Source organism: Mustelus asterias, chromosome 28 (assembly GCF_964213995.1).
Source record: "Mustelus asterias chromosome 28, sMusAst1.hap1.1, whole genome shotgun sequence".
In the NCBI taxonomy this organism is placed as follows: domain Eukaryota; kingdom Metazoa; phylum Chordata; class Chondrichthyes; order Carcharhiniformes; family Triakidae; genus Mustelus; species Mustelus asterias.
The window spans coordinates 27,856,299-28,000,477 of record NC_135828.1 but is presented as its reverse complement, the minus strand read 5'-3'; the positions used below and the strand labels follow the sequence as shown (position 1 = coordinate 28,000,477).

General features: G+C 47.4%; 2 protein-coding genes across 2 annotated transcripts in view; one reads left to right on the top strand and one right to left on the bottom strand.

Moving 5' to 3' along the window:
* Positions 1–45,266, top strand: part of LOC144480354 (tetraspanin-14-like) — a 59,336-nt gene extending 14,070 nt beyond the window's left edge. The window contains exons 3-9 of the mRNA XM_078199771.1: positions 20,167–20,217; positions 20,852–20,995; positions 28,971–29,141; positions 31,800–31,925; positions 37,580–37,630; positions 41,215–41,334; positions 43,367–45,266. Of these exons, the coding sequence (XP_078055897.1) occupies positions 20,167–20,217; positions 20,852–20,995; positions 28,971–29,141; positions 31,800–31,925; positions 37,580–37,630; positions 41,215–41,334; positions 43,367–43,438 (735 nt within the window). The 3' untranslated portion in view covers positions 43,439–45,266. The remainder of the gene's footprint in view (positions 1–20,166; positions 20,218–20,851; positions 20,996–28,970; positions 29,142–31,799; positions 31,926–37,579; positions 37,631–41,214; positions 41,335–43,366) is intronic.
* A 31,097-nt stretch (positions 45,267–76,363) lies between these two features.
* On the bottom strand, positions 76,364–142,838 carry psap (prosaposin). The gene is made up of 14 exons (XM_078199770.1): positions 142,691–142,838; positions 133,474–133,607; positions 124,214–124,288; positions 116,394–116,519; positions 114,693–114,869; positions 107,318–107,458; positions 104,098–104,154; positions 102,856–102,951; positions 94,935–95,030; positions 94,359–94,530; positions 92,609–92,769; positions 91,139–91,219; positions 79,804–79,911; positions 76,364–77,014 (listed from the first exon to the last, which is right to left on the bottom strand). Exons 1-14 carry the CDS (start codon positions 142,731–142,733, stop codon positions 76,979–76,981), a joined length of 1,503 nt encoding a protein of 500 aa, XP_078055896.1. The 5' UTR covers positions 142,734–142,838; the 3' UTR covers positions 76,364–76,978.
* Between the last annotated feature and the right edge of the window lie 1,341 nt (positions 142,839–144,179).

Genomic DNA, 144,179 nt, shown 5'->3' with positions numbered 1-144,179 from the left:
GATAAACAGTATGTACCCAATCAAGGTTGTGTGCGAAGCAGGAAGTGTGACAGGGTTGCTTATTTCCTGTGGAACATTGTGCGTGAAAGAGAGCAGGAAACTGTCTGTTTTAACTTTGTGTTTGTGACCAGTGACACTGGCTCCAGGCTGATTTCCCCACCCTCTAGTTGCCTGAATATTTATCATTAAATTTATGATTGCAAAGTGAGAGAGATAACTCTCTTTCAGACACTGAGCTCTCGAGGGTGAAATTGGATAGGGAACACACTCTGTCCCAGAAACACTTGCTGGATGTGTGGAGATAGGGTGTGTGGCACGGTGGCGCAGTGGTTAGCACTGCTGCCTCACAGCGCCAGGGACCCTGGTTCGATTCCCGGCTTGGGTCACTGTCTGTGTGGCGTCTACACATTCTCCCTGTGTCTGCGTGGGTTTCCTCTGGTTTCCTCCCACAGTCCAAAAGATGTGCTGGTTAGGGTGCATTGACCCAAACAGGTGCTGGAGTGTGGCGACTCTATAAGTATGGGCTTATAGAGATAGGGCCTGGGTGGGATTGTGGTTGGTGCAGACTTGATGGGCCAAATGGCCTCCTTCTGCAGTGTAGGATTCTATGATGCCAGAGTTTACAGTGTTAACATTATCAGCATCAGTTGCATGAACTTGCCCTGTTTTTCAAAATTCATTCAGGGAATTTGGGCATCCCGGCTGGCCAGCGTATACTGCCCATCCTTAACTGCGCCTTGAGAAGGTGGTGGTGAGCCGCCTTCTGGAACCGCAGCAGTCCCCGAGGTATAGGTACACCCACAGTGCTGTTAGGGAGGGAGTTCCAGGATTTTGACTCAGTGACAGTGAAGGAATAACTAAGTCAGGATGGTGAGCGACTTGGAGGGGAACCTCCAAGTGGTGGCGTTCCCAGGTGTCTGCTGCCGTTGTCTTTCTAGATGGGAGAAGTTTGGAAGGTGCTGCCCAAGGAGCCTTGGTGAGTTCCTGCAGTGCACCTTGTGGATGGTACACACTGCTGTCACTGTGCATCAGTGGTGGAGGGAGTCAATGTTTGTGGTTAGCGTGTCGATCGAGCGGGGCTGCTTTGTCCAGGATGGTGTTGAGCTTCTTGAGTGTTGTCGGAGCTGCACCCATCCAGGCAAGTGGGGAGTATTCCATCACACTCCTGACTTGTGCCTTGTAGATGGTGGACAGGCTTTGGGGAGTCAGGAGGTGAGTTACTCGCTCTGATTCCTGGAGTCCTAGCCTCTGACCTGCTCTGGTAGCCACTGTGTTTATATGTCTGGTCCAGTTCAGTTTCTAGTCCATGGTAACCCCAGGATGATGTACAATTATTAATTTAGAAGATGACCACATTTAGGAATTTAAAATGATGAAGCGATCCGACCAATACTGAGAATCTGTTCCTGTGGTGGAGGAGTCCAGAACCAGCTTGGTGTTAAAGTTAGTCCCAGTCAGAGACAAACACAAGCCCCTTGGCAAAGAATCAACATGATGTTGTGAGCAGGCCAACCCCAGGCCTACTCCAGTGAGGTAGTAACTGTGCGATCTGTACACAGAGTGAAGGGTGCTGGGTCTGCCAGCACCTCTCTTGCTAACTCCTCAACACCTGTAACTCTACTCTCCTGAAAACAAAGGACTGTAATGAGGAGCAGCAGCTCCAGCCCTGGACTGTAACGGGTAGTGGAGGCTCTGGCCCTGGACTGTAATGAGGAGCAGTGACTTTGGCCCTGGACTGTAATGGGGAGTGGAGGCTCTGGCCCTGGACTGTAACAGGGAGCAGAGACCCTGGCCCTAGACTGTAATAGAGTGGAGGCTCTGGCCCTGGACTGCAATGGGGAGCAGAGGCTTTGGCCTGGACTGTAACGGGGAATGGAGGCTCTGGCCCTGGCCTGTAACACGGAGCAGAGGCTCTGGTCCTGGCCTGTAACACGGAGCAGAGGCTCTGGCCCTGGATGGTAACGATGAGCAAATTGAAGCAAGTCGTAACAGTTCATTCAGGCAGATTTGGGTTGTTATGTCTGATCCTCGCAGTGTTCTCTCTTGCTAACAGTGTGTGTGCAGTGACTGGTGACTGTGAGCAAACAGCCAGAGCTATTTGTACAGAACGTGGATGAAGACATCACAGCACTAAATCCAAATTCAAACTGATAATTTCCTTTCTCCCATTGTCTAATCTCGGCACTTCCCTGCACAACACCATTTCTCTGTGTTTTGAATAAACATTCTCTCAGTACTGAGAAAATATTCTTATCTCTCTGGGCTAGTAAGGTTAACACTGAAACTTCCTCTTTGTCAGTCACCACCCCTTTTCCTCAATTTAAAACTGTTCCTGAATTCAACATTACTCTCAGTAGCTGCAGGCTTCAGAGCAATACTGTTCCACACACACTCATTCTCACTGGGGTACGGGTTCCACACGCACTGACTCTCACTGGGGTACGGGTTCCACACGCACTGACTCTCACTGGGGTACGGGTTCCACACACACTGACTCTCACTGGGGTACAGGTTCCACACACACTGACTCTCACTGGGGTACGCGTTCCACACACACTGGGCAGAATTTTATCGTTGTTTGTGAAAAAGTGGTAAAGTCAGGCGTGCGGCTATTAGTGTGATCTGTGCCCACTTTACCAAGGCCAAAAAATCAGCGCGATCGAGAACCCATCCAAAACGGTGTGACGTCAAATTCAATATTTTTGCATGCATCTCAATCCAATTAGTGTGTGTGTTACTGGGGGGAGGATGGGGGGCTGTGGGTGGAGGGCCTGTGGATGGGGGGCTGTGTTGCTGGGGGGCCTGTGGGGGTAATGGGGGCTGTGTTGCTGGGGGTAGGGCTGTGGGGGGTGGGGGGGGAGATGGCGGGGTCTCTGTTGCTGGGGGCCTGTGGGTGGGGGGGTGGGGCATGTGGGGGGATGGGCAGTATAAGCTGTGTGTTGCTGGACTCGGGGCAAGTAGCATTCCTTAACCTCTTCATCTGAATCTCCCCTTCTCCAAATCCCCCCCCTTCAGATTTCCTGCACTGCTCGCAATTCCTGCCATGGTGTTTGCCACTGTGTGTGTGTGTGTACATTCATCCCAGTGTACACAGTGGCAGGATTATTGTGCGCACGCCAGTATCCGGTTTTGATAATAGATTCGGCTTCATCTGTGACCATATCATGTGGATGATGCCAAAGGCTTCAGTTAGTGCCACGGTGCCAATCCATTTGTTGATGTTGACTGTGCCGTATACTCGCGCAGTGCGTGTTGATGTTCTGGTAATCCTGATCATCTGTAGCTTGGCTGGACATTGTGCGAATCATGTCTTTACACTGTTTGGTGCGCGGTGTTTGGAATGCGGTTGAACTCCTGGCTGCGGCCGCACGTGATGGCGAAAGACTTGCTTTGACGTTTTGCTCCCTGCACTGGCTCTGCCGGTGACCTCTGGTGTGGCAAGCCTCGCGCACAACATTGAAGGCTGGGCAGTTTCTGGACGCATACATGATGCCACATTGATGTTAACGTTGCTTACCGGGCTTGTCTGTATTGGTTATTGTGCCAATGGTGAACAGGTCTCACACAGTCTGTAGACTCTGTTTACCCACCAGTTGTCTGTGTCCCACAAATGATCTTAGTCATGATCACTGCCATTTACATTGCATTGTCTTTTTGTCTCTGACATCTTTGTCTATCTCTCCCATCTCCACCAACTCTGGCTCTTGATCCAGCTCCCCACAGTCCCCAACCCCCCCCCCCCTCCCCCACTCCTCACCACAACAGTATAAATCTCATCCTGTTCGATATTCTCTTCAGCTCTGACGAAGGGTCTTCCCGACTCGATACATTAGCTCTGTTCTCTCTCCACAGGCGCTGTCAGATCTGCTGAGATTTTCCAACATTTTCTGTTTTTGTTTCAGATTCCAGTGTCCGCAGTAATTTATTTTTATCGACAGTATTTCAGTACAGGAGGGCGGCACGGTGGTTAGCACTGCTGCCTCACAGCTCTAGGGACCCGGGTTCGATTCCCGGCTTGAGTCACTGTGTGTAGTTTGCACGTTCTCCCCGTGTCTGCGTGGGTTTCCTCCGGGTGCTCCGGTTTCCTCCCACAATCTGAAAGACGTGCTGGTTAGGGTGCATTGACCCGAACAGGCGCCGCAGTGTGGCGACTGGGGGATTTTCACAGTAACTTCATTACAGTGTTAATGTAAGCTTACTTGTGACACTAATAAATAAACTTTAAAATTAGGGGAATGGGGGCCTCGATGATTGGGGACAGGGGAGAGACAGAATGAGCAATACTGGCCTCCTGTCTGTAAATTCTACTTATAATGAGACCCTCCACACGCTTTTATTTCATGTCTGCTCCTGTAGACTTGTGGAACAATCTTTGATTTGATTTATTATTTATTATTTATTATTGTCACATGCATTAGTATACAGTGAAAAGTATTGTTTCTTGCGTGCCATACAGACAAAGCATACCATTCATAGAGAAGGAAAGGAGAGAGTGCAGAATGTAGTCATAGCTAGGGTGTAGAGAAAGATCAACTTAATGCAAGGTAGGTCCATTCAAAAGTCTGACAGCAGCAGGGAAGAAGCTGTTCTTGAGTCGGTCGGTACGTGACCTCAGACTTTTGTATCTTTTTCCCAATGGAAGAAGGTGGAAGAGAGAATGCCCGGGGTGAGTGGGGTCCTTGATTATGCTGGCTGCTTTTCCGAGGCAGCGGGAAGTATAGACAGAGTCAATGGATGGGAGGCTGGTTTGCGTTATGGATTGGGCTACATTCACGACCTTTTGTAGTTCCTTGCGGTCTTGGGCAGAGCAGGAGCCCATACCAAGCTGTGATACAACCAGAAAGAATGCTTCCTATGGTGCATCTGTAAGAACAAGAGTAAAAGATAGAATTGGAGGGTATGCTGGGCACAGCTTGCCAGGAGTCACCTCGCTGCGGCGCCATCTTGGATTTTTACCGGGTTCTGCTCACCAGGTTGCTGCTGGCTGGAGCGAGGTACAACTCCCAGAATGGAGGAATGGTGTGTGCAATCAGTACAAAGCTGCAGAATCCTTACACAATGAGGTTTCATTCTTCTTTCACTTTCACACCAACTCCTTTTTTCCATCTAAGATAAAAGCAAATGGCTGCGGATTCTGGAATCTGAAACAAAATCAGAAAATGCTGGAAAATCTCCGAGCTGACGAAGAGTTATCCAGACTTGGCTCTGTTCTCTCTCCACAGACGCTGTCAGATCTGTTGGGATTTTCCAGCATTTTCTCTCTTTTGGTTATGAAGACATTGAGGTTTATATTCTGCTCAGTTAAATCTTATAAACCACGCTGCTACTACATTACATTCTTCTCTTCAACGTGTCAAACACACGCAAGGATTAGTGAAACAATAATGTAGGATTTTTAATGGAATCTGTGAGGCATCCTCTGACCTTGGTCCCTGCTGCTTCTACACTGATAACATTCCTGGCACTTATGCATTACATCTGCTGTTAATGATAACAGTGATTGGCAGTAGTTTAAGAAATGTTTTTAAAGTTTATTTATTAGTGTCACAAGTAAGGCTTACATTAACACTGCAGTGAAGTTACTGTGAAAATCCCCTAGTCGCCACACTCCGGTGCCTGTTCGGGTACACTGAGGGAGAACTTAGCACGGCCAATGCACCCTAACCAGCACGTCTTTCGGACTGTGGGAGGAAACCGGAGCGCCCGGAGGAAACCTATGCAGGCACGGGGAGAACGTGCAAACTCCGCACAGACTGTGACCCAAGCCGGGAATCGAACCTGGGTCCCTGGGCACTGTGAGGCAGCAGTGCTGATCACTGTGCCACCCCCATCCCGTATCATCCCGTATCCAGCCTCCCCTTGCCGGTAGCGATATACTGATTGCTACATCTCAGCAAAACCAAATTCATCACCTTCAGTGTCTGATTTCAGCAGAGGCACAGTCCCAGACCGTTTGTATAATCAGTTCCCGTTGATTCAGTTCCTGTTTTCAATCAACTCATCTTCAAATTCTCCAGGCACATTTTGTTCAGGGACGGACACAGTGTTGTCATTTTTTTGGTGTGGTTATCACTTAGAGTCAGGGCACTGTGACAGAAATAGAATTTGATAAATGGCACATTGTGTAAGATCAGTGTGGGAAAAACACAGTGTGGATGAAGAGGGGATGTGAGTGGTGGGGAGGCTCGACTATTAATCCAGAAACTCAACTAATGTTCTGGGGGACCCGGGTTCGCATCCCATCACGGCAGCTGATGGAATTTGAATACAGTAAAAAAAAATATCTGGAATTAAGAATCTACTGATGACCGTGAAACCATTGTCGATTATCGGAAAAACCCGTCTGGTTCACTAATGCCCTTTAGGGAAGGAAGGAAATCTGCCATCCTTACCCGGTCTGGCCTACATGTGACTCCAGAGCCACAGCAATGTGGTTGACTCTCAACTGCCCTCCAAGGGCAACTAGGGATGGGCAATAAATGCTGGCCCAGCCGGCGACGCCCATGCCCCAGAAACAAATTTTTTTTTAAAAAAAGTCAGCGAGGGGCCCAGCTTGTGTTTAGGATCTTTTTTCAGGAATGCTCAGGCAATCAGTTTAAGTTCTTTAAACTCTTCCTACGACCACATTAGTGTTGCCAACCCTCCAGAACTGGCCTGGAGTCTTCAGGAATTGAAGGTCAAACTCCAGGAGGCTGCGACTCTGGAGAACCATCGCCGGGAGAAGAAGTTTGTCATTTTCATTTAATATTTCTCTTTACCAAGTGTGAACATTTAAACATGGGACAAAAAAAGGCAGTCAAGCATCATCCATTTGGACAATGAGTCTTTTTGCTTTCTAATTGGTTAGGCATCTTTTTGGCCAACCAGATAAACTAAATCAAATAAACTGAGGGAGAAGGTAACGGGGCAGCCCCTTCAAAATAAACCAAAGTGGGAAGGAAACTTAAAACATCAAATCAAAATGTGATTCAAAAGGTCAATAATACCCCAGTGCCTGCAGCTCCAATTGGTTAGAAAGGCACTACGTCACAAGGATAGATGTATCTTCAATTTGGTATTTGCTGCTCCCAATTTATTTAGTGTCACAAGTCGGCTTACATTAACACTGCAATGAAGTTACTGTGAAAATCCCCTAGTCGCCACTCTCCGGCGCCTGTTCGGGTACACTGAGGGAGAATTTTAGCATGGCCAATGCACCTAACCAACACGTCTTTCAGACTGTGGGAGGAAACCAGAACACCCGGAGGAAACCCACACAGACACGGGGAGAATGTGCAGACTCCACACAGACAGTGACCCAAGCTAGGAATCGAACCCGGGTCCCTGGCGCTGTGAGGCAGCAGTGCTCACCACTGTGCCACCGTGCCACCCCCATGCAGGGGACCCCAATTGGAAGTAAATACCAAATTGAATTGGAGTTCAAACACAAACTATACTGCTTTGAAACCATTTTTACTTTCAGCTATATTACAATTGCCAACATTTCAATATGTGCAATGTAATCCCTCAATGGCCGGTTTAAGTTCAGGACACAAGGTCATCCCGTACCCAGCCTCCCTTAGAAGGGACAAATTTCAACAGATGATCTGGTCAGACCACATTGGGAGTATTGTGAGCAGTTTTGGGCCCCGTATCTGAGGAAGGATGCGCTGGCCTTGGAAAAGGTCCAGAGGAGGTTCACAAGAATGATCCCTGGAATGAAGAGCTTGTCGTATGAGGAACGGTTGAGAACTCTGGGCCTGTACTCATTGGAGTTTAGAAGGATGAGGGGGGATCTTATTGAAACTTACAGGATACTGAGAGACCTGGATAGAGGAGACGTGGAGAGGATGTTTCCACTAGTAGGAAAAACTAGAACCAGAGGGCACAACCTCAGGCTAAAGGGACAATCCTTTAAAACAGAGATGCGGAGGAATTTCTTCAGTCAGAGAGTGGTGAATCTGTGGAACTCTTTGCCGCAGAAGGCTGTGGAGGCCAGGTCATTGAATGTCTTTAAGACAGAGATAGATAGGTTCTTGATTAATAAGGGGATCAGAGGTAATAGGGATGAGAAAAATATCAGCCATGATTGAATGGCGGAGCAGACTCGATGGGTTGAGTGGCCTAATTCTGCTCCCATATCTTATGGTCTTATGTTCTTAAGGTCACATAATTATCCCTTTCAATCTGCTTTCCTAAAGGTGCTGACCCACTCATTCTAGGCACAGTTCCACAAAGGTATTTGGCAGTTTGCCCAAGTTATGAAAGGGAAGATGGTACCAGACTGGGCATCAAAACGTCTCATTGTCTTGGCTCTCAGGTGAAGAATGATGACTTGGATTAAAGACTGACATCATTCCGAGGTGAACGATTGCCATTGTCCACTTCCGGAATGTCATGGAGAGTGAATATTTTCCTTAACTTGTCACTGGTGCCCGTGGTTATTGGCGACTGTACATCTTTAACCCCTTGGGGTGTGCATCTACTAATAGAAGAAACATATGGCCCATTAATGGCCCAACAAAATCCAAGTGTAGCCTCGCTCGTCGTCAGTCTGGCCACTCCCATGGATGCAGATTGGCCGGTTGATGTGAAGCTTGTTGAGCTTCACAACTAGGCCACTGGCTAACCATCATTTCCATTTCCCTGTCCGGCCCCCACACATAACTCCTGGCCGGGGCCTTCATTCTACTCTGACTCGGGTGACAGTCGTGCAATCCTTGTAACATCTCCCCTGAGGTGGGGCTATAACTCTGCCATCTCTGTACCCTTACTGATTGGTGGCACGGCTTATCATCTCTGAGTAGACCTAACAATGGCTTGTGGTCTGAGAGTATTGTAAAATGTTGGCCATAAATATACGGATGGAACTTTTTGACCGTGTGGACTTTCCTTGTCTATTTGGGAGTATTTCCCCTCTGCATTGGACAGCATTCCAGAAGTGAAGGCAATGGATCTTTCTGCTCCATCAGGCATCCAGTGGGACGAAACAGCTCCCTCTGAGCCTGCTCTGCCATTCATTATGATCATGGCTGATCATCCAACTCAATCGCCTGATCACGCCTCCTAACTGACAATCCTATACAATACAATCCTAACTGATTCATTCTCTCCTCATACATCAGTCCTGCCATCTCAGGAATCAGCCTGGTAAACCTTCTCTGCACTCCCTCTAGAGCAAGAACGTCCTTCCTCAGATAAGGAGACCAAAACTGCACATAATATTCCAGGTGTGGCTTTACCAAGGCCCTGTTATAATTGCAACAACACATCCCTGCTCCTGTACTCGAAACCTCTTGCTTTCAAGGCCAACATGCCATTTGCCTTTTATACTGCAGGTTTACCTTCAGTGACTGGTGTACGGGGCCACCCAGGTCTCTTTGCACACTCCCCTCTCCTAATTTATGGCCATTCAGATTATAATCGGCCTTCCTGTTTCTGCTACCAAAGTGGATAACCTCACATTTATCCATATTATACTGCATCTGCCATGCATTTGCCCACTCAATTTGTCCAAATCACACTGAAGCATCTCTGCATCCTCCTCACAGCTCACCCTCCCGCCCAGCTTTGTGCCATCTGCAAATTGAGAAATATTATATTTGGTTCGCGCATCTAAATCATTAATATATATTGTGAATAGCTGGGTCCTAGCACCGATCCCCGTGGCACCCCACTAGTTACTGCCCGCCAATTTGGAGTTTATTCCTACTCTGTTTCCTGTCTGCTGATCAGTTTTCTATCCATCTCAATACACTGCCCCCAATTTTAATTTTACACACTAATCTCTTATGTGGGACTTTGTTGAAAGCCTTTTGAAAGTCCAAATACATCATATCCACTGGTTCCCCCTCATCAACTCTACTAGTTACATCCTCAAAGAATTCCAGTAGATTTCATGGAATCATAGAATCCCTACAGTGCAGAAGGAGGCCATTTAGCCCATTGAGTCTGCAACGATTCTCCGACAGAGTATCTTACCCAGCCCTATCCCCGTAACCCCACGCACATACCTCACTAGTTCCCTTAACCTGCACATCTTGGAACACTGGGGTCCCAACACTGATCCCTGTGGTACCTCACTAGTCACTGCCTGCATTTGGAAAAGACCCGTTTATTCCTACTCTTTGCTTTCTGTCTGCAAACCAGTTTTCTACCCATCTCGGTACACTATCCCTAATCTAATGAGCTTTAATTTTACATGCTAATCTCTGAGACACAATTTAGCATGGCCAATCCACCTAACCCGCACATCTTTGGACTGTGTGAGGAAACCGGAGCACCCGGAGGAAACCCATGCAGACATGGGGAGAACGTGCAAACTCCACACACACACTGACCCGAGGCCGGAATTGAACCCTGGGTCCCTGGCGCGAGGCAGCAGTACTAACCACTATGTCAAGCATGATTTCCCTTTCTTAAATCCAAGCTGATTCTGCCCAATCCTGCTACTGTTTTCCAAGTGCTATAAAATCTTTGATGATGGATTCTGGAATTTTCCTCACTACCGATATCAGGCTGGCTGGTCTATAATTGCGTTTTCTCTCAACCTCCCTTTTTAAATAGTGGAGTGACATTAGCTACCTTCCAACCTGTAGGAACTGTTCCAGAATGTATAGAATCCTGAAAGATGACCATCAATACATCCACTATTTCTCAGGCCACTTCCTTGAGTATTCTGGAGTGTAGATTATCAGGCCCTGAGGATTTATCAGCCTTCAATCTCATCTGTTTCCCCAACACCGTTTCTCTACTGATCCTGATTTCCTTCAGTTCCTCCCTCTCACTAAACCCTGCCTTCCCCAACATTTCTGGTACGTTATTTGTGTTCTCCTTTGTGAAGATGGAACCAAAGTATGTATTCAGCTGGTCAGCCATTTCCTTGTTCCCCGTTATAAATTCCCCTGTTTCTGACTGTAAGGGAACTACCTTGGTCTCCATCAATCTGTTTCACCTCACATACCTACAGGAACTTTTACAATCAGTGTGTATGTTCCCCACCAGCACTTCTCCCATTTCAGCCTGACCCCTGCTTCCCCAAAGCGTCTCGATACTTCTTCTAGGTTGGATCCATGTTCTTCGGGTGTGGAAGCAGTGGTCAGTGCGTTGTCCAGATAAACCATTACATTGGGGGTGTCTTGTAATAGGCCCTCCATGCTGGAAAATGATGGGACTCCAAAAGGCAACCTTGTTTACTGATACAATCCCCTGTGCACGTTGATTGTCACCAGTCTTTGCCCGTCAGCATCCAGCTGCCTGGGTGCGTTGATCTTTCAGAGAGTCAGTATAATCTCAGTGGGCCGAATGGCCTCCTCTGCACTGTGTTGGCATGGACTGTGGCTGCCACTCCTGGATTGACTTTGAGTGCTTTTCCGTTTACCAGTAAGATTATGTCCATTGGGGGCACCTTTCTTTACTGGACCTGCTTTAGGGTGAGCGACTCAGATTCCTAATTGTTTAAGGGGTTATGTATTTTTTTGCACTGACTAATGGTTGCTGTGCTCTGCACCGTGACTCTGTGACCTTTCTTGTTACACTTGAAAGACACACAGTCCTTGCATCGACAAACCTCTTGGGAGTGTTCTCCCCCCCACATCAAAAACACACTTCAGCCCTCACTGCTGCACTTCTCCTATCGGGCACTGTTGTACCCGCTCCAGGGCTGCTTGGCACCACAGCCATTTCCCGCCACAAATAATTTACCTTATTTGGCACACCTTGCAACTCTGATACTCCCTCCTCCACGCGTTCAGTCGCCTGAGCCAGCGCCACAGCTTTTCCCAAGGTGATTTTGGTCTCTGCCAGTACTTCTTCGTATTGTTAAACTGTTTATACCACAGACCATTCTGTCCCTTAACATTCCTGCTAATGCTGGCCTGAATTTGCAGTGTTCTGCCAGTCTTCCCATTCAGCTCGAGACTGTTCCCCTCCCGCCCACTCACAGACTGCCGTATGAAATATCTCAGCATTACAATCGAGGGACGGGGGTTAAAATGATTTTTTTGGCCAGCCCCACAATCTGGTCAAAAGACTTTGGGAGGAATTTAACGAACAAGAATCCAAGGGCCAAACGAACGAGAAAACGGGAGAGTTTCAGACTCGTTTTTTTTGGGCGGGTTTGAAAATGGATTCTTATGGCGCTTAGTGCAATAAAAGTAGCAGGATGCGATTCTCGCCAGCAGGGGGTAGGGTGGAGCCTCAGCTCGCCGGGGGAGCCGGCTGCTGAACTTTTGGAGCACCACTGCACACGCGCCCTGATCTCCCAATATACTGGGAGATCACCTGTCGCCCACCCCCCACCCTCCCCCGTGGACATTGGGACCCTACCTGCTGATCACGCCCCCTGCAGAGTTTGTTTCCTTTCTTGCCCCCACCACCACCCTCCCCCCTCCCCCTTCCCCCCTCCCCCCTCCCCACCCCTCCCCTCCCCCCTCCCTCCCCACCCCTCCCCACCCCACTCCAGGGTGCAAACCTGATTTTTCACCTCACGCCCGACCTTGCCACCTGAATGTTGGGTGACACAAGGTTGAAAAATCACGACTTTTGTGTCTGGAGATGTGACCACAGAGTGCAAGCAAAATAACTTTTTACTTATCTCCCGCAGTTATTCCTTTTGGGTGGCACGGTGGTTAGACTCACAGCACCGGCGACCTGGGTTCGATTCTGGCCTTAGGTCACTGTTTGTGCGGAGTCTGCACATTCTCCCCGTGTCTGCATGGGTTTCCTCCGGTGCTCCGGTTTCCTCCCACAGTCCAAAGATGTGCTGGTGTGGTGGATTGGCCCTGCTAAATTGCCCTTTAGTGTCAGGGGGACTAGCTAGGGTAAATGCGTGGAGTTACGGGGATAGGGCCTGGGTGGGATTGTTATTGGTGCAGACCCGATGGGCCGAATGGCCTCCTTCTGCACTGGAGGGAGTCTATGATTTGCAGCAAAGTAACATTACAGCCTTTCTATGTGTCGTCCCCAGTCATCGACCTTGGGGTAAAAAGATTCAGGGGGCGATGGTACCAGCTGTTCACCCCACATTTCTACTGCAGCGAGGTCGGAGAATTTGATTTTGGTTTGACTTATTTTTGTCACATGTATTAGTACACAGTGAAAAGTTCATACCGTTCATAGAGAAGGAAAGGAGAGGGTGCAGAATGTAGTGTTACAGCCATAGCTAGGGTGTAGAGAAAGATCAACTTAGTGCAAGGCAAGTCCATTCAAAAGTCTAACAGCAGCGGGGAAGAAGCTGTTCTTGAGTCGGTTGGTACGTGACCTCAGAGTTTTGTATCTTTTACCAGACGGAAGAAAGTGGAAGAGAGAATGTCCGGGGAGTGTGGGATCCTTAATTATGCTGGCTGCTTTGCCGTGGCAGCGGGAAGTGTAGACAGAGTCAATGGATGGGAGGCTGGTTTGCGTGATGGATTGGGCTACATTCACGACCTTTTGTAGTTTCTTGCGGTCTTGAGCAGAGCAGGAGCCCATACCAAGCTGTGATACAACCAGAAAGAATGCATTCTATGGGGCATCTGTAAAAGTTGGTGAGAGTCGTAGCTGACATGCCGAATTTCCTTAGTCTTCTGAGAAAGTAGCTTTCTTAACTATAGTGTCGGCATGGGGGACCAGGACAGGTTGTTGGTGATCTGGACACCTAAAAACCTGAAGCTCTCAACCCTTTTTACTTCATCCCCATTGATGTAGACAGGGGCATGTTCTCCTTTACGCTTCCTGAAGTCGATGACAATCTCCTTTTGTTGACATTGAGGGAGAGATTGTTGTCGCTGCACCAGTTCACCAGATTCTCTCTCTCATTCCTGTACTCTGTCTCGTCATTGTTTGAGATCCGACCCACTACGGTGGTGTCGCCAGCAAACTTGAAAATCGAGTTGGTGGGGAATTTGGCCGCACAGTCATAGGTGTATAAGGAGTATAGTAGGGGGCTGAGAACACAGCCTTGTGGGGCACCGGTGTTGAGGATGATCATGGAGGAGGTGTTGTTGCCTGTCCTTACTGATTGTGATCTGTGGGTTAGGAAGTTCAGGATCCAGTCGCAGAGGGAAGAGCCGAGCCCCAGGCCATGGAGTTTGGAGATGAGTTTCGTGGGAATAATGGTGTTGAAGGCTGAGCTGTAGTCAGTAAATAGGAGTCTGACATTTGGTATCTAGGTGTTGCAGGGTTGAGTGCAGGGCCAGGGCCTCTGCTGTGGCCCTGTTGCGGCGGTAGGCGAACTGTAGTGGATCCAGGCAGTCTGTTTACAACGCCCAGCCAAATCTGTTCGCTGCAGCGGAATAGAAATATCCCACAGGTGTGAACGGCCGTAACATTCCAGCCTCGATCTTTCCAATCATATACATTGCGATATGAGTGTACCCTTCTTACACTCGATGCTCATCTCCTCCCCCGCTAGCTGGACACTGTGATCCCCAACGACTTTGGTGTTTTGCCTCAATGCCAATGTAATAGATCGACGGCGACTTGATGTGGCTTTAACAATAAAATACTCTATCAACAGAGAAATATATATAAACAAGGTCAGACTAGATTACAATGCGACTGCTCGAGTGAACTCCCTGGCTCCAACTGCGAGTCCCTCCTCAACCCGTGGCACACTCCCTCCTGCCGATTGGCTTAGCTTCCCACCGGGACGATCCATAGGGTCCTCGCTGATCACGTGACCCTTGGGAAATGCCCTCTTAATCATAGAAGAATCATAGAAACCCTACAGTGCAGAAAGAGGCCACTCAGCCCATCGGGTCCGCACCGACCATAATCCCACCCAGGCCCTACCCCCATATCCCTACATATTTACCCACCAATCCCTCTAACCTACGCATCTCAGGACACTAAGGGGCAATTTTAGCATGGCCAATCAACCTAACCCGCACATCTTTGGAGTGTGGGAGGAAACCGGAGCACCCGGAGGAAACCCACGCAGACACGAGGAGAATGTGCAAAACTCCACTCAGACGGTGACCCAAGCCGGGAATCGAACCCAGGTCCCTGGAGCTGTGAAGCAGCAGTGCTAACCACTGTGCTACCGTGCCGCCCTTAAAGGGCCACACTACTACACTATCAATTCCTCTTTCACTAGATTCTAAAATCCTCCCAACCCTCGGGCTATCTATTCTTTTTAGCCAACTTGGCCCCTTCCTTTTATTGAATGTGACCATTAATTCCTCTTGCTGGTCTCGTGGGGCCTCTTTCTCAGGGATGGGAGTAGCACCTTAAAGGAATGTCTATTTATTACAAATGATATATGAATTATTTAGATGTTAGTCATTGATTGCGTGCCACCCTGGAGGGCCGAATGGCCTCTCCCTGCAGTGCGCAACATGTGCCGATATAGGGTTGATGTTTTGGGAGGTTAATCAGATTTCCGTCATAGTTTGTTTAGTGAGTGTATGAGTAAAAGAGGGAGCCTCGGGTTCTGCTTCAACCTGAATTCTTGTCTGGAACAGGAAGCAGTAGGTTTCTGAAGATGAGTTTCGGCCTGATTCCAGCCCCACAGCTGCTGGCAGGCAGGATATCATTGCACAATCTGTGATTGCTGTGAGTCACTGCACAAACAGAGAGCTTTGCTTTTCTGCCACTGGGACAGTCTAGAATTATTCACAGCGAAAAACCACAATGCTCTCAGGGTCAGGGTGAAAGATCAAAGGGCAAGGTTCGAAGTAAAGTTTGAGGCAGTGGTAAGGCTTCCGGCATTGGCTCCAGACATTGCCTGTAACAGAAACGAGGTGTTGTAGTTTGCTGGATCTGGGTCAATGCAAATAAAAATTGAAGGCAGTGTACAATGTACCCAAACAGGCGGGGGAGTGTGGCGACTAGGGGACTTACACAGAAACGTCATTGCTTTGATTTATTATTGTCACGTGTATTAACATACAGTGAAAAGTATTGTTTCTTGCGTGCCATACAGACAAAGCATACCGTTCATAGAGAAGGAGAGGGTGCAGAATGTAGTGTTACAGTCATAGCTAGGGTGCAGAGAAAGATCAACTTAATGCGAGGTAGGTCCATTCAAAGTCTGACAGCAGCAGGGAAGAAGCTGTTCTTGAGTCGGTTGGTGCGTGACCTCAGACTTTTGTATCTTTTTCCTGACAGAAGAAGGTGGAAGAGAGAATGTCCGGGGGGGTGTGGGGTCCTTAATTATGCTGGCTGCTTTGCCGAGGCAGCAGGAAGCGTAGACAGAGTCATTGGATGGGAGGCTGGTTTGCGTGATGGATTGGGCTACATTCAAGATCTTTTGTAGTTTCCTGCGGTCTTGGGCAGAGCAGGAGCCCATACCAAGCTGCTATGCCAAATTTCCTTAGTCCTCTGAGAAAGTAGAGGCATTGGTGGAGTGTTAATGTAAGCCTACTCGTGACACTAATAAATAAAACTTACAATCTGGATTCAGATTTTAAATTTTAACGGTGCAGACAGTGAATAGAAGCAGGGAAGGATAGCAAATAGAAGCACAGCTTGGGATTGATAGTCTGTGTATCATAGATTCTGTGAGGAAATGACTTGTGTGAGAACAACAACCAGGGAAGGTTTAACAATGCAAGCTTGGAGTTTTGATAATCATAGAAACCCGACAGTGCAGAAAGAGGCCATTCGGCCCATCGAGTCTGCACCAACCACAATCCCACCCAGGCCCTCCCCCCATATCCCTACATATTTACCCACTAATCCCTCTAACCTACGCATCCCAGGACACTAAGGGGCAATTTTTAGCATGGCCAATCAACCTAACCCGCACATCTTTGGACTGTGGGAGGAAACCGGAGCACCCGGAGGAAACCCACGCAGACACGAGGAGAATGTGCAAACTCCACACAGACAGTGACCCAAGCTGGGAATCGAACCCAGGTCCCTGGAGCTGTGAAGCAGCAGTGCTAACCACTGTGCTACCGTGCCGCCCGTTTTTTAAAATCCAAAGACCTACGCAGAATAACTCCGCGATTCGAAACACGCAGCCCTCTATTCTGAAGTCATAGAAATCATAGAAACCCTACAGTGCAGAAGGAGGCCATTCGGCCCATAAGGACTCTCATTCACTGGTCCACACGGTTGTCACACCTCGTCCATCCCACTCTGCATCCACCTGGGAGCACACAAAATCTCCTTGGACAGATTAGCAATGTAGTGCCCGTTTAGAGGAGTGCAGAATCGTCCTTGACTAAAACAAGTCCACTTCATTCATGTTCTGTTGCTTGGTATCTTGCTCCTGTGTGAAATGGCTGCTGTCTCAGTCCGGTCCACAATGAATTCACTCCAAGGGTTCCAGTTCCAGGAGTCCACAACACTGGGCTGCCTAATCCCGTTCACCTCTTCCACCTTTGTCCTCCCAGCCTGATCTGTTAGTGTGCACACTAATCTTGTACCTCCACTATCTTATCAGACTCAGTTAGACACTCTCTCTCTCTAGGCTTGTGTAAAGTGCAAACACTCCGCTCTTTAGTCTCTCTGAATAGTGAAAGTCTTAAACCAGGAATCAATCTTCAGATCCTCCCCTGAACCTTTCCAAAGCCTCGCTCTCCCAGGCCATGTCAGGGGACAGGAAATGGACACAGTAAATTAACCAAGGGTTTTATTTGATTTTGTTGGTGTTGTTTGATGAGGTTGCTCATTACAAACAGCAGAAAGTTACTATAACACTATCTCCTCTCGCTAAACCCCGACCATTGCTTCCTTCTCCGTTCAGGGTATCTTTTGCCCACAGAATCTACAATTCTGCCGCAGCAAATTACAAACTTGCCGACAGCATGTGGTGGCCCAGCGGTCAGCACTGCTGCCTTACAGTGCTAGGGACCCGGGTAAAGGCCTCATAGGGTGCTCAATCGACCAACCACTGGCTTCCAAAATGTTCCATCAAATTAGTAAGATCGAATTACAGGATTGTTACAGAGCAGAAAGAGGCCATTTGGCCCATCATGTCTGCACTCGCTCTCCAAATGAGAATTGTGACTTAGTGCCTTTCCCCTGTGCCATTCCCCAGCCTTTTCCCTGTGCCATTCTCTGGCTTTCCCCCACACATTGTTTCTTTTCTAATAATCATTCTAATGTCCTCTTGAATGCCTCCATTGAAGCTGCCTCCAACACACTTCCAGGCAGAACATTCCAGACCCCAACCACTCGCTGGGCGAAGAAGATTTTTTTCTCACATCACATTTGCTTCTTTTGTAAATCACTTTAAATCTGTGCCCTCTCGTTCTCGATCCTTTCCGAGCGGGAATAGTTTCTCCCCCTCTACTCTGTCCAGCCCCCTCATGATTTTGAACGTCCCTATCAAATCTCCTCTCCGAAGAGAACAGTCCCAACCTTTCCAATCTATCCTTGTAACTGAAGTTTCTCATCCCTGGAACCATTCTTGTTATCCTCTTCTGCACTCTCTCCAATGCGTGGAGGGTGCTTTATTCTGTGCCTAACCCCGTGCTGTACAAATCCTGGGAGTGTTTGATGGGGACAGTGTAGAGGAAGCATTACTCTGTATCTAACCCCCTGCTGTACAAATCCTGGGAGTGTTTGACGGGGACAGTGTAGAGGGAGCTTTACTCTGTATCTAACCCCGTGCTGTACCTGTCCTGGGAGTGTTTGATGGGGACAGTGTAGAGGGAGCTTTACTCTGTGTCTAACCCCGTGCTGTACCTGTCCTGGGCGTGTTTGATGGGGACAGTGTAGAGGGAGCATTACTCTGTATCTAACCCCCTGCTGTACAAATCCTGGGTGTGTTTGATGGGGACAGTGTAGAGGAAGCTTTACTCTGTGTCTAACCCCGTGCTGTACCTGTCCTGGGCGTGTTTGATGGGGACAGTGTAGAGGGAGCATTACTCTGTATCTAACCCCGTGCTGTACCTGTCCTGGGAGTGTTTGATGGGGACAGTGTAGAGGGAGCATTACTCTGTATCTAACCCCGTGCTGTACCTGTCCTGGGAGTGTTTGATGGGTACTTATCGGGTACTTACCTAACGAAGGGGCAGCGCTCCGAAAGCTAGTGGCTTTTACTACCAAATAAACCTGTTGGACTTTAACCTGGTGTTGTGAGACTTCTTACTGTGTTTACCCCAGTCCAATGCCGGCAGCTCCACATCGTGTTTGATGGGGACAGTGTAGAGGGAGCTTTACTCTGTATCTAACTCCATGCTGTACCTGTCCTGGGAGTGTTTGATGGGGACAGTGTAGAGGGAGCTTTACTCTGTATCTAACTCCATGCTGTACCTGTCCTGGGAGTGTTTGATGGGGACAGTATAGAGGGAGCTTTACTCTGTATCTAACTCCATGCTGTACCTGTCCTGGGAGTGTTTGATGGGGACAGTGTAGAGGGAGCTTTACTCTGTATCTAACCCCGTGCTGTACCCGTCCTGGGAGTGTTTGATGGGGACAGTGTAGAGGGAGCTTTACTCTGTATCTAACCCCGTGCTGTACCTGTCCTGGGAGTGTTTGATGGGGACAGTGTAGAGGGAGCTTTACTCTGTATCTAACCCCGTGCTGTACCTGTCCTGGGCGTGTTTGATGGGGACAGTGTAGACGGAGCTTTACTCTGTATCTAACCCCGTGCTGTACCTATCCTGGGAGTGTTTGATGGGGACAGTGTAGAGGGAACTTCACTCTGTATCTAACCCCGTGCTGTACCTGTCCTGGGAGTGTTTGATGGGGACAGTGTAGAGGGAGCTTTACTCTGTATCTAACCCCGTGCTGTACCTGTCCTGGGAGTGTTTGATGGGAACAGTGTAGACGGAGCTTTACTCTGTACCTAACCCCGTGCTGTACCTATCCTGGGAGTGTTTGATGGGGACAGTGTAGAGGGAACTTCACTCTGTATCTAACCCGTGCTGTACCTGTCCTGGGAGTGTTTGATGGGGACAGTGTAGACGGAGCTTTACTCTGTACCTAACCCCGTGCTGTACCTATCCTGGGAGTGTTTGATGGGGACAGTGTAGAGGAAACTTCACTCTGTATCTAACCTCGTGCTGTACCTGTCCTGGGAGTGTTTGATGGGGACAGTGTAGAGGGGGCTTTACTCTGTATCTAACCCCGTGCTGTACCTGTCCTGGGAGTGTTTGCTGTTAGTCTATTCCAGTTTCCAGGACTGAAATTCCTCGCCTCTGGTGATTTTTAAGGTCATTAACTGGTTCTGAGTTTAGTAGGACGTATTTGTCGAGATTGTTGTTGAATTGAGTTCCATTCTGATTGAATCTTGTCTCCTCTCGTTTCCAGATCGCTGGAGCTGGACTCCTGGCCATCACTTTCTGGGCCTGGAATGAAAAGGTAACGATTCCGGATACCAGCACCTTGGGAGTGAACACAAAATGCTCGAAATACTCAGCGAGTCAGCCAGCGGTTATGGAGAGAGAAGCAGAGTTCACGTTTCAGTAGAACCTTGGGAGTTAACACCTGAGATGAGGACTGTGGTGTAGCGGGGATTTTGTTTAAATTCTACTTGCTGTTTTCACACTGGGCTGTGAATGGTGCCCAGTGCTCCAATCCTGCCTGCTTTATGAAGACACCTGACCCCATGTGAACAATAAAGTAAATCTAATCTCCACACTGGACTTCACTCAGTCCAGTCCCACAGCGCCAGTGAGAATCTGCCGGAAGAACGGTCAAACCCAGTCTTTCACCTGATGCCTGGCCTGAACTGAGGGAGTTTGGACCACAGGGTTCTAAGGTGTTCTAGGCTACGTTACAACTATTTGTTGTTTAAGTTTATTTATTAGTGTCATAAGTAGGCTTACATTAACACTGGGGGGTGTTGCCAGCATTATTAACCCTGTTCTAAAATGAATTGAAGCATCAGCAAGAACTAGATATAAAAACCAACCTGTGAAGCAGGCAGCTTTGCGGGTTGTATGAGTTGCGTTTTCTACCTCCAGTGACTGAGTATTTTGTTCCTCTTGCACAGGGAGTGTTGAAGATTCAGTCCATTTCTGAGCTCAATGGTTTTGACCCGGTCTGGGTCATTCTCGTGGTTGGTGTGCTGACCTTCATTTTGGGATTCACTGGCTGTATCGGAGCTCTGCGAGAGAACATTTGCCTGCTGAAGTTTGTGAGTCTCTGTGCCAACTCCCTTTAAAGATATAACCCGGCCTCCGGGATGTCTAACACAAACTAGAATCCAGTTCCGCTCCTGTGCATGGCTCTGCTCCTCACCAAACTCCGGTGCTCTCTCTTTCTCTCGCTCTGTTCAACTAGAACTATCTCTGCCGCAGTCTCACAGATTTATCACTTACACTGTGTTCCCATTTTTGTGTATGCTGGGGGCGTGTGCCTGTGTGTGGGAGGGTGTGCCTGTGTGTGGGAGGGTGTGCCTGTGTGTGGGAGGGTGTGCCTGTGTGTGGGAGGGTGTGCCTGTGTGTGGGAGGGTGTGCCTGTGTGTGGGAGGGTGTGCCTGTGTGTGGGAGGGTGTGCCTGTGTGTGGGAGGGTGTGCCTGTGTGTGGGAGGGTGTGCCTGTGTGTGGGAGGGTGTGCCTGTGTGTGGGAGGGTGTGCCTGTGTGTGGGAGGGTGTGCCTGTGTGTGGGAGGGTGTGCCTGTGTGTGGGAGGGTGTGCCTGTGTGTGGGAGGGTGTGCCTGTGTGTGGGAGGGTGTGCCTGTGTGTGGGAGGGTGTGCCTGTGTGTGGGAGGGTGTGCCTGTGTGTGGGAGGGTGTGCCTGTGTGTGGGAGGGTGTGCCTGTGTGTGGGAGGGTGTGCCTGTGTGTGGGAGGGTGTGCCTGTGTGTGGGAGGGTGTGCCTGTGTGTGGGAGGGTGTGCCTGTGTGTGGGAGGGTGTGCCTGTGTGTGGGAGGGTGTGCCTGTGTGTGGGAGGGTGTGCCTGTGTGTGGGAGGGTGTGCCTGTGTGTGGGAGGGTGTGCCTGTGTGTGGGAGGGTGTGCGTGGGAGGGTGTGCGTGGGAGGGTGTGCGTGGGAGGGTGTGCGTGGGAGGGTGTGCGTGGGAGGGTGTGTGTGTGGGAGGGTGTGCGTGTGTGTGTGGGAGGGTGTGCGTGTGTGTGTGGGAGGGTGTGCGTGTGTGTGTGGGAGTTTGTGTGTGGGAGGGTGTGTGTGGGAGGGTGTGTGTGGGAGGGTGTGTGTGGGAGGGTGTGTGTGGGAGGGTGTGTGTGGGAGGGTGTGTGTGGGAGGGTGTGTGTGGAGGGTGTGTGTGTGTGTGTGGGAGGGTGTGCGTGTGTGTGTGTGTGGGAGGGTGTGTGGGAGGGTGTGTGTGTGGGAGGGTGGGAGTGTGTGAGGGGGGTGGGGGTGTGTGTGTGTGCGGGGGGGTGGGTGTGGGTGAGTGTGCGTGTTGGGGTGTGTATATATGCAGGGGGGGTGTATGCGGGGGGGGTGTGTGCACGTGGGGGTGTGTGCACGTGGGGGTGTGTGCACGTGGGGGTGTGTGCACGTGGGGGTGTGTGCACGTGGGGGTGTGTGCACGTGGGGGGTGTGTGCACGTGGGGGGTGTGTGCACGTGGGGGGTGTGTGCACGTGGAGTGGGGTGTGCACGTGGAGGTGTGTGTGCACGTGGGGGTGTGTGTGCACGTGGGGGTGTGTGCACGTGGGGGGGTGTGCACGTGGGGGTGTGTGCACGTGGGGGTGTGTGCACGTGGGGGTGTGTGCACGTGGGGGTGTGTGTGCACGTGGGGGGTGTGTGTGTGCACGTGGGGGGTGTGTGTGCACGTGGGGGGTGTGTGTGCACGTGGGGGGTGTGTGTGCACGTGGGGGGTGTGTGTGCACGTGGGGGGTGTGTGTGCACGTGGGGGGTGTGTGTGCACGTGGGGGGTGTGTGTGCACGTGGGGGGTGTGTGTGCACGTGGGGGGGGTGTGCACGTGGGGGGGTGGGGTGTTTGTGTGGGGGGGTATGTGTGTATGTGTGGGTGTGTGGGTGCGGGGGTGGTGTGCGTGTGGGGGGGTGGTGTGTGTGTGGGGGGGGTGGTGTGCGTGTCGGGGGGTGGTGTGCGTGTGGGGGGGGTGGTGTGCGTGTGGGGGGGGTGGTGTGCGTGTGGGGGGGGTGGTGTGCGTGTGGGGGGGGTGGTGTGCGTGTGGGGGGGTGGTGTGCGTGTGGGGGGGTGGTGTGCGTGTGGGGGGGGTGGTGTGCGTGTGGGGGGGTTGTGTGCGTGTGGGGGCGGTGCGTGTGTGGTGTGCGTGTGGGGGGGGTGGTGTGCGTGTGGGGGGGGTGGTGTGCGTGTGGGGGGGGTGGTGTGCATGTGGGGGGGGTGGTGTGCGTGTGGGGGGGGTGGTGTGCGTGTGGGGGGGGTGGTGTGCGTGTGGGGGTGTGGTGTGCGTGTGGGGGGGGTGGTGTGCGTGTGGGGGGGTGGTGTGCGTGTGGGGGGGGTGGTGTGCGTGTGGGGGGGGTGGTGTGCGTGTGGGGGGGGTGGTGTGCGTGTGGCGGGGGTGGTGTGCGTGTGGGGGCGGTGGTGTGCGTGTGGGGGGGGTGGTGTGCGTGTGGGGGGGGGTGGTGTGCGTGTGGGGGGGGGTGCGTGTGTGGTGTGCGTGTGGGGGGGTGGTGTGCGTGTGGGGGGGGTGGTGTGCGTGTGGGGGGGGTGGTGTGCGTGTGGGGGGGGTGGTGTGCGTGTGGGGGGGGTGGTGTGCGTGTGGGGGGGGTGGTGTGCGTGTGGGGGGAGTGGTGTGCGTGTGGGGGGGGTGGTGTGCGTGTGGGGGGGTTGTGTGCGTGTGGGGGGGTGCGTGTGTGGTGTGCGTGTGGGGGGGGTTGTGTGCGTGTGGGGGGGGTTGTGCGCGTGGGGGGGGTTGTGCGCGTGGGGGGGCGGTGTGCGTGTGGGGGCGGGTGTGTGTGTGTCGGGGGGGGGGGGTTGTGTGCGTGTGGGGGGGCGGTGTGCGTGTGGGGGGGGCGGTGTGCGTGTGGGGGGGGTTGTGTGCGTGTGGGGGGGGTTGTGTGCGTGTGGGGGGGGCGGTGTGCGTGTGGGGGGGGTGGTGTGCGTGTGGGGGGGGTTGTGCGCGTGGGGAGGGTTGTGCGCGTGGGGGGGGTTGTGCGCGTGGGGGGGCGGTGTGGGGGCGGGTGTGTGTGTGTCGGGGGGGGGGTTGTGTGCGTGTGGGGGGGGCGGTGTGCGTGTGGGGGGGGTTGTGTGCGTGTGGGGGGGGCGGTGTGCGTGTGGGGGGGGCGGTGTGCGTGTGGGGGGGGCGGTGTGCGTGTGGGGGGGGTGGTGTGCGTGTGGGGGGGGTGGTGTGCGTGTGGGGGGGGTGGTGTGCGTGTGGGGGGGGTGGTGTGCGTGTGGGGGGGTGGTGTGCGTGTGGGGGGGGTGGTGTGCGTGTGGGGGGGGTTGTGTGCGTGTGGGGGGGGTGCGTGTGTGGTGTGCGTGTGGGGGGGGTTGTGCGCGTGGGGGGGCGGTGTGTGTGTGTCGGGGGAATGTGAGCTTTTGGAGCTGGAGGCAGTTGGTTGAAATGAGGAAATGAAAGTGGGTTTGAGAAAGAAATGCCCAGTACAGAGCGAGTGAAGCGATTCCACAATGAACAGATTAAATCCAGCTCTGCCGTCCCACCATACATCAAACAACAAATAACAAAGACAATTACAGCACAGGAACAGGCCCTTTGGCCCTCCAAGCCTGCACCGACCATGCTGCCCGACTCAACTAAAACCCCCCCTACCCTTCCGGGGACCATATCCCTCTATTCCCATCCTATTTATGTATTTGTCCAGACACCCCTTAAAAGTCACTATCGTATCCGCTTCCACTCCTCCCCCGGCAACAAGTTCCAGGCACCCACCACCCTCTGTGTAAAAAAACTTGCCTCCTACATCTCCTTTAAACCTTGCCCCTCGCACCTGAAACCTGTGCCCCCGAGTAATTGACTCTTCCACCCTGGGAAAAAGCTTCTGACTATCCACTCTGTCCATGCCTCTCATGGGGTGGCACAGTGGTTAGCACTGCTGCCTCACAGTGCCATGGATCTGTGTTTGATTCCCGGCTTGGATCACTGTCTGTGTGGAGTTTTCACATTCTCCCTGTGTCTGCGTGGGTTTCCTCCGGGGGCTCCGGTTTCCCCCCACAGTTCAAAGATGTGCAGGTTAGGTGGATTGGCCATGCTTAATTGCCACTTAGTGTCAGGGAGATTAACTAGGGTAAATGCATGGGGTTATGGAGTAATGGGGATGGGGCCAGGATGGGATTGTGGTCGGTGCAGACTTGATGGGCTGAATGGCCTCCTTCTACACTGTAGGATTCTATGATTCTATGAATCATGTAGAGTTCTATCAGGTCGCCCCTCAACTTCTGTTGTTCCAGTGAGAACAAACCAAGTTTCTCCAACCTCTCCTCGTAGCTAATGCCCTCCATGCCAGGCAACATCCTGGTAAATCTTTTCTGTACCCTCTCCAAGCTTCCACATCCTTCTGGCAGTGTGGCGACCAGAATTGAACACTATATTCCAAGTGCGGCCTAACTAAGGTTCTATAAAGCTGCAACATGACTTGCCAATTTTTAAACTCAATACCCCGACCGATGAAGGCAAGCATGCCGTATGCCTTCTTGACTACCTTCTCCACCTGCACTACCACTATCATTGACCTGTGTACCTGTACACCCAGATCCCTCTGCCTATCAATACTCTTAAGGGTTCTGCCATTTACTGTATATTTCCTATCTGTAATAGACCTTCCAAAATGCATCACCTCACATTTGTCCGGATTAAACTCCATCTGCCATCTCTCTTGCCCAAGTCTCCAACTGATCTATATCCTGCTGTATCCTCCGATAGTCCTCATCGCTGTCCGCAAATCCACCAACCTTTGTGTCATCCGCAAACTTACTAACCAAACCAGTTAGATTTTCCTCCAAATCATTTATATATATTACAAACAGCAAAGGTCCCAGCACTGATCCCTGAGGAACACCACTTGTCACAGCCCTCCATTCAGAAATGCACCCTTCCACTGCTACCTTCTGTCTTACATGACCGAACCAGTTCTGTATCCATCTTGCCAGCTCACCTCTGATCCCATGTGACTTCACCTCTACCAGTCTGCCATGAGGACTTGTCAAAGGCCTTACTGAAGTCCATGTAGACAACATCCACTGCCGCACCCTCATCAATCATCTTCGTCACTTTCTCGAAAAACCCAATCACATTAGTGAGACACGACCTCCCCTCCCCAAAACCATGTTGCCTCTCGCTAATACGTCCACTTATTTCCAAGTGGGAGTAAATCCTGTCTCGAAGAATCCTCTCCAATAATTTCCCTACCACTGATGTAAGGCTCACCAGCCTGTAATTATCTAGATTATCCTTGCTACCCTTCTTAAACAAAGGAACACTATTCTCCAATCCTCTGGGACCTCCCCTGTAGCCAGTGAGGATACAAAAATTTCTCTCCAGGCCCCAGCAATTTCCTCCCTTGCCTCTCTCAGTATTTTGGGGTGTATCCCATCAGGCCCAGGGGACTTGTCTACCTTAATGTTTCTCAAGAACCCCAATACCTCCTCCTTTTTGATCTCAACATGACTCAAACTATCTACACATCCTTTCCCAGACTCATCAAGTGGGTGTGAGATTCGTGGTCACATGCTGCTGGAGTGGGTGACTAATGGAGAGTCTGAAATAAAGGAACTCGGTGTGATTTGGTTTTTTTGTGAATCATCTTCACAAATATTGGAATGATGACATGATCCCAACTTGTCATTCCCTGACGGAGATCGATGGATTCCAGTGATTTACATTCTGTGAAACCAGAGCTGGAGAATTTTAAATAAGACCATAAGATATAGGAGCAGAATTAGGCCACTCGGCCCATCGAGTCTGCTCCACCATTCAATCATGGCTGATATGTTCCTCATCCCCATTCTCCTGCCTTTTCCCCATAACCCCTGATCCCCTTATTAATCAAAAACCTATCTATCTGTCTTAAAGACACTCAATGACCTGGCCTCCACAGCCTTCTGCGGCAAAGAGTTCCACAGATCTACCACCTTCTGGCTGAAGAAATTCCTCCTCATCTCGGTTCTAAAGGGTCGTCCCTTTAGTCTGAGGCTGTGCCCTCAGATCCGAGTCTCTGCTAACACCTTCTCTGCTAACACTAATGCAAACACCTTCCCCACGTCCACTCTTTCCGGGCCTTTCAGTATTCTGTAAGTTTCAATGAGATTCCCCCTCAGCCTTCTAAACCCCTTCGAGTACAGACCCAGAGTCCTCAACCGTTCCTCATACGTCAAGCTTTTCATTCCTGGGATCATTCTTGTGAACCTCCTCTGGACCCTTTCCAAGGCCAGCACATCCTTCCTTAGATATCATAGAAATCATAGAAACCCTACAGTACAGAAACATGGGACCCAAACTTGCTCACAATACTCCAAATGGGGTCTGACCAGAGCCTTGTACAGTGTACCCGAAGTACATTCCCCTGCTTTTGTATTCTAGACCTCTCGACATGAATGTTAACATTGCATTTGCCTTCCTAACTACCAGCACTGAGGTTTAGATACACAATGCTCTGAAACTAGGATAGCGAGCAAGAGTCTACTTGACAATCTCCTCCTGGTCAGAGGTCAGGGAAATATTCACCTTCAGTAACAGCAAGGTTAAATTCTCTGTTTGGAGATTATTGGGAGATGAGAGATTAAAGATTTTGATCTTTGAGGTGCTGAGTGAGTCTTTGCCACGAGGCTTGATTTCTGGAGGGAGAGAGGGAATTTGTGAAGTTTATTTATTAGTCACAAGTAGGCTTACATTAACACTGCTATGAAGTTACTGTGAAAATCCCGTAGTGCCCACACTCCGGTGCCTGTTCGGGTACACTGAGGGAGAATTTAGCACGGCCGATGCACCTAACCAGCGTGTCTTTCAGACTGTGGGAGGAAACCAGAGCACCCGAAGGAAACCCACGCAGACACGGGGAGAACATGCAGACTCCTCACAGACAGTGACCCAAACCGGGAATCGAACCCGGGTCCTTGGCGCTGTGAGGCAGCAGTGCTAACCACTGTGCCACCGTGCCGTCCTGTCTGCCTTTAGCCTCTTTATCCCTTATAATTGGGATTATTGTAAATTCTGAAACCAGTCCATCTGATAACTTGGGATATTTACAACGTCTTACACAGTCAAGACTTTTACTTAGCATATCTGCCAATGTTTGCTGTTATCAGTTGAGCACGGTGGCATGGTGGTGAGCACTGCTGCCTCAGAGCGCCAAGGACCCGGGTTCGATTCCCGGCTCGGGTCACTGTCTGTGCGGAGTCTGCACGTTCTCCCCGTGCCTGCGTGGGTTTCCTCCGGGTGCTCCGGTTTCCTCCCACAAGGGTTAGGTGGATTGGCAATGCTAAATTGCCCCTTAGTGTCAGGGGGACTAGCTAGGGTAAATGCATGGGGTTATGGGGATAGGGCCTGGGTGGGATTGTGGTTGGTGCAGACGCGATGGGCCGAATGGCCTCCTTCTTCACTGTATGATTCTATGATGTCCCGCCTCATTCAGTAAAGGTCCCACATTAACTTTAGCCACCCGCTCCTTATCTATATTTCCACACTGTTTCTTACTGTTTGTTTTTATGCTGCATGCAAGTTCTCTCTCAAATTTCATTTTCTCCCTTATGAGAATTTTAGTCTTTTGCAGCTGGATCTTAAACCCCCCCCAGTTCTCTGGTCTACCCCTATCCCTATCCCTACCCCTACCCCTTACCACTTCGTATATCCTGCTTTTCAATTTAACATTATCCTTGGCCTGTGTTAACCATGGATTTTGCCTCTTTCTCCTGGAATCCCTCTTTTTGATTGGGATAAACTCTTGCTGAGCATTTAGGACCAGCTGTTTGAATATCTGCCACTGCTCATCGACTGACCTGGATCTTAGCTTGTTTACCCTTGGACAACTCCTCCCTCACACCATTAGAATTGTCCTTATTTAAGTTGAAGACGCTGGTTTTGGACCGATGGTGTTCACCCTCAAACTGTCACTCCCCCCCCCTATGGGTAGATTCCTTATTAAACCTTTCTCATGACACTGAGAATCTCTGGTCGTGTTCCCTCAGAGGGAGAGACAGCGAGCAGGAACTTCTCCCAGTCTTGCTGTTGCTTCTAACTGGGTCCAATCAAGGCTATTTTATTTTCCAGTTTTCAATAATCATTGGAACAATCTTCACGTTGGAACTTGCGGCGGGGATCCTTGCCTTCGTCTTCCAGGACTGGGTGAAGGAGCATGTTCAGAATTTTATCCGAGACAACATCAGTGTCTATCGAAACGACATCGATCTCCAAAACCTCGTTGACGCTGTCCAGAAATATGTACGTGTTCCTCACTCTCTCCGCGTACACACCGCCACTGTACCGGGGTGACACTGCGTCCCCGCGGCCACACCCTCCCTTCCCCTCTCCCTCTGTCTCCCTCCCCCTCTCCCTCTGTCTCCCTCCCCCTCTCCCTCTGTCTCCCTCCCCCTCTCCCTCTGTCTCCCTCCCCCTCTCCCTCTGTCTCCCTCCCCCTCTCCCTCTGTCTCCTTTCCCCTCTCCCTCTGTCTCCTTTCCCCTCTCCCTCTGTCTCCTTTCCCCTCTCCCTCCGTCTCCCTCCCCCTCTCCCTCTGTCTCCCTTCCCCTCTCCCTCTGTCCCCCTCCCCCTCCCCCTCCCCCACCCCCACCCTCACCCTCCCCCTCACCCTCACCCTCACCCTCACCCTCTCCCTCACCCCTCTTTCCTTCCCCCTCTTTCCTTCCCCCTCTTTCCTTCCCCCTCTTTCCTTCCCCCTCTTTCCTTCCCCCTCTTTCCTTCCCCCTCTTTCCTTCCCCCTCTTTCCTTCCCCCTCTTTCCTTCCCCCTCTTTCCTTCCCCCTCTTTCCTTCCCCCTCTTTCCTTCCCCCTCTTTCCTTCCCCGGGAATTATAGACCGGTGAGTCTCACTTCTGTTGTCGGCAAGATGTTGGAAAAAATTATAAGGGATAGGATTTATAGTTATTTGGAGAGTAATGAATTGATAGGTGATAGTCAGCATGGTTTTGTGGCAGGTAGGTCGTGCCTTACTAACCTTATTGAGTTTTTTGAGAAAGTGACCAAGGAGGTGGATGGGGGCAAGGCAGTGGACGTGGTATATATGGATTTTAGTAAGGCGTTTGATAAGGTTCACCATGGTAGGCTTCTGCAGAAAATGCAGATGTATGGGATTGGGGGTGATCTAGGAAATTGGATCAGGAATTGGCTAGCGGATAGGAAACAGAGGGTGGTGGTTGATAGTAAATATTCATCATGGAGTGCGGTTACAAGTGGTGTACCTCAGGGATCTGTTTTGGGGCCACTGCTGTTTGTAATATTTATTAATGATCTGGATGAGGGTATAGTTGGGTGGATTAGCAAATTTGCTGATGACACCAAAGTCGGTGGTGTGGTAGACAGTGAGGAAGGGTGTCGTAGTCTGCAGGAAGACTTAGACAGGTTGCAAAGTTGGGCCGAGAGGTGGCGGATGGAGTTTAATGCGGAGAAGTGTGAGGTAATTCACTTTGGTAGGAATAACAGTTGTGTTGAGTATAGGGCTAACGGGAGGACTTTGAATAGTGTGGAGGAGCAGAGGGATCTAGGTGTATGTGTGCATAGATCCCTGAAAGTTGGGAATCAAGTAGATAAGGTTGTTAAGAAGGCATATGGTGTCTTGGCGTTTATTGGTAGGGGGATTGAATTTAGGAGTCGTAGCGTTATGTTGCAACTGTACACAACTCTGGTGCGGCCGCACTTGGAGTACTGTGTGCAGTTCTGGTCCCCACATTACAGGAAGGATGTGGAGGCTTTGGAGAGGGTGCAGAGGAGGTTTACCAGGATGTTGCCTGGTATGGAGGGGAGATCCTATGAGGAGAGGCTGAGGGATTTGGGATTGTTTTCGCTGGAAAGGCGGCGGCTAAGAGGGGATCTTATTGAAACATATAAGATGATTAGAGGTTTAGATAGGGTGGATAGTGATAGCCTTTTTCCTCTGATGGAGAAATCCAGCACGAGGGGGCATGGCTTTAAATTGAGGGGGGGTAGTTATAGAACCGATGTCAGGGGTAGGTTCTTTACCCAGAGGGTGGTGAGGGATTGGAATGCCCTGCCAGCATCAGTAGTAAATGCGCCTAGTTTGGGGGCGTTTAAGAGATCCGTAGATAGGTTCATGGACGAAAAGAAATTGGTTTAGGTTGGAGGGTCACAGTTTTTTTTTTAACTGGTCGGTGCAACATCGTGGGCCGAAGGGCCTGTTCTGCGCTGTAATGTTCTATGTTCTATGTTCTATGTTCCCCCTCTTTCCTTCCCCCTCTTTCCTTCCCCCTCTTTCCTTCCCCCTCTTTCCTTCCCCCTCTTTCCTTCCCCCTCTTTCCTTCCCCCTCTTTCCTTCCCCCTCTTTCCTTCCCCCTCTTTCCTTCCCCCTCTTTCCTTCCCCCTCTTTCCTTCCCCCTCTTTCCTTCCCCCTCTTTCCTTCCCCCTCTTTCCTTCCCCCTCTTTCCTTCCCCCTCTTTCCTTCCCCCTCTTTCCTTCCCCCTCTTTCCTTCCCCCTCTTTCCTTCCCCCTCTTTCCTTCCCCCTCTTTCCTTCCCCCTCTTTCCTTCCCCCTCTTTCCTTCCCCCTCTTTCCTTCCCCCTCTTTCCTTCCCCCTCTTTCCTTCCCCCTCTTTCCTTCCCCCTCTTTCCTTCCCCCTCTTTCCTTCCCCCTCTTGCCCCTCCCTCTCCCACTCTCTCTCTCTCTCTCTCCCCCCCTCTTTCTCTCTCCGCCCCTCTCTCTCGCTCCCTCCCTCTCTGTCTCTGCCTCTCTCTCCCTCTGCCTCTCTCTCTCTCCCTCTGCCTCTCCCTCTCCCTCTCTCTCTCCCTCTGCCTCTCTCTCTCCCTCTGCCTCTCTCTCTCCCTCTGCCTCTCTCTCTCCCTCTGCCTCTCTCTCTCTCTCTGCCTCTCTCTCCCTCGCTCCGCTGACCTGGTGCTCTATGTGCTCTCTCTCAGATGCAGTGTTGTGGAGCTGCCGGGCCGAACGATTGGGACAACAATATTTACTTTAACTGTTCCGCGGAAAATGTTAGCCGGGAGCGCTGCGGCGTTCCCTTCTCCTGCTGCTTGCCTGATCCCGCTGTAAGTATTAATAACCCGCTCTGCACCGGGTCACACGCCGCAAGATCAAGTGATCGGATTGGGGAGGATTAACGGGATTGAGGGGGGGTTAATGGGATTGGGGGGAGGTTAACAGGATTGGGAAGAAGCAATGGAGGCACGAGGAGAAACTTTTTCACACAGCGAGTGGTTAGGGTCTGGAATGTGCGCTCTGACAGTGCGGAGACAGTGTGTGGTTAGGGTCTGGAATGTGCGCTCTGGCAGTGCGGGGACAGCGAGTGGTTAGGGTCTGGAATGTGCGCTCTGACAGTGCGGAGACAGTGAGTGGTTAGGGTCTGGAATGTGCGCTCTGACAGTGCGGAGACAGTGAGTTAGGGTCTGGAATGTGCGCTCTGACAGTGCGGAGACAGTGAGTTAGGGTCTGGAATGTGCGCTCTGGCAGTGCGGTGACAGTGAGTGGTTAGGGTCTGGAATGTGCGCTCTGGCAGTGCGGTGACAGTGAGTGGTTAGGGTCTGGAATGTGCGCTCTGGCAGTGCGGTGACAGTGAGTGGTTAGGGTCTGGAATGTGCGCTCTGACAGTGCGCAGACAGCGAGTGGTTCGGGTCTGGAATGTGCGCTCTGACAGTGCGGAGACAGTGAGTGGTTAGGGTCTGGAATGTGCGCTCTGACAGTGCGGAGACAGTGAGTGGTTAGGGTCTGGAATGTGCGCTCTGACAGTGCGGAGACAGTGAGTGGTTAGGGTCTGGAATGTGCGCTCTGACAGTGCGGAGACAGTGAGTTAGGGTCTGGAATGTGCGCTCTGACAGTGCGGAGACAGCGAGTGGTTAGGGTCTGGAATGTGCGCTCTGACAGTGTGGAGACAGTGAGTGGTTAGGGTCTGGAATGTGCGCTCTGACAGTGCGGAGACAGTGAGTGGTTAGGGTCTGGAATGTGCGCTCTGACAGTGCGGAGACAGTGAGTGGTTAGGGTCTGGAATGTGCGCTCTGACAGTGCGGAGACAGTGAGTGGTTAGGGTCTGGAATGTGCGCTGTGACAGTGCGGAGACAGTGAGTGGTTAGGGTCTGGAATGTGCGCTGTGACAGTGCGGAGACAGCGAGTGGTTAGGGTCTGGAATGTGCGCTCTGACAGTGTGGAGACAGTGAGTGGTTAGGGTCTGGAATGTGCGCTCTGACAGTGTGGAGACAGTGAGTGGTTAGGGTCTGGAATGTGCGCTGTGACAGTGCGGAGACAGCGAGTGGTTAGGGTCTGGAATGTGCGCTGTGACAGTGCGGAGACAGCGAGTGGTTAGGGTCTGGAATGTGCGCTCTGACAGTGCGGAGACAGTGAGTGGTTAGGGTCTGGAATGTGCGCTCTGACAGTGTGGAGACAGCGAGTGGTTAGGGTCTGGAATGTGCGCTCTGACAGTGTGGAGACAGTGTGTGGTTAGGGTCTGGAATGTGCGCTCTGACAGTGTGGAGACAGTGAGTGGTTAGGGTCTGGAATGTGCGCTGTGACAGTGCGGAGACAGCGAGTGGTTAGGGTCTGGAATGTGCGCTCTGACAGTGTGGAGACAGTGAGTGGTTAGGGTCTGGAATGTGCGCTCTGACAGTGTGGAGACAGTGAGTGGTTAGGGTCTGGAATGTGCGCTGTGACAGTGCGGAGACAGCGAGTGGTTAGGGTCTGGAATGTGCGCTCTGACAGTGCGGAGACAGCGAGTGGTTAGGGTCTGGAATGTGCGCTGTGACAGTGCGGAGACAGTGCGTTAGGGTCTGGAATGTGCGCTCTGACAGTGCGGAGACAGTGAGTGGTTAGGGTCTGGAATGTGCGCTCTGACAGTGCGGGGACAGCGAGTGGTTAGGGTCTGGAATGTGCGCTCTGACAGTGCGGAGACAGTGAGTGGTTAGGGTCTGGAATGTGCGCTCTGACAGTGCGGAGACAGTGAGTGGTTAGGGTCTGGAATGTGCGCTCTGACAGTGCGGAGACAGTGCGTTAGGGTCTGGAATGTGCGCTCTGGCAGTGCGGAGACAGTGCGTTAGGGTCTGGAATGTGCGCTCTGACAGTGCGGAGACAGTGCGTTAGGGTCTGGAATGTGCACTCTGACAGTGCGGGGACAGTGCGTGGTTAGGGTCTGGAATGTGCGCTCTGACAGTGCGGAGACAGTGAGTGGTTAGGGTCTGGAATGTGCGCTGTGACAGTGCGGAGACAGTGAGTGGTTAGGGTCTGGAATGTGCGCTCTGACAGTGCGGAGACAGCGAGTGGTTAGGGTCTGGAATGTGCGCTCTGACAGTGCGGAGACAGTGAGTGGTTAGGGTCTGGAATGTGCGCTCTGGCAGTGCGGAGACAGTGAGTGGTTAGGGTCTGGAATGTGCGCTCTGACAGTGCGGAGACAGCGAGTGGTTAGGGTCTGGAATGTGCGCTCTGACAGTGCGGAGACAGTGAGTGGTTAGGGTCTGGAATGTGCGCTGGGACAGTGCGGAGACAGCGAGTGGTTAGGGTCTGGAATGTGCGCTCTGACAGTGCGGAGACAGCGAGTGGTTAGGGTCTGGAATGTGCGCTGTGACAGTGCGGAGACAGTGAGTGGTTAGGGTCTGGAATGTGCGCTCTGACAGTGCGGAGACAGTGAGTGGTTAGGGTCTGGAATGTGCGCTCTGACAGTGCGGAGACAGTGAGTGGTTAGGGTCTGGAATGTGCGCTCTGACAGTGCGGAGACAGTGCGTTAAGGTCTGGAATGTGCGCTCTGACAGTGCGGAGACAGTGAGTGGTTAGGGTCTGGAATGTGTGCTCTGACAGTGCGCAGACAGCGAGTGGTTAGGGTCTGGAATGTGCACTCTGACAGTGCGGAGACAGCGAGTGGTTAGGGTCTGGAATGTGCGCTCTGACAGTGCGGAGACAGTGAGTGGGTAGGGTCTGGAATGTGCGCTCTGACAGTGCGGAGACAGTGCGTTAGGGTCTGGAATGTGCGCTCTGACAGTGCGGAGACAGCGAGTGGTTAGGGTCTGGAATGTGCGCTCTGACAGTGCGGAGACAGTGAGTGGTTAGGGTCTGGAATGTGCGCTCTGACAGTGCGGAGACAGTGAGTGGTTAGGGTCTGGAATGTGCGCTCTGACAGTGCGGAGACAGCAAGTGTTTTGGGTCAGGAATGTGCGCTCTGACAGTGCGGAGACAGTGAGTGGTTAGGGTCTGGAATGTGCGCTCTGACAGTGCGGAGACAGTGAGTGGTTAGGGTCTGGAATCTGCGCTCTGACAGTGCGGAGACAGCAAGTGGTTAGGGTCTGGAATGTGCGCTCTGACAGTGCGGAGACAGTGAGTGGTTAGGCTCTGGAATGTGCGCTCTGACAGTGCGGAGACAGCGAGTGGTTAGGGTCTGGAATGTGCGCTCTGACAGTGCGGAGACAGCGAGTGGTTAGGGTCTGGAATGTGCGCTCTGACAGTGCGGAGACAGTGAGTGGTTAGGGTCTGGAATGTGCGCTCTGACAGTGCGGAGACAGTGAGTGGTTCGGGTCTGGAATGTGCGCTGTGACAGTGCGGAGACAGCGAGTGGTTAGGGTCTGGAATGTGCGCTCTGACAGTGCGGAGACAGTGCGTTAGGGTCTGGAATGTGCGCTGTGACAGTGCGGAGACAGCGAGTGGTTAGGGTCTGGAATGTGCGCTCTGACAGTGCGGAGACAGCGAGTGGTTAGGGTCTGGAATGTGCGCTCTGACAGTGCGGAGACAGTGAGTGGTTAGGGTCTGGAATGTGCGCTCTGACAGTGCGGAGACAGTGAGTGGTTAGGGTCTGGAATGTGCACTCTGACAGTGCGGAGACAGCGAGTGGTTAGGGTCTGGAATGTGCGCTCTGACAGTGCGGAGACAGTGAGTGGTTAGGGTCTGGAATGTGCGCTCTGACAGTGCGGTGACAGTGAGTGGTTAGGGTCTGGAATGTGCGCTCTGACAGTGCGGAGACAGTGAGTGGTTAGGGTCTGGAATGTGCGCTCTGACAGTGCGGTGACAGTGAGTGGTTAGGGTCTGGAATGTGCGCTCTGACAGTGCGGAGACAGTGAGTGGTTAGGGTCTGGAATGTGCGCTCTGACAGTGCGGTGACAGTGAGTGGTTAGGGTCTGGAATGTGCACTCTGACAGTGCGGAGACAGCGAGTGGTTAGGGTCTGGAATGTGCGCTCTGACAGTGCGGAGACAGTGAGTGGTTAGGGTCTGGAATGTGCGCTCTGACAGTGCGGAGACAGTGCGTTAGGGTCTGGAATGTGCGCTCTGACAGTGCGGAGACAGCGAGTGGTTAGGGTCTGGAATGTGCGCTCTGACAGTGCGGAGACAGTGAGTGGTTAGGGTCTGGAATGTGCGCTCTGACAGTGCGGAGACAGTGAGTGGTTAGGGTCTGGAATGTGCGCTCTGACAGTGCGGAGACAGTGAGTGGTTAGGGTCTGGAATGTGCGCTCTGACAGTGCGGAGACAGTGAGTGGTTAGGGTCTGGAATGTGCGCTCTGACAGTGCGGAGACAGCAAGTGTTTAGGGTCTGGAATGTGCGCTCTGACAGTGCGGAGACAGTGAGTGGTTCGGGTCTGGAATGTGCGCTCTGACAGTGCGGAGACAGCGAGTGGTTAGGGTCTGGAATGTGCGCTCTGACAGTGCGGAGACAGTGAGTGGTTAGGCTCTGGAATGTGCGCTCTGACAGTGCGGAGACAGCGAGTGGTTAGGGTCTGGAATGTGCGCTCTGACAGTGCGGAGACAGTGAGTGGTTAGGGTCTGGAATGTGCGCTCTGACAGTGCGGAGACAGTGAGTGGTTAGGCTCTGGAATGTGCGCTCTGACAGTGCGGAGACAGCGAGTGGTTAGGGTCTGGAATGTGCGCTCTGACAGTGCGGAGACAGCGAGTGGTTAGGGTCTGGAATGTGCGCTCTGACAGTGCGGAGACAGTGAGTGGTTAGGCTCTGGAATGTGCGCTCTGACAGTGCGGAGACAGCGAGTGGTTAGGGTCTGGAATGTGCGCTCTGACAGTGCGGAGACAGTGAGTGGTTAGGGTCTGGAATGTGCGCTCTGACAGTGCGGAGACAGTGAGTGGTTAGGCTCTGGAATGTGCGCTCTGACAGTGCGGAGACAGCGAGTGGTTAGGGTCTGGAATGTGCGCTCTGACAATGCGGAGACAGTGAGTGGTTAGGGTCTGGAATGTGCGCTCTGACAGTGCGGAGACAGCGAGTGGTTAGGGTCTGGAATGTGCGCTCTGACAGTGCGGAGACAGTGAGTGGTTAGGGTCTGGAATGTGCGCTCTGACAGTGCGGAGACAGCGAGTGGTTCGGGTCTGGAATGTGCGCTCTGACAGTGCGGAGACAGTGAGTGGTTAGGGTCTGGAATGTGCGCTCTGACAGTGCGGTTGAGACAAGTTCAATCGAGGCATTCAAGAGGGAACTGTATTATGTGCAAAGGAAGAATGTGCAGAGTTACAGGGAGAAGGGACTGGAGGGGCACTTTGTGCCTTTAGAGAGCTGGGACAGAAACAATGGGCCGAATGGCCTTCTGTGCTGTAGCAATTTTCTGATTCTGTAGCTCAGGGCAAATTAACACTGAGAGGAGCTGGGGGGACCCGTAGCCCAGTGACAATCCAAAATTACTGATGGGACTGGCTCACGCGGGTGTGAGGGTGATCTTCATTCTGTATTGTTCTCATCAGCTGTGGTTAACATTTCCAACGCTGTCTCTTTTACAGCAGAACGTGGTGAACACACAATGTGGTTACGATATCCGAACCAAAACTAAGGTATTAAATCCCAACCACTCTTTGTCTCTGGTGTTCCCATCCTGTCAAAGTTATTCAGCATTATAATGACCTGGTTCCACTGAGAGCCTTTCCCAATGTTTTAATATTCCCAGCTCTCTATCCCAGAGGAACCTGGACTTGACCAGTTGCGCATTCCTCTTAGACACACTCAACTCCAACCTCCATCTTCTAGATGAGGGAATTCGGACAGTCTTCCTGATCTCCCTGCTGACTGCAGGAAGCGCTGTTACCATGGCGCAGACAACCCATCTCTCCCTCTTGCTCATCCACCCACACTGCAATCTGATAATCACCCAACGCTCATTATCCACCTCGGATCAGGGGGTTCGGAGCCTGTATCCCAGCACCAGGATCATGGGGTTCGGAGCCTGTATCCCAGCACCAGGATCATGGGGTTCGGAGCCTGTATCCCAATACCTCTCACACAGTCAAAGAGTCGTACAGGCCATTGAGTCTGCACCAATAATAACTACCACTAAAATCACGCTAATCCCATTTTCCTGCACTTGTCCCATCTCCTTGAATATTATGATGTTTCAACTGTTTAAAGTTTATTTATTAGTCACAAGTAAGGCTTACATTAACACTGCAATGAAGTTACAGTGAAATTCCCCTAGTTGCCACACTCCAGCATCTGTTCGTCAATGCACCTAACCAGAATGTGGGAGGAAACCGGAGCACCCGGAGGAAACCCACGCAAATACGGGGAGAATGTGCAAACTCCATACAGACGGTGACCCAAGCCGGGAATCGAACCCAGGTCCCTGGCACTGTGAGGCAGCTGTGCTAGTCACTGTGCCACCGTGCCGCCCAACCGTACCCCAGTGAGAGTCAGTGTGTGTGCTCATGCTGTTCGTCCGAATATATTTTAAAGGTTTCCAGCCTCCACTACATTCCCAGGCAGTGCATTCCAGATTCCCACCACCCTCTGAAGGAAAAAGCTTTTTTCTCAAATCCTCTCTGAATCTCGTGGCCCTCACCCTAAAACTGTGCCCCCCTCGTGATTGACCCCTCAACCAAGGGGAACAGCGGCTTCCTATTCACCCTGCCCAGACCCCTCAGAATCTTATACGCCTCAATCATGCCCCCCCTCAGCCTTCTCTGCTCTATTTGGCAGCAAAAGCCACACAAGCTTTCGGAGCCTTAAGCCCCTCCTTCAGGTGAGTGGGAATTCTGTTCAGAAACAGGGCATCTCAAGACACAAACTCAGTTTCTGCACACATGAGGACGGTCTCAACCGGGATATTGGGTTCATGTCACGCTATCTGTAATCCCCCAGCTTGCCTGGACCTGCTGAGTCTCACTGGCTGTCCTGTCTGGAGACAATACACATCTCTTTAACCTGTCTTGATGCTCTCTCCACTCGCATTGTTTGTACCTTTAAGACTTGATTAGTTGTAAGTATTCGCATTCCAACCATTATTCTGTAAATTGGGTTTGTGTCTTTATATGCCCTGTTTGTGAACAGAATTCCCACTCACCTGACGAAGGAGCTTAAGGCTCCGAAAGAACATAAGAACATAAGAAATAGGAGCAGGAGAAGGCCATCTAGCCCCTCGAGCCTGCCCCGCCATTCAATAAGACCATGGCTGATCTGAAGTGAATCAGTTCCACTTACCCGCCCGTTCCCCATAACCCTTAATTCCCCTGCCGATCGGAAATCCATCTATCCGTGACTTAAACATATTCAACGAGGTAGCCTCCACCACTTCAGTGGGCAGAGAATTCCAGAGATTCACCACCCTCTGAGAGAAGAAGTTCCTCCTCACCTCTGTCCTAAACTGACCCCCCCTTTATTTTGAGGCTGTGCCCTCTAGTTCTGGTTTCCTTTCTAAGTGGAAAGAATCTCTCCACTTCTACCCTATCCAGCCCCTTCATTATCTTATAGGTCTCTATAAGATCCCCCCTCAGCCTTCTAAATTCCAACGAGTACAAACCCAATCTGCTCAAAAAGCTTGTGGCTTTTGCTACCAAATAAACCTGTTGGACTTTAATCTAGAGAAAACAATCTAAGCCTATCCAGTCTCTCCTTAAAGCTCAAATGCTCCGTCCCAGGCAACATCCTGGTGAATCTCCTCTGTATTCCCTCTAGTGCTATCTCATCCTTCCTATTATTGAGGTGACCAGAACTGCAGACAGTACTCCAGCTGTGACCTAACCAACGCCCCGTATAACTCCAACATTACCTTTTTGCTCTTCTGTTCTACATAGAAACATAGAAAACTACAGCACAAAACAGGCCCTTCGGCCCCACAAGTTGTGCCGAACATATCCCTACCGTTTAGGCCTACCTATAACCCTCCATCCTATTAAGTCCCATGTACTCATCCAGGAGTCTCTTAAAAGACCCTATTGAGTTTGCCTCCACCACCACTGACGGCAGCCGCTTCCACTCGCCCACCACCCTCTGTGTGAAAAACTTCCCCCTAACATTTCCCCTGTACCTACCCCCCTGCACCTGTGTCCTCTCATCGCAGCCATTTCCACCCTGGGAAAAAGCCTCTGAGAGTCCACCCGATCTATGCCTCTCAACATCTTATACACCTCCATTAGGTCTCCTCTCATCCTACGTCTCTCCAAGGAGAAAAGACCGAGCTCCCTCAGCCTATCCTCATAAGGCATGCCACTCAATCCAGGCAACATCCTTGTAAATCTCCTCTGCACCTTTTCAATCTTTTCCACATCCTTCCTGTAATGAGGCGACCAGAACTGAGCACAGTACTCCAAGTGGGGTCTGACGAGGGTCTTATATAGCTGCATCATTATCCCCGGACTCCTAAACTCAATCCTTCGATTGATAAAGGCCAGCACACCATACGCCTTCTTAACCACCTCCTCCACCTGCGGGGCTGATTTTAGAGTCCTATGGACTATACCATAGTTCTATACCACAGCTGATAAAAGCGAGAGTCCCATTTGCCGGCTTGCCTATATCCTATTCAGCTGCTCTGCCGACTTCAGGGATCTGTGAACAATGACCCCCAATCTCCCTCTGTTCCTCTGAGCTTCCAGGTGTCCTGCCATTCATTAAATACTCCCTTGTCTTGTTCGAAACATAGAAACATAGAGAATAGGTGAAGGAGGAGGCCATTCGGCCCTTCGAGACTGCACCACCATTCAACATGATCATGGTTGATCATGCACTTTCAGTATCCCAATCCCGCTTTCTCTCCATACCCCTCGATCCCTTTAACCACAGGAGCCACGTCCAGCTCCCTCTTGAACATATCTAACGAATTGGCCCCAACAGCTTTCTGTGGGAGAGAATTCCACAGGTTCACAACTCTCTGAGTGAAGAAGTTCTTCCTCATCTCAGTCCTGAATGGCTTTCCCCTTATTCTTAGACTGTGACCCCTAGTTTTGGAATTCCCCGACATCGGGAATGTTCTTCCCGCATCTTGTCTCTCAGTCCCATCAGGATTTTATATGTTTCTCTGAGATGTAACTTCTTCTAAAATGCATCACCTCAGCCCGGAACTGGGGGTAAGGAGGGAGTCAGGAACGGGAGCGAGGCGTCGGCAATGTGGTGATTCAGAAACTAAAACAGATCTTGTCCTTTCTAGAATAAGGTGGAGGACAGTCTGGTCATTTACACCAAGGGCTGTGTCCAGGCCTTTGAGGACTGGCTGCCAAGGAACATCTACATCGTCGCTGGCGCTTTCCTTGTTATTGCCTTTCTGCAGGTTAGACTAATATTTCTCTCGGCAAATTCTACACACCGTCAGTCACATTACTGGTCCCACACACACTGACTCTCACTGGGGTACAGTTCCACACACCATGACTCTCTCACTGGGGTACAGTTCCATACACACTGACTCTCACTGGGGTACAATTCTACACACACTGACTCTCACTGGGGTACAGTTCCACACACCATGACTCTCTCACTGGGGTACAGGTCCCACACACACTGACTCTCACTGGGGTACGGGTTCCACACACACTGACTCTCACTGGGGTACAGTTCCACACACCATGACTCTCACTGGGGTACAGTTCCACACACCATGACTCTCTCACTGGGGTACAGGTCCCACACACACTGACTCTCACTGGGGTACGGGTTCCACACACACTGACTCTCACTGGGGTACGGGTCCCACACACACTGACTCTCTCACTGGGGTACAGGTTACCCACACACTGACTCACACTGGGGTGCGGGTTCCACACACACTGTCTCTCACTGGGGTACAGTTCCACACACACTGACTCTCACTGGGGTACAGTTCCACACACACTGACTCTCACTGGGGTACAGTTCCACACACACTGACTCTCACTGGGGTACAGTTCCACACACACTGACTCTCACTGGGAAACGGGTTCCACACACACTGACTCTCACTGGGGTACGGGTTCCACACACACTGTCTCTCACTGGGGTACAGTTCCACACACACTGGCTCTCACTAGGGTACAGTTCCACACACACTGACTCTCACTGTGGTACAGTTCCACACACACTGACTCTCACTGGGGTACGGGTTCCACACACACTGACTCTCACTGGGATACGGGTTCCCCACACACACTGACTCTCACTGGGGTATAGGTTCCACACACACTGACTCTCACAGGGGTATAGGTTCCACACACACTGACTCTCACTGGGGTACGGGTTCCACACACACTGACTCTCACTGGGGTACAGGTTCCACACACACTGACTCTCACTGGGATACGGGTTCCACACACACACTGACTCTCACTGGGGTACGGGTTCCACACACACTGACTCTCACTGGGGTACGGTTCCACACACCATGACTCTCACTGGGGTACAGTTCCACACACACTGACTCTCACTGGGGTACGGGTCCCACACACACTGACTCTCACTGGGGTACAGTTCCACACACACTGACTCTCACTGGGGTACGGGTTCCACACACACTGACTCTCACTGGGATACGGGTTCCACACACACTGACTCTCACTGGGATACGGGTTCCACACACACTGACTCTCACTGGGATACGGGTTCCACACACACTGACTCTCACTGGGGTACGGGGTTCCACACACACTGACACTCACTGGGGTATGGGTTCCCCACACACTGACTCTCACTGGGGTACGCGTCCCACACACACTGACTCTCACTGGGATACGGGTTCCCCACACACTGACTCTCACTGGGGTACGCGTCCCACACACACTGACTCTCACTGGGATACGGGTCCCACACACACTGACTCTCACTGGGGTACAGTTCCACACACACTGACTCTCACTGGGGTACGGGTTCCCCACACACTGACTCTCACTGGGGTACAGTTCCACACACACTGACTCTCACTGGGGTACGGGTTCCCCACACACTGACTCTCACTGGGGTACGCGTCCCACACACACTGACTCTCACTGGGATACGGGTTCCCCACACACTGACTCTCACTGGGGTACGGGTTCCCCACACACTGACTCTCACTGGGGTACGGGTTCCCCACACACTGACTCTCACTGGGGTACGGGTTCCACACACACTGACTCTCACTGGGGTACGGGTCCCACACACACTGACTCTCACTGGGGTACAGTTCCACACACACTGACTCTCACTGGGGTACAGTTCCACACACACTGACTCTCACTGGGGTACGGGTTGCTCTGATGGGGAAAATATGGTCATAATATATTTTTATTCTAATTTGTTTTAATTTGTGAATTGCCCATTTTGTGTTAATTGAAACTGTTGATTTGTCACAGATGTTTTCGATATATCTTGCCCGTTCACTGATTAGTGACATTGAGGCATTGAAAGCTGGCTGGCGTTACTGAGTGCCGTCTGTGACAGCGAGACCCTGGAATAAAACCACTCTACGTTACAAATTGTTCAGATGTATATATTTTTATATTGGAGAGACTCTAATCTATGTATATTTCCATAATTGGAGTTTTAGGTCTTTCTATCCTGTATGGCCTTTAATTTGCTGTTTATTGTTGAGGTGGAATCAGCTTGAGCTGCAGGCTGCCATATTCCTGAGCTCCAGCCACACCTTTACCTTGAATACTGTGTGAGCATGTGTCTGTGTGTTTGCACATTGGTGTGTCGGTATGTGTGTGTGTGTCTGTGTGCCTGTGTGTGTGCCTGTGCGTGTGAATGTGTGCGTGTGTGTCTGTGCGTGTGTGTCTGTGTGTGTGTGTGTGTGTTTGCACATTGTTGTGTCGGTGTGTGTGTGTCTGTGTCTGTCTGTGTCTGTGTGTCGGTGCGTGTGCCTGTGTGTGTCTGTGTGTGTGTATGTCTGTGTGTGTGTGTCTGTCTGTGTCTGTGTGTCGGTGCGTGTGCCTGTGTGTGTCTGTGTGTGTGTATGTCTGTCTGTGTGTGTCTGTCTGTCATAAATGCTGTAATTACTGCCAGACTGCACCGGGTTGGGATATCTGCTCGGGATTATTCTCCCGCTAGGATGGCCGCTCACTGTTGCTATGGAAATTCCCCATTAGCACAGCAACTCGTGAGTATCGGAATTATGGCTCCAGTCTTTAACCAGGAGCTGGAGAGTGAGGGTCCGGACACAGCTCTGGGCCCGGGATGGGGAGTGAGGGTCCGGGGACACAGCGCTGGGCCCGGGAAGGGGAGTGAGGGTCCGGGGACACAGCTCTGGGCCCGGGATGGGGAGTGAGGGTCCGGACACAGCTCTGGGCCCGGGATGGGGAGTGAGGGTCCGGACACAGCGCTGGGCCCGGGATGGGGAGTGAGGGTCCGGACAGTGATGAGTGAGGCTGAATGTTGCTGTCAGGTGTTTGGTCACAGCTGTCTCACCACTGGTGCCAGTGTAGCTCACAGCTGCCCCCCCTGGTGCCAGTGTGGGTCACAGCTGTCCTCCCTGGTGCCAGTGTGGGTCACAGCTGTCCCCCTGGTGCCAGTGTAGCTCACAGCTGCCCCCCCCCTGGGCCAGTGTGGGTCACAGCTGTCCCCCCTGGTGCCAGTGTGGGTCACAGCTGTCCCCCCTGGTGCCAGTGCAAGGGCACAGCTGTCCCCCCTGGTGCCAGTGTAGCTCACAGCTGTCCCCCCTGGTGCCAGTGTGGGTCACAGCTGTCCCCCCTGGTGCCAGTGTGGGTCACAGCTGTCCCCCCTGGTGCCAGTGTGGGTCACAGCTGTCCCCCCTGGTGCCAGTGTGGGTCACAGCTGTCCCCCTGGTGCCAGTGTGGGTCACAGCTGTCCCCCTGGTGCCAGTGTGGGTCACAGCTGTCCCCCTGGTGCCAGTGTGGGTCACAGCTGTCCCCCTGGTGCCAGTGTGGGTCACAGCTGTCCCCCTGGTGCCAGTGTGGGTCACAGCTGTCCCCCTGGTGCCAGTGTGGGTCACAGCTGTCCCCCTGGTGCCAGTGTGGGTCACAGCTGTCTCCCGGAGTCTGTGTTCTCCTCCTCCAGTGAAGTGTTCAGTATGAAGTGTCTCCGTGTTCCAGTCAGGATTATTGTGAATCTCTATCACTGTTCAAAAATGTTCAGAACCACAGCAGTATTTTCTTATTTAAAATGCTTTTAATTTTTGTATGAATTTGTAAACGTTTTGCGATAGTGTTTGGCTGTGTGCAATTTGAGGAATCTTACTGCTGTTTTAATTGATTTGCACAAAACCAAAGCAATAAATCTTTCATGTGATTGGAACTCGTGCGTACTTGTCCTTTTACCTTTAACCCCTGGGGTAAACCTTCCCCTCCCACTGCTCATTGCTCAGTAACTGGGAATGGGCTGTGAATACACCTGATGGTCTGTCAGTAATACCTCCACCTACCCTACAAGAAAATGAAGCAACATTCTTCAGCCAGAAGCAGATGATTATTCTTGATCTCTTAAAGTTTATTTATTCGTGTCACAGTAGGCTTACGTTAACACTGCAATGAAGTTACTGTGAAAATCCCCTAGTCGTCACACTCCGGCACCTGTTCGGGTACACTGAAAGAGAATTTAGCATGGTCGATGCACCCTACCTAACCAGCATGTCTTTCAGACTGTGGAAGGAAACCCACGCAGACATGGGGAGAATGTGCAAACTCCACACAGACAGTGACCCAAGCTGGGAATTGAAGTTCTGACCCTAGTGCTGTGAGGCAGCAGTGCTAAGCACTGTGCCACCGTGCCGCTTTCCTGAGGTCTCCAGCATCAGAATTCAGTCCTTCAATTTACTCCAGCTGATATCAAGAAATGGCTGAAGGCAGCCAATGCTGCAAAGGCCCAGACAATATTCCAGCTCTGGTGCTGAAGACCTGTGCTCCAGAAGTCTTCAGGCCCTAGCCGGACTTCTAGAGCTGGAAGTCTTGGCCCTAGCCAAGCTGTTCCAGTACAGCTACAACACTGTGACAAATTGCCCAGGTACGTCCTGTCCACAAAATACAGGACAAACCCGACCTGATCACTTACAACCCATCAGTCTGCTCTCAATCATCGGGCAAAGTGAAGGAAGGTGTTGTTGACAATTGGTACTTACTCAGTAATAACCTGCTCAGTAACGCTCAGTTCACTGGGTCACTCAGCTCCTCACCTCATCGCCCCGACTCATGGTGAGGTGAAACTAACAGCCCTTAACATCATAGCAGTGTTTGACCGAGTGCGGCATCAAGGAGCCCCAGTAAAACTGGAATCAATGGGAATCAGGGGGAAAGCTCTCCGCTGGTTGGAGTAATACCCGGCACAAAAGAAGATGGTTGTGGTGGTTGGAGATCATTCATCTCAGCTCCAGGACATCTCTGCAGGAGTCCCTCAGGGTTAGTGTCCTCGACCCAACCATCTTCAGCTGCTTCATCAATGACCTTCCCTCCATCATAAGGTCAGAAGTGGGGATGTTTGCCGATGATTGTATAATTTTCATTTATGCAACTCAGAGAGTGAAGCAGTCCGTGTCCACATGCAGCAAGACCTGGACAACCTTCTGGCTCGGACACAATACCAGACAGTGACCATCACAAGGAAGAGAGATTCTAACCACTTCCTCTGACATTCAATGGAACATAGAAACAGGGGTAGGCCAATCAGCCCCTCTAGTCTGTCCTGCAGTTACGCCACAAAAACCCAAGGGGCATAAACATCAACAGTAATCCATATTAATGTAGCACCTCTGAGACCCTTTATGAGGTAAAATTTAGCAACGCAATATCCGATGACCAAGAACATGGTTAAGACTCTTTAAAACCTATCCCATTAAAGGCAGAGAAGTATAGGAATTTTGGAATCATCGGAACAGGAGTAGGCCATTCAACCCATCGAGACTGTTCCGCGCCATTCAATACGGTCATGGCTGATTGGACACATCAACGCCGTTTACACATCATCCCCATGTTTTTTATTCATTCATGGGACATGGGCATCGCTGGCTGGCCAACATTTATTGCCCATTCCTGGTTGCCCGAGGGCAGTTGCGAGTCAACCACATTGCTGTGGCTCTGGAGTCACACGCAGGCCAAACCAGGTAAGGACGGCAGATTTCTTCCCTAAAGGACATTAGTGAACCAGATGGGTTTTTTCCGACAACCAATAATGGTTTCATGATCATCAGTAGATTCTTAATTTCATAGAACATAGAACATTACAGCGCAGTACAGGCCCTTCGGCCCTCAATGTTGCGCCGACCTGTGAAACTAATCTAAAGCCCATCTAACCTACACTATTCCAATATCATCCATATGTTTATCCAATAACCATTTGAATACTCTTAATGTTGACGAGTCCAATACTGCTGCAGGCAGGGCATTCCACGCCCTTACTACTCTCTGAGTAAAGAACCTACCTCTAACATCTGTCCTATATCTATCACCCCTCAATTTAAAGCTATGTCCCCTCGCGTTAGCCATCACCATCCGAGGAAAAAGGCTCTCACTATCCACCCTATCTAATCCTCTGATCATCTTGTATGCCTCTATTAAGTCACCTCTTAACCTTCTTCTCTCTGTAACGAAAACAACCTCAAGTTCCTCAGCCTTTCCTCATACGATTTTCCCACCATACCAGGCAACATCCTGGTAAACCTCCTCTGCATCCTTTCCAACACTTCCACATCCTTCCTATAATGCGGCGACCAGAACTGTGCGCAATACTCCAAGTGCGGCCTCACCGGAGATTTGTACAGCTGCAACATGACCTCCTGGCTCCGAAACTCAATCCCTCGACCAATAAAAGCTAACACACCGTACGCCTTCTTAACAACCCTATCAACCTGGGTGCCAACTTTCAGGGATCTATGTACATGGACACCGAGATCTCTCTGTTCATCCACACTACCAAGTATCTTACCGTTAGCCCAGTACTCTGTATTCCTGTTACTCCTTCCAAAGTGAATCACTTCGCACTTTTCCGCATTAAACTCCATTTGCCACCTCTCAGCCCAGCTCTGCAGCTTATCTATGTCCCTCTGTAACCTGCCACTTCCCTCCGCACTGTCTACAACTCCACCGACTTTAGTGTCATCCGCAAATTTACTAACCATCCTTCTATGCCCTCATCCAGGTCATTAATAAAAATGACAAACAGCAGTGGCCCTAAAACAGATCCTTGCGGTACACCACTAGTAACTGAACTCCAGGATGAATATTTCCCATCAACCACCACCCTCTGTTTTCTTACAGCGAGCCAATTCCTGATCCAAACCACTAAATCACCTTCAATCCCATGTGTCCGTATTTTCTGCAAAAGCTTACCATGGGGAACCTTATCAAACGCTTTGCTGAAATCCATATACACCACATCAACAGCTTTACCCTCATCCACCTCTTTGGTCACCTTCTCAAAGAACTCAATAAGGTTTGTGAGACACGACCTACCCTTCACAAAACCGTGCTGACTATCCCTCATCAAATTATTCCTTTCCAGGTGATTATAAATCCTATCTCTTATAATCCTTTCCAAAACTTTGCCCACAACAGAAGTAAGGCTCACCGGTCTATAATTACCAGGGTTGACAAGGGGACAACATTTGCTATCCTCCAGTCTTCTGGCACTGTTCCTGTAGACAATGATGACCCAAAGATCAAAGCCAAAGGCTCTGCAATCTCCTCTCTAGCCTCCCAGAGAATTCTGTATTCCTGTTATTTATTCAGATATTTATTTATTGAATTCAAATTCTACCATCTGCCGTGGCGGGATTCGAATGACTTGGGCACAGAAATGGCAGATGGAGTTTAATCTGGACAAATGTGAGGTGATGCATTTTGGAGGATTAAATTTAGGTGTGAGTTATACTGTAAATGGCAGAACCCTCGAGAACATTAACATACAGAGGGATCTGGGTGTGCAGGTCCACAGTTCCCTAAAAGTGGCAACACAGGTGGCCAAGGTGATTAAGAAGCCATATGGCATGCTTACCTTCATCAGCCGGGGCATTGAGTACAGGAGTTGGGAAATCATGTTGCAGCTACATAAAACCTTGGTTAGGCCACATTTGGAGTATTGCGTGCAGTTCTGGCCACCACACTACCAGAAGGACGTGGAAGCTTTGGAGAGAGTGTGAAGAATGTTCACCAGGATGTTGCCTGGTCTCGAGGGTGTTGACTATGAGGAGAGGTTGAATAAACTAGGATTGTTTTCACTGGAAAGATGGAGGCTGAGGGGAGATCTGATAGAGGTCTACAAAATTATAAGAGGCATCGACAGGGTGGATAGTCAGAGGCTTTTCCACAGGATGGAAGGGGGCACATGTTCAAGGTGAGAGGGAGAAAGTTTAAGGGAGATGTGTGAGGAAAGTTTTTCACGCAGAGAGTGGTGGGTGCCTGGAACGCGCTGCCAGAGGAGGTGGTGGAAGCAGGAACATCAGCAACATTTAAGAGACATCTGGATGAGTACAGGAATATGGAGGGAATAGAGTGATACGGACCGAGTAAGAGCAGGGGTTATTGTTAGTTGGTTAGAGCATTATGATTGGCACAGGTTTGGAGGGCCGAAGGGCCTGTTCCTGTTCTCAATGAATAAGTAGCTCAGGCTGTCAAGGGGCTCTCAGTCAGACTAGACATATGGAATGTTGGACAGTTGAATGGCCCAGTAAAATGTTCCAAAGTTGCAGGAGCATTAACACTGATATCCCTTCAGGAGACGGACCTTTGTGTTAATAATCACACCAGATTGTGTGAAGCATGGATTGTCCAGGTCTTTCATTCCAATTTAACAGTAAAGCGAAGGGCAATCTTGATTAACAAAAGAGTACAGTTTAAAGTTTATTAGTGTTCACAAGTAGGTTTACATTAACACTGCAATGAAGTTACTGTGAAAATCCCCTAGTCGCCACACTCTGGCGCCTGTTCGGGTTACACTGAGGGAGAATTTAGCGTGATCAATGCACCCTAACCAGCACGTCTTTTGGACTGTGGGAGCAAACCGGAGCACCTGGAGGAAACCCACGCAGACACGGGGAGAACGTGCAGACTCCATAACAGACAGTGTCCCAAGCCAAATTTAAATTTACTGGCCCACCCGCTCAGGCAGCAGTCTGCTTCTCTGTTAATCTTCCAGGTCCATCACTCCTCCCATCATCATGCTACTGACCGCCCCCCCGCCCCCCCACCACCACTCCCGCCCTCAACCTTTGCTTCTTTTCACTGTAACTTCTATAAATCCGAACCCCCATTGGATAGCAAGGCAATGGCTGACTTTCTAAATAATTTGGACGTCCCATCCGTGGATACTGACTTCAGCACGGACTGGAATGATCCTTTGCGTCAGGGGATGAGATAAACTGCATTAAGCCAATGCAAAGTGACAAGGCCCCAGGCCTCAGGCCTCAGGCCTCAGGCTTTCCTACTGAACTCTATAAAAAGTTCTCTGCTCAGTTAGCTCCCTTATTACTAGATATACTTAATGACTCACTGTCTCAAGGTTCTCTGACCCCCAACACTGACTCAAGCTTCCATCTCGCTTATACTGAAAAAATTCAAAGAGACTGAGGGAAGAGAAACAGAAAATGCTGGGAGAAACTCAGCAGGTCTGACAGCATCTGTGGAGAGAGAATAGAGCCAACATTTCGAGTCAGGATGACCCTTCGTCAGCGCCCTGAGGAATGTGAATCATATCGGCCTATCCCTCTGTTAAACGCTGACGTGAAGCTGTTAGCTAAGGTATTGGTATTTGGAGCCTTGTCTTCCTGGTAGAATGTGATGATTGAACTGGCTTTGTGAAGGGGCGCCAATTATTTTCAAATGTACATTATCTCCTTGATATTATATATTTCCCAATCGCCTCGATCAACCTTGAAGTTGTGGTCTTTCTAGATGCAGGGATGGCTTTTGACTGGGTGGAGTGGGAGGAGCGGGCACGGTGGCACAGTGGTTAGCGCTGCTGCCCCACAACGCCAGGGACGTGGGTTCAATTCCCGGCTTGAGTCACTGTCTGTGTGGAGTTTGCATGTTCTTCCTGTGTCTGCGTGGGTTTCCTCCGGGTGCTCCAGTTTCCTCCCACACTCCAAAAATGTGCGGGTTAGGCTGATTGGCCATGCTAAATTTCTCTTAGTGTCAGGTGGATTCGTAGGGTAAATAGACAGGGTTACAGGGATAGGGCTTAGATGGAATTGTTGTCAGTGCAGGCTTGATGGGCAGAATGGCCTCCTTCTGCATTGTAGGTATTCTATGATTTGACCAGCCTCCCATCCATTGACTCTGTCTATACTTTCCGCTGTCTCGGAAAAGCAGCTAGCGTAATCAAGGACCCCACACACCCCGGACATTCTCTCTTCCACCTTATTCTGTCAGGGTAAAGATATAAAAGTCTGAGGTCACGTACCAACCGACTCAAGAACAGCTTCTTCCCTGCTGCTGTCAGACTTTTGAATGGACATACCTTGCATTAAGTTGATCTTTCTCTACACCCTAGCTATGACTGTAACACTAGAAATCATAGAAACCTTACAGTACAGAAAGGCCATTCGGCCCATTGAGTCTGCACCGACCACAATCCCACCCAGGCCCTACCCCCATATCCCTATATATTTACCCACTAATCCCTCTAACCTACGCATCTCAGGACACTAAGGGCAATTTTTAGCATGGCCAATCAACCTAACCCGCACATCTTTGGACTGTGGGAGGAAACCGGAGCACCCGGAGGAAACCCACGCAGACACGAGGAGAATGTGCAAACTCCACACAGACAGTGACCCAAGCGGGGAATCGAACCCAGGTCCCTGGAGCTGTGAAGCAGCAGTGCTAACCACTGTGCCACCGTGCCGCACTCTCTCATTTCCCACATTTCCTCCCTAGCCTTGTGGGAGGCTAGGGAGGAAATTGCGGGTCCCCGAGCTGAGATATTTGAATCATCGATAATTACGGTGAGTGAGGTGCCTGAAGATTGGAGAGTGGCAAATGTTGTGCTTTTGTTTAAAAAGGGCTGCAGGGAAAAGCCTGGGAACTACAGGCCAGTGAGCCTCACATCTGTGGTGGGTAAATTGTTGGAAGGTAGTTTGAGAGACAGGATCTACAGGATCTACAGGCATTTAGAGAAGCAAGGACTGATTAGGGACAGTCAGCATGGCTTTGTGAGTGGAAAATCATGGCTCACAAATTTGATTGAGTTTTTAAAGGGGTAACCAAGAAGGTAGATGAGGGCAGTGCAGTTGATGTTGTCTACATGAACTTTAGCAAGGCCTTTGACAAGGTACTGCATGGTAGGTTGTTGCATAAGGTTAAATCTCACGGGTTCCAGGGCGAGGTATCTAAATGGATACAAAATTGGCTTCTTAACAGAAGCCAGAGGGTGGTTGTAGAGAGTTGTTTTTCAAACTGGAGCCTGTGACCAGCGGTGTGCCTCAGGGATCAGTGCCGTGTCCACTGTTATTTGTCATTTATATTAATGATTTGGATGAGAATATAGGAGGCATGGTTAGTAAGGTTGCAGATGACACCAAGATTGGTGGCATAGTGGACAGTGAAGAAAGTTATCTCCAATTGCAACGGGATCTTGATCAATTGGGCCAGTGGGCTGACGAATGGCAGATGGAGTTTAATTTAGATAAATGCGAGGTGATGCATTTTGGTAGATTGAACTAGGGCAGGACTTACTCAGTGAAAGATAGGGCGTTGGGGAGAGTTACAGAACGAAGAGATCTAGGGGTACATGTTCATAGCTCCTTGAAAGTGGAGTCACAGGTGGACAGAGTGGTGAAGAAGGCATTTGGCATGCTTGGTTTCATCGGTCAGAACATTGAATACAGGAGTTGGGACGTCTTGTTGAAGTTGTACAAGACATTGGTAAGGCCACACTTGGAATACTGTGTGCAATTCTGGTCACCCTATTATAGGAAGGATATTATCAAACTAGAAAGAGTGCAGAAAATATTTACTAAGATGCTACCGGGACTTGATGGATTGAGTTATAGGGAGAGGCTGGATAGACTGGGACTTTTTTCTCTGGAGCGTCGGAGGCTGAGGGGTGATCTTATAGAGGTCTATAAAATAATGAGGTGCACAGATCAGCTAGATAGTCAATATCTTTTCCCAAAGATAGGGGAGTCTAAAACTAGAGGGCATAGGTTTAAGGTGAGAGGGGAGAGGTACAAAAGTGTCCAGAGGGGCAATTTTTTCACACAGAGCGTGTCTGGAACAAGCTGCCAGAGGTAGTAGTAGAGGCGGGTACACTTTTGTCTTTTAAAAAGCATTTAGATAGTTACAAGGATACGATGGGTATAGAGGGATATGGGCCAAATGCGGGCAATTGGGATTAGTTTAGGGGTTTTTAAAAAAAAGGGCGGCATGGACAAGTTGGGCCGAAGGGCTTGTTTCCATGCTGTAAACCTCTATGACTCTATGAGGTGGTGTGGAGCACCATGTGTCTATATGCTGACAACCTGTTATATATTACTCACTCTGTTGCCTGTATTGACGACATAATGAATATTCTCAGCAGCTTTGGCTCATTGTCTGGCTGCGTTACGTTGTGGCTTTCTGGCGTTGTGGAGAGATTTCACACTTCTTTAGGAACAGTGGATAGGGATAGTGTCACAGCTGTAGAGAAGGTGTATGCTGTGGAGGGATTGTCTACAGAGTCTCTGTGGGTGGAAGTTTGGAGTGGGAAGGGGTCGATCATTTTGCTGGGAGTTTTCTATAGGCCGCCCAATAGTGACAGGGAGGTGGAGGAGCAGATAGGGAAACAGATCCAGGAGAGTTGCAATAATAGCAGAGTTGTTGTGATGGGAGACTTTAATTTCCCAAACATAGATTGGAATATCCCTAGGGTAAGGGGATTGGATGGGGAGGAGTTCGTTAGGTGTGTTCAGGAGGGTTTCCTGACACAGCATATGGACAAGCCTACAAGAGGAGAGGCTGTACTTGATCTGATACTGACCAATGAACCTGGACAGGTGTCAGATCTCTCAGTGGGAGAGCATCTTGGGGTAGCGATCATAACTCTATCTCCTTTATGCTTGCATTGGAAAAAGAGAGGATCAGGCAAGCTAGGAAAGCGTTTATATGGAGTAAGGGGAAATATGAAGACATAAGGCAGCAAATTAGAGGAGTAAATTGGAAGGAGGTATTCTCGGGGAAATCTACTGAAGAGAGGTGGCAGTTTTTCAAGGAATGTCTGTCTAGGGTTCTACAGGACAATGTTCCGAGCAGACAGGGAGGAGTTGGTAGGTTAAAGGAACCGTGGTGCACGAAAGCTGTGCAGGAAGAAAAGGAAAGCGTACAAAAGGTTCAGAGAGCTTGGCGAAGATAGGGATCTAGATGAGTATACGGCTTGTCGGAAGCGACTAAAGAAGGAAATTAGGAGAGCCAGAAGGGGTCACGAGAATCATAGAATAGAATCATAGAATCCCTACAGTGCAGAAGGAGGCCATTCGGCCCATCGAGTCTGCACCGACCACAATCCCACCCAGGCCCTACCCCCACATATTTACCCGCTAATCCCTCTAACCTATGCATCTCAGGACTCTAAGGGGCAATTTTTAACCTGGCCAATCAACCTAACCCGCACATCTTTGGACTGTGGGAGGAAACCGGAGCACCCGGAGGAAACCCACGCAGACACGAGGAGAATGTGCAAACTCCACACAGACAGTGACCTGAGCCAGGAATTGAACCCGGGACCCTGGAGCTGTGAAGCAGCAGTGCTAACCACTGTGCTACCGTGCTGCCCTGAAGGCCTTGGCAAGTAGAATTAAGGAAAACCCTAAGGCGTTCTATAAATATGTGAAGAGTTAAAGGATGAGACGTGAAGGAATAGGGCCTATAAAAGGTGAAGGCGGGAAAATCAGTACGGAACCAGTAGAAATGGCAGAGGTGCTTAATGAGTATTTTGCCTCGGTTTTCACAGAGGAGAAGGACATGGGTGGATGTGCTGTGGGCTTGCGGTGGACTGAAAAGATTGAGTATGTGGACTTTAACAAAGAGGTTGTGCTGGAATCTTTGAATGGCATCAAGATAGATAAGTCGCCGGGTCCGGATGGGATGTACCCCAGGTTACTGTGGGAGGCGAGGGAAGAGATTGCAGAGCCTCTGGCGATGATCTTTGCGTCGTCGATGGAGACGGGAGAGGTGCCGGAGGATTGGAGGATTATGGATGTGGTTCCTATTTTCAAGAAGGGGAATAGGGATAGCCCAGGAAATTATCGACCGGTGAGTCTAACCTCAGTGGTTGGTAAGCTGATGGAGAAGATCCTGAGGGACAAGATTTATGAGCATTTAGAGAGGTTTAGTATGCTCAAGAATACTCAGCATGGCTTTGTCAAAGGCAGATCGTGCCTTACGAGCCTGGTGGAGTTCTTCGAAAATGTGACTAAACACATTGACGAAGGGAAAGCGGTAGATGTGATTTATATGGATTTTAGCAAGGCGTTCGATAAGGTCCCCCATGCAAGGCTTCTCGAAAAAGTGAGAGAGCATGGGATCCAAGGGGCTGCTGCCCTGTGGCTTGCCCAAAGGAGGCAGAGAGTGTATATAGATGGGTCTTTTTCTAATTGGAGGTCGGTCACCAGTGGTGTGCCCCAGGGATCTGTTCTGGGACCCTTGCTGTTTGTCATTTTCATAAATGACCTGGATGAGGAAGTGGAGGGATGGGTTGGTAAGTTTGCCGACGACACGAAGGTTGGTGGGGTTGTGAATAGTCTGGAGGGATGTCAGAAGTTATAGAGGGACATAGATAGGATGCAAGACTGGGCGGAGAAGTGGCAGATGGACTTCAACCCAGATAAATGCGTAGTGGTCCATTTTGGCAGGTCGAATGGGATGAAGGAGTACAATATAAAGGGAAACACACTTAGTACGATCGAGGATCAGAAGGACCTTGGGGTCCGGGTCCATAGGACTCTAAAATCGGCCCCGCAGGTGGAGGAGGTGGTTAAGAAGGCATATAGTGTGCTGGCCTTTATCAATCGAGGGATTGAGTTTAGGAGTCCGGGGATAATGATGCAGCTATATAAGACCCTCGTCAGACCCCACTTGGAGTACTGTGCTCCGTTCTGGTCGCCTCATTACAGGAAGGATGTGGAAAAGATTGAAAGGGTGCAGAGGAGATTTACAAGGATGTTGCCTGGATTAAGTGGCATGCCTTATGAGAATAGGCTGAGAGAGCTCGGTCTTTTCTCCTTGGAGAGACGTAGGATGAGAGGAGACCTAATAGAGGTATATAAGATGTTGAGAGGCATAGATCGGGTGGACTCTCAGAGGCTTTTTCCCAGGGTGGAAATGGCAGCTACGAGAGGACACAGGTTTAAGGTGCTGGGGTGTAGGTACAGGGGAAATGTTAGGGGGAGGTTTTTCACACAGAGGGTGGTGGGCGAGTGGAATCGGCTGCCGTCAGTGGTGGTGGAGGCAAACTCAATAGGGTCTTTTAAGAGACTCCTGGATGAGTACATGGGACTTAATAGGATGGAGGGTTATGGGTAGGCCTAAAAGGTAGGGATATGTTCGGCACAACTTATGGGGCCGAAGGGCCTGTTTTGTGCTGTAGTTTTCTATGTTTCTTAACAAGAGAGATAAGAGAAACCAGGCAGAGGAGTTGCAGCTCCAGGTTGCCCTGGAGTCGTGCTCCAATCTTTTATGTTGTTAACTACATGGCTGCTGGATGTATTCTGCCCAAGAGAAGACCCCACCCTCCAGGGTGATCACTCACTCTCCAATTGGTTCCTAAAGTCACCTGTCTCTCTTCTGGTGTGCTGTCTTAAAGACGCCACAATCACAATATCCCTCCCACTTCAACTTTCTTATACAATCTTCAAAATCAATCCACACCACCCACATTACAAATTAACAATATACACACAAGTGAGACATTTGTAAATCAATGTACAAAGAACAAAGAAAGCTCCAAATGCAGCCGAACCAAGGTTTTACAGAGCTGCAGTATGATTTGCCAACATGGAGTGATTAGTCAATGGAGGGATCTTGAGGTTTGCATTTAACATAACTCCTCTTCTGGAAAGCTTCAATTATGCACATTTCCAAATATAGTCTTGCATGGGGATTCTTCCTACAGGCTTGCTGCTTTTCAGCTTCTATCCTAGACTGTACACTGACTGTGCACTGACCAAGACTACATACTTTACGCTGCGGACGGTGTGACTCTCCAACTCACTGTTGATCGGACATTCTCTCTCCCACCTTCTTCCGTCGGGAAAAAGACACAAAAGTCTGAGATCACGTATCAATCGATTCAAGAACAGCTTCTTCCCTGCTGCCGTCAGACTTTTGAATGGACCTACCTTGCATTAAGTTGATCTTTCTCTACACCCCTAGCTATGACTGTAACACTACATTCTGCACTCTCTCCTTTCCTTCTCAATGAACGGTATGCTTTGTCTGTATAACGCGCAAGAAACAATACTTTACACTGTATACATGTGACAATAATAAATCAAATCAAATCAAAGATTCTTTTCTCTGTTGCAACTTACTCTACAAAGCAGTCTTATAAGAACATAAGAACTAGGAGCAGGAGTAGGCCATCTGGTCCCTCGAGCCTGCTCCGCCATTCAATAAGATCATGGCTGATCTTTTTGTGGACTCAGCTCCACTTACCCGCCCGCTCACCATAACCCTTCATTCCTTCACTGTTCAAAAACTTATCTATCCTTGCCTTAAAAACATTCAATGAGGTAGCCTCAACTGCTTCACTGGGCAGGGAATTCCACAGATTCATAACGCTTTAGGTAAAGAAGTTCCTCCTCCATTTGAATATTACATGGCTGGTCCAGTTCAGTTTCTGGGCAAAGGTAGCCCCCAGGGTGTTGATAGTGAGGGATTCAGTGATGGTAACGCCATTGAATGCCAAGAGGCAGTGGTTAGAACATAAGAACTAAGATCAGGAGTAGGCCACCTGGCCCCTCGAGCCTGCTCCGCCATTCAATACTGCGTCCAGTTCTGGTCGCCACACTACCAGAAGGACGTGGAGGCTTTGGAGAGCGTGCAGAAAAGGTTTACCAGGATGTTGCCTGGTATGGAGGGTATTAGCTTTGAGATGAGATTGAGTAAACTAGGGTTGTTCTCCCTGGAAAGACGGAGGTTGAGGGGCGACCTAATAGAGGTTTATAAAATTATGAAGGGCAGAGATTGGGTGAACAGTTGGAAGCTTTTTCCCAGGTCAGAAATGACAAACACAAGGGGTCATAAGTTCAAGGTAAGGGGGGCAAGGTTCAATACAGACATGCGGGGGATGTATTTTACACAGAGGGTGGTGGGGGCCTGGAATGCACTATCAAGCAAGGTGGTTGAGGCAGACACACTAGGATCATTTAAGACTTACCGAGATAGCCACATGAACAGACTGGGAATAGAGGGATACGAACGGATGGTCTAGTTAGGAACACATGATCGGTGCAGGCTTGGAGGGCCGAAGGGCCTGTTCCTGTGCTGTAATGTTCTTTGTTCTTTGTTCTTTTGTTCAACAAGATCATGGCTGATCTTTTCGTGGACTCAGCTCCACTTACCCACCCGCTCACCATAACCCTTAATTCTCTCCTTGCCTTAAAAACATTCAATGGGGTAGCCTCAACTGCTTCACTGGGCAGGGAATTCCACAGATTCACAACCCTTTGTGTGAAGAAGTTCCTCCTCAACTCAGTCCTAACTCTGCTTCCCCTTATTTTGAGACTATGCCCCCTAGTTCTAGTTTCACTCGCCAGTGGAATCAACTTCCCTGCTTCTATCTTATCTATTCCCTTCATAATCTTATATGTTTCTATAAGATCTCCCCTCATTCTTCTGAATTCCAATGAGTATAGCCCCAGTCTACTCAGTCTCTCCTCATAAGCCAACCCTCTCAACTCCGGAATCAACCAAATGAATCTCCTCTGCACCCCCTCCAGTGCCAGTATATCCTTTCTCAAGTAAGGAGACCAAAACTGTACACAGTACTCCAGGTGTGGCCTCACCAGCACCTTATACAGCTGCAACATAACCTCGCTATTTTTAAACTCCAACCCTCTAGCAATGAAGGACAAAATTCCATTTGCCTTCTTAATTACCTGCTGCACCTGCAAACCAACTCCTTGTGATTCCTGCACAAGGACACCCAGGTGCCTCTGCACAGCAGCATGCTGCAATTTTTTACCATTTAAATAATAGTCCAATTTGCTGTTATTCCGACCAAAATGGTGACCTCACATTTACCAACATTGTACTCCATCTGCCAGACCCTCGCCCACTCACTTAGACTATCTATATCCCTTTGCAGACTTTCAGCATCCTCTGCACACTTTGCTCTGCCACTCATCTTAGTGTCATCTGCGAATTTTGACACACTACACTTGGTCCCCAACTCCAAATCATCTATGTAAATCGTAAACAATTGCGGTCCCAACACTGATCCCTGAGGCACACCACTAGTCACTGATCGCCAACCAGAAAAACACCCATTTACCCCCACTCTTTGCTTTCTGTTAGTTAACCAATCCTCTATCCATGCTAATACATTACCCGTAACACTGTGCACCTTTATCTTATGTAGCAGTCTTTGGTGCGGCACCTTGTCAAATGCCTTCTGGAAATCCAGATACATCACATCCACAGGTTCCCCATTGTCCACTGCACATGTAATGTTCTCAAAGAATTCCACCAAATTAGTCAAACATGACCTTCCCTTCATGAACCCATGCTGCATCTTACCATCTGGATACCATATATCCAGATGTCTCGCTATTTCTTCCTTGATGATAGATTCAAACATTTTCCCTACTACAGTAGTTAAGCTAACCGGCCTATAGTTACCCGCCGCCTTCTGTCTACCTCCTTTTTTAAACAGTGGCGTCACATTTGCTGTTTTCCAATCTGCAGGAACCACCCCAGAGTGCAGCGAATTTTGGTAAATTACCACTAGTAATTACCATCTCTTGTTGGAGATGGTCATTGCCTGGCACTTGTGTGGCATGAATGTCACTTACTACTTGTCAGCTCAAGCCTGGATATTCTCCAGGTCTTGTTGCATTTGGACATGGACTGCTTCAATATCTGAGGAGTCACGAATGGTGCTGAACATTGTGCAATCAGCGAACATCCCCACTTCTGACCTCATGGTGGAAGGAAGGTCATTGATGAAGCAGCTGAAGATGGTTGGGCCTCGGACATCTCTGGCAGGTCTGTCCTGCTGGTGGGACAGAATGTACCCAGGGATGGTGATAGAGGAGTCCGGTACATATTCTGTAATGAATGAATATGCTATTTTCAGGCTGTTGCTTGATGGGTCTGTGGGAAAGATCTCCAAGTTTAGCACATGCCCGCAGATATTTGTAAGGAAGACCAAGAACACAGCGTTGTTTGTGCCCTTGTCAATGCTATGTGGTCTGTCCAGTTCTATCCTTATTTGCCTTTCCTGTAGCGATTTGATATGACACTCGCAGTTAAGGGTCAAACACATTGCTGTGGGTCTGGAGTCACATGTCCGGCAGGTCAGGTAAGGGTCGCGGATGTAAATGTGAGGTCATCCATTTTGGTAGGAATAACAACAAAATGGACTATAATTTAAATGGTAAAAAATTGCAGCATGCTGTTGTGCAGAGGGATCTGGGTGTCCTTGTGCAGGAATCTCAAGGTGTTGGTTTGTAGGTGCAGCAGGTAATTAAGAAGGCAAATGGAATTTTGTCCTTCATTGCTAGAGGGTTGGAGTTTAAAAATAGCGAGGTTATGTTGCAGCTGTATAAGGTGCTGGTGAGGCCACACCTGGAGTACTGTGTACAGTTTTGGTCTCCTTACTTGAGAAAGGATATACTAGCACTGGAGGGGGTGCAGAGGAGATTCATTTGGTTGATTCCGGAGTTGAGAGGGTTGGCTTATGAGGAGAGACTGAGTAGACTGGGGCTATACTCATTGGAATTCAGAAGAATGAGGGGAGATCTTATAGAAACATATAAGATTATGAAGGGAATAGATAAGATAGAAGCAGGGAAGTTGTTTCCACTGACGGGTGAAACTAGAACTAGGGGGCATAGCCTCAAAATAAGGGGAAGCAGATTTAGGACTGAGTTGAGGAGGAACTTCTTCACACAAAGGGTTGTGAATCTGTGGAATTCCCTGCCCAGTGAAGCAGTTGAGGCTACCTCATTGAATGTTTTTAAGGCAAGGATAGATACATTTTTTTAATAGTATAGGAATCAAGGGTTATGGTGAGCGGGCGGGTAAGTGGAGCTGAGTCCACAAAAAGATCAGCCATGATCTTATTGAATGGCGGGGCAGGCTCGAGGGACCAGATGACCTACTCCTGCTCCTAGTTCTTATGTTCTTATTATGTTCTTCCCTAAAGGAACCAAGTAGGTTTTTATGATAATCCAGTAGTTTCCTGAACCTCTTTGCCAAACTAGCTTTTTATGATTAGTAATTAATGAAATTTAAATTGATTTAAACTCGGTCCTCTAAGCCATGGATTACTAATCCAGTCACTTTATCAAAATAATCCCATCTCCTGGTTCAATGTGATGATTTATGTTGTAAGCTGGTCAGTAACTCATTGATAACAACTATACAGTATCTGCTGGTGACAATATTCAGCTTGGGAAAGGATCTCATTCAGTAAAATGAGAATGATGGAATGATTAGACCACCCTCTACTGGTGCAGCAGTATGGCCACTGGACCATAACACACTGGACAAGCAGTGATTCAGACTGAAACCTCATCCAGCATTCAGTGACAGTGTAGGTCAGGCTGAAGGAAAGCATCCAATCCGGCTGGACAAGGCAATAGGCACAGTCCCCTGTGTCCTAGCCATGAAGCAGCTGCTTTAAGGGAGAAGTTGGAGAAGACTCTGAATGGTCACAGATAGGACATGGTCATTCCTGCAACAATGCTGACCTCCTGGGTCAGTTCAATGTCGTACCAAACAGTGGACCACACATCTGCTGAGATCCTAAAAGCCATCAGGTGAAAACATTTTGTTTTGCTGAATATTGAGGATGGAACAATGCGCTACTCGGTGCGAAGGTTACTGTGATTCTCAATGTCCACAATGAGATTGGGCCCAAGTCTCAGAACAATCTTGTCTCTAACCACACACCCAGTCAGCGATATCTCCAGACGGCTCAGAGGCAGGAATATGACCCACTGTGCCAGAAGACCCCCTGCTAATCATTTTACTGAATGATGTCCTTTCCCAGGCTGAATATTCTCACCGATATCTCCAGAAATCTGCCTCATTTGGGATCAGCTCCAAATCAGGAGACTTTCAACACAAGATGGTGGAAGGAGTGTAGGGGTTAGAGGTCATCGCAGAGGATTTGGTGACAGTTGGTTTGGGGAGATGAAGAAACAACTCGAGTCTGCAACACCCGGAAATGTTTCTTCATTGGTACAGTGAAGGTGGTTAGTGATAAACATGAACAAACTTGAATCTCGAACTTTCAGAGGCAAGAATCTTTAATATGACCAGCACTGCAGGAAAAGAATTTTCCATTGGCCAGGCAATGTTGAAGCAATTTAGAAATGTAGCACAACCAGGCATCCAACATCAACTTGCTCATTATCTGAAGAAGCTTTTCCCCCATCCATCACACACCACAAAACGTAGAGTCTAAAGTTTATTTATTAGTGTCACAAGTAAGGCTTACATTAACACTGCAATGAAGTTACTGTGAAAATCCCCTAGTCACCACACTCCCGCGCCTGTTCAGGTACACTGAGGGAGAATTTAGCATGGCCAATGCACCTAACCTGCACGTCTTTCGCACTACAAAGAACAAAGAACAATACAACACAGGAACAGGCCCTTCGGCCCTCCAAGCCTGTGCCGCTCCCTGGTCCAAACTAGACCATTCTTTTGTATCCCTCCATTCCCACTCCGTTCATATGGCTATCAAGATAAGTCTTAAACGTTCCCAGTGTGTCCGCCTCCACCACCTTGCCTGGCAGCGCATTCCAGGCCCCCACCACCCTCTGTGTAAAATATGTCCTTCTGATATCTGTGTTAAACCTCCCCCCCTTCACCTTGAACCTATGACCCCTCGCGAACATCACCACCGACCTGGGGAAAAGCTTCCCACCGTTCACTCTATCTATGCCTTTCATAATTTTATACACCTCTATTAAGTCTCCCCTCATCCTCCGTCTTTCCCGGGAGAACAACCCCAGTTTACCCAATCTCTCCTCATAACTAAGCCCCTCCATACCAAGCAACATCCTGGTAAACCTCCTCTGTACTCTCTCCAAAGCCTCCACGTCCTTCTGGTAGTGTGGCGACCAGAACTGGACGCAGTATTCCAAATGCGGCCGAACCAACGTTCTATACATCTGCAACATCAGACCCCAACTTTTATACTCTATGCCCCGTCTTATAAAGGCAAGCATGCCATATGCCTTCTTTACCACCTTCTCCACCTGTGACATCACCTTCAAGGATCTGTGGACTTGCACACCCAGGTCCCTCTGCGTATCTACACCCTTTATGGTTCTGCCATTTATCGTATAGCTCCTCCCTACATTATTTCTACCAAAATGCATCACTTCGCATTTATCAGGATTGAACTCCATCTGCCATTTCCTTGCCCAAATTTCCAACCTATCTATATCCTTCTGTAGCCTCTGACAATGCTCCTCACTATCTGCAAGTCCTGCCAATTTTGTGTCGTCCGCAAACTTACTGATCACCCCAGTTACACCTTCTTCCAGATTGTTTATATAAATCACAAACAGCAGAGGTCCCAATACAGAGCCCTGCAGAACACCACTAGTCACAGTGGGAGGAAATTGGAGCACCTGGTGGAAACCCACACAGACATGGGGAGAACGTGCAGACTGCACACAGTGACCCAAGCCAGGAATTAAACCCGAGAATCGAATACAGGTCTCTGGCGTTGTGAGGCAGCAGTGCCAACCACTGTACCGTTGTGTCACCTCGTTGGAAAGTCACAAGGATTGGCATTGCAATTGTAAAGTATTGGGTTCCCGGATCACAGACTACCAAGGATTTTAACAGAGAGTTGTGTATTCACTAGTTCAGCAGCTACTTCAATCCTTGTGATTTTCCCACACTCCCAGTCCAAAGATGTGCGGGTTAGGTTGATTGGCCAGGTTAAAAATTGCCCCTTAGAGTCCTGAGATGCGTAGGTTAGAGGGATTAGCAGGTAAATACGTGGGGGTAGGGCCTGGGTGGGATTGTGGTCGGTGCAGACTCGATGGGCCGAATGGCCTCCTTCTGCACTGTAGGGTTTCTATGATTCTATGATAATTCCCATGCTCCTGACACATGATGGCTCTCGTAGCCACATCATTCTGTCATCACTCAGTCCACAGCAAGAGCTCAAATACTCCAGTATGTCACCCCTTCATTTCACAATCTCAGGGAAGGTGCTGGTCTACAGTGTGACGCACCTCAAGCTTGCATTGGTGTAGGGTTAATGGATAACCAGTCTCCTATGCATGAAGAGGCGAGATGTATACAGACCGAGAAAAAGTTTCTACTGGCCATGCTTCCCTGAAACAAGCTGAAGCCTGAATCAAAGGTTAAGATAGGTGAACAGATCACTGTTCAAATATAGTTCTCGAGCAACTGAACAACTTCAGAGAATGTTGCTGAGACCGTGAGGTAGTAGATTTCATTTTATAAAGATACACTGGTTAGGGCTGACAGACCAGGAGGACCAAAGCGATTTGCGAGTTCAGATTCGCATTAAAGCTCTCAGTCCTCTAGGTAAGCTCTTTCCTACTGCTCGGGTGATTTACACCTAGTTCTGTTTAGATGCTTGCTAATCTCATTACTGGGAAAATCACATCTCATCATGCCTTTAGAGTTCTGGCTACTGCTGTCGCTGGGCAGGTTTCTACCTGTTGCTGGGCAGGTCATGTTTTTTTGAATTCTTGTTACTGTTGTTAGTGCACAGATCCATGACAGCTGTAGCCTCCCAGCCTTGGGAGTGGCCTGGCCAGCCATGGGTACGAGAGTCCATGTTGATTCTGTTGGTCCAGTCATGACCACAATGTCAATTGTCAATGCACATTCTGAGTGAATGGGAGTGAAGTGAAACAATGTGTTAATGTTGCTTCACCCACGGAATACCTGAAGCCATTGTGACTGATAATGGAACAGCCTTCGCTGTGCTGAGATTCAGGTCTTTACTGCCTTCAATGATATCAAGCATATTAGGACTGCGCTTTACCACCCAGCATCCAAGGGACTAGCCGAATGAGCCGTCCAAACCTTTACGTCTGGCCCAAAGAAGCAGTCAGGAGGGATCCTGGAGACCAGAATCTCACGATTCCTTCTGGACTAAAAGGGCGGCTCCACATGAAACACCAGGAGTCCCGGCAGCAGAGCGATTAACGAATGATTGTCTCAGAATGAGACTGTGCTTTGTGTTTCCAAACTTGCCGGGGAGAGTAGAGGCCAGACAAAGCAGTCAGAAGACAAACCATGATTCATACCGGTCAACTTTCAGTGTATGTGAGGGATTTTGGACGTGGATCAAGTTGGGTTCCTGGACCCATTGTGTCCGATTTTACCATTGCGTCACGCATTTGCACGCATTTAAATTGAATTCATAAACTGCCTGCCCAACTTTACCGGCAGTTCCCCCTTCACCATCGTGTTCGTGCGTCCAGATTCGGCACGAAACAGACCTGCTCGGCAAAGGTCTGTTTCGGGCGCTCCAGCTGCTGAAGAGGTAAGTTCAGTGCTTCCAACGGCTCTCTGACTCAGATTGGTGGTGGTGGGGGGGGGGGGGGGGGAGGCCAGATCATTCTCTGGTGAGGCAGGGGGAGGGAGGCCAGATCGTTGTCTGGTGGGGGGGTGGGGGGGGGGGGTAGGAGGGAGGAGGAGGCCAGATGACTCTCTGGTTGGGGGAGGGGGAGGCCTGATCATTCTCTGGGGCGGGGGGGGGGAGGGTGGGGATGGGGGCGTTGGGTCAGATGTATCTCTGGTGATGGGGGCGGAGGGCGGAGGGAGGGGAGGTCCACTGCCACTCTGCAGGCGATCGGTGGGGGTGAAGGGGGTACAGGGTTGCGATCGGTCTGGGTAGCGGGGAGGGGGGTGGTGGATAAGGGGGACAGATATGTTGTGGGGGTGGGGTTGATGTCTGTGGGGGGCCGCTTTATCTGCTTTCTGCGGCCCGGGAGCAATGTGACACGGGCGCATTTTTCAATTTTTTTTCTAACTGCGCATGTGCAGTTCGGAGCTCCGATCGTTTCGGGCGCGCTAAGCCCCGCCCACAGCGCAATTCAGACCCACAATTTTTTTTCAAGCTGAGTGCGTATGGGGGGGGCGCCTGAGAGCAGATTCCCAAGTCGGATCTGAATCACGCCCAGATTCAGCACTTAGAATCAAAATGGTAAAATCAGGCCCTTAGTGTCCAAAACTGGGTCCCTGTCTTATCAAGTGGACCTAGAAGGGAGGATCGTCTGGAAACACGTAGACGATTTGAGAGAGCGAGAGTTTCCTCAGCAGCCAGTACAGCCGTCGGAGCGATATAGTCATCTGGGAATGTATGTGGTATCCAAACACTGAAGCACCAGGCACAACCGACCTCTCCATGGAAACAGATAGAATTGAATTTCCGTGTCTGAAGAGGCACCTGTTTTGTTTCAGCTGACAGCAATCCTGTGCCCCAGACTGAGGAGTTTCGCTGCTACACAAGGATTCAGAAACCCCCTGAAAGACTTCATTTATAATGGAGTGGATTCAAGTACTAAATGTTTAATTATTTTGGACTGTGTAAACTGAGTATTTACATTTGTACAAAGGGACTTAGAGGGGGAGGGATGTGGTGATTGTCCCTTTAAGGATCATTCTGCTGAGTAAGGGTCACATGACCCAGGCAACCAATCAGGGAGCATAATATCATAGAATCCCTACAGTACAGAAGGAGGCCATTTGGCCCATCGAGTCTGTACCGAACACAATCCCACCCAGGCCCTATCCCCGTAACCCCACGTATTTACCCTGCTAATCCCACTGACACTAGGGAGAATTTAGCGTGGCCAATCAACCTAACTCGCACATCTTTGGGACTGTGGGAGGAAACCGGAGCATCCGGAGGAACCCATGCAGACACGGGGAGAACGTGCAAACTCCACACAGTGACCCAAGGCCAGAATTGAACCTGGGGCCCTGGTGCTGTGAGGTAGCAGTGCTGACCACTGTGCCACCGTGTTGCCTAAGCACGGGGGGGGGGCATCATACTGGTGAGCTTGGGTTTCTGTTCCAGAACTTTCGAGGGAGCTGACTGGCAGCCGTGAGGCTGTAAGCCTTTGAATAGTTTTTACCTATAAATAAATGTGTTGTTTTTTCCTTAAACCAGTGGACAAACATTATTACACTTTCACTCGAATACATAGCCTGGTATAGACTATGGACCCTTGAAACTACCTTCAGAACAGCAGAGTCTCACGAAGAGGTGATTGCGGTATTTGAAGAAATGAATGGATAGGACCGAGTAGAAAGAAATGTTTTCTGGAGTTAAAGATCTAGAACAGCTGGGCATAAATGCATCAATTTAGGAATCACAGCTTCTGTTACAGAGTTGTAAGGCTGGTGACTTGTGGCCAATGGCCTAAGCAACTAGGCCCAACACAGAATGGGACAATCTAAATTAAGCAGCAGTCAACAGCCTCCACAGCCAGGCCTAATGGGGATCCGGACAGGCCAAACTTAAAACACAAACACAGGTCAGAGACGAGCAAGGGCAAGTCTGAGCTGGAGATACTCAGACCTGACCAAATTAGGACAGTACTTGTGTATTCCCCAATTTTTGCCCGACGCTCTGAACCTCAGATTACTGCCATTGTCTTATAATGAAAGGAGCTACATGCACCCCGTACCCCTGAGGTTGGACACCTAGGGGGCCCTGGCATCTTCCATATATAGAATCAGCAATCCCATTGGGTACTGCGACCCCCGCCTGGTAACCTCATTGGCTGGAAACCAGAGAAGCTTCCCGAAAGGTGTGAGGAGGGGGGATAAGAAGAGACACCTGGAGGCCGCCTCCAGCGAAGACTCAGTGTTGGCAGCAGAGACACAACAAGGATCCAGTGAAGAATCGGTGAAGACCCGAGACCAACTTTCATCACGTGGAAGACCCTGAGTTCAGAGTTCAGTGAAAACCAGAGACCAAGATCCATACCTGGTGGAGCGAGCCTGGCCAGTTCAACCTCACGGATAGTATTTAGGTCTCAGATAAATGTGGTGAAATAGTTTTAAAGTTAAAGGAGTTTCATTTAATGAAGGTGTTTTGTTGAAGTTTGGTACCAAAAGTATTGTAATAATGACAAAATTTATTTAAGTATTTATTTAAGAGCAGCTGGGTAAATGTGTTTTAGTAGAAACTGATCAAAGTATCTAATTTCCAGACAACAGACTTCACAACCCAAGTCAATGACCGCAACATAGATTATTAGATAATTTAAAACAGGTTAAATAATCAGTTGAGAAAATGGGAACTGGACAAGCATATCATCGCTCAAGAAAACTTGAGTATTGCTGACAAAAAGAGAGTTGTGCTTCTGAAAACTTTCCAACTTGTACTCATGAGGACAGAGGCAAGAATGACCTGGACAAGGGTAGTGATTGCACTATTGCCTAGTTTGCAGATGACACAAAAATAGGTGGGAAGGCAAGCGGTGAAGATGACACAAGGAGTCTACAGAGGGATACAGACAGGTTAGGTAAGTGGGCACAAACCTGGCAGATGGAATATAATGTAGGAAAATGTGAAGATACGTGCTTTGGTTGGAAGAATAAAGGAGGTGAATATTACTTAAATGGGGAAAGACTGCAGAAAACAGCAGCACAGAGGGATTTGGGAATCCTCATGTCTAAATCACAAATAGTTCATGCAAGTTCAGCAAGTAATAGGGTTGGTAAATGGAATATTGGCCTTTATTTCAAAGGGAACGGAGTAGAAAAATAGGAAAGTACTGTTAAAACTATACAAGGCACTAGTTAAATTACACCTGGAATGCTGTGAACAGGTTTGGTCCCCTTATCTAAGGAAAGATACACTGCCATTGGAGGCAGTCCAGAGAAGATTCACTCAGTTGATCCCGGGTATGGAGGGATTTTCTTACGAGGAGAGGTTGAGTAGGTTGGGCCTGTACTCATTGGAGTTTAGAACAATGGGAGGTGACCTGATTGAGACAGAGAAGATTTTCAGGGGGTTCGACAGAGTAGAAGCTGAGAGGCTGTTTCTCCTTGTGGGAGAGTTTAGGACCAGAGGGCACAATCTCAAGAGTAAGGGTGTCACACATTTAAGACAGAGATGGGGAGGAATTTCTTCTCGGAGGGTAGTGAATCTGTGGAATTCTTTCCCGCAGAGGGCTGTAGAGGATAGGTCATTATGTTCAAGGCTGAGATAGACAGATTTTTAATCAGTAAGGGAACCAAGGGCTATACGGATAAGGTGGGAAAGTAGAGTTGAGGATCATCACATCAAATCAGTCATGATCTCATTTAATGGCAGAGCAGATTCGATGGGCCGAATGGCCTACTTCTGCTCCTATGCCTTATGGTCTTAAAATACCAAAGTTCAAAGTGAATAGCAATTTATCCTTCAGGAGCTTGGAGTGCTGATTGATTTAGACATTGCCATGGTAAATACACCAGGGAGATATTTTTCTCCAAGCTTTATTCAAGAATGGTGCACTGTCTGGACATAATACTTTTTCCGGCAGAGGAAAACCCCCTGAATGAATATACGTAGCTTCCAGCAAGTGTACGCGAGCCACATTGCAAGATGTGTGATAATCTTAAATTGGTTGTTAGTGTAATTCCTAGCACACTTGGGATTGTTCGATAAGTGCTGCCCAATCACAGAGTCACATTTAATGTCAGACATTATGTTCTGGCTGGTTGATTATGGTCAGACTTTGCCGATTGCGAACAGCGTTTGATACATTTCACCACTCACGCACCCACCTTAATGTGATTTTGCAATCCTGTCCGTGCGAAATGTGGACTGGTTGTGTTGAAGGGCCTGTTTAGGGTGTAATTTCTGTATAATACCCCAGTGGACACACTTCATTTGCTCAGTTACTCAAGCAAATTTGTAACCGACCCTAGGAATGAACAGCAAACTCTGCTTCGCGCCAGCTTTTTTGATACGTCATTACGAAAGTGACCTATTGAAGGAGCAGCGCTCCGAAAGCTCGTGATTTCAAATAAACCTGTTGGACTATAACCTGGTGTCATGTGGCCTCTCATCCCGACTTTGGAAGGCAGCAGACTACTTCACTGCTCTGAAACTTAGATTAATTTAATAAACAGTAAGGGCAATGGAACAGATAGCAAAAATGGCAGGACCACAGTCTCACTGTCAAATGTTTCAGATTCTCCTGTTTGAGAATACGGCAGGCGGAGAAATAATTCCAAAAATTAGTATGATGAAGAAATTTGAATATCTATTAAAACTTCAAAATAGTGGTAAATCGCGCAAGATGTTTGTATTTGATTTAAGCAGCTTATAGCCCCACACCCGGGACAGGTCAGATCACACTCAATCACTTTTTCTATCTGATGTATAAATCGGACTTTATAACCCTCAACTGTGGCAGAAAGACAGAGGCAATACCTCTCTCACCGTGGTGAAAAATTGTCAATACACAAGTCAGGGATAAACAACCACTCAGTGCAGCCAAGTTTACTTCTCGAATACCAAAATCCTTCCACTCTGTCATAGTAGTGAATCTGCTTGGAACATCCACAATAATAATAATAATTCACAAAAGAGGTGGAATGTCTTGTCAAGAGGAAGAAGGAAGCGTATGTAAGGTTGAGAAAACAAGGTTCAGTTGGCTCGATGGAGGGTTACAAGTTAGCAAGAAATGAGCTGAAAAAGGGGCTTAGGAGAGCTAGGAGGGGGCATGAGAAGTCCTTGGCGGGTCGGATCAAGGAAAACCCCAAGGCTTTTTACTCTTATGTGAGGAATAAAAGAATGACCAGGGTGAGGTTGGGGCCGGTCAAGGACGGCAGTGGGAATTTGTGCAGGGAGTCAGAAGAGATAGGAGAGGTGATGAATGAATACTTTTCTTCGGTGTTCACCAAGGAGAGGGGCCATGTTTTTGAGGAAGAGAGGGTGTCACAGGCTGATAGGCTGGAGGAAGTAGATGTTCGGAGGGAAGATGTACTAGCAATTTTGAATAAACTGAAAGTTGATAAGTCCCCTGGGCCTGATGAAATACATGCTAGGAGTCTTTTGGAGGCAAGGGATGAGATAGCAGAGCCTTTGGCATTGATCTTTGCGTCCTCACTGTCCACGGGGGTGGTGCCAGAGGATTGGAGAGTGGCGAATGTGGTTCCTCTGTTTAAGAAAGGGAATAGAAATGACCCTGGTAATTATAGACCGGTTAGTCTTACTTCGGTGGTCGGTAAGTTGATGGAAAAGGTCCTCAGGGATAGGATTTACGACCATTTAGAAAGATGCAGCTTAATCCGGGATAGTCAGCACGGATTTGTGAAGGGCAAGTCTTGCCTCACAAATTTGATAGAATTTTTTGAGGAGGTAACTAAGTATGTAGATGAAGGTAGTGCAGTTGATGTCATATACATGGATTTTAGTAAGGCGTTTGATAAAGTCCCCCATGGTCGGCTTATGAAGAAAGTAAGGATGTGTGGGATAGGGGGAAGTTTGGCTGATTGGATAGGTAACTGGCTATCTGACAGAAGACAGAGGGTGGTGGTGGATGGAAAATTTTCGGACTGGAAACCGGTTACCAGCGGAGTGCCACAGGGATCAGTGCTTGGTCCTCTGCTATTTGTCATTTTTATAAATGACTTGGAGGAGGGGGCTGAAGGGTGGATCAGTAAATTTGCTGATGACACCAAGATTGGTGGAGTAGTGGATGAGGTGGAGGACTGTTGTAGGCTGCAAAGAGATATAGATAGGATGCAGAGCTGGGCTGAAAAATGGCAAATGGAGTTTAACCCTGACAAATGCGCGGTGATTCATTTTGGTAGGACTAATTTAAATGTGGATTACAGGGTCAAAGGTAGGGGTCTGAAGAATGTGGAGGAACAGAGAGATCTTGGGGTTCATATCCATAGATCTCTGAAGGTTGCCACTCAAGTGGATAGAGCCATGAAGAAGGCCTATAATGTGTTGGCATTCATTAACAGGGGGTTTGAGTTTAAGAGCCATGGGGTTATGCTGCAACTGTACAGGACCTTGGTGAGACCACATTTGGAATATTGTGTGCAGTTCTGGTCACCTCACTATAAGAAGAATGTGGAAGCGCTGGAAAGAGTGCAGAGGAGATTTACCAGGATGCTGCCTGGTTTGGAGGGTAGGTCTTATGAGGAAAGGTTGAGGGAACTTGGGCTTTTCTCTTTGGAGCGGAGGAGGTTGAGACGAGACTTGATAGAGGTTTATAAGATGATGAGGGGGATAGATAGAGTGAACGTTCAAAGACTATTTCTTCGGGTGAATGGAGTGGTAACTAGGGGGCATAACTATAGGGTTCATGGTGGGAGATATAGGAAGGATGTCCGAGGTAGGTTTTTTACTCAGAGAATGGTTGGGGTGTGGAACAGACTGCCTGCAGTGATAGTGGAGTCAGAAACCTTAGGAACATTTAAGAAGCTATTGGATAGGCACATGGAGTACTTCGGGATGATAGGGAGGAAATAGCTTGATCTTGGTTTCAGACAAAGCTCGGCACAACATCGTGGGCCGTAGGGCCTGTTCTGTGCTGTACTGTTCTATGTTCTATCTTTGACTGTCCTTTGGAAACATCACACAGCCAGCAATATTTATTTCCCAACCATGTTTCTGCAATCGGTTGGTTTAGTTCAGTGGGCTGGATGAGTGGTTAGTTACATGGAGCAACGCCAATAGCATGGGTTCAATTCCTGCACCTGCTGAGGTTATTTGTGAAGATCCACCTCGCTCCTTGCCTGAGGTGTGGAGAGCCTCAGTTAAATCACCTTTGAGGGGCAGAGCAGCAGATGGTCATCTGGGACTGTGGTGACTTTATTATAATGACCATTTTATCAAATCCATTTATCTTTATTTGCGCCACTAGTTCATCATTGAGTATTTAGATAAAAGAGCCTTTATCTTTTCCTTTACTATTGTTCTTTGCATGGTCCTGCTTCACTAATGCACAATTACTGTTAAACTCAGCACCGTCCTGCTTAAATTTATCCAAATCACTGTGGCAAGATTACCGTTTGACTTTAGATTTCTAAATCTCCCCTCAGCAGACCCACTGCACAACCTCCACACAATGTTCTTCGAGTTAATCTTGACAACCATTTTGGTTCTTCCTCAGTCGAACTTCACACAGTGCATGTATAGAATGGACATGTAATCTAAGGCGATTTCATTAAAATATAAAACATTCTTAGAAGGCTTGACCTGCTAGATGCTCAGGTTGCTTCCTTAGAGGCGTTGGTGAGAGATAGAATTGTCACGTAGAAAGGCATGGATTAGTAAGAGATGATCAGCATGGATTTGTTGAAAGAAGGTCTTGCCTCACAAACTTGATTGAATTCTTTGAGGAAGTGACACGAAAGATTGATGAAGGTAGTGCAGTGGATGTTGCGTACATGGATTTTAGCAAGTTGTTTTGACAAGGTTCAAAAAAGAAAGCAAAAGCCAAAGGGGTAGTCAATGTGATAGAGTGTCGGGATCCTTGCTACTTGTGTTGCATATTAATGATTCGGACATGAAAGTAGGGGGCATGTTAGGAAATTTGCAGACAACACAAAGATTGACCAAGTAATGATAGTGCAGCTATAATCTCCAAGATGATATCGATGGGTTGGTGGAGTGGGCGGCAAAGTGTCAGATGGGTTTTAATATAGAGAAAAGTGAGGGAGGAAGGAATTTAGGGAGCTCAAACAGTTCTAGGGAATACACAATAAGTGGGAACACACTAAGAGGGGCAGATGAAATGAGAGATCTTTGCATACAAGTACACAGGTTAATGAAGGCAGCAGTTCAAGTAGACAAGGTTGTAAAGAAGGCCAATGGAATGCTCTGATTCATTGGCAGAGGGATAGAATATAAAAGGATATAATGTTGGAATTGTATAAAACACTGGTGAGGCCACAACTGGAGTATTGTGTGCAGTTCTGGTCACCACATTACAGGAAGGATGTTATTGCTCTGGCAAGAGTGCAGAGGAGATTTATAAAAATGTTGCTCGGGCAAGAAAGTGTAGCTATGAGGAGAGATTGGATAGTTTAGGGTTATTTACCTTGGAACAAAGACGACCGAAGGGTGACTTGATCAAGATGTACAAAATTATGAGGGGAATCATAGAATCACTACAGTGCAGAAGGAGGCCCTTCAGCCCATCGAGTCTGCACCAACCACAATCCCACCCAGGCCCTATTCCTGTAACCCCACATATTTACCCTGATAATCCCCAGACACTAGGGTCAATTTAGCATCTTTGGACAGTGGGAGGAAATCATAGAAATCCTACAGTGCAGAAGGGGGCCATTCGGCCCATCGAGTCTGCACCGACCACAATCCCACCCAGGCCCTATCCCCACATATTTACTTGCTAATCCCTCTCACCTACGCATCTCAGGACTCTAAGGGGCAATTTTTAACCTGGCCAATCAACCTAACCCGCACATCTTTGGACTGTGGGAGAAATCGGAGCATTCGGAGGAAACCCACGCAGACACAGGGAGAATGTGCAAACTCCACGCGCATGGTGACCCGAGGCCAGAATTGAACCTGCGTCCCTGGTGCTGTGAGGCAGCAGTGCTAACCACCGTGCCGCCCCAGAGGACAGGATAAAATTGTTTCCCTTGGTGGAGAATTCTAGAACCAGGAGTCCAGATTCAGGATAAGTGAGCAGTAGGTGTAGAGGGGACATGAAGAATATTTTGGGTTTTTTTTTTTACACAGAGGGTGGTGGGTGTCTGGAAATCACTGCCCGAGTTGGTGGCAGAAGCAGAGACCTTAAATTCTTTAAAAGTACCTGTATCTGCACCAGAAGTGCTGAAAGGTACAGGGTTATGGGCAAGGTGCAGAAAGGTGGGATTAGAAAGGGTACCTGGGTGTCCTCGGGCTGGCATAGACAAGATGGACCGAATGGCCTTCTTCTGTGCTGTAACTTTTCCATGCTTTTATGGATGAGGGTTGCAGCAGATGGGTTGAGGCTGTGATTAAGTACGGTTTTTATTTTTTAATGTTGATTTGCATCACTGCCCCATGACATTCAATGGTGTAATCATCACTGAATCCCCCACTGTCAACATCCTTGGGCTTACCATTGACCAGAAACTCACCACATACTCGCCACATAAGCACAGTGGCTACAAGAGGTCAGAGGCTAGGAATACTGCAGCGAGTAACTCACCTCCTGATTCCCCAAAGCCTCCCCTAAGCCTATCCACCATCTACAAGGCACAAGTCAGGAGTGTGATGGAATACTCCCCACTTGCCTGGATGGGTGCAGCTCCAACAACACTCAAGAAGCTCGACACCATCCAGGACAAAGCAGCCCCGCTTGATTGGCACCACATCCACAAACATCCACTCCCTCCACCACTGACGCTCAGTAGCAGCAGTGTGTACTATCTACAAGATGCACTGCAGCAATTCACCAAAGATCCTTACACAGCACCTTCCAAATCCACCACCACTTCCATCTAGAAGGACAAGGGCAGCAGACAGATGGGAACACCACCGTCTGCAAGTTCCCCTCCAAGCATCCCGATTTGGAAATATATCGCCATTCCTTCGCAGTCGCTGGGTCAAACTCCTAGAATCCCCTCCCCAACGGCATTGTGGGTCAACCCACAGAACATGGACTACAGTGCTTCAAGAAGATAGCTCACCACCACCTTCTCAAGGGCAACTAGGGATGGGCAATAGATGCTGGCCAGCCAGTGACGCCCATGTCCCACGGATGAATAATTCCCAAAGAGATGTTTAATCACTCTCTGGAAAGCACATGGCTTATTCAGGCTGGTACACAATGAACATTGACACCCCTGGGGGTGGAGGATTACTGAAGTACAGAACTGGCAAGAAAAGAGTCAGATGGACTTGAAACGCTAAAGTTTATTTATTAGTGTCACAGGTAGGCTTACACTGCAATGAAGTTACTGTGAAAATCCCCTAGTCGTCACACTCCGGCATCTGTTCGGGTACACTGAGGGAGAATTTAGCATAGCCAGTGCACCTAACCAGCACATCATTCACAGTGTGGGAGGAAACCAGAGCACCCGGAGGAAACCCACGCAGACACGGGGAGAAAATGCAGACTCCGCACAGACAGTGACCCAAGCCGGGAATCGAACCCGGGTCCCTGGCGCTGAGAGGCCGCAGTGCTAACCACTGTGCCGCCATAGGTGCCTCCTTTAGTGTCAACTGAAAATGACCAACTCCCAGCAACTCGGAAATCCCAAAGGAAATGATGAGAAGACAGATAGGATTTAGGGCAGGTTTTATTGACGAACCAATTCACACGCTAGATTAAAAAGACAAGTTTAACAAACCGAGATCAGCAAACAATTTATATTCAAAAACACTAATATTTCAGACATTTTGAACATGCAGGCCCATGTCATTTAGACCAATCATCCCACAGTAAGCGAAGCAGAGCTCAGTTAATCTTCAAGCAGCAAAACTGCTCAAATCAAACTTGCAAAAAAAATATACATTAATTCTCAAACAGGAAAAAACAATTATTGCACTGCAGTATTTTCCTCCAGTGTACAAAGCCCATGTAGGGACTTACCGTGATGCTCCGTCTCCTGCCATTGCAGCATAGTTAGCAGCCCACACAGCATGGCTAGAACCACAACCCGCCACAAGTGGGGCTTAAAGTTAGAAAGCATTTACAGATCCAGTTAATCACCACAGGGCTGTTAGACTGTTAATAGTGTGTTGTCTCAGGTACAAGGCTTATTAGGTGGCTACAACAGACATTTCTCTGCCTAACGTAGCAGGGTATATTGGAAGCAAGAACAGAAAAATATCTGACAGAAAGAAAAGGGATTTGCATTTTAAAACTATCATCTTCATCCAGAGGTTGATGTCTTTCAGTTCCAGATATGACGTTTGCAATGTTCAATAGCCTGTTGGGAAAGTAGATGTGATCAGAAATCGCACGGTCAGTGATCAAAGATAGTGTTGGCTCAGATATACTGCAGCCTCAGTTTGTGAAGGCACTAAATTGGAGAATACAGGTCGACTGGTCTGAGCACACGATGATGTGCTGCCTAAATGGTCAGTTTTTACAGACTGCAGCAGCTCAATCTGTTGCCACGAGAACAGAGTGAATTTCATTGAGATATTTGTGGACGTTCCGGATGTTAACACACTGATAATGATGAAAGGCAGGGGATTGGACACCGCGGGGTGGGGGGGGGGGGGGGAGAGAGGGGAGAGAAGAGGAGATGCCGAGGGGGCACTGAGGGGGGAGCTGAGGGGCAAGGGCATTGGGGCCCAGCTTTGCAGAAGCTGCCGGTGGAGGAGTGGTCAGGGCGAGGCTGGCTGCTGCATCTGAGAATGTGCGTCTTACCCACCTCACTCAGTCTCAGCCCCACACCAACACACAGTTCTACCCACTTCCACAGTGGGTGAGGGTGAGTGAGCACGTGAGTGACACAGACGCACTCACACACTCATAGACACACAGAAAGAGACACAGCCACAGTGACAGACGAAATACAGAAACACACAGAGAGAGAGACACACACTCACTCTATTGGTCATTTTTATTAATTATTCTTTATAATTTCTTTGACATTGCTTTATTATCGCTTAGTAAGTTATTTATTTTCTTCATTTCTCAATGTTTTTTAGAATTCAGTTTAATGTTGTGCCAAATCTTATCTTTCTTAAATTGGCCTCACCTGCCCGTGAATAACAAAGAAATGGAAATGTGACAGCCCACATGACCAGACTGAACAATTCTGATCGAGTCGCACTGATAGAACAATAACCGGTTCACCAAAGCACCAAACCTGCACAAAGAAGCCAAGTCCTGAGGTTTGGTGAGAGAGAGCGACTGCCCTTGACATCAAGGCAGCATCTGACTGAGTGCAGCATCAAGAAGCCCTTGGAAAACTGGAGAGAATGGACCCGAGGGAAACCTAGCCAGACCCAGCACACTGGAAGATGGTCAGTGGTTGGAGGCCAAATCAGCTTAGTCTCAGGCAGGAGTTCCTGAGGAGAGTGTCTTTGTCCCAACCATCGCCCAGCTGCTTCACCAATGACCAAAGTCAAAGTGGGGTAGTTCACTGATAATTGCACAATGTTCAGTCCCATTCCTCAGACACTGAACCAATGTGTAGCTGGAAAGATTGACATTATCCAGGCTTGGGCTGTTCAGGTAATGACCATCGCCAATTGAAGTAATAATGTTGACAATTCTGTTTCACGTGCTGTTTGCTTCCATCAAATTTGCCATCATTGCCCACTACCCACCCAGGAAACTCCCCTCTGCCCCTGCAGAAACCAGCTCCCTCTTCAACCTCCCCCTCCTCAATGTGCTGAATGTGTGGTCAAAGCCCAAATATTTGAATCTGGCCAATCGGATTTCTGCCTTTGCTGCAGCACTGAAACTGTTCTTAATTACATCCTATATGACTCTAATATACTATCCCCCTGATTCTATATGGCTGTGATATACTGTTGTCCAAAGATGTGCAGGTTAGGTTGAGTGGCCATGCTAAAACTGCCCCCTAGTGTCCTGAGATGTGTAGGTTAGAAGGATTAGTGGGTAAAATATGTAGGGATATGGGGGTAGGGCCTGGGTGGGATTGTGGCCGGTGCAGACTCGATGGGCCGAATGGCCTCTTTCTGTACTGTAGGGCCTCTATGATTGATAGCTGCTCCTGATCCTATATGATTGCAATATACTATCCCCCTGATCCTACGTGACTGTGATATACTGCCCTGATCCTATATGGCTGTGATACACTATCCCCCTAATCCTATATGACTGATATATTATCTCCCCGATCCTATGACTGTGATATAGTATCAGCCCTGATCCTATATGACTGTGATATACTATTTCCTTGATTCCCATATGATTGTGATATACTATTCCCCTGATCCTATATGACTGATGTACTATCCACCCTGATCCTATGACTGTGATATACTATGCACCCTGATCCTATATGACTGTGACATACCGCCCTGTTCCTATTTGACTGTGATATACTATCTGCCCTGATCCTACAACATCCCTTTATGTATCCTTTACCCAACTGGTTGCGTAAGTGCCAGTGTTGTAACTTTGTCAGAACACCTTGACCTGGGGCACAGCGAGTTCTGGATCACAAGTCTTCAGCACTATTGTCATGATGCTGTCAAAGTCTTTTCTACATCCAAAGACCACCTGCGATGGAGGATGGCAGTGCATACTCTCTCACATCCAAGTCCACACACGGCAGTGTGCAACATCACTGAGCTCAACAGAACCATTGATACCTACAGTGCATTCGGCCCATCAGGTCTGTACCGACTCTTACCCAAGCTCACCACCCCACCTCTAACCCATATCCCTGCCCATTCATCATGGCTAAATCTACACATCTTTGGACACTAAGGTCCAATTTAGCATGGCCAATCCCCCTAACCTGCACATCTTTGGGCTGTGGGAGGAACCCAGAGGAAACCTACGCAGGCACAAGGGGAATGTGCAAACTCCACGCAGACAGTCACGCAAGGCCAGAATTGGCCCTGGGTTCCTGGTGCTGTGAGGCAGCAGTACGAATACACAGCTGGCATTAGAATGGAAAACCTTGGAGTCACTTTTGAACCTCTCACTTGGCGCATTCTATACAGTATTTTAAAAGTACACTTAACAGTGCAGCAATTGTTGTAATGCTGGTGTGGTGCAGTTACTTACGTTGCACTGGTTTGCAGTTTCCATGTTCTTACACCAGTATGATGGACCCCAAACACATTTATCTGCTCCCAAAAGCTGTTTCTTTGCACCTGCGCAAACTCCAATTTCCTGTAGATGTAAACATGAATTTATTAATTAGACAAATACTGTTGCAAGATCCAAGAAACCTCAAAAAGGTGTACTGTACCAAAAGCAGTTACCCATCTAGAGAGTTTTGCTTATTATTCTGAATTCTGGTGTTCATCCATCATCTACAAGGCACAAGTCAGGAGTGTGATGGAATACTCCCCACTTGCCTGGATGGGTGCAGCTCCAACAACACTCAAGAAGCTCAACACCATCCAGGACAAAGCAGCCCCGCTTGATTGGCACCCCATCTACAAATGTTCAATCCCTCCACCACCGACATTCAGTACACACTCTTGCTACTATCTACAAGATGCACTGCAGCAATTCACCAAAGATCCTTAGACAGCATCTTCCAAACCCACGACCACTTCAATCTAGAAGGAAGCAAGGGCAGCAGATACATAGGAACACCACCACCTGCAAGTTCCCCTCCAAGCCACTCACCATCCTGACTTGGAAACATATCGCCGCTCCTTCGCAGTCGCTGGGACAAAATCCTGGAACTCCCTCCCAAACAGCACTGTGGGTCGACCCACAGAACATGGACTGCAGCGATTCAAGAAGACAGCTCACCACCACCTTCTCAAGAGCAAATAGGGATGGGCAATAAAAGCTGGCCAGCCAGCGATGCCCATGTCCCACGAATGAATAAAAGAAACTATTGTTATTGCCATTTCTACACCCATTAGAACAGGGGAAAATAGCATTTTCTTTCCTCCATTAGATAGAGACCCCCCTCCTCATCACTGGATTTTCCATGGTATTGCTTACAGTGAATGACTGTTTCGCAATAACACAAAATTTGGAAATACTCTGCATGTCAGGCAGCATCTGTGGAGAGAGAACAGGTTTGCAGAATGGATGGACAAATGCCAGGTGAAATTTAATGTCACATTACAGATGTGCGAGGTAGCTGATCTTGGCAGGAAAGAAGCAGAGATAAAGGGGACGATTCGAAAGGACACCATGTTTGCATACTGAATGGAGGTGTGCAACAAAGCCGCCCCAAGTCTACATTTGGTCTCCCCAATGTTGAGACCCATCGTGAGCAACAAACAGCGTATTTTCAAGTGAAAGAAACGCAATTAAATCATCTGGAAGTGTTTGGGCTCTTGGATGAGTGAAAAGAGAGATGGGATAGCATCCATACCGTGCAGAAGGAGGCCATTTGCCCATCGAGTCTGCACTGACCACAATAGCACCCAGGCGTTATCCCCATATATTTACCCCAGCGAGTCCCCCTGCTAAAATTGCTAAGGGGCAATTTAGCATGGCCAATCCACCTAACCCACACATCTTTGGACTGTGGGAGGAAACCGGAGCACCCGGAGAAAACCCACGCAGACACGGGGAGAACGTGCAAACTCCACACAGTCACCCGAGGCTGGAATTGAACCCGAGTCCCTGGTGCTGAGAGGCAGCAGTGCTAACCGCTGTGCCGCCCATGTTGACATTGTTACATCTCTAACGTTTGCATGGAGAGGTGCCAGAGTGAAAGAAGAGTGGATCAGGATGCCACAGAGGGAATGGTCTCTCCTGAATGCTGAAACAGAAGGGCAGGGATACACACATTTGGTGATGACAGCATGCTGGAGTGGACGGGAATGGTGAAAATGCAATGGAAAATCTGTTGCGAGTGGAGGTAAGTGGGGCGGAAGGTGAGGACAAGGATTACCTTATCGGGTTTCAGACAGGTGGAGGGGAAGTGGTGAGAGCAGGAAGGGAGTTAAATTGATTGGACACGTTTGGAGGATCCTGTTAACTGCCAGACTGGAGTCCCTGGTTGAGGAAAAAAGACATATTTAAAGTGTTGGTGTGGAAAGCTACACCATCAGAACAGCTGCAATGGAAGTGGAGAAACAGAGGATGGAATTTGAGTCCCAATAGAAATCAGGGATGTGAGGAGAGGTAGCTGTGGGAGTCCATGAATTTGAAATGAATATTACTTGAAAAGCTATCTCCAGAAATGGAGCAGAGAAGTAGAGGAAGAGAGGTCAGAGATGGACCAGGTGAAGGCGAGAGAAGGATGGAAATTGGAAACAAAGTCAATGACATTTTTCAGTTTCAACAATAACGTGATGAAATGTTTAACATATTCTGCAGAGTAAGGAAACACTTTAAAATGGGCTGTGTTTGCTGCCAACATCTTGCATGCACAGTTGTATGCTGATGGTAGATCCATGTCATCGACGTCAGGAAGCGCAGAGGAGAACATGCTCCTGTCTACATCAACAGGGATGAAGTAGAAAGGGTCGAGAGCTTCAAGTTTTTAGGTGCCCAGATCACCAACAACCTGTCCTGGTCCCCCCATGCTGACACTATAGTTAAGAAAGCCCACCAACGCCTCTACTTTTTCAGAAAACTTAAGGAAATTTGGCATGTCAGTTACGATTCTCATCAACTTTTACAGATGCACCATAGAAAACATTCTTTCTGGTTGTATCACAGTTTGGTATGGCTCCTGCTCTGCCCAAGACCGCAAGGAACTACAAAAGGTCGTGAATTAGCTCAATCCATCACGCAAACCAGCCTCCCATCCATTGACACTGTCTACACTTCCCGCTGCCTCGACAAAGCAGCCAGCATAATCAAGGACCCCACGTACCGCGGACATTCTCTCTTCCACCATCTTCCGTCGGGAGAAAGATACAAAAGTCTGAGGTCACGTACCAACCGACTCAAGAAGCTTCTTCCCTGCTGCCGTCAGACTTTTGAATGGACCTACCTTGCATTAAGTTGATCTTTCGCTACACCCTAGCTATGACTGTAACGCTACATTCTGCACTCTCCTTTCCTTCTCTATGAACGATATGCTTTGTCTGTATAGCGCGCAAGAAACAATACTTTTCACTGTATCCCAGTACATTAGACAATAATAAAATCAAACCAAATGGTTACAGCTGCCATCTTCACAGGCAGCAATGCACGGCAGAGCTTCTTCATGGTTATCACTGTCCTTGGCAGCAAGCAGAGAAAATTTCTAACCTGGACTGAGAGTGATGGATTTTGAAAGCTCCTTTTCCAGCGGGTTATAAGGGAAGGGTTTGCAGATGGCAAGCTAAAATCCTTTCCTGCAGTTGTGCTTGTGTATCTAAATTCAGTGACGTAAGTAGATTGGAGTTTGCTGTGAGGGTTAAACTACCTCTCCTCGTTCTCCCACTCCCACCACTCTGCAGGCTCCAGCCATTGGATTTTATGCATGCACAAATGGGTATCAGTGGACATGTTGGGATGACATGGTGCTGTTTTAAATGCTCAAGGCACTGAACACACTCCGACTTCAAGACAATCAAGAAATTAAAGTAAAAGGAATTTGGGTTGGGAGAATTGAAGGCTAAGAAAAAATACTCAAGAATTATCTGCAAAAACAGCTCGAGGTGAAATGAGTGGAAAATCTTTTAACTCCACGCATAATTGCATGCATTAATATGCAAACATCCGAGAAATTAACAGCAGTCCTGGAAAAGAATATGAGCGCAGTGATCTGTAGGTGGGGTGTGCAAATCTAAATGAATAATAATCACATTGATTTACTTTGCTATGTATGGTATGGAATCAAGACATTTGGGAAATAAGTTTGCAGCTTACAAAGAGATAGGTTAGCCAGAAATCCGAGAGAACAGTTGTGAGAAACCAAGATATTTTGTTCTCAAATGGGGAATGGATAAAAAAATTTTTTTTTTTTTTTTTAAAATGGTATTTTTCAGGATTTTCTGGAATTTGGATGGGGTTCATAGGTACAGGACCAGGCCTCTCAACAGTGGCCTGTTGGAACAGTGTCCCTAAAATGTTGAAGTTTCCTGCCCCAGGCTTCTATGTCGACATTGCTAAGTCCATAAGACGATGTCTCACATTGCCTTATCTACACAAGTACCCAGTAAATGCTGGCAAATGACTCTCAGCAGGAGGTAAACTAAAATACGTCAAAGAACAAAGAACAGTACAGCACAGGAAACAGGCCCTTCGGCCCTCCAAGCCTGTGCCGCTCCTTGGTCCAACTAGACCAATCGTTTGTATCCCTCCATTCCCAGGCTGCTTATGTGACTATCCAGGTAAGTCTTAAACGATGTCAGCGTGCCTGCCTGCACCACCCTACTTGGCAGCGCATTCCAGGCCCCCACCACCCTCTGTGTAAAAAACGCCCCTCTGATGTCTGAGTTATACTTCGCCCCTCTCAGCTTGAGCCCGTGACCCCTCGTGATCGTCACCTCCGACCTGGGAAAAAGCTTCCCACTGTTCACCCTATCTATACCCTTCATAATCTTGTATACCTCTATTAGATCTCCCCTCATTCTCCGTCTTTCCAAGGAGAACAACCCCAGTCTACCCAATCTCTCCTCATAGCTAAGACCCTCCATACCAGGCAACATCCTGGTAAACCTTCTCTGCACTCTCTCCAATGCCTCCACGTCCTTCTGGTAGTGCGGCGACCAGAACTGGACACAGTACTCCAAATGTGGCCTAACCAGCGTTCTATACAGCTGCATCATCAGACTCCAGCTTTTATACTCTATACCCCGTCCTATAAAGGCAAGCATACCATATGCCTTCTTCACCACCTTCTCCACCTGTGTTGCCACCTTCAAGGATTTGTGGACTTGCACACCGAGGTCCCTCTGTGTTTCTATACTCCTGATGACTCTGCCATTTATTGTATAACTCCTCCCTACATTATTTCTTCCAAAATGCATCACTTCGCATTTATCCGGATTAAACTCCATCTGCCACCTCTCCGTCCAATTTTCCAGCCTATCTATATCCTGCTGTATTGCCTGACAATGCTCTTCACTATCCGCAATTCCAGCCATCTTCGTGTCATCCGCAAACTTGCTGATAACACCAGTTACACCTTCTTCCAAATCATTTATATATATCACAAATAGCAGAGGTCCCAGTACAGAGCCCTGCGGAACACCACTGGTCACAGACCTCCAGCCGGAAAAAGACCCTTCGACCACTACCCTCTGTCTCCTATGGCCAAGCCAGTTCTCCACCCATCGAGCCACTTCTCCTTGTATCCCATGAGCCTTAACCTTCTTAACCAACCTGCCATGTGGGACTTTGTCAAATGCCTTACTGAAATCCATATAGACGACATCCACGGCCCTTCCTTCATCGACTGTTTTTGTCACTTCCTCAAAAAACTCCACCAAATTTGTAAGGCACGACCTCCCTCTTACAAAACCATGCCGTCTGTCACTAATGAGATTGTTTCGTTCTAAATGCACATACATCCTGTCTCTAAGAATCCTCTCCAACAACTTCCCTACCACGGACGTCAAGCTCACGTGATGGACAAGGGGGGGGGGGGGGTAACACAGTCAGTCATACTGCACAGAAAAAGGCCCTTCCGTCCACCAACCATCGAATGCCAATATATACTAATCCCATTTACCAGCACTTGGACCATAGCTTACTATGTCTTGATGATTTAAATGATTGTCCATGTGCTTCTTAAATGAGCAAAGAACAAAGAAAATTACAGCACAGGAACAGGTCCTTCAGCCCTCCAAGCCTGCACCAAATGAACCAAAACCCCCTACCCTCCCAGGGACCTAGTCCCTCTATTCCCATCCTATTCATGTATTTGTCCAGACACCCCCTTAAAAGTCACTATCGTATCCGCTAAATGTTGCGAGGATACCTGCCTCCAGCACCCTCTTAGGCAGCATGTTCTATATTTCCACCACCCACTCTATCAGATCTTCCCTCAGCCTCCTCTGCTCCAGGGAAAACAAACCCAGCCTACCCAGTCTCTCTTCGCATAGCTGAAACTTTCCATCTCAGGCAACATCCTAGTGAATCTCCTCTATACCCTCTCCAGTGCAATCACATCCTTCCAATAGTTTGGCAACCAGAACTGCAAACAATACTTCATCTGTGGCCAAACCAATGTTTTATGAAGTTGTACCAAGACCTCCCTGCTCCTATATTCTATGGCTTGGCTAATGAAGGCAAACATTCCATACGCTCACCACTCTACCTGTGCTGCCACCTTCAGGGATCTATGGACTTGTACACCAAGGTCCCTTTGTTCCTCAACACTCCCTAGTGGCTTACCGCTCATTGTGTATATCCTATCCTTATTAGACCTCCCAAAAAGCATCACCTCAACTTATCAGGATTAAATTCTATCTGCCATTGCTCTGCCCAGCTTACCAGCTGATCAATATCAGTCTACAACCTCAGACTAACCTCCTCACTATCAACACCATCATCAATTTTCATGTCATCTGCAAGCTTACTAATGATACCTTCTACATTCACATCTGAGTCGTTAATATATGTAACAAACAGCAAGGGTCCCAGCACCGATCCCTGTGGTACACCACTCGTCGCAGGCTTCCAATCACAAAAGCAACCCTTCACCTTTGCTTCCTATTTACAAACCAATTTTGAATGGAATTTGCCAACTTGCCTTGGAGCCCAACCTTTTCAACCAAGGGTTCCATAACACCTTGCATTGAACCATAGAAACGTTACAGCACAGAAGGAGGCCATTCTGCCCATCTTGTCCATGCCAGCCCGAGGACAGTCAGATGCTCTTTCTAATCCCACCTTCCTGCGCCCAGCCCCATAGCCCTGTAGCTTACAGCACTCAAGGTGCAGATCCAGGTGCTTTTTAGAAATACTGTTTGGGGTCTCCGCCTCCACCACCAACTCGGGCAGAAAATTCCTGACACCCACCACCCTTTGTCTAAAAAAGTTCTTCCTCATGTCCCCTCTACACCTACTGTCATTTATCTTGAATCTATGACCCCTGGTTTTAGAATGCTCCACCAAAGGAAACAATTTTATCCAGTCCACTCTGTCTCTTCCCCTCAATTTTGTTCACCTCCATCAACTCACCCCTCAACCTTCTCTGTTCCAAGGTAAATAACCCCAATCTATCCAACCTCTCCTCAGATACACTTTTCCAGCCCTGGCAACATTCTTATAAACCTCCTCCGCACTCTGTCCACAGCAATAACATCCTTCCTGTAATGTAGTGACCAGAACTGCGCACAATACTCCAGTTGTGGCCTTACCAGTGTTTTATACAATTCCAACATTATATCCTTTTATATTCTATCCCTCTGCCAATGAAGCAGAGCATTCCATTGGCCTTCTTTACAACGTTGTCTACTTGAACTGCTGCCTTCATTGATCTGCGTACTTGTATGCAAAGATCTCTCACTTCATCTGCCCCTCTTAGTATATTCCTATTCATTGTGTATTCCCTAGAACTGTTTGACCTCCCTAAATGCGTGACCTCAGACTTTCCGTAAAGTAAAGTTTATTTATTAGTCACAAGCTTACATTAACACTGCAATGAAGTTACTATGAAATTCCCCTCGTGGTCACAGTCCGGCACCTGTTTGGGTCAATGCACCTAACCAGCAAGTCTTTCAGAATGTGGGAGGAAACCGGAGCACCCGGAGGAAACCCACGCAGACACGAGGAGAATGTGCAAACTCCACACAGACAGTGACCCAAGCCGGGAATCGAACCCGGGCCCTGGCACTACGAAGCAGCAGTGCTAACCACTGTGCCACCCTTTCTATGCTAAAATCCATCTGCCACTTTACCACCCACTCCACCAACCAATCGATATCATTTTGTAGATTATACCTATTCATTACACTATCCACTACTCGGCCAAACTTCGTGTGGCCTGCACATTTTTCAGCCCCCCACGCTCATGTCCAAATTGTTAATATATAAAACAAACAGCAGGGGTCCTAATGCCAAACCCGGTGGAACACCACTTGAAACAACTTTCCATTCACAAGGGCAGCCATCCACCATTACCCTTTGTTTCCCGTTACTAAGCCAACTTCTGATCCAGTTTGCCACATTACCCTGTATACCATGGGATTTTACTTTTTTTTGACTAACCTGCCGTGTGGGACCTTGTCAAATGCCTTGCTAAAATCCACATACAGAACATCCACTGCACTATCAACCCTGCATGTCACTTCCTCAAAGAATTCCATCAAGTTTGTGAGGCAAGACCTTCCTTGAACAAATCCATGCTGACCCTCTCTGACTAGTCCATGCCTTTCTACTGACAGTTAAGCCTCTCAGGATTAATTCTACTAATTTGCCCACCACCGATGCAAGACTTTGTGGAGCCGATCAGCCATGATCTTATTGAATGATGGGGCAGGCTCGAGGGGCTAGATGGCCTACTTCTGCACGATAATCTCTTGTGCGGGACTTCGTCAAAACACTTTCTGAAAGTCCAAATAAACCACATCGACTGGCTCCCCCTTGTCAACTCTACTAGTTACATCTTCAAAGAATTCCAACAGATTTGTCAAGCATGATTTCCCCTTCATAAATCCATGCTGAGACTGTCTGATCCTGCCACTGCTTTCTAAATGCTCCGCTATAAAGTCCTTTATAATAGATTCGCGAATTATCGCCAGTTAGGCTTACTGGTCTATAATTCTCGGTTTTCTTTCTACCACCCTTTTTGAACATTAGAGTGACATTAACTACCCTCCAATCTCCAGGGACTATTCCAGAGTCCATAGAATCCTGGAAGATGATCACCAATGCATCCACTATTTCTAGAGCCACTTCCTTAAGTACTCTGGGATGTAGATTATCAGGCCCTGGGGATTTATCCGCCTTCAATCCCATCAATTTTCCCAGCACCATTTCTCTACTAATATTGATCTCCCTCAGTTCTTCCCTCTCACTAAATCTTGCATTCTCCAAGTCTGGTATCTGATTGGTGTCCTCTTTTGTGAAGACAGAACCAAAGTATGTATTCAGTTGCTCAGCTATTTCTTTGTCCTTATTATATATTCAGTAAAGTTTATTTATTAGTCACAAGTAAGGCTTACATTAACACTGCTATGTGAAAATCCCCTCGCTGCCACACTTTGACGCCTGTTCGGGTCAATGCACCTAACCTGCACCCAGAGGAAACCCATGCAGACACGGGGAGAATGTGCAAACTCCACACAGACAGTGATCCAAGCTGGGAATTGAACCCAGGTCCCTGGTGCTGTGCGATAGCAGTGCTAACCACTGTGCCGGCCATATGTTCCTCCGTTTCTGTCTGTAGGGGATCTACATTGGTCTTCACCAACCTCTTTCTCTTCACATATCTATAGAAACTCTCAATGTCAGTCTTTATATTCCCTGCAAGCTTACTTTCGTACTGTATTTTCCCCTTCTTAATCAATCCTTGGGTCGTTCCTTGTTGAATTCTAAACTTCTCCCAATCCTCAGACCTATTATTTTTCTTGGCCAATCTGTATGCTTCTTCCTTGGATCAGATACTCTCTCTAATTTCCTTTGTAAGCCATGGATTGGCCGCCTTATCCATTTTGCTTTTGTGCCAGACAGGAATAAACAGTTGCTGCAGTTCCCCCACGTGTTCCTCGAATGTTTGTCATTGCTTATTCACTGTCATCCCTTTAAGCAACTCTCCCCAATCTATCAAGGCCAAGTCACGCCTCACATCCTCACAGTTTCCTTTATTAAGATTCAGCACCTGAGTCTCCGAATCAACTACTTCACTCTCCATCTTGATAAAAAATTCTATTATGTTATGGTTGTTCATCCCCAAGGGGTCTCGTACAGCTAGATTGGCAATGATTCCCCTCTCATTACACAGTACCCAGTCTAAGATGGCCTTCTCTCTAGTTGTTCCTCCACATATTGGTCAAGAAAACCATCCCGTATACACTCCAGGAATTCCTCCTCTACGGCATTGTGGCCAATTTGATTTGCCCAATCTATGACACGATGGCATAGTGGTTAGTACTGCTGCCTCACAGCGCCATGGACCCAGGTTCAATTCCCGGCTTGGGTCACTGTCTGAGTGGAGTCTACACTTTCTCCCATGTCTGCGTGGGTTTCCTCCGGGTGCTCCGGTTTCCTCCCACAGTCCAAAGATCTGCGGGTTAGGTTGATTGGCTGTGCTAAATTGCCCCTTAGTGTCAGGGGTCTAGTTAGGGTAAATGCATGGGATAATGGGGACAGGGTTTGGGAGGGATTGTGGTTGGTGCAGACTTGATGGGCCAAAGGGCCTCCTTCTGCACTGTATAATTCTATGATCTACGTGCAGATTAAAAATCACCCATGATTACCGATATTCCCTCATCACATGCATCTCTAATTTTGTGTTTAATGCCATTCCCAACATCACCAGTGGTTAAGGGGTTTATATATGACACCCAAACTGCAGTTTTTTGCCCCTTGGTATTTCTCAACTCTACCCATACAGACTCCATATTGTCAGAGCCAATATCCTTTCTCACTGGTGTGTTAATTTCCTCTTTAACCAGCAATGCCACTCCACAACCATTTCCTTTACATCTGACCTTCCTGAGACATTCAGTTCCCACCCCGGTCACCCTGCAGCCATGTCTCTGCAATCCCAATTATATCGTACCCGTTTACATCTATCTGCGCGATTAGACCATCCACTTTATTGCAAGTGCTCCACGCATTAAGGCTCAGAGCCTTTAAGCTCGAGTTATCATAGAATCCTACGGTGCAGGAGGCCATTTGGCTCATCGAGTCTGCACCAACCACAATCCCACCCAGACCCTACCCCCATGCATTTACCCCAACTAGTCCCCCGACACTAAGGGGCAATTTAGCATTGCCAATCTACCTAACCTGCACATCTTTGGACTGAGGGGGGAAACCGGAGCACCCGGACGAATCCCACTTAGACACAGGGAGAACGTGCAAACTACACACAGACAGTGACCCAAGCCGTGAATTGAACCCGGGTCCCTGGTGCTGGGAGGCAGCAGTGCTAACCACTGTGCCACCGTGTTTTTAACATTATTTGTCTCGCTCCCAAAATTTTCCTCTCTAGCCCTGTTTGAATTTTGGCCTTGGTTTCTCTGCCAATCACTTTTCATATTACCTTTTCTACCTTTTGTTTTTGTCCTTGCTCCCTCCTTACACAGGTTCTCCTTTGGGTACTTTGTGACTCATAAATCTTAGAACTTACAGGAGGGCAGGCGGAGCCAGGGACAGGACAATGGCCTGAATTGTTCCAGGAATTGGCGGGCAAGTTCTGAGCAATCCTGCAAGTTTCAAACGACACTTAGTGCTAACCTGGTGGTAGTTCTGTGCTGTCCACTAAACTCACTGTGAAGCAGGTCCAAGCACTGCACAAAAGCTGCAGTTTACACACAGCAGGGCAGAGAAATGGCAGAAGGCATTCACAAGAAAGTTAAATTATACTCACTGTGCAAACAAAGTTTGGGTCCATAGTTTGCAGCAAGGCTTCCAGCAGAGCTTCTCCATATTGACTTATCAGCTGCTTGCACTGAAACACCAAAGCCATTCGTTCGGTAAGTGGTCATTAAGGCAGGAAATCTCGCAGTTACAGCTCCAAATGCATTCAGCACGCACACAAACACACACACAAACAAACACACTCACGCACGCACGCTGAAGTGAAGAGGCAAATAATAATGTCCCCTTTAGAATCCCTACAGTGCTGAAGGGGGACATTCGGCCCATCGAGTCTGCACTGACCACAATCCCACCCCTATTCCCGTAACCCCACATATTTACCCTGCTAATCCCCCGACACTAGGATTAATTTAGCTGAGGTTATCCATACAGGCCCCGTCTTCTCAACCTTGCCCGAGGTGTGGTGACCCTCAGGTTAAACTCATCACCAGTCAGCTCTCCCCCTCAAAAAGGGAAGAACAGCCTCTGGTCATCTGGAACTATGGCCACTTTACCTTTACTTGTGTTGGCAGCTTAGAAGCTGGAGTTACACAACTAAGTCCTACTGTCATGAAGCTACCGAGTAACCGCAGAACAGGAATTTAACAAGGAACAATGGGATATGATCTGCCCGGTAAAAGGTTGCCTAGCGACAGTAGTAGCCAGCATTCCAAACGAGATAATGAAGTACAACCTTCCCCAATTATACCCTGGTTCCGGTTTGATTCTCTTCTCTGTATATAGCCACTTCAGGAAACAGTTTACCAAGAAGACCAAGATCAGTGGGGGGTATGCAGATGCTAATTTTGAGTGCCATGGAATGTGAGGGGTGCAGACAGCCCAAATATACAGAGAGGAGAATCAAATCGGAAACAGGACATAACTGTCAGCACCTGCTGAAGCAGGCAGGCATTGTAACGTCTAAGAGCCGACAGGCCAGTTTAACATCTCACACAGAGGGGTCATTTATGAAGTCTTAGTACCAAAGGAGTGCGGAGACCTTCGTAAAGGCAGCTTAAATATCTTTGTCGGACCAGGAAAAGATGTTTCCAAGACTTGATCATCAGCCTTGCATTGCGTGCTAACAATAAACTTGATTTGACTGAAAGATTTATTTAATTTGGGTGTTGTTTGGGAAGCGCAAAGTCTTGAGGAGTTCAGTGATTGCAGGTGTATATCTTGGAGCAAGGAGTAATTTCTATATAAATAGTATGTTTGGTAAATCATATATTTACTTGTCTTAAGAGTGATGTAGTTCAATTTGTGTATTTGTTTTTTCTTTAATTTAATAAATAGTCTTTAATAATTGTTACACAATGACTGGGCTTGTTATTCTCACTGGAATGTCATGTGACGTCTCATGCCATTCCTAAACTAAAACTATACACCACCACGAAGCGATGTTTCTCATCGAGATGCCCTTGCAGATAACATCTGGGCTGTTTGTCACACTGCAGATTGGGAAGCTGGTGTCTCTCACCTCATCGCTGACTGAAGCCGGCAGCAAGTCACACACTTTGTCGAGGACAGCTTCAATCTCGTGCTCAGTAGCATTGTTTTCCAGTAACTCATCCACATGTCCTACCACTAGCTTACAGATCTCACACAGAGGGCCTGCTTTCGGCTGCTTTGGTTTAATTTCTGAGGTTAGAAAAAAAAAAAATGTGCATCAGGACACAAACCAAATTCACATTTACTGGAGACGACATCCACTAAAAGTACAACTCCATCAAAAAAAAAAAAATCTTACATAATCAGAACATTACACTGCAGCCTCAGGGTAACCGACACCAGCAGGACAGTCACTAATCATGGCATTTCTTGCACAAATTGTCTAATCGACAGCCCAGACAGTTGTCCAATTGAGTGGCATGGGCAGTGGGAAAGAAAATAATGAAATAAATGTGGTAACTGAACCACTAGCCAATCTTCCAGTTACAGTCTTCATTCCATTTCTATTCCAATTCACTGTGACAGATAGATTATCCTGCCCAACAGGACTTAAACGTTATCCAACAATTCTGAACCGTCTGAAACAAGAGTTAGAAACGGTCTGTATTTTGATCACACGAATGCTTCAAGGCTTCACATTCAACGCCCAATAAAGAGAGGAAACTGTCACTTTAGGGGTTGTGATTTGAGAAATTCAGATCAAGACACATTATGCAAGACCACAAGTCAGCTGACTTTATGCAAATCCACATCGGTTTTCTATCCCCATAATTGTGACAAATCTCCAATGGACGGAGATTCTCCCTGTGCTGGACACCTACTGACCATAATGATAGTTGGTTTGCAGGTGCAGCAGGTAATTAAGGCAGCAAATGGAATTTTGTCCTTCATTGCGAGAGGGATGGAGTTTAAAAACAGTGAGGTTATGTTGCAGCTGTATAAGGTGCTGATGAGGCCAAACCTGGAGTACTGTGTACTGTTTTGGTCTCCTTACTTGAGAAAGGATATACTGGCACTGGAGGGGGTGCAGAGGAGATTCACTAGTTTGATTCCAGAGTTGAGAGGGTTGGAGAGACTGAATAGACTGGGGCTATACTCATTGGAATTCAGAAGAATGGAGGGGAGATCTTATAGAAACATATAAGATTATGAAGGGAATAGATAAGATAGAAGCAGGGAAGTTGTTTCCACTGGCGGGTGAAACTAGAACTAGGGGGCACAGCTTCAAAATAAGGGGAAGCAGATTTAGGACTGAGTTGAGGAGGAACTTTTTCACCCAAAGGGTTGTGAATGTGTGGAATTCCCTGCCCAGTGAAGCAGTTGAGGCTACCTCATTGAATGTTTTTAATGCAAGGATAGATAAATTTTTGAACAGTAAAGGAATTAAGGATTATGGTGAGTGGAACGGAGTCCACGAAAAGATCAGCCATGATCTTATTGAATGGCGGAGCAGGTTCGAGGGGCCAGATGGCCTGCTCCTAGTTCTTGTGTTCTTATATTTCAAGCCCCCAGGTCATCTGAAGTCTGCAGCCTATGAAGTAGCCCAAATCCATCTCCCAAGCTGGGTAAAACAGGATTGTCTGTCTGCCCTCATCTGGCAGGCTGCCCACATCCCGCACATTTGATGCTATCAGGCTTGTGGGTGAGGTGGGGTACAACAAGACAGGTCACTGTGCAACCAAGATTCTGCTGCAAAGCTGGTGTGATCAGCTGGAAGGCTTAGGGAATTGTGATTTAACTATAATGGAAAAATAAATCCCACGGAACAACAGCCATACGTTTTGTTTTCTTGCAGAGGCCAACGGCTGTACATACAACTGCAGGATCTAATTCCTGTGCAAGAAGCTCCACCACTGCCTTCCCATATTGTCTGACAAAGTCTTCACACTCGCTTTCTACAGTAGCTGGCAGAAGTGTGCACACTTTTCCCACAGCCTTAGTGATCATCACCTGTAAGTGAGAAACATATCAAAAATCATTTCATCATGCACAATCACTTGCAGTCATACAACCATGTTAGTCTACCATGAGATATCTCTTGTACATTATCACCATATCACTGCCACCAGTGCCCTGGCAATATTTCACCCTCAGAATCTGATTATCTTGATCATCATCACACTGCCGCTGGTGGGAGCTTGCTGTGTATGAATTGGATGATGGTTCTTATATCAAATGACTAGACTTCAAAAGTACTTAACTGGCTGTAAAGGGTTTTATGTCTCATTTATATACCTCCTTTTACAACTACCCAAGTATTTTAACCACTGCTTCTTCCAAGTTGTAATCAACTACACATCTTTTTTTTTTTGGGCTAGATTTCCGACCCTTACATCAAAGTTCCAAGTGCTCACCTCCGTCTTGTTCAGATGCAGAAGGTTCCCAATCTGTTTCATGGCAAACTCACAGATTACACATTTCTCCGATGTTGCCATAGACAATGGGCTTTCCTGAAGACAGAAAAAAAAACTTAACATGAGGAAATGATCGAGGTAACTGAAGTCATTGTGTTTGGGGCGGGGGTGGGGGGTGGTGGTGGTAGAGAAGAGGAGGAGGGCCTACATAAAAATAATATTTATTTTCTCATTATAGCAAACTAGACCCCGGCTGGTTTCCAACTCCTTTTATTTATTCATTTTATGGGATGTGGGCATCTCTGGCTGGGCCCAGCATTTATTGCCCATCCCTAATCGTCCTTCACTTCAGGAGGGCATTTGAGATTCAACCACATTGCTGTGACTCAGGAGTCACTTTTAGGCCAGACCAAGTAAGGACGGCAGATTTCCTTCTCTCAAGAACATTAGTGAACCCAGTGAGTTTTTAACAACAATCAACAATGGTTTCATGGTCATTAGACTTTTAATTCTTGATTTTTAATGAATTCAAACTTCACCATCTGCCCTGGTGGGATTTGAACCTGGGTCCCCAGAGCATTATCCTGGGTTTCTGGATTCTAGTCTAGTGACAATACCACTGCCTCCCCTAAATACAGCAGCGTCGAGGATGGGATTGAACCCACGTGTACAAAGCGCAATGGATTAGCAGTCCATCGCCTTAACCGCTCAGCCACCCGGTCATTCCTGGAAGAACTATGGCTAGTTTAACACATTAAAAACCACACCTGGATTAACATTGATCCCAGCTCCTGGTCAACTTGAAAAAGTATAACAAAAAATAAGAAATCATCCCAGGCTTCTTAGAAAATAAAATTTCTTTTAGTTTGGGGAAGTTGCCATTCAATGGTGGAGTTGAAAATTAGCTTCCTTTAAAAAAAAACAAATTTCAAGCCTGAACTGTGGCTTTTTGTAAATGACCTCATAAAACTTCACAGTAAGTATTGTGAGTTTCTCGGCGGAGGTCCATAAATTCCTGCATAACATAAAATGCTGGCTTTTCACAAACAGTCCCCGTTAAAGCCAGCAACCAAAAACTGAAGCTCTGAAGAGTTCTATGGACCAAAACAACCGGTTCCCTCTCCATGGGGGCTGCCATATCTGCTGAGTTTTCCAGCATTTCCTGTCTTTATTAAACAAAAACTGATCCCTTTTCTCCCAATGCTTCACAAATTAGATTCGCCATCTTAAGTTCATAAGAGATAGCAGCAGAATTAGGCCATTCGGCCCATTGGGTCCGCTCTGCCATTCGATCGTGGCTGATATGCTCCTCATCCCCATTTTCCTGCCTTCTCCCCATAACCTTTCAACCTATTACCAATTAAATATCTGTCCAACTAAATTTACTCACTGTTCCAGCATCCACTGCACTTTGGGGTAGCGAATTCCACAGATTCACAACTGTTTGGGAGAAGTAGTTTCTCCTCAACTCGGTTTTAAATTTGTTACCCCTTATCCTAAGATTATGACCTCTCGTCCTAGAATGCCCCACAAGAGGAAGCATCCGCTCCACGTCTACTTTATCCATACCTTTTATCATCTTGAATACCTCAATCTGATCTCCCCTCATTCTTCTCAATTCAAGAGGCCTAAACTGTTCAATCTCTCTTCATACGACAAACCCCTCATCTCTGGAATCAATCTAGTGAACCTCCTCTGAACTGCCTCCAATGCCACTACATCTTTCTTCAAATACGAAGAACAAAACTGTGCCCAATATTCCAGGTGCAGCCTCACCAATGCCTTGCATAGTCAAAATACCAATTAAGCATGATGTGGCACAGATAGTTTAGTTATCAAGAGGAACAAGCTGTCAAATACAGGTCTATCCCTGCAGCTGTTATTGTAGAAAATATCTTCAAAACATTCAGCACCAAATGGATGACATTTGTTTCATGGTGATCCAGACATTATGATATTCCATCAAAATATATTTACAATATTTATTCAATTCAAACATCACAGCTAGTAATTCCTGTGTAAACTTACTGCTTTTACATTTCATTGGACTAAATTATGAAGTAAGCAATAAAACCTCAGATGACCACGTCATAAAGCTAAGGAGCGTAGAACATGGGAAGGACAAAGACTCCTCACCCTGTATATTGTTTTTATATGAATTTGATTGCAAAGTTCAAAGCAACACTTCAAAATAAAAGCTTTTAATTTTAGCAAGGGCTTCGACAGCGAATAGGGAAAAACTAAAGTATCTTAAGGACTGGGAATAGTGTTTATGAGAATGGCTGTTTTGTTGCAGAATAAATGAGGCGGAAACCATTGCAAACTTTAAGAGAAGCTCAATCTCTGCATTCCTACTCCATCATGCAGAATCAGCACCAACCAACCCAGCTGAACGCAAATACCCATGTGAAGGCATTCTTCATTGGACTCTGTCACATGAAATAATATTCATTTGTCTGTGATCCTTGTACTGTAGAACTCTTTTTCCCCTAACTCCTTTATACAGATTGCGTGCGAGGAGTGGGGTGCTACTAACACTCCTTTTTCTGGAATTTGAATGTGAAAAATAAACTAACCTTCTGAGTTAATCCTAACTAAACTGTGAGTTATTAGTATAATTGGATCAGGAAAAAAAATTCCCAAAGGATTGAGAAAACAGGCCACGACCTATTCTTTTAAAAAACAATTTAAAACACCTTCTGCTCAAGGACACGTGGCAAGGGGAAATCAGTGCAGTATGACAGTATCACTGCAGAGGGGATAGCCTAGTGATATTATCGCTAGACTATTAATCCAGAAACTCAGCTAACGTTCTGGGGACCCGGGCTTGAATCCCGCCACGGCAGATGGTAGAATTTGAATTCAATAAAAAAATATCTGGAATTAAGAATCTACTGATGACCGTGAAACCGTTGTCGATTGTCGGAAAAACCCATCTGGCTCACGAATGTCCTAACTGCCGTCCTTACCCAGCCTGGCCTACATGTGACTCCACAGCCACAGTAATGTGGTTGTCTCTCAACTATGGCGGCACGGTGCGCTGCTGCCTCACAGCACCAGGGACGCAGGCTCAATTCCCTCCTCGGGACACTGTGCACTCCCCCCCCCCCCCCCATATGTCTGCGTGGGTTTCCTCCGGGTGCTCTAGCTTCCGCCCACAGTCCAAAGATGTGTAGGTTAGGTGGATTGGCCATGCTAAATTGACCCTCGTGTCAGGGGGATTGGCAAGGTAAATGAGGGTTACGGAAATAGGGCCTGGGTGAGATTGTGGTTGGTACAGACTCGATGGGCCGCATGGCCTCCAGTAGGGATTCTATGACTGTCTCTTCTGTCTGGAAGACGAAGCGATGGAGAGCGTACAGTGCAGAAGATCAAATTTTCCAATTGCTTTGAACCAAGAGTCAGCAGACACTGGTTGAATGGCCTCCTTCTGTGACATACACTCCAATAGGTCAGACACAGAGCAATGTTGGTGAACTATCACAGTGCATGATTATAGAAACATAGAAAATTACAGTACAAAACAGGCCCTTCGGCCCCACAAGTTGTGCCGAACATATCCCTACCTTTTAGGCCTACCTATAACCCTCCATCCTATTAAGTCCCATATACTTATCCAGGAGTCTCTTAAAAGACCCTATTGAGTTTGCCCCCGCCACCACTGACGGCAGCTGATTCCACTCGCCCACCACCCTCTGTGTGAAAAACTTCCCCCTAACATTTCCCCTGTACCTACCCCCCAGCACCTTAAACCTGTGTCCTCTCGTAGCAGCCATTTCCACCCTGGGAAAAAGTCTCTGAGAGTCCACCTGATCTATGCCTCTCAACATCTTATGTGCCTCTATTAGGTCTCCTCTCATCCTACGTCTCTCCAAGGAGAAAAGACCAAGCACCCTCAGCCTATCCTCATAAGGCATGCCACTCAATCCAGGCAACATCCTTGTAAATCCCCTCTGCACCCTTTCAATCTTTTCCACATCCTTCCTGTAATGAGGCGACCAGAACGGAGCACAGTACTCCAAGTGGGGTCTGACGAGGGTCTTATATAACTGCATCATTATCCCCGGACTCCTAAACTCAATCCCTCGATTGATAAAGGTCAGCACACCATACGCCTTCTTAACCACCTCCTCCACCTGCAGGGCCGATTTCAGAGTCCTATGGACCCGGACCCCAAGGTCCTTCTGATCCTCTACAGTGCTAAGAGTCTTTCCCTTTATATTGTACTCCTTCATCCCATTGACCACTACGCATTTATCTGGGTTGAAGTCCATCTGCCACTTCTCCGCCCAGTCTTGCATCCTATCCATGTCCCTCTAACTTCTGACATCCCTCCAGACTATCCACAACCCCACCAACCTTCGTGTCGTCGGCAAACTTACCAACCCATCCCTCCACTTCCCCATCCAGGTCATTTATGAAAATGACAAACAGCAAGGGTCCCAGAACAGATCCCTGGGGCACACCACTGGTGACCGACCTTCATTTAGAAAAAGACCCATCTATATACACTCTGCCTCCTTTGGGCAAGCCAGTTCTGGATCCACCGGGCAGCAGCCCCTTGGATCCCATGCCTTCTCACTTTTTCGAGGAGCCTTGCATGGGGGACCTTATCGAACGCCTTGCTAAAATCCATATAAAACCACATCTACCGCTTTCCCTTTGTCAATGTGTTTAGTCACATTTTCGAAGAACTCCACCAGGCTCGTATGGCACGATCTGCCTTTTAAAGCCATGCTGAGTATTCTTGAGCATACTAAACCTCTCTAAATGCTCATATATCCTGTCCCTCAGGATCTTCTCCATCAGCTTACCAACCACTGAGGCTAGACTCACTGGTCGGCAATTTCCTGCGCTATCCCTATTCCCCTTCTTGAAAATAGGAACCACATCTGCAATCCTCCGGCACCTCTCCCGTCTCCATCGACGACGCAAAGATAATCGCCAGAGGCTCTGCAATCTCTTCCCTCGTCTCCCACAGTAACCTGAGGTACATCCCATCCGGACCCGCCAATTTATCTATCTTGATGCCATTGAAAGATTCCAGCACAACCTCTTTGTTAAAGTCCACATACTCAATGTTTTCAGTCCACCGCAAGCCCGCAGTACATCCACCCAGGTCCTTCTCCTGGGTGAAAACCGAGGCAAAATACTCGTTGAGCACCTCTGCCATTTCTACTGGTTCCGTACTGATTTTCCCGCCTTCACTTTTCATAAGCCCTATTCCTTCACGTCTCATCCTTTTACTCTTCACATATTTATAGAATGCCTTAGGGTTTTCCTTAATTCTACTTGCCAAGGCCTTCTAGTGACCCCTTCTGGCTCTCCTAATTTCCTTCTGGATTTATATCTGATCCAAAAAAAGTGAAGATCAATATAACAGTTATGCAGGAATCACTATCCCAGTCCACACATTGTTCAATAAGATGGTCCCTGGCAGGATCTATATTTAATTTCCAGTGTGTTTGAGTTTTGCACAGTTGAGAATGTTCTTGATTTATTACAGCATCATGCAGCATGCAAGGAGTCTATTCAGTTTGTGGTATCTATGCTTCTTCTTTGACAAGAGTTATCCAATTCATCCCATATTCATGAGATTGACATCCGTGGTAGGGAAGTTGTTGGAGAGGATTCTTAGAGACAGGATGTATGTGCATTTAGAACGGAACAATCTCATTAGTGACAGACAGCATGGTTTTGTAAGAGGAGGTCGTGCCTTACAAATTTGGTGGAGTTTTTTGAGGAAGTGACAAAAACAGTTGATGAAGGAAGGGCCGTGGATGTCGTCTATATGGATTTCAGTAAGGCATTTGACAAAGTCCCACATGGCAGGTTGGTTAAGAAGGTTAAGGCTCATGGGATACAAGGAGAAGTGGCTAGATGGGTGAAGAGCTGGCTTGGCCATAGGAGACAGAGGGTAGTGATCGAAGGGTCTATTTCCGGCTGGAGGTCTGTGGCCAGTGGTGTTCTGCAGGGCTCTGTACTGGGACCTCTGCTATTTGTGATATATATATATAAATGATTTGGAAGAAGGTGTAACTGGTGTAATCAGCAAGTTTGCGGATGACACGAAGATGGCTGGACTTGCGGATAGCGAAGAGCATTGTCGGGCAATACAGCAGGATATAGATAGGCTGGAAAATTGGGCGGAGAGGTGGCAGATGGAGTTTAATCCGGATAAATGCGAAGTGATGCATTTTGGAAGAAGTAATGAGGGGAGGAGTTATACAATAAACGGCAGATTCATCAGGAGTATAGAAACACAGAGGGACCTAGGTGTGCAAGTCCACAAATCCTTGAAGGTGGCAACACAGGTGGAGAAGGTGGTGAAGAAGGCATATGGTATGCTTGCCTTTATAGGACGGGGTATAGAGTATAAAAGCTGGAGTCTGATGATGCAGCTGTATAGAACGCTGGTTAGGCCACATTTGGAGTACTGCGTCCAGTTCTGGTCGCCGCACTACCAGAAGGACGTGGAGGCGTTAGAGAGAGTGCAGAGAAGGTTTACCAGGATGTTGCCTGGTATGGAGGGTCTTAGCTACGAGGAGAGATTGGGTAAACTGGGGTTGTTCTCCCTGGAAAGACGAAGAATGAGGGGAGATCTAATAGAGGTGTACAAGATTATGAAGGGTATAGATAGGGTGAACAGTGGGAAGCTTTTTCCCAGGTCGGAGGTGACGATCACGAGGGGTCACGGGCTCAAGGTGAGAGGGGCGAAGTATAACTCAGATATCAGAGGGACGTTTTTTTACACAGAGGGTGGTGGGGGCGTGGAATGCGCTGCCAAGTAGGGTGGTGGAGGCAGGCACGCTGACATCGTTTAAGACTAACCTGGATAGTCACATGAGCAGCCTGGGAATGGAGGGATACAAACGATTGGTCTAGTTGGACCAAGGAGTGGCACAGGCTTGGAGGACCGAAGGGCCTGTTTCCTGTGCTGTACTGTTCTTTGTTCTTTGTACCCTGCTCTTTCCCCATAGCCTTGCAGTGCTTTGGTTTCATGTATTTGTCCCATCCTCTTTCACAAATTACAATGAATTTGGTCCCACCACTCTGTTAGCAGTGTATTCCAGATCAGAACTTGCTGCATAAAAACATTTCCCTCAATTTCCCCCACGAGGTTTTTTTATCTTTGATCTCGGTTCTCTGGTTACCGACCGTGCTCCCAGTGGAAACAGTTTCTTGTTATTTACTTCATCAAAACTCATGATTTTGAACAGCTTTCTTGAATCTCCTCAACTTTCTCTGCTTTGAGAACAATCCCAATTTCTCCAGCTAACTCCTCACCCCTGGCAAGATTCTGGGCAATCTACACAAGGATGACAGCAGAAATGAGAATTTAACGAACAGCAAGATAAACATGAAGGAAGGATACTTTCAGTACTGCAGGGTTTCGATGATATGTTGACAGGGTGAGATGAAGTAAGGTAGGGGAGGCTCGCTTGGAGCATAAGGACTGCATGGGCATGTTCATAGAATCCTACAGTGCAGAAGAGGACCTTTGACCCATCGAGTCTGCAGTGACACATGATAAACACCTATCATCCTACCATCCCAATGCCATTTACCAACACTTGGTCCATAGTCTTCAATGTTATGTCATGCCAAATGCTCATCCAGGTATTTTCAAAAGGATGTGGCTCAAATGACCCATTTCTGTGCTGTAAATTCTCTAAATCTCTTTACTCTCTCTCTTCCTTGCTCGAGGGCCTCAAATCCACCATGTGGGCCCAGAATTGAGGATTAATGACTGATTTACAACCATTTATCTTCTTTGCTTTTTCACTCCATGTCTGCCTCTATTTTAATCTCCACCGGCCCTACACTGCAGCTTCAGAGGGTAAGCAGCTAAAACCTGGCACGGAAGAAAATATTCAGGCATTTCCTGGACCATGAACCTAACAAAGGCACTTTACTGCACCTGGACAGGATTAACAACGGCTTCCTGGAGGAGTTGCATTGGCACAGTGGCTGGTTTCTGGCAAAATCCGTTTGTCGTACAGATTCCTTGCGCATCCTGAAAAGAGGCAATGAAATACAAATAAAATTCCTTCGTCAAAAAATATTAAAAACAGCAAAAGTAGCAACAAGAATTATTGTAACAAGCACAGGAGAAAGGACCATCTTAGCTGTGATGCAGCCACTAGCCATCAAGGTACTGTTTTAATCTCTGCACAATCTATTGGCAGCTAATTGGTGTAAATCAAATCAAAAATCAGACAGATACAGGTATAGAGCAGAGCACTGTTGTACAAGAGCAGACAGGGCCACATTGTGATGTCACAGATTTTTTTACTTGGCTAAAATTGACTTCAGGGTAACAGTCCTCTTTGGGGACCAGCTAACTTCAAAGCTCTCCGGTGCAAATGTCTAGCTTTCCACAGCATTAGCCAATTGGGCTGTCAACTGCATTAGTGTGTTTTAGGGGCGATAATCTGACCCTCAGATCCCAGTGGATATTATGGGTTGTAACACTGGTCTGGAGATCCTGATGTGTATTAAGGACTGCAACATCGGGGCTTAGTGCCAAAAATATCCACTGAGAGTTTAGGATCCACCGAAAGCAAGAAATGTCCCAAGTGATGAGATGCCTGATTGCAACCAAGGAGGAAGTTGGGGGCAATAACTTGCATCTGTAACTGGGCTAAAAAAGGAGAGAAAATATCATAATTACTTTCAAATCGCATTTTAGAGATCCCCGCTGGAGCATCCGAACCTGCTGGTGCCAGACAGGTATAACGGATTAGGAACTGTCATTAAAACCAGTGGCAAAACCAGAGGCTGAAAGGAACCTAACAGAAAAGTAAGTGTTATCCTGTGAGGCTGCACTGAGTTAGGAGATAAGGCAGGCCGAGAGGCAGGGCTTCTTGGAACAATGATGTGGAGATGCTGGCATTGGACTGGGGTGGTCACAGTAAGAAGTCTCACAACACCAGGTTAAGCTCACCTGATGAAGAGTCAGTGCTCCGAAAGCTTGGTGATTCCAAATAAACCTGTTGAACTTTAACATGGTGTTGTGAGACTTCTTCTTGGAACAATGATTTACAAATTACTCCCCAGTCATATCCCCAAATGGAGATTGGCTGGAAGATTAGGGAGCTAGATCAGAAAGTGCAACATTCCCAATATATAATGCTTGGACAAGGATTGTTCAAATACTCACTGTTGTCATCAATATCTCAGCCACTCGTGGTGCATGCTGTGATATGTAGTTCTCACACTGGAATGACAAGTGAATAATGCCTGTTAATACACATTATTATTTATGCACCATCTGATGTTTTTCACCACATTTCCACACAAATAACTGGTAAAGAGGTAAAGGCAATTAGAAACTGCAATGTTACACCCAGTTACAAACGGGACTGAAATGAAACACAGCAATCACAGAGCGGCTAATGGAAAAGGCAGAGCGAGGGTGGCACAGTGGTTAGCACTGCTGCCTCAAAGCACCAGGGACCTGGGTTCGATTCCCGGCTTGGGTCACTGCCTGTGCGGAGTCTGCACGTTTTCCCCGTATCTGTGTGGGTTTCGTCCGGGTGATCCGGTTTCCTCCCACAGTCTGAAAGATGTGCGGGTTCGGTGCATTGACGCGAACAGGCGCTGGAGTGTGGCACTAGGGGAATTTCACAGTAACTTCATTGCAGTGTTAACGTAAGCCTTACTTGTGACACTAATAAATAAACTTTAAACTTGAACAGTTTTGTTAGAACATGTGGGAATTTCCCCTGGGAAATGGGATCAAATGACAATTCTCATTTGACGGCCTGGAAATCTCTCATGGTCGAATAGTCCGCGACACAAACACACGCTTGGTTGGAATCACTGGAGAACAGGACAGCTGACATCCTCTCTCCACTCAGGAGGAGAAAGCTCGCTACATACTCCCGATTGGCAAAGCACAACCTGAAAATGTAAACATTCAACCACAAACACAGTTAACATTCAACTATCAGTGATAACTTGGGGAAATCTGTACTAAAAGGGAGTGGCTACACATTGGTACAAAATAAAAATTCTCATCACTTTTGGGATCTGCTGTACTATGGTGCCAAGATGTCAGGTATACTGCACCGGGAGAGGAGAGGCAGGCATCCTGACATCACTCCCTTATTGATGATTGGCACACTGGTTGGGGACAATCCTTGTCCCACTCACTCCTCCCATGGCTGACGCATGGACACTGCAGCAGATCAGCTCTCACCTTCCCTCTGCATCTCCCTCCATAATATCTGTTTGTTTTAAAGTTATTCCATCCTGCAGGCTTGTTCTAAATGATTTATCCATGGCCTTGATGGGATTCTTACTGAGGGATGACACCTACCCCCCATCTGGCTATACCTTCCATCACTCGCCCCGTCTAGAATGTTGGTCGTGTAACTGAATCAAAATCTTGGTCTGAACTCCTGCTCCTCTGGCACTTTCTCCTCCTTTTGAATACCTCACCCTCTTCCACCCCGCTCACCTTTCATTTAACATCTTCATTCTCTCCTGCCCACTCTTTTTCTCTACTGATATCTTTTTTCAGCCTCTGCACCCAATGACTTTCATCCTTGGTGATTGCAATCTCCATCTCAACTCATCCTGTTCTTTCTTCTCAAGAGTTCACTGCCCTGGGGTGGCACAGTGGTTAGCTCTGCTGTTTCACAGCGTCAGGGACCAGAGTTCAATTCCGGCCATGGGTGACTGTCTGTGTGGAGGTTACACATTCTCCCCGTGTCAGCATGGGTTTCTTCCGATTTCCTCTCAGTCTAAAGAAGTGCAGGTTAGGTGGATTGGCCATGCTAAATTCTCCATCAGTGTCCCCAAGATGAGCGGGCTAGATGGATTAGCCATGGTACGTGTGTGGGGTTACAGGGTTAGTGTGTGGTAAGATGCTCTTTCAGGGAGTCAGTGCAGGCACGATGGACTGGATGGCCTCCTTCTGCACTATAGGGACTCCAGGATTCTAAGATGTTCTCTCTTCATCCATATATGCCCAACTCATATTCACAACCATCCCCTTGACCTTACCGTCTCATGTGGCCTTGCTATTCCCATGTGTCAATGAAGAATAAGGCCATATGTTTTCATTTGCTTATATCACTCTCAGCCCAAATCTCACATTCCCCCCTCCCCCCACTCCTCCAACCCTACATGGACATGCTGATGCCTGGCTCCATTCGAATGTAGCCAGAGAATCAACTTCAATGGCTTTCTCTGCCTACTCCCAAACTGTTATCTTTGCTGTTCCCAAGGATCTATCTCCCTATTTCTCAACTACGTGCTGACATCATCCAAAAACTGGGAGAGTTTCCACGTGTGCTAATACCACCCAACCAGCTCCCTTGACCCTTGCATTATCCTTAAAATTATGCTGCTTTCCTGACACCTGCTACTAGATAAGCAAAATTTCTAAATATTAAATATTGGGAAGACTGAAGCTATTGTTTTCGGTCCTTGCCATTCATACGAAAATGAAGCTTCAATGCAACCCAATGGGTTTGCATTTTTGGTCCATTCCCTAGCTGTTTGAGTCTGAACCAGGCTGTTTGAAACATTGGGTCATTTTTGACCCCAAGGGGAGTTATATAACCTTCTATACATGTCCACTCTGCCCCATTTCAATTCATCTGCTGCTGAAACCCTCACCCCAGTCTTTATTACCTCTAAACTTGACTATTACAATTGTCTATTCCAGACTAGCCTCTCACTTTCTAACCCTTTGTACTTGAAGCCATCCAAAATTCTATTGCCTACGTCTTAATGGATGGCAGCACGATGGCACAGTGGTTAGCACTGCTGCCTCACAGCGCCAGGGACCTGGGTTCTATTCCCGGCTTGGGTCACTGTCTGTGTGGAGTTTGCACGTTTTCCCCGTGTCTGCATGGGTTTCCTCCAGGTGGTCCGGTTTCCTCCCACAATCTGAAAGACGTGCTGGTTAGGCGCATCGACCCGAACGAAGTGTGGCAACTAGGGGAATTTCACAGTAACTGTAATGTAGCTTCTCGGCCTTTTGGCTGGGATCGGGTGTGGTTGTGCGAATGCTGCACTTGGTGGTGGCCATTGGGTTGCATTTAAGCTTCATTTTCATATGAAGCAATTTTTAAAAGCGGTATCTCGGCCTTTTGGCTAAGATGCAAATGAGATCAAGCCTGGGGGGGGGGGGCGGAGACGTCTGCCTACTCCAATCAGCTTGGCTCATGTAGATCAGGCCCAAGACAGGGTAGAGGATTGCATGCCCTGTCTTGTCAGCCTGGATCGGAAATGTCTCAACTTGTTGAGACTCTGAATTAGACTTGATTTGATTGAATTGGAAAAGTATAAGAACAACAAAAAAAATGTGCAGTGGATGTGCGACACATTTGACATTCACCAGCTAGGACACACCCAGTATGACTCACCAGTTGTGTTAAACCAGCTCCCAGATTGCACTGCTGTTTTAACTGAGCAACGAGCTCATCCACGACGATGGTTCTCTCCTTCACAGCAACCTGAATATCAGTGATAAACTGGGTGCAGCCCAGACACACAGCATCATTGCTCTGAAACAAATAGATTCGAATTAGAAGACCTGAAACAACTCACCCACCCTCAGAAAAGACAGAAAGACTGGTGTAACCGCTGGCCTCCAATCTTTTCAATGAGGGTACCCAGAGCTGAAGAGTGGGCCATAGAAAGGATTAAAAACAATCTCTTTTCTTTTATAAATCTTCAACCTATTACTTTAGAATGTTCTAGAAAATAACAACATTTATTAATTTCAGCCCGACAGCAAAGGACTGAGCTCCATATCTGTAAACTCCAACCAATAATTGGACTGATTAACGAGGCATTTGAAGAAAGAAAGCAAGTGAAAGGAATAAGAAAAGATAAATAGACCACATGAAGTTGAGCCTAGCAACGGAACCAGTAGAGAATGGTAGAATGGCAATGAACTGCAGGGAGGTGTTGCTGAAAAGCTTGAAATGGCCAACAGATGATGAGGTTAGGGACCAGGATCTGTGGCGGCAGTGACAAAAGATGTCACTCTGAGGCCTCATACGATAAGCAGCTAAAAGCTGATTTGGAGAAATGTGGGCAGCGTGGTGGCCCAGTGGTTAGCACTGCTGCCTCACTGCCAGGGACCCGGGCTCAATTTTGGCTTGGGTGATTGCCTGTGTGGAGTCTGCATGGGTTTCCTCCGGGTGCTCTGGTTTCCTCCCACAGTCCGAAAGATGTGCTGGTTAGGTGCATTGGCCACGCTGAATTCTTCCTCAGTGTACCCGAACAGGCGACTAGGGGATTTTCACAGTAACTTCTTGCAGGGTTAACTTAAGCCTACGTGTGACAATAATAAATAAACTTTAAAAAGCTTTAAACTGGATGGCAGAAGAGGCAGGTACAGAGTTCGAGTGTCACACCTTCAAGGATCTTTCGCAATAAAGGACAGGCTGGAGCAAGGGCGGGAGCTAAAAATAATGGTGTCAGGGCATGTTTGCTCTCTCAAAAGAATAGAACAATAACTATCAGGTTATCATGGATTGATTTACCGACAAATAATCTTTTCATTCATTTACTGTTTGTTTCACAGAATTCTTTAATATAGTGACGAGTTTTCAAAAGTAAACTGCATGTTTCAGTGGATCTTTGTTCAAGCAGGAATTGATAAACAATTGGAATTTGTAAGCCACATTGAAGATAACCATTGTCTGTAATTAATTGATAAATTAAGAAGTGCAATAGCAAATAAAGACTGGACCAGACTGAAACAATTGAAGGCACCCGCTACCAGGTATTGACAAAGATGACTGGAAATCAGATGAGCTGAAGCTAGCACAGATCAGGTGATATGATGCAATGGTCATCATGATGCAGTTACGTGTGCGCGCTGGTCAGTCCACAATCCCTTATAGCAACAGCCTTTTGTTCTTGGGCAGCTTGCATTCAAAAATCCCCGAACTCTCATGGAGTTGTCAGTAACCGGTTTATTTCAATGCACGCAATATCCCAGACCATTGTACAGCTGCGTGCGAGCACAAACACATCTTGGAACAAAGAATGAGTTGGTGTTTCAAGTCTGTGCACATCTTCCTCAGCTCCAAAGAGTCATTTGGGCTTGAAACATTCACTCTATTTCTCTCATTAAAACCCCCAATCTCATGTGCTTTAGTTTACACACTAATCTATTAAGTTGAACTTTGTCGACAACCTTCTGAAAGTCCAAATAAACCACATCCACTGCACCCCCCCGCCCCCCGATCAACTCCACTAGTTACATACTCGAAGCATTCCAGTCGATTTGTCAAGCGTGATTTCCCTTTCACAATCCATGCTGACTCGGTCCAATCCTGCCACTGTTTTCCAAATATTTTGCTATAAAATCCATGATAATGGATTCTAGAAATTTCCTCGCTACTGACGTCCAGCTGACTGGTCTATAATTCCGTGTTTTCTCTCTACCTCCCTTTTTAAATAGTGGGGCAAGATTAGCTACCTTCCAATATGTGGAATGGTTTGAGAGTCTATAGAATCTTGGAAAATGACCACTAATGCATCCACTATTTCCAGGCCACTTCCTTAAATTCTCTGGGATGTAGATTATCAGGCCCTGGGGATTTATTGGCCTTCAATCTCAGTTTCCCCAACACCATTCTCTACTAATACTGATCTGCTTCAGTTCCTCCCTCTCACTAAACCCTGTGTTCCCCAACATTTCTGATGTTACTTGTGTCCTCCTTTGGGAAGAGAGAACATATATTTAGTTGGTCAGCCATTTCTTTGTCCCTCATTATAAATTCCCCTAATTCTGATATCTGTCTTCACCAATCTTATTCTCCTCACATATCTATAGAAACATTGTCATTTTTCATGTTCCCTGCAAGATTACTCTCATACTCTATTTTCACCTTCTTAATCAGTCCCTTGGTCTTCCTTTGCCGAGTTCTAAACTACTCCCAATCCTCAGGTCTGTTGTTTCTTTCCTGGCCAAGTTGTATGCCTTTTCCTTGGATCTAATTCAATCTCTAATTTCCTTTGGAAGTCATGGTTTGGCCACCTTTTCAGTTTTACCTTTCGCCAGACAGGAATAAACAATTGTTGCAGTTCACCCATGTGCTCCTTGAATGTTTGCCATTGCCTAAACACCGTCATCCCTTTAAGTAACGATTCCAAATCAGAGTCAACTTGTGCCTCATAATATCGTAGTTTCCTTCATTAAAATTTCGGACCCTTGCCTCTCCCTCTCCCCACAGATACCGTCAGAATTGCTGAGTTTTTCCAGCATTTTTGTTTCAGACTTCCAGCATCCACAGTATTTTACTTTTATTTTAGAACAAACATTGTTATCCTTCAATTGGGCCCATTCTCCCTTCCAAAGGTCCCATTTCACCTCCACCCCTCACTGATCCCAATCACCTCTCCGCTAATGGATCACATTATACATCTAACCTTACACATCTCAATTCAGGTCCCCACTTCTCCCTCTTCTCTCACACACATCCTATTCCACCCCTCATCTCATTGGTTGTGCTCTCCCTCTCCTAACATATCCCACATCCGGACTGTTAGCGCCCTTTTCCCCAACTCAAGGGGTTACACACTCTGGGAGAAGACGAATTGCAAAGAGAACAGGAAGGATGCACACAGTTTGAAAGCCTGAGCTTAGATCATAAACAGCTTTAAAATTCCATTTATCTCACCAAATAGTGAAATGAAGTTACAAAATCTGGTCTTTCATCCATTATACTGGACAAATTCAATTAACCGGAAGCGCATTGACACCCAATCCACTGATTAACTCACACTGCGCACATTTATTTGCTCCCTTAACCATTAGCTTTGTTTCATTCAGTTACTGAGGATCATTCTGCCCCAGACTGTGATCTGGGGCATTGAGAGTCTCTGAATGGCCATTACATCCACACATTTTCCAGCCACTCTGCTGGCCCTGTCACTTTCAGCTGATGAAACCCCTGTCTCACTCTTTGGGTGAAAAAATTTCTTCTGAAATCCCAGTTTGATTTCTCTGTGACTATCTTATACTGACGGCCTTTAACTGTGCTCTTCCTCACAAGAGGAGACATTTTCCCTACAGCCACCCTATTAAAACCCATCACTTTAAACACTTCTCTTAGGTGGATCAGCCCTTTCTCAAGGGAGCCCAGCCTGTCAATCCTTTTCTAAACCCACACATTTCTGGTATCATCCTTGTAAGCTTCTCCTCCATTGCCACTATATCCTTTTTAATAGTATTGCCACCAGAACTGCACATAGTGCACTAAGTGTGATCCAACCAAGGTTCAATACAAATTTAGCACAACATCCATACTTTTCAATGATATCCCTCTAGAAGTAAAGCTGGTGCTTGGTTTGCTTCGTTTGTGGCCTTGCTAACCTGTGGACTAACTATTGGTGACTGATGTAATTTCATTCCAAGGTCCCTTTGCGCCACCTAACCTCGTACCTTCCACATAATAAATAACCTCCCTATTCTTCCGACCAAAATACACGACCTCACATTTATCTGTGTTGAACGCAATTTGCCAATCATTTGGCCATTCTGAAAGGTTAATATTCTCCTATATTTGTTTTAGTCCTCTTCAGCATTAGCTAACTTGGTGTAACCTGTGAATTTAGGAGTTGTGTTTTTGATTCCAAAGTCTGAAAATTAATGTGGGTTTCTGAACAACAGCAGTGCAGACACTGACCCGTGTGGGACACCACTTTCCACCTTCTCTCACTGTGAACAACAACACTCAACTCCCACTCTCTGGTCTTCAAGCCAGTTAGCAAGCCATTCTCTCACTTGCCCATGACTCTGCACCTCTGGCCTGATAATCTATTAAGGGGCATCTTATCAAAAACCTTTTGAAAATTCAGATGAACTACATTATCATAGAATCCCTACAGCAGCAGAAGGTGGCCATTTGGCCCATCGAGTCTGCACCGACCACAATCCCACCCCAGGCCCCATCTACATCTACTCCATGACCTCCTCCTCCCTCCGAATCAAAAAATTCAGTAAGTTAGTTAAGCAAAAGTATCCCTTCAGAATTCCATGCTGAACCTTCATTACTGTATTTCTCACTTCAGGAAGTTCTTTGCTTCGCCCATTTTGTAAAGATTCCATCATTTTTCCTACTACTGACGTTAAGGTGACATCTATAATTCACTGGACTATCCCCGTCTGTAAATACAGGGGTTACATCGGGTTGACAGCCACCCCTCCTCCACACAAAATTCCATTCTCACTTCTCCAATCTACTTCCCTACATCTTAAAGTATAATTAAAGGATGGAATTTATTGCCTGGGTATTCTCCTACTTTTAGGAGTCATCCAAGATCTTAGAGGTGAGCATTTTTGCACAGCTCCTTATTATAGAAAGGATGTAAAAGTAATGGAACTGGCACAGCAGAGATTCACCAGAAATAGATTAGAGCTGTGGTGAGAGAGCCGAGTGAAAGCACTGGAGTTAAAGTTATAGGAAGTCACGCTCATCAGGTGGAACAAACTTCACAATCATGAATAATGAAAGACGTTGGCACCAATTTCTCCAAAGCCGATTAGCATTTGGGATCCTGCCACAAACGGTTGCGATAGCAGGGTCCACAAAATATTTTAAACGAGGAATATTAATGGGTCGAGAGCTGGATAGTGGGAATTGATTAAAGTACCAAATCACTGGGATAAATGACTTTCTGTCCTGTAACACTGTGGAATTTGCTGTAACGGCATTAATATGAATGTGGATGAAGCAAGAACAGTGTAATTTCCTATAGGAGCTGAATATGGCTCTAGAGCTTGGAGTCTACAGGGAAATTCAATGAGAGAAAAGATGAAAATGGCCAAGTCTTTTTAGATAGTGAGACCATGCACAACTAAGTCGTCATGGAGGAGGAACAGCAAGTGCACGGGGCTGGAAATTTATATTTATACATTGGTTTAGAGGAATATGGGCCAAATGTGGGCAATTGAGTGAATGGTAAAAACCCGGCGGCATGGACAAGTTGGGCCCAAGGGCCCGTTTCCATGCTGTAAACCTCTATGACTCTATGGTAGAAGGACAAACTAATAAATTTTCTGACTTAGCAGAGGGACTGCACTCGCTCAGCCGAGCTGACAATTACTTTGGATTGTGGTTAAAGGAGGATCAGGAGAATTGTGCGGATAGGGGCGGCACGGTGGTTAGCACTGCTGCCTCACAGCGGCAGGGACTCTGGTTCCATTCCCGGCTTGGGTCACTGTCTGTGTGGGGTTTTTCATGTTCTCCCCGTGTCTGCATGGGTTTCCTCCGGTTTCCACCCACAGTCCAAAAGATGTACTGGTTAGGTGCATCGGCCACGCTAAATTCTCCCTCAGCGTACCCAGACAGGCGCCGGAGTGTGGCAACTGGGGGATTTTCAAAGCAACTTCATTGCAGTGTTAATATAAGCCTACTTGTGACACTAATAAATAAACTTTAAACAGAGCAGAATAGGTCCAAACCAGGTTCAAATTTCCACGCATACGAAACAAAGTAAAATTTGGAGTTATTGATTGAAAAAGAAACTCAAGGGCTTTTGCTGGGAGGGTGAACAAGGAACGAGAGGAGTTGGCTGCCACGTCAGTGTGAAAGATCACTGATGGGCTCATAATATCAACACGCATCTGCATATCCCAGGAGGAGACACCTTTGTTGTTAGCTGCTCAAGAACAACATGTTATAATCCGAAATGATGTGGAAGCAAATTTAATGGTACCTTTCAAAACTTAACTGGGTTAGGAGCGAGAGAATGGGGTTAATTGAATAGCTCTTTCAAAAGCTGGTACAGGGCATAATGGGCTGAAGGGCCTCCATTATGAGCTGCACAATTACATGCATCTCAGGATTGGGGAGAATGTGAATGAAAGGATGTAGTCTGAGAGACTGCTCAGAATCAGCCTGTGGTAAATACTACAATAAGTACAGTAATAGATCAGAGCATAGGGTCACGTACTGTTCGAGGGAAACAAGTACCAGACTATACAGGGACTGGAATTTGCGAGGAAAGTAGTGGTACGTGGGGATTGAGATCTGAGCAGCTGAGGAATGACACAGCAAGCACAGGACTGAAAGAACAAAGAAATAGGCAAAATACTGCAGACACTCAAAATCTGAAATGTGTAGAAAATACTGCCAAAACCCAACAGCTCACATAGCATCTGTGCAGAGAGAGATGGAGCTGATGACCATCTGAAGCAAGGTCACTTGCAACATTAACTCTGGGCTGAGACTGAATCTTCCACAGATTGGCAATCACCATTGGGTACCAGAAGGGAGTTGCACATTTCTTGCCTATCTTCGGAGCCGAGCGCTGTGAGAAATGTGCAGCCTTAACAGATCCCCCAGCCCTACCAACACAGGACAAGATCGAGAGTTATGAAGTCCCCGATTTAAACGGCACTGGGAAAGGTCAGGGGTTTAGCACTTTTGTTGACTAACTTGGGTTTTGCCGATTTTATACCTGCCATGCAACTTAGGACAAACAGCCCATTCTCCATGGTTCTGGCCAATCATGGAACAATCTGGGCAGGGCAACAATCAGAAGTTTAAACTTCCACCGGGGATGCGTTTATGTTAGGACTTCCAATCGGTCCCACATGCACCTATCAGGATCCCTCTGGTCTCCAAATATCCAAAGGACAGAAGATGTGAGCCTCTATTACCCTCTCCACAGATGCTGCCTGATCTGCTGGGTATTTCAAAGAAAGTGATAAAGAAAGGGAGGCTCAGGACACCACAGAATCAACACCAACAGCATATTTTGGTTTCTGCTTACCTTTGGCTCGGTGACCTGCTGTGGATAGAGGAGGAGAGGGACATTGGCAATGAAAGGTGATGTTAATTTGGACATGCCCACTTCTGGTATCTCATTGGAGAGAATATTCTTCTCGGCAAGATTCTTTTGCAGCGATTTGCACAAGTGCAGGGCACTGCACACCACTTCAGGATTGTCCTATCAAAGGAGACAAAGTGAAACACAGAAAATTCAACCATTTTCTAACTCTCACTAATCCAAGAATCAACCCCAAATTCCGGTCGTCATTCAGATGGGGAAGTGGGAGCCCTCCCCAGCTTCCCCCCATCCTCACCCAAAAAAAAAAACCCTTCACCACCTTCCAAGGACAGGAGACTGTCCCCTTCAAACTGTCAGGAAGTGGTCCAGTCCCCAAAGATAGAGGGAAAGGAGAGAGGCTGAGGCAGAATGGAGACAGGGAAGAGAAAGGCAAGGGGGAGAGAGACAGAGAGAGAGGGGGGCGCCACGGCAATAGGGGAAGAGGGGGAGAGAGGGGCGCCGGGGGGGAAAGGGGGAGAGAGGGAGACAGAGGGCAAAAGCAAATTACTGCGGATGCTGGAATCTGAAACAAAAAAAAAGGAAATGCTGGACAATCTCAGCAGGTCTGGCAGCATCTATAAAGGAAAGGAAAGTGCTGACGTTTCGAGTCCAGATGACCTTTTGGCAAAGTTTTGTCGACATGAACATGATGCTTATGTCAAAGATTTGACAAAGGGTCATGTGGGGTCTCGAAACGTCAGCTTATTTCTCTCCTTACAGATGCTGCGAGACCTGCTGAGATTTTCCAGCATTTTCTCTTTGGATAGAGTGACAGAGAGCATTGGGAAAGGGGGAGAGAGAGGCACAGGGAACATGGGTGGGAAAGGGGAGACAGAGGAGAGAGTGTGGAAAAGAAAAGCAAGCAAAATGCTGAGCTGAGTTTCAGGAATGCTGTGGGTGAGACACAGAAGGGCTTGTTTAGTTGTTTTAATTTGAACTGATACAGTATTTCTGTCATATTCACCGATTTATTTTATTTTGCAAGTTATTTGAGCTGGGAATATATCTTGCTGTACATGTACAATGTAGTATTTCAACTCGTACAATGTTTTTTCTGGGCAAGCAATATCCAAAGGAACCAAACTCTGTTTTAATCCTGATTCCTACAGGAGCCTTTGATTCACAAATTATTTCATTTAAATGATTTTCAGGAATGCAACCACAACTTAGAGAACTAACTGTCCTTATCTAGCTGCCCATTAACTGCATCGGCATTATATAAACTACTCCATGTGGTAGCAAATTCCACACTCTAACCGCTCCTACTTGCAACTGGGCAGATTGGGGAAGAGAAAGTCCAAGAAAGGGAAGAACAAGGCCTACTCCTTGTTTCAAGTGGCACAGTGGGTTAGCACTGCTGCCTCACAGCATCAGGGACCCGGGTTCGATTCCCGGCTTGGGTCACTGTCTGTGTGGAGTTTGCACGTTCTCCCGTGTCTGCGTGGGTTTCCTCCGGGTGCTCCGGTTTCCTCCCACATTCTGAAAGACGTGCTGGTTAGGGTGCATTGACCCGAACAGGCGCCGGAGTGTGGCGACTAGGGGAACTTCACAGTAACTTCATTGCAGTGTTAATGCAAGCCTTACTTGTGACTAACAAATAAACTTTAAGACACAAGATCTAAGACATGGAAAAGTCCGTTTTACCAATTCGCCCTCGAGAACATTCAAGATAATTGGCAAGTAGTCATCTACTAATTCATCGCATTCGGACTTCAAACTTTGGTCTGGAAGCAGTCCACAGGCTTTTTCCAAGTAAGTGCGCAACTCAACCTAGAAGACAAAACAAGCTTACTAAATCAGCTGCTGTTAATGGAACAAATTGAAGGTGAAGGAGGGCATTCATTATTTGAGTACAGATAGAGAGATATTTATTGACACAGGGTGGTAAGTGCAATAAGTATAAGAACAAGGCTCAAGGTGACCGAAGCAAAATGTGAAATATGTAAAAGGTACTGGAGGATGCAAGTACATCCATTTGCAAGCCTTCCACTGACATGTGACTTTAATATGGTAGCTATCATGGATCTAAAGCTATGTGACAAAGAGGGAAATATTTTCATTTTACACTTTATAGACATGGCAACCAGAGTTAGACTTTCTACAGTAATACATGACAAGAGAAGAGAAGAGATAAACTCTTGGAGAATTATATAGGAACCAGAGGGGGGCACCAACCGACAATGGAGGAAAATTTACAAATGATTAGATGAGAAAAGTGTGCATACATGAACATGACGCTTATGAATAACGTAACTGAAAATCCCGTCAGCAATAGACTCAACAGTCACACATCAAGAGTGCTTCCACTGCAGCACTAACCCAGCCGGCTGACAAAGCTGAGAGATTGGGTCTACAGAGAGGGAACCACCGCACTTGGCCTCATCATCACCAGTCTCCCCATTACAGATGCATATGTCCACGCTGGTGTTGGTAGGAATGATTTCAGCACAGTCCTTGTGGAGAGGAGGTCCTGTCTTCACATTGTAGATCCATATTGTATGGCATTCCCACCGTGCAAAATAGGAACATGGACTTGGGAGCAACAGCAAGCCATTTGCCACTTGAGCCTGCTCCGTCAATCAATAAAATCGTGGCTGATCTGGTTGCGGTCTCAACTTCACTTTCCTCTCAGCCCCATAACCCTCAGCTCTCTTCTCTATCACCAATTTGTTAACCCAGCCTTTTATATATCACAAGAGCCAGACTCCACCACTCTCTGGGGAAGAGAATTCCACAGCCTAACAACACAAATAAAAAATTCTCACTTCAGCCTTAAAAGGGAAAGCACTTATTCTTAAACTATATCACCGATGTTCTATTCTCTCCCAAATTTGGAAACATCCTCCCGGTATCTATTTATCAAATCCCCTCAGGATCTTATACGGGGTAGACTCCAAACAGATTTAGCAACGAAAAACAGGGTAGCCATGAGGCGGTGGGATTCATGTGACAAACCAAGCAGGATACTCACAACCAGCGGATCAGATCTCGGCCCAGCAAGGTGGCGAGCAATTAAACAACTACCTGGAGGAGCCTGCTCCTTAAATACACCCAATCTCAATGATTGGGGGTGGGGGGGGGGGGCACAGATCTATTTTGCTGAAAGTAAGCAGTGTTCAACAAAAAGCAGATCACACAATGTTTCACTGGTATCAAGATGGGAAACTTTCAAGCATCTTCATGATGCATGTTGATGATTTCTTACAGAGTGACACTGTAGAATTTGAGAAATGTGTTATTAATAACTGTTTAGAATGGAACTAAGGAAAAGGGTTTTTGTCGATGGAGTTTTGGTTCGATTGGAACATTTTAGATGCATTTGTTAAAGGTTATACATTATTGTGGTTGTTTTGTTAGTAATTGATGAAAGTTATTGCTAATTTTCTTTCTGTACATGTTAACTATATTCTTAAATAAACTTGGTTTGATTAAAAACTCCCTCGTGGGTCATTTGAATTATACCTGAAGTGAAACATCTCATGCTCACCCTGGCGCAAAACTTATGATCCAGGCAGACTTCAGAAAACACTCTTGAGTTTCTGACCTGAATTATAACAGAGAAGGAAATCTACCATCCTTACCTGACCTGGCTGAGACTCTAGATCCATAGCAAGGCGCTTGACTCTCCGGGATGGGCAACAAATATTGCCCAGACCCCATGGAAGAATTTAGAACTCTCGGTTGAACTTGGCTTGGTGGGAATGGTTGAGTCAGGGATATGCTGAGCTACGAGCATCTTGTATTGCCAATGAACACCCAGTTCTCAGCTGCTAGATCTGTTCTGAATCTAAATCATTGCAGTGGAAGACAGGACTTGGTCTCCATTGTGTGGTGGTTACTCCTACAAATACTGTCATGGACAGATGCATCTTCAACAGATAGTTTGGTCAAGGTGAAGTCAAGTTCGATCTGGTTGGTTCCCTTACCACCTGACCCAGGCTGCCAGCTATGTGTCAGTGGACTTGGCCAGCTCAGATGGTAGTAGGTGGTACTCAGCAGGCTACCTATGTTTGACCCAATGCCATGGGGCTTCATGGAGTCTTTTGTCAATGTTAAGGAGTCTGAGGGCATCTCCTCCTGATTGTACACCCACATATCCCAGGATGGTGGTGAAGCCTAGGACATGATCTGGAAGGTTTGACCCATGTTGTTGTATACATTAATGAGCAAGACGTGAACGTGGGGGTTATGATCAGCGAGTTCGCACATGACACAAAATTGATGGTTTGGTCAATAGCGAGGGGGCAAGCCTTAGCTTACAGGATGATATAGACGGACTGGTTAGGTGGGCAGAACAGTGGCAAATGGAATTTAACCCTGAAAAGCGTGAGGTGATACATAGAACACAAGAGCAGGGAGGTTATGATGGAGCTGTATAAAACACTAGTTAGGCTACAGTTGGAGTTTGTGCGTGCAGTTCTGGTCACCACTCTATGGAAGGATGTGATGGCACTCGAGAAGGTGCAGAGGAGATTCACCAGGATGTTACCTGGGCTGGAGTGTTTCAGCTACGAAGAGAGGCTGGTTAGGGTATGGTTATTTCCGTTACAGCAGAGAAGGCCGAGAGGGGACCTGATCGAGGTGTACAAAATTATAAGGGTCATGGGTAGATGGAAAGAAACTTTCCCCTCAGCAGAGGGGTCAACAACCAGGAGGCATAGATTTAAGCTGCAGAAGGTTTAGAGGGGATTTGAGGAAAAGCTTTTTCACCCAGAGGGAATCTTGAACTCTCTGCCTGAAAGGGTGGTAGAGGCGGGAACCCTCAACATTTAAGAAGCCTTTAGATGAGCGCTTTAAACAAGATGGTATACAAGGTTATGGACCAAGTGCTGACAAATGGGATTAGAATAGATAGGTGCTTGATGGGCCGAAAGGCCTCAGTCTGTGCCGTAAAACTCTATAACTCTGCTTTTGGCGCACGCTCCAGATGGGGTGACAGTGGTTAGCACTGCTGCCTCACAGCGCCAGGGATCCCAGGTTTGATTTCGGCCTTGGGTCACTGCCTATCTGGAGTCTGCACGTTCTCCCTGTGCCTGCGTGGGTTTCCTCTGGGTGCTCCAGTTTCCTCCCACATTTCAAAGATGTAAAGGTTAGGTGGATTGGCCATGCTAAATTGCACCTTAGTGTTCTGAGATGTGTTATTTAAGGGGATTAGCGGGGTAAATACATGGGATTACAAGGATAGGTGCGGGGGGGGGGTGGCGAGTGGGTAAGATGCTCTTTCAGGGAGTCGGTGCTGACTCAATGGGCCGAACGGTCTCCTTCTGCATTGTAGGGATTCTATGATTTAACGTTAGTCGGAAAGGCTTTGCAATGTTCATTTGGCACAATGTACTTTGTTGTTTGTAGAGACTGTGTTCTCAGGTGGTCTATCCAGATCTATTTCCTTTTGATTTTTCTGCAGCCATTTCATGTGATTGAGTGGCTTGCTAGGTCATTTTAGAGAGCAGTTAAGAGTCAATCCACACTGCTGTGGGTCTGGAGTGACACGAAGACCAGGCCAAGTACGACCATTAGAGTATGTTGGAGTTGTGGTCATCCAGGCAAGTGGAGAGTATTCCATCACACTCCTGACTTGTGCTTTGTGGATGCTGGACAGATTTTGGGGAGCCTGTCCTGTATACTATCTATACCCATTACCATAGCTGACAAACTGTGGTGCCTATGATTGGTCACTCTGAAGTACCAGACAGTATTTAAGATGGTGATAATGTTACTGGATGAGCATTCCAGAGGCCCAGGCTTTTACTCTGCCGACCCGGGCTCACATTTCAACTAGTGTATCAGAGAGGTTTTTGCAACAATCCTGATTTCAAGGACACCATGACTGAGACGACTCAGATTTTTAGTTAATTAATTGAATTAAGCTCCGCCAGCTGCTGTGTTGAAATGTGAGCCCGGGTCGGCAGAGTACAAGCCTGGGCCTCTGGAATGCTCATCCAGTAACATTATCACCATCTTAAATACTGTCTGGTACTTCAGAGTGACCAATCATAGGCACCACAGTTTGTCAGCTATGGTAATGGGTATAGATAGTATGCAGGACAGGCTCCCCAAAACCTGTCCAGCATCCACAAAGCACAAGTCAGGAGTGTGATGGAATACTCTCCACTTGCCTGGATGACCACAACTCCAACAACACTCAAGAAGCTCAACACCATCTTGAGACACCCCAGAACGAAGCGTGTATTACAGAACATTGGATGGAGGTTCAAAATGATGATGAATGAGATAACGCTCAGCTCCTTACCACACAAGCTCCACATCCCGAGTAATTTAGATATCAAAGAGAAATGGTGGGATTGAAGGCAGATAAATCCCCAGGGCCTAATAATTTACATCCCAGAGTATTTAAGGAAGTGACCCTAGAAATAGTGGATGCATCGATCATCTTTCAAGATTCTATAGACTGAAACAGTTCCTACAGATTGGAGAGTAGCTAATGTAACCCCACTATTTAAAAAAAAGGAGGTAGTGAGGAAATAGGGAATTATAGACCAGTCAGTCTGGGGAAAATTCTGGAATCCATTATCAAATATTTTACACCAAAACACTTAGAAAACAGTGGGATTGGGGGATTGCAGGAGATGGATAGAAAATTGATCAGCAGACAGGAAACAAAGAGTAGGAATAAACAGGTTTTTTTTCCAAATGGCAGGCAGTGTCTAGTGGGATACCACACGGATCTGTGCTTGAACCCCAGCTATTCACAATGTATATTAATGATTTAGATGAGGGAACTAAATGTATTTATCTCCAAATTTGCCTCAAATCCAACTCCTCACCTGTTCCCCATATCCCTCTTTCCCTTTTTAAAAAAAAATTAGAAATATATCCATTTCCCTCTTGAAACCAATCAATGATTCAGACTCCCCCGCGCTATGGGGCAGCGAGTTCCACAAATTCACCACCCTCTGAGAGAAGTCGTTCCCCATCTCATCTCAGTTTTAAATCTACCGCCTCTCAGCCTATACCTGTGCCTTCTTGTTCTAGATTGCCCCATTTGGTCTACATTTACTTTATCAATCCCTTTTCAAATTTTATATACCTTGATCAGATCCTCTCTCATCCTTCTAAACCCCAATGAGTGTAAGACCAAACTGTTTCATCGCTTCTCATAAGTCAACCCTTTCATCCCCGGAATCAACCCGGTGAACCTCCTCTGAACTGCCTCCAATGCCACCACATCCTTCCTCAAATAAGGAGACCAAAATTGGACCCAATACTCCAGATGTGGTCTCACCAACACCCTATGCAATTGCCACAACAGTTCACGGCTTTTAGACTCCAGTCCCTTTGCAATAAATGCCAACATTTCATTTACCCCTTATTACATGCTGCACTTGCATACCGACTTTCTGCAAATCATGAACAAAGACACCTAGATCTCCGCCCGGGTGTATTTTGAATCTGCTTTCCATTTAAGTAATAATTTGCCTATTTTTTTCCCTGCCAAAATGGATTACCTCACACTTATCCACATTAAACACCATTTGCCAAATTTTGATCCATTCTCCTAGCCTATCTATATCCATCTGTAGATTTTTTATAACCTCTGATAGTTGAGGTCCAAGGACTGACCCCTGTAGCACCCCACTAGTTACATTTCACCTGCCAGAGAAGGGCCCATTTATCCCGACCCTCTGTTTTCTGTCAGTCAGCGAATCCTCAATCCAATCCAGTACTCTACCCCTAATGCCCTGCGATCTTACCTTCTGGATCAATCTTTTATGCTGCACCTTGTCAAACGCCTTCCAGAAGTTTAGATATACCACATCCATAGGCTCCCCACTATCCACCTTGCTGGTTACATCCTCAAAAAACTCAAGTTTGTCAAAGTTGCCTTTGCTTTCATAAAACCGTGCTGACAATGCTGGATCGAGCTTGGTCTTTCCAGATGCTCAGTCATCTCTTCCTTAATGATTGATTCCAGAAACTTTCCCAACACAGAGGTCAAGCTAACCAGCCTATAGTTTCCTACTTTTTGCCTCTCTCCCTTCGAATAGGGGTGTCACATTAGCGTGTTTCCAATCCACTGGGACCTTACTGGAATCCAAAGAATTTTGAAATATCACAACTAATGCATCCATTATCTCTGCTGCCATCTCCTTTAATACTCTAGGGTGCAGGCCATCAGCTCCAGGGGACTTACCTGCCTTTAATCCCATTAGTTTACTCAATACCCTCTCCCTTGTGATGGTTATTGCACCAAGTTCCTCCAATCCCGAGTTGGGCGAAATACACAGGGTTTAGCCGGGCACTTACTCTGGGAATGTTAGTCAGTGTCATTCCCAGTCCAATAGCCACATAAGACAACACAGCATTACAATCGATCCCTCCAATATCCAACCCCCCACCACCACTTTCCAACCTGATTTCCCATATTAGCCAGAGGACCCCAGGCCCACCCACCCATTGGAAGACCTTAAAAAATGTACCCGATATGGCAGCTACTGCCATAACAAGGAGCGTTCTCTCCTTTCCCTGATCCTGCTGTACTTGCCCTCAGAACGCTGTGCATCCCACTACTGCTTCAGCTGGAATCAGAAGATTCCAGAAAAAAAACATCGGTTCAGGAAAAACTTCCCGAGTACCCAGCAATCCACTGATTGGGGGATCTGGGCCACAATTTTCAGAGCACGATGGTGTGCCTTACTTGACATGGAACATTTGCCACGCCTCATTTAATACACAGGATCTCAAAGAAAGATCAGGTCGATTACAGGAAATATTCAAACGATAACACGCCGTCTAAGACACACCCAGAGGGAGCTGTACAACTTGTTCCTCCCAACGCTGTATTCAAACTCTCCACCCCCAAGGAAAGGAATGCAGTGAGCGTGTTCCACGTGAAAGGATTGATTCAAACTCCGAGTTGAATTTCAAATCCTCATTTAGCAATGCAACATTGCGACATTAAAGATATTTCCAGAAATACTGTGTCAGTTTTGGGTCCTAGAAACCAGTGGCAATATCAGAATAATGACTGAGTGTGCATGCACGACAGTAAACCATGCTTCCCTCCATTGCGGTGGGGGGGGCCACACACTCCAATTCAGAACTCAGTCGCTGAAGCTTTGGATTAAAAGACCATTTGCCTTTGTTGCTCGTAGCTCACTGACCCCAGAAGGGCCTAGTGGCTTCTAGGCATGTACCCAACTTAATTTTCAATACAGCTCTGCCTCTAAAACCGGGTAAGAGTTTTAACAACACCAGGTTAAAGTCCAACAGGTTTATTTGGTAACAAATGCCATTAGCTTTCGGAGCGCTGCTCCTTCATCAGATAGAGTGGAAATCTGCTCTCAAACAAGGCACACGGAGACACAAAATCAAGTTACAGAATACTGATTAGACTGATAAAATAGGACCCTAACCATTCTCAAGGACAATTAGGGATCGGCAATAACTGCCGACGATGCCCACATCCTAGGACTGAATATTAAAAGAAAGTCTACACTCAGTACCTCTGTTGCATTGTCCTTCAGAAGGTTTCCCATCACAGACACAACTTCTTTGCACAGGTCACATGGGGCATCTTCCTGAAATAAAACACAAAAAGACAGAATAAATGCCAATATCGTTTAGAAAAGTTATTTATTTCAAGCATTTAAATCCAGAGTCAAGGTCAGAAATACCAAACTTACAATCAGATCAAGCAGGAATGTAGAACAGCCTCGGAGGTAACTAGGATCAGCATGAACCAGCTGTCCAGCTATCAAAGAAGAACAAAGAACACAAAAAAGTACAGCACAGGCCTGCGCCGATCATGATGCCTGCCTAAACTAAAACCGTATGCACTTATGGAGTCCATATCCTTCCATTCCCATCCTATTCACGTATTCGTCTAGCTGCCTTTTAAATGCTGCTATTGTTCCTGCTCTCACCACCTCCCCAGGCAGCGCGTTCCAGACATTCACCACCCTCCGTGTATAAAACTTACCTCGCACATCTCCTCTAAACTTTTCCCCACACATCTTAAACCTATGTCCCCTAGTACTTGAATTTTCTACCCTAGGAAAGAGCGGCTATCCACTCTGTCCATGCCACACATAATCTTGTAAACCTCTATCAGGTCACCCCTCAAACTTCATCATTCCAGCGAGAACGAGTTTATCCAACCTCACCTCATAGCGAATACCCTCCAGACCAGGCAACATCCTGGTAAACCTCTTCTGTATCCTCTCCAAAGCATCCACATCCTTCTGGTAGTGTGGCGACCAGAATTGTACACAGTATTCTAAATGAGGCCTAAGGTTCTGTACAGCTGCAGCATGACTTGCCAATTTTTATACTCAATGCCCTGACCAATGAAGGCAAGTACATATTAAATTTAATATACATTAATATACAAATATACAATTTAATAAATTTAATTATTAATCTTTTCCAATAAATAGTTTATTAACTAACAGGGTGTTCTTTGAGAATATATGAAACTGCAATTTATTCTGCAATGTAAAATTTCTCTGCAAGACAATTTCCTGAGTACTATTTACATCCAGACCCTCTTTCCTCAGAGCCAGTCTCTGCCGGAAGTCTTTCCTTATCCCATCCTCCAGATCCTCCTCGACCTCTCTCATCCCTCAGTAAACCCGCTCAGCGAATGCTTTACGAATCCCTCTCCTCACTACCCCTCATAGGACGCATCCACTATCCTCTCTTCTTGAAAGTACCATCATCTCCCTCCTGACGCAATTCCAATTTGAATTTCCAACCTGGTTTCTGACCTTCACACCAACCCCATATCCAATTAATTATCAACGCTGTTGGTCACCATGGAGCCGAATCAAGTGTAGATGAACTCCTGCCAGCGGCATCTCCCTACAGATGCTGCCAGAACCGCTGAGTTTTTCCAGTGTTCTCTGACTTTGTTTCGGATTCCAGCATCTGCAATGTCTTGTTTTTATTATAGTTATATTTTATAATCGAGACTAATCACACCTGACTTTGATCGTTGTGTCCACTATAGAAGTCAAATTATCTACAGTGCTAGGTAGAATACTCGTGTCTAGTTCTGGGCATCTGAGGATCGATGTCCAGTCCAAGGAGAGGAAAGATTCGTAAAGCTAAGAGGCTTTAATTCAGAAGAGAGAGAGAAACTGAAGCCATCTTCATTACAGCACAATGGCTGTGTGATTTGAAAAGACGCATTCAGAATTAACCAATGTTAGGACTCGGCCGTTCTGCTCCACCATTTGATTAAACCATAGTTCCGGAATCCCAGAATCATTACAGTGCAAGAGGCCATTTGGCCCCTCAAGTCTGCACTGGCTCTCTGAAAGAGCCTTCCATCCAGTCCCACACCGCTGCCTACCTTGTACATTCTCTCTTTTCAGATAGCAATCCAATTCCCTCGAGAACATCTCAATCGAACCCGCCTCCACCACCCTCTCAGGAAGTTCATTCCAGATTCCACCCATCCTTTGGGTTATTTCCTCACATCACTTCTACTATTGGCCATTATTTTATATCTGTGCCCTCTAGTTCTTGGTGCCTTCCTGAGAGGGGACAGTTTCTCACTCTTTACCCCCTCCACACCCCTCAGGATCTTCAATACCTCAATTAAGTCTCTTCTCAGCCTTCTTTTCTACAGGAAACCAGTCCCAGTCTTTCCAATCGATCCTCGTAGCTATAGTTCCTTATCCCTGGAATCATTCTTGTGAATCTCCCTGTACTCTCTCCAATGCCTTCATATCCTTCCTCAAGTATGGTGCCTAGAACGGGATGCAATCTCCAGATGAGGCTCAATTAGTGTCTGGTACAAATTCAACATGGTCTCCTTATTCTTGCACTTGCTGCCCCTGTTGATAAAACCTAAGATACTATATGTTTTATTAACTGCTCTGTCAACATGCCCTGCCACCTTCAACAACTTATGTACATACACTCAGAGGTCACTTTGTTCCTGCACCTCCTTTAAAGTTATTCCCTTTATTTTATATTGTCTCTCCATATTCTTCCTGCTAAAATGAACCACCTCACACTTCTCTACACTGAACTTTATCTGCCACTTGTCTGCCCAATCCACCAAGATGTCTATGTCCTTTTGAAGTTCAAGACAATCCCCACCACAGTTAACAGCGTTTCCACTCTGCAAATATTGAACTCCTGCCCAGAACACCACAGTTGGGGTCATTAACATACATCAGGAAGAGCAAGGGTCCCAATACGGACCCCTGGGGAACTCTAGTACAAACCTTCCTCCAATCTGAAAATCACTACTCTCTGGTCCGTCACTCAGTCAATTTCTTATCCAAGTGCCTACTTTCCCTTCAATTTCATTAGCTAGAATTCTGCTGACAAGTTTGTTGTGTGCCACTGTATCAAATCCATACACACATCAACAACATTGCCATTATCAATCTTCTCTGTTAATTCCTCAAAAAAACGACAGCAAGTTTGTTAAAACTGATCTTCACTTAGTGAGTCCACGCTAGCTTTCCTTAATTACCCTGCACTTGTCTAGGTGACTATTAATTTTGTCCCAAACTATAGTTTGCAGAAGTTTCCCTGCCACTGAAGTTAAACTGACTGCTCTGTAGCAAGGCTTTATCCTTGCACCCCCTTCTGAACAAAGGTGCAACATTCATAATCCTCTCGCCCTCTGGCACTACCCCAGTGTCTGAGGAACATTATCACTAGTCCTTCTATAATTTTCACTCTCACTTCCCAGTATCCTTGGGTGCATCTTAACCAGTCCTGACACCTTTATTAGATTTGAGTAAAAATAGCCTAACACCTCCTTCCTCTCAATTGTAAATTATTCTAGTGAATGAGACACTTCCTCTCTCAACTCCACCTGGGCAGCATCTTCTCCCATTGTGAAGGCAGATGCAAGGTACTCACTTAATACCTCTGCTCTTTCTTCTGCTCCCACATGCAAGTCTCCCTTTTTATCCCTAATTGGTCCTGCTCTTTCTTTTACTAGCCTTTTAATAAGTACCTGCTTATTGAAATTTCCTGCTATGTTAGCTGCTAGTCTCTCTTCATGCTCTGTTTGCTTTTCTGATTAGTTTTTTTTCATTTCCCCTTTGGTCTTTCTGATTCTCGATTGTATTTTCGACCTGATATCTATCGTACACGTTCTTCTTCCTTTCCATTGTCAACTCTTTCTCTCAAATCACCCAGGGTGCTCTGGATGTACTTGTCCGACCTTGCCCGTTCAAGGGAACACAACTTGCTATTTTCTGCAATACAACCTCTGACAGCGGTCCGTTTTTCAGCCACTGTCTTTTCCGTCAACGTTTGATTCCAACTCACTCGACTCAGATGCATTCGCATCCCACTGAAGGTGGCTTTTGTCCAATTAATTATCTCTGCTCTGGACTGATCCTTTTCCCTTTAGCCGGCCAACCTAAACCTTATGACACAATGGTCTCTGTCCCCTAGATGCTCCCCCACTGATATTTGATCCACTTGGGCTAACTCATTCTCCAGAAACAAGTCTAATAGTAGTTGTCCTTTCATTGGACCAGAAACATATTCCTGCAGAAAACTGGTTAATCGGATGTAGCCTCCAACCTTCTGTCTACTCTCTATACGCACTGGAACTCCCTGGTCTATCAATAGTCTCTCTAACTCTGCCTTCAATAGCCACCCTCGACCGCTCTCTGGATACGAGAATCCCACTGATTAGTGATCGATTGAAAATAAGACTCTCACAGGTTTATTAGGTAGCTAGAAAGTGGAGGGTTCGAGTCCCCCCCATGTGCCTGGAGGTTAGAGTCCACAGGTTTACAATTGGCGAGCTAATACCAAAGGGTTCAAGTCCCTAGTAGGAAATAAGTGGGTTAATGAGAAAGAGGTTCGAGTCCTCAGGGAATTAGGCAGTTAACTTCGCGATCGTGGGGGTTCGAGTCCCTGTAACGATTGAGATCTTCGTAAGAGTAAGACTGTGCAGTCCGTATGGGTCAAACTTTAGATAAGGCGGGTCCATCCACCCGCTGGGGAAATGCCAGGAAAACCCACAGGAGGATCTTTGAGTGCCTTGGTCCATCTGCTGCCGATACCTTATCAATGCAATTATCACGACCTTATCTGGCTAGATTTCCATTCCTTGCCTCCTGTTAACTTTAGCTCATTTAAAATTCTGCTGCCAGTATCGTGTCCCACTCATCCATTGCCTCTTCCCCGACTTACTTTTGCTGCTGTATTGCAAATTTAAAGTTCTCATTCATGTTTAAATCCCTCCACGTCCTTTCACTCCAGTGTTTGAAAACCTCATCCTAAAGTCTCCATTACTTTGACTTGCATCCTCTTTTGCATCTCCTTCCATTGACCTTTGCCTTTTGTTCCGTCCTTAATCCCGCCACCTTCTTGGATACCGCCCCTACTCATTTATCAGAACCCCCCCCATACCGGTACCGGTTTAAATGCCGTTGAGATATATGGGCGCCTACTTAGAACCCCATGGGATAGTGCTACACCTCCTCCTCCCCAGTTAGATCTACACATCATGTCTGACCAACTCCAGCAAAATTTAAACAATTGACTATGTCTCTTAAGTTTTTACACACTCAGGTGAAGGAATCTACCAGGCCTCCACCCGACAAGGACGGAGATTGGGAAGGAGTCGAAACCGGGGACTGGGTGCTGATTCGTGACTGGGAACGACCCAAATTAGGACCTCGCTGGAGAGGACCCTTCCAAGTTCCGCTACAGACCCCAACCGCGGTGAGGGTGAAAGGGCAGGAAAGATGGATACACCTGAGTGACTGTAAGCATTGGACAGCTTGAGCACACCCAATCCAGAACGACTAATGAAGAAAGACCTGTCAACTTCAAAAACCAGGATCTCAGACTTTTTCTGGACTTTCTAACTGTTCCTCCCCAACGCTTTTTGATTGTTATAAAGTGGGATCTTATCGTTGCTCCCGCCCTCGCTGCAGGTAACAGTTGAAGGAAATTGGAGTTAGTATAAAAGGAATGGGCTTATGGGTAAAGGTGCTAGTTCTAGTGGCTCTAGTCCTCGAGTCAGAAGCTAGAACCATTATTTGCAAGGCTAATCAGTCCAACCAGGTACATCATTTGTGCTCACAGGATGTTCTTGTTTGTAACGACACCCGTGAAGGCTTATTTGGATGGTAGAATGGGATTAAAATAGACTTCTGTAACGGGTACCTAGTCCAGGCAGATAGAAAATTGGTTTTAGACAAACGCAATCTTTGGACCTTACCATGTTGGTACTGGAGATGCAAATTTGAATTTACCTGTAAAAGAGAACCCTCGGAGGGATCATTTTCTCTATCACGGAAAGTGCCTCAGGGAAGCCTTCGTGGATGATCCCCTCCTGCAGGAAAGAGCGAAAGACTCCCCCCTTGTCCGGCAGAAACAAGAATTCCCTAACCTGGATGTTCTGGACCTTCCCCATCCCCAGAACCACATCACCGGCAACTACTTCTATCAAGCACATCAGACTATAAAGTGTTGACAGCCCTTTCGCCAGGACAAGTTCATGGTTTCTTCTCCTTGGGAGCCGTCTCTGGACGGATGGCCGCTGACAACCGGAACTATCTTGCTTGTGGCCTCACCACTCTGGGCAACTCAACCCGGGAGCCCTTAAGGTGATTACCCAGAGCCTGGAAAAACTCAGACTGTTCTCACTGCGAAACCGGTATGCCCTGGACTATCTATTAGCGCGCCAAGGTGGGGTATGCTCCATAGTTGAGGGAAAGTGTATTTTGGGTTTGGATGATGCCACAGCTAACATCACCCGCTTTGTGAACCAGATTGACCAACAGTTAGGGGTTATAAAGGAAGGAAAAAGATGGGGCAGCTGGGGAAACTGGGGATATGGTGGATGGGGTGATTGGTTAATTAATGTTGCAATCTACGTGGGAATGGTGGTCATGGGAATATTCGTGGGGATTGCTGTCCTTAAGTGCATTCTACAACGTATGATTTCTTCTATGCAGGATCTGTTACCTGGAAAACGGGCCTTGTTCATTAACATAACTGAATGCGATCCCCTAACCCCTGCCCTTGACCCATTCATGGACACTGAGGGTTGTCATGAAATGACAACAGGAGGGAATGAGAATGTGTATAAGAGATTAAGAGGAAAGGGTTAAAATTGGGATGCGTAACTAGAAATCAGTTGAGGGATAAACTGATTTTGGAGAGGGTCTGAGGTGAGGGCAACAAGCGAAACTAATGATCACGTTAAAGAAACTGCTAATAGGTAATTGTGGTTCTGGCTTCGGAGAGCAGGGCCTTATCAATTGGCCTTTTGTTCTTGAAAGTAATCTAATCAGAAACTTTAATAGCCATGTCCTTATGTGGCTATCGCCTTTTGTTCTTGAAAGTAATCTAGAAACTTTAGCCACGTAAGGACATGGCTATTATCGCCTTTTGTTCTTGAAAGTAATCTAATCAGAAACTTTAATAGCCATGTCCTTACGTGGCTAAAGTTTTTAGATTACTTTCAAGAACAAAAGGCGATAGCCACGTAAGGACATGGCTATTAAAGTTTCTGATTAGATTACTTTCAAGAACAAAAGGCGATAATAGCCATGTCCTTACGTGGCTAAAGTTTTTAGATTACTTTCAAGAACAAAAGGCGATAGCCATGTAAGGACATGGCTATTAAAGTTTCTGATTAGATTACTTTCAAGAACAAAAAGCGATAATAGCCATGTCCTTACGTGGCTATTGTCTTTCGTCCTTGAAAGTAATCTAATCAAAATGTAACAATACAGCTATGCCCTTACTGGCTAACAGAAGTATGTGGATGTATCTCCGTCAGGTATAACTGAAAACTGTTTTGTAAGTCAGATAGACTCACGAACCCATGCTTGATGCGCATGGTCTTGCGATCTCTCCGATGCAATAAAGGCAGCTTTCGGACAAACCTGTGTCTCTTCAGTTTTTGATCCGACTTCCGAAAACGAATTCTACATCTCTACCTTAAATGGGAGACCCCTTATTTTTAAAAACTGTGACCCCTAGTTCCTAGTCTCTCCCACATGGTGGAACATCCTTTCAGCATCCACCATGTCATGTCCCCTCAGGATCTATATTTCAATAGATTGTTTGACTGGGGTGGGGGAGGAGCTGTTTGGCAGTGGGGGAGGGAGGATGCGCTGGTATTCAGCTCTGTCAAGTTGTCCGACCACCTTCAAAGATATTTGCCAGTCCCCAAGTCTCTCTATTCCCGCACTCTCTCTAAAACTGTCCCATTATTTTAAATTTCTCATCCTCACTAATACACGTGACAATAATAAATCAATTTTTTTTAAAAACCAACCTATTTGAAATGTTTCACACCACACTCGTGCGGTGAATTTTACCCTGCATCTGCCCATTTCACCAGATGTCTAGAAACAATAAACAGCCTCCTGTCGAGATTTGAGTTAATTAAGGATTTGGATTATGCCTGACTGATTTAATTGAGAAGTAACAGAGAAAACCGATGGAGGGAAATGTAGTGGATGTATATGGATTTTCAAACCTTTCACCCAAAAAACACAGAAAAAGCTGGTTAACCAAATTGAGGTTCATAAAGAGAAAGCTAAATGTCAGCTTTAATAAATAATTAGTGCGATGACAAAAAAATTGGAAAGAGTTATTTTTCAGACTGAAGGATGATAAACAATGGCACTCCTCAAGGGTCAGTGCTCAGAGCACTGCTCTTATCATATAGAAAATAACTTTATTGTTGTACCTTTTCTGTTCATGGCGAGTGACTCAGCAAAAAGCAGCCAGCCCAGGTGGAGATGCTTAGGTGCAACATTCAGTTTGCTCGATTATCAGTACGTCAAGTCCAACTTCAGAGCGGGAATCCAATGAGCACGAGATTTTGTTGCCTCTCTGGTCAGCCTCCCACCCACACCCCACAGAGAGCGGTCTCCTCCGGGTGCTCCGGTTTCCTCCCACAGGCCAAAGATGTGCGGGTTAGGTGGATTGGCCATGATAAACTGCCACTTAGTGCCAGGGGGACTAGCTAGGGTAAATGCATGGGGTTATGGGGATAGGGCCTGGGTAGGACTGTGGTTAGTGCAGACTCGATGGGCTGAATGGCCTCCTTCTGTACTGTAGGATTCTATGCTACGGAAACCAATCTGACATTTGAACCCAGATAGAGTGAGTTTCCAAAAGCAACAATTTGATAAACCCTTTATGACTATCTATTGCTTCCTATTCAAACTTGATCCCCACCAAAACATCCAGCTGATCATTTCCTTAACTCTCCCTCAATAATCCACAATAACCAACACATTGCGATTATAATTATAAAACTGCCATCGCAGTTATTTAAAAAAAGCACCGATTGCACCAGACCCACTCCACCCTAAACTGTGCTGGGCACATTCACAGACAAGTAATTACATGATTCAACTTAAAAGATCAGCGTTAAGTTGCAATTCATCCCTAGTCATTAACATGTGACAGAGCTATGCAACGTTGCAAAATTGTCAAATGCATTGTAGTCACAGTAAACTGCAGGAAAATGTCCACATCAATCAAATCAAGCTGTGTAATATTAATAATTCAGGCATCAAAACTATTCCAGCTTCCTGTTGAATTCAATCACTGCAGAATCAATATCACTTCTGCTGTTTCCTCCCTTTCTGACCTACCATTAATAATTCTTGTCTAAATCATATTTCACCAGAACCATTACTCAGCAGTTCGGCTAGTCTCACATGCCGTTGGGTCCAAAAAGCGACACCACTTGTGACTGATAGAAACATGGGGCATTAATGGACAATATTCCCATTCTTACCAAAGTCACCTGTCTCCAGACAGTCTGCCGACAGTGATTTACAGCTCCACATTCTGAGGCAGTCCTTATGTCTTGGCACCAAAAGGTAGGTCCTTCAGCACATCGCTCCTTCCCCAGGAGGGGACTGGCTACAGCTAAGATGGAAAAAAACAAGCCATTTGTAATTCACTCCAGAAGCAAATATAATCATTAAGTTAGGAACATAAAGGGGTGCGAGGTATGACGAACTATTGTGCCTGACTACTTCCACAGTACCTCAGAGGTCTCAGTGTACAACTCAGCAGCCAACATAATTAAGGACCCCACGCACCCCGGACATTCTCTCTTCCACCAGGAAAAAGATACCAAAGTCTGAGGTCACGTACCAACCGACTCAAGAACAGCTTCTTCCCTGCTGCCATCAGACTCTTGAATGGACTTACCTCACATTAAGCTGATCTTTCTCTACACCCTAGCTATGACTGTAACACTACATTCTGCACTCTCCCCTTTCCTTCTCTATGAATGGTATGCTTTGTCTGCACAGTGTGCAAGAAACGATACTCTCACTGTATGTTAATACATGTGACAATAATAAATCAAATCAAAAACAACTAGGGATTAGCAGAGTAAATCCATGGAGTGGAATCGTTATTGGTGCAGAATTGATGGGCCAAATGGCATCCTCTATGATTCTATGTACAAATCAGGAGGAGTAGGCCACTTGGTCCCTCAAGCTGCTCCCCCATTCAGTAAGATCATGGCTGCTTGGATTGTAACCTCAACCCCACATTCCCCAATAACCTTTCACCCATTTGTTAATTAAGTATCGATCTAGCTCTTCCACTGCCTTTTGAGGAAGAGAGTTCCAGTCTCATAACCCTCAGGAGAGAAAAGTTCTCCGAATCTGTCTTAAACTAGTGACTCCGTATTTTTAAACAGTGATTCCGACTTCTAGATTGTTCCAAAAGTGGGAATATCCTCTCCATCTCCACCCTGTCAAGACCCCTCAGACTTTTATGTTTCGATTAAGTCGCCTCTTACTCTTCTAAACTCCACCAGATACCAGCCTAGCCTGTCCAACCTTTCCGAATTGCACAACCTTCCCATTCCCAGGTCTTATTCCGGTCAGCCTTCTCGGAACTGCTTCCAATATATTTACACCCGAGAAAAGGAGGCCATTCAGCCCTTCGATTCTGCTCTGCTGTTCAATATGATCATGGCTGTTCCTTGATCTCAATGCCATACTCCCACGCTTCCCCCATGCCCCTTGGCACTGTTGAAGTTTAGAAAACTACTTCCTTCTTCAATATATTGAGTGACCGCCACAGTCTTCTGTGGTAGAGTGTTGCACATAATTCCACTTTAATGTGACCAATACTGTACACAGTACTCCAGATGTGGTCTCACTAATGCCCTGTAAAACTGAATAATTTGAGTATCTTCAGTTATTTATTTCCATAGTTTTCCATTCCTGTTGGATTTGCTGGCAGATCACTCAGTAATGTCAGCATTTCCAAGCCATGAACATTTTCCAATTTGCACCCAATTTTCTTGACCTGGGCAAACTCGGTCACAGAGTGATAGAGGTTTACAGCATGAAAACAGGCCCTTCGGCCCAACTTGTCCATGCCGCCCTTTTTTTTCAACCCCTAAGCTAGTCCCAATTGCCCACCTTTGGCCCACATCTCTCCATATCCATTTTACCCATGTAACTGTCTAAACGCTTTTTAAAAGACAAAATTGTCCCTGCCTCTACTACTACCTCTGGCAGCTTGTTCCAGACACTTGTCACTCTCAGAGAAAAAATTGCCCCTCTGGACACTTTTGTATCTCTCCCCTTAAACCTATGCCCTCTAGTTTTAGACTCCCCTACCTGTGGGAAAAGATGTTGACGATCTAGCTGATCTATGCCCCTCATTATTTTATAGACCTCTATAAGATGACCCCTCAGCCTCCTACGCTCCAGAGAAAAAAGACCCAGTCTATCCAGCCTCTCCTTATAACGCAAATCATCAAGTCCCGGTAGCATCCTAGTAAATCTTTCCTGCACTCTTTCTAGAGTAATAATATCCTTTCTACAAATCGGGTGACCAGAACTGTACACGGTCTGTTGCGATTGGCTGTGTGTGTGTACTCCACATTAACCAGTCACATTAATATGAAGCCTTTCAGGAGGAAACTGTTCCATGGAGCCTCACAGAGGCATAATCAGATAAAAATTAACACTGGGAAAGGGGAAGATATCAGAAGAGATGGCCAAAAGCTTGATCAAACGTTGCATTTTAAAGTTAAAAGTTTATTTATTAGTCACAAGTAAGGCTTACATTAACACTGCAATGAAGTTACTGTGAAAACCCCCTAGTCGCCACACTCCGGCGCCTGTTCGGGTACACCGAGGGAGAATTTAGCACGGCCAATGCACCCGCACTGTGCGAGGAAACCAGAGCACCCGGAGGAAACCCACGCAGACACGGGGAGAATGTACAAACTCCACACAGACAGTGACCCAAGCTGGGAATCGAACCCGGGTCCCTAGTGCTGTGAGGCAGCAGTGCTAACCACTGTGCCACCCTCAGGAGGTCTTTAAGGTGAGGAGGCTGCAGAGAGTTTGAGATGTGAGAGGCACAGACAGAGGGGTGGACGGAGGATACTGATAAACACCGATAGGGTAACAATTTTACCAAATCAGGAAAACAGACCATAAGACACAGGAACAGAAGTAGGCCATTCGGAGCATGATAGTCCTCAATTCCACTTTCCTGCCTTATCCCCATGATCCTTCATCCTCTTACTGATTAAAAATCAAATTAAAAATATATCAAACAAAAACAGAAAATGCTGGAGAATCTCAGCAGTTCTGACAAGGCATCTGTTAAAACTCTGACTATCTCAGTGGGGAAATGAAGGCAGCAGAGCACCCTTTGAGTTGTGAAACAGTGAGAATTGATGCTTTCCTTGGACAGGTACCAAAGTAGTTGCCCTTGTTCAGGACAAAGGGGAATTATGAGGACGTGGTACTGAAGCTGCAGCCAGCGACTGATTAGAATTGTCAACACTGCAATCAGTCACATGCTTGTGACTGGCTATTCACATGATTAAACAGCATAGCGTTACAGATCACAGGACCAGTCGCCAAGCTATTTGGATATGTTTTTAACCGCTTCCTCATCGCTGCCAGGAATGAATAGACTCCAACAAAACTAGAGAGAAATTATTAATTTCATTTCCCATTCGAAACTCCTCTCTTTCTCCCCCAGTCAGCTTCAGATCACACACTCCAATCTCCAAGAGTTGCAAACTTCCCCAAAGACACTGCTTTGCACCAGAACTCTGATTAATACTCGCTTTTATTTCTTCGGTCCTCCAACTTCCAGCAACTTCCATTTGTCCAAAATTGAACAGATTTAATCCGAGTCTGCTCAGCAAGCGCTTTGTCCTCAGTGAGTGCAAGGATCAACCCGGACACTAATTCAAATCATAACATTGAACACAAGAGTTGGGACGTCTTGCTGAAGTTGTACAAGACATTGCCAAGGCCACACTTGTAATAATGTGTACAGTTCTGGTCACCCTATTATAGAAAGGATATTATTAAACTAGAAAGAATGCAGAAAAGATTTACTAGGATGCTACTGGGACTTGATGGTTTGAGTTATAAAGGAGAGGTTGGATAGACTGAGACATTTTCCTCTGGAGCGTAGGAGGCTGAGGGGTGGTCTTATAGAGGTCTATAAAATAATGAGGAGCATAGATCAGCTAGATAGTCAATATCTTTTCCCAAAGGTATGGGAGTCTAAAACTAGAGGGCATAGGATTAAGGTGAAAGGGGAGAGATACAAAAGGGTCCAGAGGGGCATTTTTTTCACAGAGAGTGGTGAGTGTCTGGAACAAGCTGCCAGAGGCAGTAGTAGAGGCAGGTACAATTTTGTCTTTTAAAAAGCATTTAGACAGTTAGATGGGTAAAACGGGTAGAGGGGGATATGGGCCAAATGCGGGCAATTGGGACTAGCTTAGGGGTTTAAAAAAAGGGGCAGCATGGACAAGTTGGGCCGAAGGGCCTCTTTCTGTGCTGTAAACCTCTGACTCTCTTTCCAAAAGCCCCCAGCCTCTCTCAGGGTGGCACGGCGGCAGTGGTTAGCACTGCTGCCTCACAGTGCCAGGTTCAATTCCCGGCTTAGGTCATTGCCGGTGCAGACTCTTCACCTTCTCCCCATGTCTGCGTGGGTTTCCTCCAGGTGCTCTGGTTTCCTCCCACAATCCGAAAGACGTGCTGGTTAGGTGCATTGGCTGTGCGAAATTCTCCCTCAGGTATACCCGAACAGGTGTCGGAGTGTGGCAACCAGGAGACTTCATTGCATTATCAATGGAAGTCTACTTGTGACACTAATAAATAATAAAAATAAAGCTTCCTCCACCAACCTGCCCCCCCCCATTCCCCCCCTCAGGCCTCCCCACACCTCCCTTCCCCTAAACCTTCCCATACTCCCCAAACCACCCCACCTCCGGTCTCCCTCTGGCCTCCCCCACCTCCAGTTTCCTGACTTGCTTGATCCTTTACCACTCCAGGGACTGTCTCAGCCCCATCTCCCGAAATCCTTTGCCGCTCTGCTGTGAGTGAGAGAGAATACAGGCAAGACACTAGCCAAGTGACCCTGAAGACCAGGGTTCACCTGAAGGACCCTGAAGACCAGGGATCTGGGGACACAGGGTTCAAATTCCCCCATGGAAGCTGCTGGAATATTATTCAATTAATAAATCTGGAACTGATAGTTAGTCTCAGTAATAGTGACTATCACTGATTGTTAAAGTCCACTTGGTTCACCAATGTCCTTCAGGGAAGGAAATCTGCCGTCCTTGCCCGGTCTGGCCTACATGTGACTCCAGACCCACAGCAACAGTCCTCAAAGTTCCCACAGTTCCCTAAAAAGTGGCAACACAGGTGGCCAAGGTGATTAAGAAGGCATGTGGCATGCTTGCCTTCGTCAGCCAGGGCATTGAGTACAAGGGTTGCAGCTATATAAAATCGTAGGCCGGCATTTGGAGTATTGTGTGCAGTTCTGGTCACCGCACTACCAGAAGGATGTGGAAGCTTTGGAGAGAGTGCAAAGAAGGTTCACCAGGATGTTGCCTGGTCTCGAGGGTGTTGACTATGAGGAGAGGTTGAATAAACTAGGATTGTTTTCACTGGAAAGACAGAGGCTGAGGGGAGATCAGATAGAGGTCTACAAAATTATGAGGGGCACAGAGGGGGTGGACAGTCAGAGGCTTTTTCCCCCAGGGTGGACGTGTCAATTACAAGGGGGCACAGGTTCAAGGTGAAAGAGGGAAAGGTTAAGGGAGATGTGCGGGGGAGTTTTTCCACGCAGAAAGTGGTGGGTGCCTGGAACGCGCTGCCAGAGGTGGTGGAAGCAGGCACATCAGCAGCATCAGCGGCACGGTAGCACAGTGGTTAGCACTGCTGCTTCACAGCTCCAGGGTTCGATTCCCAGCTCGGGTCACTGTCTGTGTGGAGTTTGCACATTCTCCTCGTGTCTGCGTGGGTTTCCTCCGGGTGCTCCGGTTTCCTCCCACAGTCCAAAGATGTGTGGGTTAGATTGATTGGCCAGGTTAAAAATTGCCCCTTAGAGTCCTGGGATGCGTAGGTTAGAGGGATTAGCGGGTAAATATGTGGGGTGGGATTGTGGTCGGTGCAGACTCGATGGGCCGAATGGCCTCCTTCTGCACTGTAGGGTTTCTATGATTTAAGAGGCACCTGGATGGGTACATGAATAGGGAGGGAATAGAGATGGGCCGAGAAAGAGCAGAAGGTTTTTTTTTTAGTTTAGTTAGGGCATCATGATCGGCACAGGCTTGGAGGGTACTTTTCTTTGTTCAATGTGGTTGACTCTTAAATGCCCTCCGAAATGGCCCAGCAAGCCACTCAGCTGAAGATCAGTTAGAGATAGACAAGCGATACTGGCCCAGCTCAGCCAGAGACTTCCACAAAAGATAAAAAAAGCACCAACATGTTCTGAGGATTGTCATTTGGAAAGTGAAAAGGAGAATGGGCTGTTCCATGTTCCACAGCTGAGCGTAACCACATCACACTATAATAGCACTGGCTCAGGACAGAGGGGGAGCCTGGTTAGCAAGCTCTGACACAACAGAATCCAGGTGTGGTCCCCTAATTCAGAGTCTGCAGTACAAAGTCTTGTGATAGAATAGGTGCCACAAGGTTAATATCTAGCTGCCAATACACTGACTAGTGAAATCTGGCTGGACATTGGATTAATAAAATTCAATTAATTGGTGTCTTGTGTGTTTCTTGAATGCATTCACGTGTTATTGTAATGCTGTCAACAATGTTACTCAGTGAAAAGGATTATGTTTTAGCAACAAATCTCAATCGGGGTGACTGAGCACAACGCTGTTCCACAACGCTAACTAGCTCGCAGACTCTGTTTGATGATCGATATCTCAGTGTAAGGTCAGTGCTGCAACTACAAAATCAGAGAATGATACAGCACACAACAGGCTAATCATCTCATTGTGCCGGTACTGCAGAAAAGGAGAAATCAGCTCCAGTGCCAGTGGCAGGAATCCACACAGTGATGCCCGCAGGCAGTAATGCCCTTCAAAGTCAAACAGCCTGCCAACACTCTCCGTCACCTGTGAAGGGTGAACACTTGAGATTTGGAGGACTGTTGTTATAACTGAAGTCATTGTGGCAAGGAAGTGAAGCAAAGAAAAGAGAAGCCCTCGATTGCAGTGAAGGAAGCAATCCATTCGGTAGACTTCAGCTGGAGCCCACAGCAAGCTCAGTGAAGCTAATTGGTCTGCCAGTCTGAAGATCAACTTAGATTGCTTGATGAATCATCAGGGCCATCCAACCCCCAATGCACACTGCTCTCAAACTCCGTGGCCTGGACTGCAGTCAGCTGCTGATCTGTGCTAGAAATTCTCTCCATCCCGACATCAATCTGGTATAAGAACATAAGAAATAGTAGGCCATTTGGCCCCTCAGCCTGCTCCGCTCCCATTCAATAGATTTTTAAAAATATACACATAGAAGCACTTTCTGCTTTTATATTTCTTGCTAGTTTACTCTCATATTCTAATGTCTACTTTTATTTTTAGTTATCCTATGCTGATATCTAAAATATCCAAATTCTCTGGCCTATCACTAATCTTTCAAATTGATATCATCCTTAACTTTTTTACTCAGTTCACCTTTCTGGAGGTCCTTCTTTCTTAACTGAACATAGAGATAGGAAATATTTCCTCAAAATCTGCCACTGTCTTACCTATTTTCCAATCCATTGTGGCCAACTCTGTTTTTAAAAGCTTTATAATTGCTTTTATTTAAGACACTAGTTTCACACCCAAGTCTCTCAGCCTCAAATTGGATGTGAGGTTCTATCATGTTAGGATCATGCTTGCCCCAGGGGATCCTTTACTATGAGATCAATAGTTTATCCTGCCTCATTTAGGGCTGCACGGTAGCACAGGGCCTAGCACTGTTGCATCAGTGCCAGGGACCCGGGTTCAATTCCGGTCTGTGTGGAGTTTGCAGTTTTCCCATGACTGCGTGGGTTTCCTCCGGGTGCTCCAGTTTCCTCCCACAGTCCAAAGATATGCAGGTTAGGTGGATTGGCCATGCTAAATTGCCCCTCAGCTTCTAAAGATGTGTAGGTTAGGGGATTAGCGGGGTAGATATGTGGGGTTACAGGGACAGAGCGTGGGTGAGATGCAGACTCGATGGGCTGACTGGCCTCTTGCTCCACTGTAGTGATTCTATGGTTCTATGAGTCCCTGGAACTGGCTCAGGGTCCAACTGCAGCACTTCATCCTGTCAGATTGCTGCTTCTATTGACAACAAGAGCTGAATAACTCATTATATTGAATTTGAATGGTTGTGTTAGGAAATCCAGACTCTGTAAACTGATTACTTACTTTTTCAAAGACCTGCTTGTTGAGCAGGAAGTTATACAAGAGCTTCAGTGAGAGATTTGGTGTTCTACTTAAAGTTATTACAAATGGGTTACTTAAATCTTGCCAGTTTGTAACTGTCGCATTGTTACCTTCAGTATCCCCAGCCTCACACCAGGGCCTGACTCAGGTGAAAATACTGCAGAGGATTTCAGTGGCTTTTCATTCGAGGTCCAGTTCTACAGTGCTGCAATAACTGGGTGATTTTAGTCTTCATATAGATCAGATGAATTAAATGAAAGGTGATCTTGAGGGAGAGTTCATAGCCTGTATTGAGGACAGTTTCTTAGAACCATACGTTCTGGAATTGACCAGAGAGCATGCGACGGTGTAATCAGATAATTACTACAGCGTATAAGAGGCCATTCGGCTCATCGACTCTGACAAGAGTGTCGTATCCATGCCCTCTCCCCAGCCCTATTCCCAAATATTTAGCATGGCCATTCCACATCTAACCTACACGTCTTTCGGACTGTGGGGGGGGGGGACTGGAGCACCGGGCTGGCACAGTGGTTAACACTGCTGCCTCACAGTGCCAGGGACCCACGTTCAATTCCAGCCTCGGGTCACTGTCTGTGCGGATTCTGCACACTCTCCCCGTGTCTGCGTGGGTTTCCTCTGGGTGCTCCGGTTTCCTCCCACAGTCTGAAAGACGTGCAGGTTAGGCACGTTGACCTGAACAGGCGCCAGAGTGTGACAACAAGGGGAATTTCACAGTTACTTCATTGCAGTGTTAATGTAAGCCTTACTTGGGACACTAATAAATAAATTTTCAAAAAAAAAAACCTTTTCACCCGGAGGAAACCCACGCAGACACGGGGAGAACGTGCAGACTCCACACAGGCTGGATTTGAACCCGGGTCCCTGGTGCTGTGAGGGCAGCGGTGCTAACCACCATGCCACCCTGGTGGGTGACACCAGCCATCCACAGTGAGGATATTCTCACTGAAACCCCCAGCAGGGTCTCTGGGTGGTGGCTGTGGCAGGGTGAGGATGGGCTGGAGCGTGTCTGAATGATGCAATACACCCAGGGCTTTGATGCAGCATCTGCCTCCAATAGGGGTCTGCAGACAGAGGCTCACAAGCTGCCCAACCATACCCCCAGGGGAGGAGGGCCAGTCCCTGACACAGGCCCCAGGCCCTGGACCCCACTCACTCACCCCGGGCGGGAGCAGCAGCCGCGGCCCCGCCTCAGCAGCCTCTTCTCCCGGACACCCCTTCCCGCCCGGGGTCCCTCAGCTCGATCCCGGGCCTCCCGGTCTCCTACCTGCACCGAGACAACACAACGCCCAGATCCAAATCGCCGCCATCCTCGATCCTGTCGCTCCTCACAATGTCCTCACCCTACCCGGAGGACCTAGAAATAGCGCTACTTGCAGCAGGGGAGGAGCAACTACACCCACACCGGGGGAGGAGCTGGAGGACCGAGAAACAGCGCCACCTGCAGCAGGGGAGGAGCAACGCGGGGTGGGGGGTATAACCAGTGACTTGGTCTCAGCCTCTCCATAGAATCCCTACAGTACAGAAGGAAGCCATTCGGCCCATCGAGGCCCTATTCCCATAACCCCATGCATTTACCCTGCTAATCCCACAAAACTAGGGGCAATTCACCATGGCCTATTAACCTGACCCACACATCTTTGGACTGTGGGAGGAAACCCACGCAGACACGGGGAGAACGTGCAGACTCCACACAGACAGTGACCTGAGGTCGGAGAATTGGGTGAAGAAATGTTTTCCTCATTTCAGTCCTAATTGGTCTACCCTGCATCCTGAGACTGTGCCCTCTGGTTCTAGATTCCCCAGTAAGAAGTCTCACAACACCAGGTTAAAGTCCAACAGGTTTATTTGGTAGCAAATACCATAAGCTTTCGGAGCGCTGCTCCTTCGTCAGATGGAGTGGAAATGGACATTGGGGTGGCACGGTGGCACAGAGGTTAGCACTGCTGCCTTCACAGCGCCAGGGACCCGGGTTCAATTCCCGGCTTGGGTCGACTGTCTGTGTGGAATCTGTACATTCTCCCCGTGTCTGCGTGGGTTTCCTCCGGGTGCTCTGGTTTCCTCCCACAGTCTGAAAGACGTGCTGGTTAGGTGGATTGACCCGAACAGGCGCCGGAGTGTGGCGACTAGAGGAATTTCACAGTAACTTCATTGCAATATTAATGTAAGCCTTACTTGTGACTAATAAATAAACTTTAAAAAGCCACCCTTTTTCTCTTTATCCAATGCTGTGTATCCCTCGATATCCAGGATTCACTGGATTTTTTTGGTCCCACCCTTTTTCTTTATTGGAACATGTTGGCCCTCTATTCTCCCTATTTCTTTCTTGAAGGTGTCCCACTGTTCAGTCACAGATTTACCCTAAAAGTATCTACTCCAGTCCATTCTGGCCAAATCCTATCTGATCTTATTAAGATCAGCCTTCCCCCAGTTTAGAACTTTGATTTCTGGCCTTTCTTTGTCCTTTTCCATAACAATCTTGAATCTAACTGAGTTATGATCGCTGTCTGCACAATGCTCCCCCACAGATACTTCAACCACTTGCCCGGCTTTGTTACCTAAAATGAAGTCCAGGACCAGGCCCTCTCTTGTAGGACCTCTGTAATTGTACTGCCTTAAAAAGTTCTCCTGCATTTTAATATTCTGCTCCCTCTCAACGTTTCACACTGTGAATACCCCAGTTAACGTTGGGGGAAGGTGAAATCTCCCACAATCACTACCCTAATACACTTACTCTTTTCTGAAATCTGCCTACA

Coding starts and splice junctions, on each gene's coding strand:
- psap (XM_078199770.1), bottom strand. CDS start 142,733: ATGGCGGCGATTTGGATCTGGGCGTTGTGTTGTCTCGGTGCAG. Junction 104,155..107,317: donor GAGCTGGTTTAACACAACTG/GTGAGTCATACT, acceptor TTGTCATTCCAG/TGTGAGAACTACATATCACA. Junction 95,031..102,855: donor CCGTTGTTAATCCTGTCCAG/GTGCAGTAAAGT, acceptor TTCTGTCTTCAG/GAAAGCCCATTGTCTATGGC.